We start from the raw sequence: 117912 nt of genomic DNA on the forward strand, positions 1-117912 counted from the left end.
TTTAACACCTCAGTTCCATTTTATTTATTTATTATATTTTTATACCACCCAACTTAAGAGGTTGGTCAAACTGAGTATTACCTTGTGATGTATCCGGTGGGCATGTCTGATAGGAGGGAGGTTATGAAAATTTCAGAGCAGCTGAGAAAAAAGAATTCATGTTCCAAGGTATTCTGTCTTATTTATTTTTTTTGTAAATAAGTCTAGCAAGCACTCCAAACACTAGTACATACCAGTTTGCAAAAACTGGAAATAGAATATCCTTAGAGCTAAGAAGAAGCTTGAAGGAAGTTAATTTTGCTTCTAGCTTTTGTTTACAAAATGATATTCTGATTACAGTAAATTTTTTCAACTGAAGAAACTGAAATTCCACAATATCTCCATCACTACACTGAGATGCTGAATTATATTGCATTATAACTCTATAACCATCACAATATTTATCTAACCTAGTTTTTCCCCAGTATTAGGAATCTAGTTTCCTCCATCCAGCTAGTTCTCTCACTACAGAAATAAGAGATTATCACTAAACTTGTCCCATATTTCTCATATGCAATCAATAAAGCAATTCTTATTCAAATAATATTCTATTCACTCCAACTTCAAACATAAACCAACTTGTCACATCCAAATCTTTATCTGGGGTTTTCTGTCAGTCCTGGAAGGGTTTTCCTAATGGATGAGAGTTAATTATATATATACAGCAGACCTCTGGTCTCCTTGAAATATTGCTGTGGGGCAGGAGGCCCTCATGAATAGATCTGATAAACATGTTAATTGTACATCTAATTCTTAAAATAATCTCGTACAAAAAAAATTACATTCTCAGGTAATGTATATATTTTTGGCTTTGTTTAAGAACTGAGAGTTAAAAAGAAAACACTTTTACCAGAGACAAAGAATAGACTTTGTTCAAGATCCAGAAGCTATAATATGTGCAGTCAAACCAAACAATTGCTAACAGCCCAATTCTAAGCAGAGTTATACCATTCTTACAATCTACCCCAAAAAGCCACGACTTACAACCAGAATTACACCATTTTTAATCAAATGAAGTCAATAGTATAAGAAGGGTGTGATGTGGTTTGGGATTTTACCGCATGACACAGTGTATAGGACCACAGTATAGCTTACCAGAAGTGATGTTTGTATTGGTTAATAGATTGATTAAACCCATGAAGCTACAGAGACCAAAAAAGCATATTTATTAGACCACTACACTACCATGCTACATTATATTGGTAAAAAGGAAAATTGTTATGGATATGTTTTGAATAAATATATAGGGCAGTATCTAAAAGCCTGTGAAACGTACTAATTATTCATAAATCATTAGGCAAATCTGTTTACACATGCAAATATATATATAATCTTTAAAAATTATATCATATTTAAAGACGTACAAGATAGTCCTCAAGTTCCTCCCCCCCCTCAGTATCACAACAAACCTTTAAAACATTACTGACCCTTTCCAAACGCTAAGGCTCATAGTTATCAGACAATTATTTATAGTCTAGGAACTGGTATTCAACCTGCTGGATATTTTTATGGGATATTCAAGCCCACATATCTTGGAGGACAAAGCATTCCTCAAAACTGAACCCCTTCCTTGCTTGTGACTGTGTCCATGTTATTGGAAATGCATATGGAGCAGGGCCTTTGCGTGTACATGGGATTGCATGTGCATTGGATTACATTTGCAAGCAGTAATCCACACACATATGGAAGAGGAGGACACCTAAAGAAGAATTCACCAGTCACCACCCTGCATGTCAGTGAAAAACACATTCAAGATGTCATAAAGGGCCTAGATGGACACACCCTTAGAATATTCACGATTGCACTATTGCGCAATCTAGGGATGGTTGGGTTAGTTTATCATGCTAAAATGACTCCCTCTGGATTTATGTGCTAAGAGTGCTCAAGGGTTTAGTGTCCTGACATCTCTTTAATTAGCAGTCTCCTGGATATTTCACTAAGAAGACACTAAGCCAGTGAACTGCTGTCATACCTCAAGGATTTTAGAAGGTTGGAAAGCCACAGAACAACTCCACAATACTACGCCTATGGGAGATACAGAATGTGCGGCTTGCCGTTTTCTCATTAGAAGCGAAATAAGGGTTTTATTTGTGACTGCTACTGCAGCTGTTCCAAGAGTGATGAGGTTCTAATTTTCTTACTTTCTTTTTTTTACGTTGCCAAAGAAAAGCCATACAAAATGGGTGGGATCAGTAAAAATGATGTTGAGAAATACCTGGAGAACAATCCACAATTTGCCAAGGAGTATTTTGACCGAAAGCTCAGAGCAGAAGCACTGGGGGATATCTTCAAAGTCAGCCCCGGGGCTGTGAAGGAGGGGATCTCCTTCAAGGAGATGACTAAACTGGAGGAATCAAACGTGCTCTTTGAGTTGCTGTTGGAAATCCAGGATGAAACAGGTACCATTGAAAAGATAGTTCACAAGATCCTACAAAGGATGGCACAGCTGCTGAATGCTGACCGTTGTAGCATGTTTCTTTATCGTTCCCGCAATGGTGCACCAGAGGTGGCTACCCGGCTCTTAGATGTCACCCCTACGTCCTCATATGAGAAAAACCTGATACCTCCTGAAAAGGAAATTTATTTTCCTCTGGACTATGGGATAGCAGGGTGGGTTGCCCATACCAAGAAGCTATACAATGTCCCGGATGTAAGAAAGGTGAGTGAGAATTTTTTGGTTTTGGACAGGATGATTGTTTATTGCAAATCAAAGGCATGCAGTTTATAAAACTTAAAGAGTTTTTGACAAAGCAGCGCCTCCTAGGACTAAGCCTATATTTGGGCGTACCTTTGGAACAGAGATGTGTTTGGGGTGGGGGAGAGAATGATGCAGGAAAGTGAGTAACTGTGTTGGTCTGAAGCAGCAGACCAAATTTTAAGTCCAGGGGTGCCTTTAAGACCAACCAAGTTTTATTCAAGGTTTGAGCTTTTATATCTGAGGAAGTGTGCATGCACACAAAAGCTCATACCTTGAATCAAACTTGGTTGATCTTAAAGGTGTCACTGGACTCTAAATTTGTTCTGCAGGAAAGAAAGTAACTCAGGAAACTTTGTCACGAGTAAGGAAAGGAGAAACTGTCCAGACTGTCAGTTTCTCGAGTAAGAAAGTATATGTAGGACACAGAAGAGACCAGAGTAGGTTATAAAGATTATAATTGTCACTAGCCATATGATAAATCTCTAACCCTGCTTTGTCACCATTTTAGGTAGCCAATGTCAAGCTGTACAGGAACAAAATGCAATCTGTAGTTCAGTTCTCATTACTTTCAGTAGCAGGAGCAATTTCCGATCCCCAGCCAGTTTCTCTGTTGGTAAAAATGGGAGAAGGGGTTTTCCTTTGACCATCAAGATGGCTGTGTAGAAGAGCAGGAGACCGATATGGGAAAAAGCTTTGTGGGATGGGGTTGTAGGAAGGTAGGCAATGAGCTGAGACTCAGCAAAAACAATGGGTGGATCTCATCAAGGGTCAGATGGATAGATACACAATAACTTGTCCACATTTGGATTTTAGAAATACTTCACTAGATTTATATGTGTTTGGTCTCAGGACTTGAGTGCTTACTTATCCCTTGCTGGCATGAATCTGACACCCTAACCAAAATGACACTCTTCTAAATTCCTTGACTTCAATAGATTTCGGATTGCTCTGCAAGTTACCACTCAGGTTTTCTAATTACCAAGTCTCAAACAAGGCTGAAAATGTGTGAAATAAGGTTGTTCCAAAAATGTATATGGTACACTGCAGCTGAAGGGCACAGAATTAGGCAACTGATGAGATTTTAAACCGGAAAAACTCAGTGTGCGTCAGCAGAGATAATTCCATTCTAACCAGGTGACGATCTGACTTTATTTAAATTACTAATGTTTGCTGCTATCCAGTATGCAGTTTGCTGTATTTCAATCTAGTCCTATACCACTAAATCAAATACAAATGATTTTTGAAGGCCAAAGAATGTCCTATGATAAATTCTTTGAGCCAGAAGAGCGCCATAGACTTCTAGAGAGGGATAAAGGTATTTTCACAAAAACTTCAAAGTAGGCATTGCTTAAACTGGGTTGAAATGGGAATGTAAAACCAACCATGAGCATAATGCAAATCGGAATGCCTCTTTTTGATTTCTGCTCTGCACTGACAAGATCCATGTATTTATGTAAACATAGACAAGGCCAAAGCCTCCTATGTCAAAACACTTAATACCCCAGACAAGAACTGGATGTTTTGTCATCCACTAAACTGAACACATTCCCATCAGCCATGTACAGCCAACCTCAGGTAGGTTCTTTGACTGTGCCATCCTAAACAGAGCCTTCCTTGGTGGTTTCCCATGAACATACTAACAGTGGCCAACCCAAACTTCCAAACTTTGACAAAATTAGGTTGACTGGGTTATTAGCTGCTTAAAAGTGATAGAAAACTAACACAATGCATAGTTCAGAAAAATATTGAAAGCCTGAATTTATGCTCAGTTTTATATGTAATTATACAAATCTTATTTCCTAAACCTGAAATATCTAAACACATTAATTATTTCAAAGAACTTGGCTGCAATCCTATGCAAAATCCCTTTGAAACCATGGGGGCCGATATTTGGGGGAGTGTGCCAGCTAGAGGTTGCCAAATGTAGCTGTGGACAAATTGAAAGAAGCTCTATCTCTAAACGGAGCTTTCAGATGCACAAGAATAATTATACTAAAATACTTTTGCTTTGTCAAGAACAAGGTTTATCTTGTTGGGTGAAGTATTCTTAGATTTTGTGGGGTATTTCTCCATTTAATTATTTCTATTTTAACTGCTCTAATTTTTTTTGAAAATGGTGCTCCTGCTCTAGTTGGAATGGTTTATACCACTGATTGTTATTTTATTGTATAATTTTTTGTTTTGTAATTTACGCTACCTCAGGAATGTTTAAACTAGAGTGCATGATTTTTAAATAAATAAGATGATTTCTATAGTTTGCTACATGGTACAACTAAAAAGGAATTTTTAAATAGAGAATCTTACCAATTTATGATGGACCTCCAGTGTCTAACCATGCCTACTCAAGTTTTTCTTTGAGGGGGAGGGTCTATGCTGTGTTGGAAAGTACCTCTGGGCCAAACTGTATATGTATTAATGTTGAAACATAAGGTGTTTGTTTCTGCATACTATGCAGTCCATTCTATGATTTGCCATGGGGAGAAAATCCTTGATGAGTTGTTAGAAGAAGAAAAAGAGTTGTTTTTTATACCCCGCTTTTCACTACCCACAGGAGTCTCAAAGCAGCTTACAATTGCTTACTCTTCCTCTCCGCACAACAGACACCCTGTGAGGTGGGTGGCCTGAGAATGCACTGACAGGACTACTCTGTGAGAACAGCTCCAACAAGACTGTGACTAGCCCAAGGTCACCCAGCTGGCTGCAGGTGGAGAAGCAGGGAATCAACCCCAGCTCTCCAGATTAGAGGCGGCCGCTCTTAACAACTGCACCAAGAACTGATGATTCTGTCGAAATTACATCTTTCCTTTCTAACAGTCAGTATATTCAGTATGGGGTGGAATTCATGGGAATTTATGTGGCCAGTTGCCAACTCAATGTGCTATATTAGGGCCCATTACGCACAAGGATCAATGTGGCAAATTGCTTATAGAAAGAAAAAATGGAATTTAAAATAGTGGAATTCGGTGTAACGCATACCTGCCTTTGTAGTGGAATCCAGTTGCATTTCAATCATTTCCCACAGGTTCCCAGTCTTGACAAAAATTGCTAGAAAGGAAGCGATTTTTTCCGTGCTTTGTCCCGCCCCTGGCCATCAATCAAATGAGCAGTCAATGGGCAGTTGTTACCATGCTCCGGAAAAGCCCCTTTCCCTTTAAGCACAGTTTTTTTTAAAAAAAGAAAAACAATATGCCTTGGTTCCTTGATTCCTTGCTTCCTCCTAACGTAGAGACCCATTCAGCTGGCAGCTGGCATGTGAGCTGCCATTTAATCGTTGCCACACTCCTCCGAGTGAAAAAAAATCCCCCCCCCATGCACGGGCGCAATTTTTGGCCGAAAATAAAGGGAACTTGCAAATGGGGCTGTGTTGTGCTTGGTGACTTGAGGGGAGCTTTAAAGCAGCTCTGTGGAGGGACTGCAGCTGGAGAAGCCTCGCTGGCTGAATGAAAGCTCGCCGGCTCGTTGCTCTCCGCTCGCTCCGAGGGAAAAAAATGGCGATCGCTTCGCCGGAAGTTCAGAGGAGAGGGCCAGGGGGGAGGGACTTTGCTGAAACTGCAACAATGGGAACGCAGAGAACTTTTTCAAAATTGTTGCAGATTGTTTGCAAGAGTGTAGCGCTTTCCAGAGGGTGAATCCACTTTTTGGGATTTCCCTGGAAGCGCTACAACGAAGCGCTTTTCGTGGGTCTGTTTTAGGAGTGTGGCAGATTGTGTGCACATCGTGCATAACTGCAAATTAGTAGCGTTTACAATTTGCCACACTCCTGCTACATTTAACTTGTGTGGAATGGGCCTAGGTTTTACTCTTTATGCTGTGTTAAGCAACTATGTTTTAGAAGAAGAAGAAGAAGAAGAGTTGGTTCTTATATGCCGCTTTTCCCTACCCGAAGGAGGCTCAAAGTGGCTTACAGTCGCCTTCCCATTCCTCTCCCCACAACAGACACCCTGCGGGGTGGGTGAGGCTGAGAGAGCCCTGATATGGCTGCTCGGTCAGAACAGTTTTATCAGTGCCGTGGCGAGCCCAAGGTCACCCAGCTGGTTGCATGTGGGGGAGCGCAGAATCGAACCTGGCATGCCAGATTAGAAGTCTGCACTCCTAACCACTACACCAAACTGGCTCTTTTAGTGTTTTAAAGCCTGTTTTCAGAAATCCACACTTCTGTGTTTAACCAATAAACTGAATTTAACTGAAGACCTTGTTGTACCATTTCTTTTTATCAGTGTTTATTATCACAGAGAGTGTTCCATCTCTTGAGAATAGCCACATGAGAATCCTGTCTAAAAGGTGATGGTACATAGTCAACGGGCTGCATCAGTCTTACGGACTAATCCTATTCTGAGTTACAGAAGCCTAACATTGCAGTTCTAAGAGTTGCACCCTTCTAAATCCATGGATTTAAAAGGATGCTACTCTGTTTAAGATTGCATTGTAAGCTCCTTGAAATCAACAGGGTTGTGGGCCTTGAATCTGTGCAGATAAGGTGAGATAGAAATGCTTTAAATACATTAAATAAAAACTTAATATAGGATCCAGCTAGCACTGTACAATTGTACAGTCTTCCTTCAGTCATCTCTGCGGCCATTTTGACCTGGAGCAGTCCCACAGATTTTAGTTCGGTGATCCCAGAATAAACAGTGTGAGTTTTACCATCAATTTATACCAGAGAGAGCATGAGGCAAAGTGAGCAACCATATCCAGTGACAGATTTTAGGTGCTGATCAAATAGCCCATAGGACATATTCTGGTGAGCAGATCCTCCTGTACAAGGCCCACAAAAACCAATAGGAGCTATGAAAAAGCTTTCCTGAATCCCTGTGTAGCTTCCATTCATTTCAGTGTTACTTGCACAATAGTTAGACTTTTAGCTATAGTTGGCACCCTTTGCTATATAATAGGAACAAGAGAAGATGCCAATCCAGCCTGTGTCCCATCATGGAAACAAGATATTTCACTGACTGGCCAATTATGGATTGTTTAGAATCATAGAGTTGGGATGATGTCCTTCCTAGGACACACTGACGTGGGTTAGGAGAGTGTTTGACTGCAATACTCAAAATCATGCAATTGTATAGCAAGACCAGGATTAGGGTTTTACTATTGGATGCTACCATGGTTTCTATTAGTGAAAAAAAGAGGTGTCTTCTTTGCCACTCCAAAATGCTATCCCAGAGACCCACATGGACAAAAACTGATATGAAATGGGACAACGGCAAAGAGGAAAAATTGGCTTGCTTCTTTGTCCCTCCTCCTCCTTGCAATAGTAGGGAGGTTGGTGGGATTTGGCCTATTACATTACAGCTTGTCTCCCTCGTGTGGGACTGATGAACAGCATTGATTTACTGCTTGCTGCTGCCAGCTGGGAAGCTTGGTAGACAATCCTTTTAAATTAACAAGGCACATCACAGGAGAAAAGATCAAGAGGATCAAGAGTGATGTGTGTCTCATCACTGTGGTTCTAATATTAACATTTTAGGATTGCCACTCAAATTAAAATGGATTCTTCTTCACAGATTGCATTGGTACCCATGTCATTTATCCTTTTTAAACAAGCAAGCAATTAAGGGTATATTTCAATGTATCATTAAAATGAACATGATGTAGCAGTGCTTGAGTTTTGGTGATCCAGGTAGGTGGGTGGGTGGGTGGGTGGGATGGCCTGAAGCAGCAGAATAAAGTTTGAGTCTAGGGGCGCCTTTAAGGCCAAAAATGTTTTAATCAAGGTATAAGCTTCTGTGTGCATGCACACTTCTTCAGATGAATCATACCGTGTGTTGTTTATTTCTTATCCTTTTATTATGTTCTTCCTACAAGAAGCTGAGGAAGATTTACACAACCTTAAAAAGGTCACAATTTGTAAGCAATGTGTCATTTTTTAACACGAGGTTCATCATGTTTATTGAGAACAATCCATCAATAAGCCAAACCAATCACTCTCTGATAAATATTTCCTCAAAGGAAAGAAAAAAAGGTCTTGCTAATCATTATCTTGACAGTTTTGACTAAGGCATTGAATACTCCTATCAGAGGATGTTGTCCTTTAGGAAGGAATTTAATGAAATGGTGTGGAATGATGGCCAGTTTTGATGGACCCGCCCTCTTTTGTTTTTTTCTTCTTGGTTTTGGTTCATGGTTGTGTGTGTGCATGCGCTATTTTTACTGGTTGGAGCAATTCCATGACATGACCCAATAAGGCTTTGTCTCCTTATGGGATGTGAGCTATCGGATGGTTTTGTTCTTTTGTGCTTTCTGTTGTGGTTTTGGTCTGTGTGTGAAATAAATAAAATTAATTTTTAAAAATGGTTTTGTGAATCAATACCACATCATTAAAATGCCAATTTCATAAAACAGTGTAAGAATGGATTAGCAGTGCTATCCTAAACTGATTTATACCCTTCAAACCCCATTGGCTGCAATGGATTTAGAAATGTTTAGCTCTGTTTAGGATTACTCCATTTCATAAGAGTATTGTTATGGGTAATTCATTGATAAATTTGTCATAGAGTCTTGCTTGTTTTTTTTAAAAAAAATTAGTTTTGACTGTAACTGGGGGGAGACAGTAAAATGTTAGTAATTAGATCTCCAGTGCAACTTTGCATTTTGCAGAATCACAATTGCTGTATTTCTGCTAGAAACAAATGTGAAAATCCTGTTTCAGACATATCATCCCCTACTCAAAACGTTCATTAATGTCACCAGTATATTTACTTAAGGGAGAGCTCCAACTCTGAGCCTTAATCAGTAACGTATTCAGTGCTGTGAGTTAATTATATTAGGAGTCATTAGTGCTTCTATTTAAAAACTTTAACAGGTTATATTTGAAGAGACAGAATTATCCTTGAATGTACTTTGAAGAACATAGGAAGGTCTTCTGCCAAGGCGATACTTCCCACCTTTCTAATACCAAAGCTGTAAAAATGGCGAACATTGATTACATTTTCCTGTCACTAGCAGAAACAGAACTGAACCAAAGTCTTTGGGGATCTTTGGTAAGAGTGGTTTTCTCAATTCAGCAAATTCTATACATTTAATTAATTTGGTCCAATTCACCTGATTCTTTTCTCAAATGAGGAATGTGCTGATGCTGTCCCTGAGCCAAACTCAGCCCTGGGGGGCCGCCAGTCCTTCAGCTGTCCTCCATGAAGAGGTAAGAAGAAGAGCTGTTTTTCACTACCCACAGGAGTCTCAATGTGGCTCCTTCCCTTCCTCTCCCCACAACAGACACCCTATGAGGTAGGTGGGGCTGAGAGAGCTCTGAATGCTCTGTGAGAACAGTTCTATCAGGACTGTGACTAGTCCAAGATCACCCAGCTGGCTGCATGTGGGGGAAGGGGGAATCAAACCCAGCTCTCCAGATTAAAGGTCACTGCTGTTAACCAAGAGAAATTGTCATGGGACCAGAATTTGCTGGATTTGAAGGGTCTTGGTCACTATTGGAGTTATAAGAGGGAATAAATAAATAGTTCATGGCCAGAACCTGCTTCTACTTTATATAAACACTAACTAAAGGAGGAGGTATCACAAGTGGAAGTTTCTCTGACCTTTCCCAAGTTATTCAAGTACTGGTCTTGGCCTAGCATTCATCATCTCTGAATTTAGAAATCCTAACTGCAAACAGCTCTAAAATTTAGTCAGGATACAATGCTAAAATTAATTTATATGATAACCCAATCTCAATAATAGTAAATATTGGCTTCCTGTAATATCATTCTTCTAAAGTAGAACAAAATTTGAATCCAGTTGAACCTTGGAGACCAGCCAAGTTTTATTCAAGGCAAGCTTTGGTGTGCAAGCACACTTCCTCAGATTCTGTTCATGTGCGCATGCACACAAAAGCTTACACCTTGAATAAAACCAGTACTTTTTAGAATATCAATTCATGTGGTTTCCCCTTTTTAAAAAAATGAATAACTAGCGTCCTGTGTTCCTCAATGTAAGTGAATCCAAGAGAATCCAGCATCCTTTGAGGACAAATCATACATATCTCACCCGAATCAGAGCCAACTGCATTTTCTGAATGTGGCCCACTATCTACCGTTATCTATGGTTCATCAGACCAGGGCCTGAACTAAGGGTCTAAGAATGTGCTGCTACCCACATAGACTTGGTTCTTCAGCCACTGTTAGCTTTATCTATAGTTTCCCATGACTTAAGAATGCAGGCATCTGGGTTTAATCCTGGTTTATCCTCTAGCAATGTCCTCCGAGACTACAGAGTGAAGGCAATAAAACCAGCCTTTGTTACACAAATGAAAATTTGAGTCCAGTAACACCTTAAAGCCCAACAAGATTCTCAGAGCATACGTTTTCAAGACTCAAAGTTCCCTTCATCAGATACCAGATGCATCCTGGAAATCTTGTTGGTCTTTAAGGTGTTTTTGGACTCAAATCTTGCACAGTGTGTTTTCAGGCACAATTCAAAGAGCTGGTGGGTACCCATAAAGCCTTCTGGTTATCTGAGGGATCACTTTCTCCCTTATTTGCCTGCCTATCCCCTGAGACTATCGTTAAAGTATGTGCTCTGTGTGCCTCCCCTGTCAGAGATAACATGAGAGATGGGAATCTTTTCTTTTAGGCAGGGCACCAGTGGTAGGACCTCCCTCCCAGCTGTAACAAAATCTGCAATCCATTCTATAAAGCAAAGACTTTATTCATTCCAGTTTTTAATGTGATTTTGATACACATCCACTATGATTATGATTGATGCTTTCCCTTGATGAAGTTGTTTCTGGTATTTGGGTTTTAACTGCTGTGACCATTAGAAATTGTTATACTTTATCTACTGTTGCTTTTTGAGTTTCAGTTTACTTCTGGCAGCTGGATTGTTAATGCCTTATTGCAATTTATTATTGGTGGTTGAGTGTGTGCTTTTCCAGGGCAATTCTAAACAGGCTTATACTCCTCTAAGTTTTAAGTTAAAATGTTGTAACTCTGTTTAGGATTGAACATCTAAGGCAGCCTTTCCTGCTACACCCCTAGAAGTCACATGTCACCCAGACGCTTCCATCAGATGTGACATTGCCAGGAAACTCCCACAGCACAGGAAGTGACAGCATAGGTGACAAGCCTTAGCCAACAAGGATTTGTATGGCCGGGGCCCTCCCCTTCCCACCCCCTCCAAGCCCATCATTGGCCATTTGGGTAGGGGCAGGTCAACATGACCATATGTGGTCATATCACCTGATAATTTCTGTTTAAAAATTAAAATATATTAAAAATTAATTAACTCCCACCCAATCTGCAAAAACCTTCTGAGGCTATGGAAAAACCCCAGGGTTTTTGCAAAATCCTAGTTGAGAAAACCTGTTCTAAGGTTTTACTGTTTTATTGTGAACTGCTGGATCCATGGTAAATGGAGAGGCAAGATTTATATTTCAAAGAAATAAAACAATTTAATTTCATTCATCTGATCTGAGCTGTAACATTTTCAGTTTATATAAATTTTTAATTCTTGATAATATTGGGGAAAGCAGAAAAGTATCTTTTATTTCCCCCTGAGAGTTCCCAGCCTCCAGGTGCTGCCTGGAATTCTCCCAGATCTACAACTCATCTCCAGGCAACAGGGGCCAGTTCCTCTGCAACAAATGGCCACTCTGGTTGCCAACCAACAGGTGGTGGCTGGAGATTCCCCGCTATTACTACTGCTCTCCAGGAGACAGAGATCAATTCACCTGGAGAAAATGGCTGCTTTAGATATTGGACTCCATGTCTTTATACCCCAAACTTCAGCCTCCTCAGGCTTTACTCCACAGAACTTTGGGTGAACTTTATGACATCCTCCTCAAACACTGTTCTCCCCAGACACCACCTTGTAATCTCCAGAAATTTCCCAAACCAAAGCAGGCAACACTCGCAATGCCCTGAGATGTTTATTAATCCCTGTTCAGCAGAAATGCCATGCATTTGGATTTCCTGGCTACAGAGCAGGGACTGGTAAAAGCTATGCACACCTGTTGAAGCCTGACAAACAGCTTTTAAGATGTGGCACCTCTGTCAGGAAAGGGTGGCAACCTTCAGGGAAAATCAATAGCCAGAGGAGCAGTTGAAAAGGTGGAATATCAGTTAAAATTGGTAATAGCCCCCTTTCAGTATTGGTTTATCCTAGGATTATTTACCTGAAACTTGGGAATTTGCCAATAAACACGAGGAAGCACCTTGCCCCAGCAAATGGTTCAGCAGCTTAGAGCACAGAGAAAAATCCAGACCTTCATTAATTAGCTTAGAAACAGCCGCTGTTCCCCCCCCCCCTCCAAGAAGGATTAGTGGGAAAACACAGGAGCTAGAGTTTAACCCAGGATTTAATAATATAAAGAATCGAAAAAGCAACTATGCCTAATGTCAGAACTGGTGGGCTGCTCAAACAGGGTAAACAATATGATAAATTAGCTATTCTTCATTTGTAATATCTTGGTATTCTGGAATAGGATTTGTTTACTGATGATTTATTTGGAGTCTTGGGAAGGTGCTGCAAGAACAGACAAGATTTATAGCTGGTTAAATAAGAATCTCTTCCGCACAATCCTCCAGCTGTTACGTAAATCGGCAAGCAGTAGCACAAGTTTACATTCTTTATAAGAACAGGCCTTTAATGGTGTGGCTTGTTCTTTAAATATATAAAACGGGTATTTTCATACATTCCCCAAAATCAGGGAAAGAAGCATGACCTTCTCATAATACACATTCAAAATATCATATTCTATTAACAAGACTATTCTATCCTTCTAGAGGATTGCAAACCCACAATGGCATCCGTTGCAAAGATAATTCACTCTATATAAATGTAGCCGGACTCGGGACCAAGTATGAATGACAGACCCTTGATCGTACAATCATTTCATACCACTGTCTTTCTTTTCCCCAACTGGACAATTCTTAAATGTACACAACGTGGCATGTGATAGGGTTCAATTTTAGTAGTTTTTTTAAACATATGTGATCATTCTGAAGATGGGGCAATGTAGCTATAGGATGGTATTTTCTGTTTTGGGCAATCTGGGTAAGAGAGGACTGCCGCTTCCCTAACAAATGGAACATTGTGGCGAGGTCTATCTGAGCCAGAAGGGTAAATCTTAAACTGATCTTCAGAGGCTAGAAGGAGATTATGAGAACAATGTTGAGAAGGGAGTTTCCAAAGAACAAGGTCAAGGTAATTAAGATTAGTTAAGGAGGAGGGACGCCTCCAGTATCAGAGCAACTGTATCTTATGGAAACCAAACAGGATGTGGTAGGACCCCAAGATCTGCAAAGATAATGTGAGGAGAATTTGGGGCTAATTCAGAGCCAGGAATAATGATGCTGTTGTATTGGCCAAGGTCATGTTTGTTTGTTTTTTACTGAAGTTGATGGCATTAAAAAAATTATTTTCAATCCCTTAGACAACCCAGCCTGTATGTTTCTGCACAAGCCACTGATCTGAGTGGCCCTAGTGAGGCATATCCAGAACAGTGACTCACACAGAGAAGTAACAGACTGCATCCCATGATGCTGTTTCATGTCTACATTGGGACTAAAGGCAAAACTAGACCTTCTGCATGACCACTATGGGGACATTGCCACCATTTTAAAATGATTTGAAAATGTGAAGAAGGGCCAATCCCTGCAGTATGGTGAGCTGGGTCCCCCCCCCATGTCTTTTCAAGTGCCAAAACAGCCTGGGGGCATGCTCTGGAACTTGATAAAGCACTGGGGAGGGAGCACTTTGGCCCACCACATTGCAGGCCCAATCAGGATCAGGCCCTCACAGGCTTTAAAAATGACTTCAAAATGGCAGCCGCATACTGGTGCCAGAGACGAAGACAGCATCTCCTATCGTTTGGCACTGAGTGAATGATCCAATCATACCTGATAAAAAGACATGGTAAGATTATTGTCCCCCAGTGGGCGATGACCAAAAGGGAGAGAGGGTTACAGAGAGAAATCTCCTTGTTGGGTGACTAATTTGGGCTGTATTTTTCTGTCATAGCACACTACCACTATTCTCATAGTACACGAGTATTCTCCAGCACACCATTTTGTAAATTCTGGTTTTAAAGGGTTCAGATCACTTCTTCTATACACCCTCAGTAATTTTTACTGATGCTTGATACTGAGCAGCTGTTTTTATCCTCTCCATAGCACAAATGAAGGGCTGAAGCTGATAGAAGAAATAGTTTGCCTAATAAAGGTAAAGGTAAAGATATCCCCTGTGCAAGCACTGGGTCATGTCTGACCCTTGGGGTGACACTCTCTAGCATTTTCATGGCAGACTCAATACGGGGTGGTTTGCCAGTGCCTTCCCTAGTCATTACCGTTTACCCCCCAGCAAGCTGGATACTCATTTTACCGACCTCGGAAGGATGGAAGGCGGAGTCAACCTTGAGCCAGCTGCTGGGATTGAACTCCCAGCCTCATGGGCAGAGCTTTCAGACTGCATGTCTGCTGCCTTACCACTCTGCGCCACAAGAGGCTCATAGCTTGCCTAATATCACCTGGTTAATAGATGATGTAATATTTGAAAAGGGGATTTCCCAGCTCACAGGTCAAAATCTTTTTTCCATTACGCCAAATCATCTCTCCATGCACACTGTACAAGCCATGTGGAAGTTGCCAGGAAATGCTTCAGTGTTATAGTGTTTCCATACACTCTGTATGTGCACACACATGTAAGTATGCATGTAGTACATACAGTCACTCACTCAGAGCCTAACCAAGCTCACAGGATTGTTGTGAGGATGACATGGAGGAACAGTGTGGTGCACTGCTGTGGATCCCCACTGGAGATGAAAATCAGGATATAAGTATCAAATAAATTATGTCATACATTTCCTGAATGTTAAGTTATTGTAATTCCTATGGCATCTGGCATGACTGAGGAGACCTTCTATGCAGTTTGGAAGATCTTCATGATAAACAGTGTTTTAGACCACAACTCTCCATTCTGCACAGAACTACCCCCCTCCCCCCTTTCTGGATTTGTTTCTACTACCAGTTCTAATACAACCAGTTCTCACTTTACAAAACTGGAGTGGTAACACTGTAAGCAGAGCACGTCTGGACATGTTGAAGGTGAGGAGGTAGTGGCTGTGCTAGTACTTTTCTATACAACTAGTCCAAATGTTCCAACAAACTGCTGAAAAGACTTGTACCTAGATAGCTGCTGCCCTACAATAGCTAGATGAGCCATTGACCTGATTCTTATATGAGTTTCATATATTCATTTTGCATAAGTTATCTTTGTATGAAAATACACTGTGCACATCCTGATTGGCCTGTAACGATCCAGGGACAAGAAGCAGCAGGAAGACAGGCTCCGCCCAGGAGGCCTCTGTGCAAATATTATAGACAAAGTGTTAAATATAGAAGCTTGTTCTGTTCAGATATAATGAAACACAGTTACCTCAACCATACATATAGGTAGAGTGTGGACAGAGCGGTAGTTTAATTTCCAGGAGGGTTTAGCTGGAGTTCAGTTGCTTAATGGACTGGGCAATTATAGCTGCGATAAAATTGTGGCAATTATCAGAATCTTGTGAATGGCCATCCAGCAGCATACAAGTACAAGAGTTAACAGACAGAAATTTGAGTTTAGTAGTAGCCCCAAGGTCAATAAGTTCGACTCTGGGTGCAAAGAGGAACAGCGAGGCTAGTATGTGCAGCTGTACGCTCTGAAAATTATATCTGAAACAACATTTCTTAAATATAGGTAGGGTTGTTGACCTTGGGGCTACCATTGAACTCAAATTTCTGTCCATCAAGTTGCTGAGCTCTAACCCTGGAGCAGCAAAAGGTACAAGGACCAATGTTAATTAACAACTTTAAAAATATATATGTATTAATAAAATTCATGTCTTGCCTTTATGATATCCAAATAGCCTTCAAAATTAGCAGTTATACTGCAAGACTATGCCTTGTCTACTCAGAAGTAAGCCCCGCTGATGAAGCATGAAAGAGGAGGTAGAGTTTGGCTCTGGCGGTAAGAAGCAAGACCCAGCCAATATTGATGCTGTGTACCAATTGTTGGGGCAGACCAGGAAAGGGCATATATGGGCCAGCCACACTTTTTAGCTACACCAAGCAGAGAAGGAACCCATCCTTCCTTCTTCTGTTCCAGAGCAGGAACAAACTGATCTCCATCTGGGGGCCAGGTAGGAAGTCTGGCCTGTTTGGGGTTGTAGCCTGCCCTATTTTGAAAGTCAGAGGTCAGAGCAGGGTGGGGGAAATACACAGTACAGCTCAGGTGAGCCCCGGGACACAATTTTGGAAGATGAAGAGATAACTCTCAGACCAGAAGCCTGGGTCTTCATTGACCTGGGACAGGAACCCTTTGAGGCATGCCATATAAGCCTTGCAGCTAGGGGCAGGACATGACACACCTCTCTCAAGGATTAAAGAGGCTTTTGCAAGGAGAAGTATAAGCTGTACCCATGTGATGATTCAAGGCTCAGAGCCAGGATGGCCTCACCATAAAGGTGGCTTCCTTTAAGCTGGGAAATACCTGGTGATTTTGGGGGGCGGGGGGTGGAACCTGGGGAAGGAGAGCTTTGGGGAGGGGAGGGGAGGGACCTCAGCATGGTATAATGCCATACTGTCCACCTTCCAAAGTAGCCATTTTCTCCAGGGGAACTGATCTTGATCATCTTGAGATCAATTGTAATAGCAAGAGCTCTCCAGGCACTTCATGGAGATTGGCAGCCCTTTCTATTGTGATAGGGCCATGATGATGTTGTGTTCTGATTCTGTGCTCTGTCTGTGCCCCATTGATGCTCTGATCTGTTATTGTTTGTAGGGGTTTTATTCTGTTTTAAAAATGGCTCTGCTAGCTTAGTTGACCAGATGTGGCTGGATGTTATTCAACTATGTAACCCCAGGGAGGCTGGCAGTTACATTCCACATGTCTCCTGGGGCCTCTTTGGTTATCTTCTCTGACCTTGAATAGGAGGCACAATGACTCCCTTGCACTATCATGAGCTAGCTATGTTGGGCCTTGTGGGAACAAACCTGGATTTGGTGCCAAGAGGTGCTGAAGGAGGAGGGTTGGGAGCATCTTAAATGTGGATATTTCTGTGTAGCCTCCACTTTTGGCAAAAAGTTTTCATGTGCCTGTTCACTAACACTTTAATACAGAGATTTTCTACAACTGAGAGCTTGACAGGAATGTGACACCTAAAAATTCAGGGTTTCATCCCACCAATTGTTGTATTGCAGTTGAGTCTGCAATGATATTTTGACCTTTGGGCACCAAGGATCCTTAGGAGTGCAGACTTGTAATCTGGTGTGCCAGGTTTGAGTCTGCGCTCCCCCACATACAGCCAGTTGGGTGACCTTGGGCTCGCCACAGCACTAATAAAGCTGGTCTTGACCGAGCAGGAATATCAGGGATCTCTCAGCCTCACCCACCTCATAGGGTGTCTGTTGTGGAGAAAGGAAAGGTAAGGTGACTGTAAGCCGCTTTGAGCCTCCTTCAGGTAGAGAAAAGCAGCATATAAGAACCAATTCTTCTTCTTCTTCTTCTTCTTCTTCTTCTTCTTCTTCTTCTTCTTCTTCTTGAGCAATGCAAATAAGGTTGACCCTTTGATTATCCCAGCATATGGTCCAGTCTCTTTATTCCCCAGCCATGAACACTTAGCATAGCTTATTTTATTTTTAGATGGTGCTTGCAAAAATATAGTTTTGCTATTTGAGTTAAAAGTTTTAAAATGTTTTTATTGTTGGTCTTTAAGGTGATTGACTGATGCTGAAAATCATACTTATGTATTCTGTCTAACAAAATAGAAACAGCTCACTTTAGAGGGTTTTTAATGTTGTGGGAGGAGTGGGAAGCCTGACTACTACGTCTTCAATTTCGTAGCACTCAGTATGTTTTCCAAGGACTATTTTTACTTATGTCCGTATTTCTTAACTCACAGATGAAGAGATAAAGAACCAGAGTTGCCTGGGTATTGGCATTAATTCCTGGCTGTATCTGTATCAAAGTTTCTAGCACCTAACAATATTTATTAATGTACATTTAAGATTTCAAAACAGGAGACAGCATACATTGTAATGCAGCCTTCAGCTACCTGCTTAGCAAAGAAAAACTGTTCATTTCTTTAGTATGAGGCACTAAGTATGAGGCAGACTAGATCTACAGAAAACGGTGCTTTGAATATACAGCACTGCATGTGATTTAAAACTATTTGTTAGAATCTATCTGTTGTGCAAACTTAAATGGACTCCAGGGAATAGTAGAGGACAGGAAGGCCTGGAGGATCATTGTCCATGGGGTCGTGATGGGTCAGACACGACTTCGCACCTAACAACAACATCTGTTGTTGGCACTTTCATTTTGTGATGATCCACTGTGCAATAGTTCTCGGTGGGTCTTTACCCTACAAGTTGAACGAGAAAGGAGTGTGCACTTCTTTATTTGTATGGCCTGCTTAATTTGCACTGTCCATGAGAGATTTATTTTTGGTATTATTTGTTTAATTTCTCCTGCATTTTCTATTATATTTCAGGTAGATTAACCCAATGCTCTCCATTCTGGGTGATTTCAGCATTGGTGCTGAGCACAGTTTGTCAGTAGGGCTTAGAATTATACGTTCAAATTCTCTCTCTCTATCTTAGTGGTTTAACATCCAGCCCATGTTCTGGGAATAGTTGACCTTGTGATGAGGTGTTATGGTGCCACCCTTGACATTAGGGTGGTCAGCAGAAAAATGTCTTATCACTTTAATGAGGATTAATATGTGGAAATGGACAGCTCAAGCTTTTTATGGCATGGAGGTAAATAACATCACCTGTTTAAAAAAAACATCCCATTAAGCCTCTGTTAAAGGGATGGGGCATTTTATTCTCCAGGCACTGGCAACCTTACTTGCCATAGGTAAATCATTACCTGATTAACAGGACAATCCTAAACAGAGCTATGCCCTCCTAAATCCACTGAAGTCAATGAAGCAATGGAATATGCAATATCTGCAGTGTGCATAACTGAGCATAACTGAGCGGAATATAAGGGGTGTCTTGCAGGGGGCATTGCAGGAGATATACATTTAGCATAGATAGGATAGGAACTTCCTGGTGATTTTCAAATTATCTCCCCCAGTGTCCTGCTGGCTCAACAGGAGACTTCCTGCTTCTTTGAGTATACGTTTCCTGCCTCCAGAACAGAAAAAAGAATGACTGCAGATAGCTAGATAGATCTCTGTCTCTGTCTTTCTATACATAGTTGTTTCTTTTCACAATAAAAAACTATTTTATTATTTAAGCTGCCTGGTGCTCCATTCTCTCCACATATTCAAACTCCGCCAACAGCTAGAAAGATGTTACTCTGAGTCTGTTGCTCATTCACTCCAAATGTTCCTTGCTTAGCTGCCAGACAACCTTTAGATATCCTGCTTTACTATGTGTGCCATAAAATAAATCAAAAACCTCCAGTGTGGCTTTTGTGGATTACAGCAAACATTTTAATCTGTGATGTACTTTGTAATCTAGGCATGCCAAGTGACAAAGGCATCAGCATTAGCATCAGGTTTTGACTGGAAAGCAAGTATGAAATGACACTCTGTGCATTAAGAAAAGCTCTCTGATAGACTTCAATGTACAGATGTAATGGTGTCATTGTAAAAAAGACTTATTCACTTCTATTGTGGCTAAAACACAAAATCATAGGTCTGATCTAATGGTTTGTACAGGATTCTGAAGGAAAAAGTTAGAAATACCTAGTTTCTTTCTCCCTAGTTCCAGAATGTTAGTTGCTAATGTTCTGTTATCCAATGGGGTTCCATCCTACCACCAACTTGTGTATCTAATACCAAAGTATGTGGCTCGTACCAATATTGAAAATAGCAAAATCAGGCCACCCAAAGGCATGGCAGATGGTTCTACATATTTAGGGTACTCCTTTATAAACTCACAAGAAAAACAAGAGAACTTCACAAAAGCCTGATGAGGACTGGGCATGCTCCAGGATATGCGAAAAGCTGACAGCAAGTTAAAAGGAGGGAAAGCAGAAGGAGCCAAGGAGATTGGCTTTATTACTTCACTGAGAGTCTATAAATCTTGGAATGGAAAATTTCCAAAAGATTTATCACCAACCCTCCTACTCTTCCTCATAAATCCCCAGCTTGTCCTCTCCAATGTCCATATGAAACAACTGGAAGAATAAATGAGAGATATTGAGTGTAATGTTATTAATATGTTGATGACATACACTTCTTTTTTCCCCTCTCATGTACATAGGATCCAAGGTGCAGATTCTAAACTTACAGATTGGTTCACAGTTAATAAACTGAAAAAGAAAAAGTGATAATTGGCTTCTATGTGATGGAAAGGAAAAGGGTCCAGCTATTATTGATGGGATCATGTTGCCCCTAAAATAACAGATTGCTTGTCCACAAATACTCCTGGATCTAGCTCTGCTTCCAGAAATATAAGTGACAGGTGTGGCCAAGACATCTGAGCTAGCAGCACCCTTCCCTGAGAAAAGGGATCTGACAAGAGGCAACTATCTCACACACTTTGGTAATACCAAGAACAGGCTCTAGTACTTTCAGTGTAGGGTTAGGAAACTACATCTAGTGCAAAAAGCCATGGCCCAACCTCCTCTGATGTGTCACGAGCTACATTCCATGCTTCTTCACCTCTGTGAACAATTCACAATGCAAGAGCATATGCTCTATATGACTTGGGTCTATCACCATACCTAAATCTGTGGGAAAGAATCCACCCATGAAATGAAATTGGTCAAAGCAAGCAGTGAGACTTTCTTGGAAGTTCTATGCATATTTTGGAATTAATTTCAAATTCATCGCATTCAATTCATCAAAGCCAGAGACTGCGTTTTTCTTAGAAGGCAAGAAGGAGAGGAATCATTAACACTTTTTATATTGCTTTCAGAGCTTGTGTCTGTGGCTGATACAGTGCTTTACAAAAAGGCACTTCGAAAATTGCAGCAGCTAGCATGGTATGGTTGCACAAGGGATGGTGCTTTTGGATGACACCACTGCTATTACTTTATTATAACAAGCAGTGTTTGATAGTGATTAGAGTGTTGGATTAAAGCTGAGGTTGGAATCCTCACCCACCCAGGAATCTTCCTGTGTGACCTTCTCACAAGGTGGATGGAATAATATAAACTGGAGGGCAGGGTAGAAAATGCAGTCCAATTTCTCATCACCTATTTGGGCAAGCAGGCATCACCCAGAAACCGGCAAAAGTTTGCATTTATATATTTTATTGCTTTTAAAATGTATATATTGTTTTAAATATTTTATAGATATTTGTAAGTTACAGTGTTTGAAATGTTTTTCTGCCGGGGGGGGGGGGGGGCATGAGCTGGGTGGAAAGGCAGCATAGAAATTTTTCACATAAATAAATATAAATAAATATAAGGATCCATCACGTTAATAGGATCCATGAATAGTATCTGTCATGCTTAGACATTACTTATTGGAAATCTGGTAAACCATTCTTCAAAAAGCATCCTTAATGTGTTACTGAAACCAAAACTCTCATCCACTGGTTTGGAAACGCATGAATTTAATTTGATTTAGTTCCATTAAACTGAATGGGCTTTATATCATAAGCCTAAATCCACTATACAGGAGTAAGTACAGCTGATGATGATGACAGTCTTTTCAGAGTCTTTCAGAATTAGATTTTTTTCTCCTGGTTTTGCATTTTTAGAAAACTGGGCAGATAATGGTCAGTATTCCATTGACCTTTTAATATACTTAACAGGTAAAATAATTTGCTTCAGTTTAGAAAACAGCTCGGATTGAGGTTAGCCTCGAATTTGTAACACTTGCTATATGTTTAAAAGGGTTCATTGTCATACCACTCAGTGGATTTATTTAGTCTGAGATCAAGAAAAAAAAACAGAATGGAAAGCCTCATAGATGGTTATTTCCTCTCTCTGGGTATATAGAAAAGTGAATGGTAATAACATACAGCAGCTATAACTAATTAGGAGGTAAATGTAAAGTGCTTTCAAAGCAATTCTAAGCAGCTCTACTCAGAAGGAAGTGCTATTTTAGTCAATGGGGCTTAGGAAGGTGTTCTCAGGACTGCAGCTTTTGCCTGTTCAAGGAATTAATAACAGTAACAATTATTTTATAATTATTTTCAACATAATACAGATGTGCCTTTCAACTCCTATTGATGGAAGCAGTTATGGTACCTGGTTTGATTAACAGAGGGAGGACAAGAGGAAAATTAGTGTTTCCTCAACCTCACAGGCTTCCACGGTTTCGGCATAGTAGTTAAGAACAGGGGTCACTAATCTGGAAAGTCAGGTTTGTTCTCACAGAACAGTCCTCTCAGAGCTCTCTCAGTCCCACCTACCTCATAGGGTGTCTGTTGCGGGGAGAGGAAGAAAAGGCGATTATAAGCTGCTCTGAGACTCCTTTGGGTAGTAAAAAGCCAGGTATAAAAAACAAGTGTTCTTTTTCATCTTCTAACTAGGGGATATTGGCAAAGGAAAATACAACTTCAAAGAGCTCCCCAGACCCTCTAATTACCTTTTGCAGGTCACAAGAATGCAAAATAAGTATGGGAACTATACAATGAGGTGGTATAGCCGGTAATTAAAGCAGGACGCAATATATAAAAACTCAAGGAAACACAGATTAAAGTAGAAACAAGAGAGGTACTTTCCCCTGGCTTAATGGGGTGGCTGTGCTGCTCTGCTGGTGGAGATCTAGGTCTCCATAGGTTGTAGCTCTGCTTTAGGGCAACAATTCTTCCTACAGGGTAGTACTTCTCGAAAACTCTCTGCTCTTTCTCTTGTCTCATCCACTTCCTATGGCTCTTCCACTCACACAAAACCTATCCATCCGCTGGAGGGGAAACATGTCCATAGACCTATATAAATAACTAGTAATCAAGCCCGCTGCAGCTAAATGCAGCGGGCGCTAGACCACGGAGCCTCCGCAGCCATGCGGAGAGTGGCTGCCGGGGCTCCTTGTGGCTGATGCTGCAAGAGGCGCTTTGCGCCTCTCGCAGCATCAGCCCGTCGGGCAGGGAGCCCCCGGCAGCCGCGCTCTGCGCGGCTGCCGGGGGCTCCCTTGCCGGCGGCCTGACGCGTCGGAGGTGCTTCGCGCCTCCCGACGCATCAGGCCGCCCTCAAGGAAGCAACTGCAAGCCGCACTCCGCGCGGCTCGCAGTTGCTTCCTTCAGCAGCCTAGGAATCGGCCGGGCCAATCGGCAGGCGCTTCACGCCTGCCAATTGGCCCGGTCGATGGTCTGTCAGGAGGAAGGGGCCAATTAGGCCCCTTCCTCATCACGGACAAAGCCCTCCGCCTGAGGGCTTAACGAATTATTTAGTCCGCGGCGCCCACGGCGCTGCAGGCGTATTAAGGATAGTAAAAAGAGAAACATATGTTGGTCCTCAAAATTCTCAAAACTGTCCCTCAGGGTTTGGGATGGTCTGACCCTCTCCCCCTGCATTACATTTGCTTCCCCTTTTTCTACAGTAACCTGAGCGACCTTCTCTCCCAAGGCTGGTGGTGATGATCTGGTCTCCACAGAGACACATTTTCCTTCCTACCTCTTTCTAGGGATTGGCTGCCTGTTACCATGTTAACTGAATAATGGCCACCATTACCTTCTCACTAGCTGGTGCTTTTGGAACAGGTTTGGAGGTCTCTGCTTGTAACTGAGGATAGGCAGCCCTCAAGTGGTCTGTCCCTCCACAGTTCAAGCATTTTTGAACTTGGGGGCAGTTCAGCTCATCTGTTAGCTGAGTCTGGAGCATTCTTAATCTCTGTCTGAGCAGAAGTTCCCTCCCTTTTGGGTTGAGAATCCACCCCCCCCTTTGGAACCATTTCCCTTCCTTGCCCAGCAGAGAGGTCCTCCAGCCCAATCCCCTGCCTTAGCACCAGTGGGGGGGGGGGTTGGAATAAAATCAGTCTAACACCATTAACTGGGGGGAAAAGTCTCAGAATTCCTTGCGTTTTGTTCTTCCGCTGATCTCCTCCCCATTTCACTTATTTTCACAACATACTCAGAATATGTTTTGCACTGCTGCGAGGTTAAGCCCAGACACTCCTTTTGAAAATTATCAGTCCCCACTTTGAACCTTAAAAAAACCTGTGAAGTCTTTAAAATGTATTCTCCCTTTGCCCCTAGGCATGCTATGGTAGACAGCATCTAGCTCCCCAGCAAGGATGCTACAAAGATAGGACATGTAGTCTGCTTCTGCACTTACCCACTGCATAAATACTTTTTCAGAATTTGAAAGATATACTGAGAGGTCTTGTGTGGAATAAAATCTTTGGGGGTAACTTTTATTTTCTTCAGACTGCAGGTGCATCCTCTCAAGGTCGTGTCCCCACTGCTCCTCTTGCATCCTTCACTGCTGCTCTTACTGTATCCTCCCCCCTTCTTTCCTACAGATTTTGCTATCCCTCCAGAGTCCTTCCCTCTCAACCCTCTGGGAGTCCCTCTCTGCCTTCTGCTGCTCCTCTTGCAATTTTAGCTTCTGTATTTCTATCTCCTTCTCGGCATGCAGATGCAACATCTCCAGCTCTAGTTCTCAGAGACTGATCTCATCCTGCTGGCTTGGGTGCTCAGCAGCCTTGCCCCTCTTGGCTCACCACAGCTTAGCAGGACAGCCTTTGTCTTATCAACAGTCTTGCTCTCATAATCTACATGCTGCTCCTGGCATTCTTCCTGCAGCTCTTGCTTTGCCAGCTTAAGTATTCTCAATTGCTCTGTGAACTCTATTTTAGCTAGTCTAATCACACCCTGCTCCAGTTGACCCAAAAAAAAAAAAAAGCCGCACACACCAACCATCTGTCACTGTCTTTGCATTTGTATTGCCAAATTCACAATCCCTGGGCAATCAAGTTATTTGTTTGTCCTTGTCCCACCATTCCCAAAGTTGTCGCAGAACATGCCTGCTTTGGATTGCAGGCCCTATTCCACCCAGCCCACTCTAAGAGGTTCCCAGCTCCTGGGTAAAAATACAATCCTTCTGTCCCTCTCTCTAAACATGCCTTATCAGATGTTAAAATATAAAATAGCTTTAAAAATTGCAGGTCTCTGCCTGATTCCTATTACCTTAAAGCTTGCTCCAGTTCTTGAGGCCAATGGTCACCTGCTCCAGACCTCGGGTAAGAGCTCTCTCCCTCAGATGAATTTCACATGAAAGAGCATTTCTTCCTTCTTCTCCTGAGTTTTATCATCTCTTTTCCCCACCCATTGGCCAGGTCAGCTCATCTCCAGGAATTCCTTCCTGGAGATTATACCTAGAGCAGCCTTTCTCAATTTTTTTACCATTGAGAAACTCCTGAAACATTATCCAGGCTTCTTCAAGAAACCCCAGAAGTGGTGTGATCATGCAGAATATGGCTTGAAAGCATAGCTGTGTACATGCACCCCCCCCTCTTCCCCTTCAGATCCATCACTGGCCATCTTGGGGAGGGGCAGGTTGATATGACTATATGGTCATACCTCCAATAAATGTTTAACAAATTTAAAATATATATATATATTAAAATTAATTAACTCCCATCCATTCAGGAAATCCTTTTAGTGCCATCAAGTTTTCATGAAACTCTTGTTGGGAAAGCTTGACCTAGAGGTTGTCTTGTCCAAAGTCCTCCAGACCTCTATGTCTGCTTGGAAAACTTGGGGGAGGGATTTTTTTTTTTACTATTCCATTGCCTTTAGCTAGGCCTATCAACATTTGTATAAAGGTGATTTGAAATGAGCCTAGATAACCACTGCCCAAACCTTCCTCTCCTGTCCAGAGAAGCAAAACCACCAAAATGCTAATTTCAAATCCCACAGAAAAAAATCATTTATTCACAACCTTCTTTGAGTCAATGGAGGATTTCAGTGGATATCTGGCCTACAAATGGATATCAATTTTATATTATTTTAACAGTCCTCACTTCTATAGAATCCTGGTATTTTTAATGTAATAAGCTTGTAATAAGCTTTTTTAGAAGTACCCTTTTGAAGCCCCTTGGACTCATGAAACTAGTTGTACAGTTCTTTTAATTCTGAACTATATTTATAACATTTCTAGTGTAAAATGAAGACCTGAAAATAAAGTCTCAACCAGGTAAGGTTTAATTTCTATTTTGGGAGACAGAATGCCTCATCTCTATCAGCTGTTGTATGTAAGGTTGGGTCATACTTACATCTTTTGACTAATGGTTCATCAAAAAGGGCTTCCATATGCCCTCAAAGCACTAACCCTTTTCATGGAGTCAGGAAACAAATTTAACCACAGTCACCTAAGTATAAAATAATTTAGTTTTTAGAAATCGAGTTCTATATACATCTGACAGTCTTTTCGCCCCTTAGTTAATCTGGAGTTTACTCAAGAAATTTCCCTCATAGTATTCTGAAAGTAGAATGTTAGCTCACTCAGGGTAAAAATATATAGACCTTGAAATAGACAGTGGTCACACGAGACCTGTGCTAAAGCCTGCTATAATTTCAGGTGCATGTATACGTTTTGTATATATCTGAACGCAAGTATTTTGATACCACTTCTCAGATCTTCATTTCTGCATAATGCCTGCTGAGTTAGACAATCACTGCTACATGCTTATGCAAGATTCACATGTGATTTTTTTTTCTTGCATGCATGAGCATCGAAAAATACAATATTTTAAAAAGTTTCACCCTTCTAAGCCCACTTACTTCAATGGACTCATTAGGGTAGCCTTTCTCAACTATTTTTACCATTAAGAAAGCCCTAAAACATTCTTCAGGCTTCAAGAAACCCCAGAAGTGGCACGATAATGCAGAATACGGCTCGGTATGCAGAGTATAGCTGTGTACACAGCCACCTGGGGTGCCTCCCTTCCCACCCCCTCCAGGCCCATCACTGGCTATTTTGGGAGGGTGGTCAAGTTGACATATATGGTCATGTCACCCGATAAATGGTTAACAAATTTTGAAAATATATTAAAAATAATTACCTCCCACCCATTTGAGAAACCCTTCCAGGGCAGTCAAGAAACCCCAGGGTGTCATGAAACCATGGTTGAGAAAGCCTGCATTAGGTTATAATTCTATTTAGGATGGCATTGTAATACAACTGATAAATGAACTAGCAACTTGTCATTTGGGCCAGAACATTTACTCCTATTCAGTTTTCCATTCTGAAGAAAATGTGTCAGGGTGACTATGAGACCAAACAGCACTGTGTGAATTCAAAGAGGCATTTCAATTTGTAATAATATTGTAAATATATATATTTTTAAAAACTAATGTATTATTCCTGTTTGTTTCAGAATGATCATTTTTGTGACTTTGTGGACAAGCAAACTGGCTTCAAAACTGTCAACATGTTGACCACTGTGATTATGCATGGCAAGGAAGTCCTTGCTGTGATTATGGCAATTAATAAGAAAAATGGCCCTGAATTCACTAAAGCAGATGAAGAGGTAAGATTTCTTTTAAGGAACACAGTAGTTTGACAATGTGTTGGATCCAGTACAAATTGCCAGTGGCAAAAGGAGGAGGGAGATCTTTAAAAATGTCTTCCTCTCACTGCAGGAGCCCATCTCCTTACTCATGTTGTTTTGGGAGTCCTCTGTCCACTTGAGCAGCATTTGTAGAGCTACAGCAGAAGTGGGAAAGTGGGGCAGTCCCCCTCTGCTGATAAAGATCCCTTCTATCAGCAAAAGTTTTCCAGGGGTGCCAAGACAAATTGAAGGAATAAGTAGGCAATAGCTACTGGTTTGGGAGTACCTGAAACTGTAGCATTACTGAAGCTTATTGGATACACGCCCACGGGCAACCATATCTAAGCTGCTCCAATAATTCCAACAAAAAGTGTGATATAAATAGTGGTTGAATATGCAAGATCTATACTGTGCATGATTCAAAAACTATTCAAAAGAATAGTTAGAATAGGAACTTCCTGATTTTTCCCCAAAAATAATCTCCTCCAGTGTCCTGATTAGCTCATTTGGAGACTTACTGCTCTTTGAGCATACTTCTTCCCTGCTTGCCTTCACAACAAACTGAATGAATGCAGGTTTCTCTCTCCTTTCTATCTTTACAAAGTTGTTTCTCTCCATAATACAACTATTTTATTCTTTTAAGCAGCTTGGTGCTTTTCTCCTCTTTGCATATTTAAACTCAGCCAACAAATCTAAATAAATCTGTCAATACCCAACAAACATTATTTACACTTAAATCACATCGACTTCAGCATATGTTTGACTTTCTCACTTGAAATAATGAAATCTGAAGTGCTTGACTTTGGCTGGCTCATGTCCATGATCTTGTCTTATACTTGACTTTTTCATGTTTCTCACTGCAGGTTTTCAAGAAATATATTAATTTTATTACACTTGCTTTTAAACAACACCACACTTCATACTTGTACAATCTTGAATCCAGAAAAAGTCAGGTAAAGTACTATTTATTAACCTGCCTAAATGCAAGGCCAGTAAATATCCCATTGTTTAGCATTCAATTTGTTGCTATAATTAATGCTTTAAAAGCAGTGGTGATGACAGTGGAAAGTGCCATAAAGTCACCACTGACTTAGGGCAATCCACGTAGGGTTTTCAAGGCAAGAGATGGACTGGGGAGGTTAACCATTGCCTGCTTGGGCAGAGCAAACCTGGCCTTCTTTGTAGTCTTCCATCCAAAGACTAATCAGGAATAACCTTGCTTAGCTTCCAAGATCTGATAACATCTGGCTACCCTTGGCCATACAGGTCAAGGTACTTCAACAATTCCATAGTAAAAATAAGATTGCCTGTGCCAATTTTTTCTTACAATTTTTGGGGTTCTTCCTGTAGTGTCATTACTGCTCCATCTCTTTAACGGCAAACATTTTAAGATTGTTTTCATTTCCTCTTTCTTACACAGATGCTCTTGTGTTCTGCTAACAAAGTATTTGAGGAGCTTACGGATATTGAGCGACAGTTTCACAAAGCATTGTATACTATCCGGACATATTTGAACTGTGAAAGATACTCCGTTGGTCTTCTGGACATGACCAAAGAGAAGGTCACCATCATTTTATTTACTATTAAAAAATAAAGTACCTCTAAATGGTAACTAAGACTTAATCCTGCACATAGTTGACTTCATAGGATCTGAGGTCAAATCTACTGCCCATTCCTAGCAGAATTTTGAAGCCATTTTTCAAGCCTACCATTCTATGAGAATTCTCACTAATTCCTTTTTCCTTATGTCTAGGAGTTCTATGATGAATGGCCAGTGAAACTAGGAGAAGCAGAACCTTACAAAGGACCAAAAACACCCGATGGCCGAGTGAGTGTCCTCTTTTTAAATTACCATTTTCAGAACATGTTTTGCTTACAGGCTATTACATTGTTTTCTCCACTTGCATTTAGGAAGTCAACTTTTATAAGATAATTGATTATATTTTACACGGAAAAGAAGAAATCAAAGTCATTCCGTGAGTATTTATTGGTTCATCTGCTCCATCATAACTAATTGTGTATGTTCTGATTGGAGGTTCTCATATTACCTATTCTCTTCTTGAAGGACACCACCTGCTGACCACTGGTGTTTGTGTAGTGGGTTGCCAACTTATGTCGCTGAAAACGGATTTGTAAGTTTCATGTTTCATTTTTCTTGAACTGAGTATATGAGTGTGTGTATATTCGTGTGTGTATGTGTGTTTTAATTTAAAAGTTTCCTCCTCCAATGGGCCCAGGATGGAAGGTCTCCTACTGTACTGGGAGATCTCCCCCCCACCCAATGATCTTCTCATCAAATTGCAAACTCAAGCAAGATACAGGTTAAAACAATAGAAATAATAAAATTCCCACAATAAAGCACAAAATACAGACCATTATCAGACTTAACACTCCTGTTTTCATGGCAATATTCAGCCATAAGGGCTCAGACTTCTGTAATGGGACCAATAGGCATCTTCCGTGCAATGACCGCACTTTGGATGTGACATGGAAGTGACATCATTGTGCTAGTGGTGTCCCTCTAGCATTCATTCAAAACTCTATGGTTTAACCATGGATTTTTTTAAATGACTGCTAAAGAATCAACTGCCATAATGGCATAACTTCTGGGTCATTCCCACTGTCCACTTGGACAGCAGTGAGCAACATGAGATGCAGGCAGAAGGTCCCTCACCCCAGCAGGAACCTGGCTATCTTGGTTCAATATAGTCCCCTCTAAGCCTTTTCAGAATTTTTTCAGAAAAGAACTGCATTACACCTTGGGCAGAGGCAGGATAGCTACAAGTTCTCTTGGCAGCCCATTCCAAAGTACTGGAGCATCCAATCAAAGAGCCCTGGAATTAGGACTATTGCCCTCCAGAGGCAGTCTGGAGACCTCCCAGAATTGCAACTGATCTCCATGCTACAGGGATCAGTTCCCCTAAAGCATGGGTGGCCAAACTGTGGCACTCCAAATTTCCATGGACTACAATTACCATGATCCCCTGCCATGACGATGCTGGCAGTGATACATAATTGTAATCCATAGACATCAGGAGAACCACAATTTGGCTATCCCTGACCTACAGGAAATGGAAGCCTTGGGCTGGGGTGGGTTTTATTGCATCACTTCCCTTCTCAGCTCCTTTCCTTCCCCAAACTCTACCTTGCCCATTCTCCACCTCAAATTTTCTAGAATTTCCTAATCTGGAGTAGGCAACCAAACCTGGAATGGGCCATGACTGTATAAAAGGAAATAATGCAAGCGACTAGCACTTACAATCTGGGCACCAGTCATCAACAATTGGCATGAGACATCTTGATCATTCCTGCTTCTGGACAGTCTAGGAGGGTCAGTGTATGTATGTGTGCAGAGGCTTCTCTTTATTGCATGTCTTTCCTTCCATAGATTTGTAATATGATGGATGCACCTTCAGATGACTACTTCAGTTTTCAGGTAACATCGTTTCCTATATCCTGATAGTATGCTTGCAGCAGAATGTGTGAGCAGTAAGTAGGGTTGCCAAAGTACTTCCAGGTGGTCATTTTAGAGTGAAAGAAATGCTTCTCAGGAGGATGGATAGTCTATTACTTCATCTTGACTGACTGGCACTTTTTTGACCTCATTTGCAACGAATTAATCTTCTTGTTATGGTTAGTGCCATCATTGCTATACTAGGTGGATTTGGCTATCTTACAGTGTCATTGACGGCAATTTGATCAGGCCCTTGCTCTGAATTACCATTGTTTACCACCCTAGTAAGACCATCGAGTAGTCAAATTTGAATTGTGACATCAATCATGAGGAAAAGACTGATTTGAACAAAGAAATAGTTTAAAGAAGCAGTTGATTTGGTATTGCTGTTATTATTTGAATATAAAACACCCTGAGGGGATACAGTCTGAAAACATGCCAGTCCAGTTAACAAGTGCTGGACGACTGCATGCACTTGTAATTAGCTTGTAATATGGTAGAAATAACCACCACATCTTTTAAAAAAAGAAAGAAAATGCACCAGTGGGACAAGCACAGGGGAATGCTTTTGCCCTCTTTTGAAAACAACCCCACCCCAACTTATTACATAGGGGTTTGTGGATGGAGGAGTGTTTGTGAATTACTCTCACCCCATTTCAGTTCAGATGCAGTTGCAAACATTCATATTTAAGAATTTCTTTACTAAAAATAACTCTTAGAGAACAATCCTGCAAAAGTTAAGCAATTTTGGTCCCATGGATTTCATAGTGGGGGAGCATGAACTCATTGAACCCAAAACAACTTAAAAGGGTTTGCACTTAGTTGGATCATTACATTTTCCTCCTCCACCAGCCCCAGGGTGCAAATGTTGAGTCTTGTAACTATAACACAAACACCCATGCTTGTATTTCTCTTTTTAAGTAAGTATGTAACACTGCCTATTCTTTTACTGTTCTGCAGAAAGAACCTTTTGATGAGACAGGCTGGGTTGTCAAAAATGTCCTGTCTTTGCCCATTGTCAACAAAAAAGAAGAAATTGTTGGTGTGGCTACATTTTACAACAGGAAAGATGGCAGACCATTTGATGAATATGATGAACAGCTTACTGAAGTAAGGCTGAAAGTGTACTGATATTGCCAAGTTGCCGTGGAGAAAGAAATAGCTTTCAATAGGTTCATCAGCATATTGCAACAGGTGCCAATTAAGGCTACCCTTGTATGCTGGAGGTCTAGTATGTTAGTATAATCAGAATTAAAATGTTAAAATATTATTTTACAGTTCCTTTAGTATCTCATAAGCGGGTATATTGATGTTTTGATAATATCACAGGTATTTAAATGCCATCAGCTAATGGTTAAAAGGCAAGTGGTTGCTCCATTAAAATTCTTTGACAGTACTAACTGTGAAATATTTTGATATCAAATATTTGCATTGGTGTTATCAGCATTTAAAACTGTTGTATAGCCAGCAAGGCAGTGTATGTCATGATGACTGTCATATAACCCCATCTATCCCAAGCACTTAAGGCCCTGTCATTGCATGTGGAAGGTGTCGGGTTCAATCCTTGACATCTCTAGTAACAAGGGTCAAGTGGAGTATCTCCAATTACAAGGTTCATGTGAAAGATCTTGACTGGAGAACCGAGGGAACAGCTGACACTTCAACTTGATTAGGGGTCGCCAAACTGTGGCTCTTCAGGGGTTCAGGGTAATTGTCGTCCATGGATATCTGGAGAGCCACAGTTTGGCCACCCCTGAACTAGACCTTGATAGACTAGTGGTCCAATTCAGTATAACAACTGTTTTAGGAATGTGATGTGAAGGTCGTTTTTATTAACATAATCTCCCCATCAAGGATGACCAATGGGAACATCTGAAATGAGCCAATATCAAGGACCGGAAAAGTGTTAATTATGGTTTTAAGTGTTTCAATGATTAAAGTAACAAGATGATTGTTAGTATAAACTATATTTTTGTATTTTGAATACAATTTTTGTATTGTAAGAGCGATATATAAATTCAATTTGTTATTAGTAATAGTAATAGTCTGACTTATTTATGAAAAACATTCCCATTAATATTTTTATGAAACCTGAAGAATAACAAGCCATTCCTTCAGTCCTAAACAGAAATCACATGCAGTACTACATTTCCAGCTGTGTGAGCTTAGTAACTATTATTATCAGATAAGAGACCATGAATGGATGGACAGGCTGTCTTGTAGTCTTAAGGAGAACTATACTAGTAGCATTAAGTTGCTCCTATTGAATGTGAATTTTTGTCAGATCCAGGCGGCTTCCTGACAGAGAGTGGGTGACATATTGTATTTATCTATCTATCTATCTATCTATCTATCTATCTATCTATCTATCTATCTATCTATCTATTTATTTATTTATTAAACTTTTATACCGCCGTTCCCTTAGGCTCACGGCGGTTTACAAGATAAAAATTGCAATAAAACCCATAGTTAAAACCATTAAAACCAATCCACAATATCAACGTTATCAACGTTAGGCAACAGGCGAGCACTAACTAACCCCACTAAACCCCCCCCCAACCTCTCTACGTTAGCCGAGGGACATCAGGTTGCTAATACTGAAGGGAAAGGTAAAGGTATCCCCTGTGCAAGCACTGAGTCATGTCTGACCCTTTGGGTGACGCCCTCTAGCGTTTTCATGGCAGACTCAATACGGGGTGGTTTGCCAGTGCCTTCCCCAGTCATTACCGTTTACCCCCCCAGCAAGCTCGGTACTCATTTTACCGACCTCGGAAGGATGGAAGGCTGAGTCAACCTTGAGCCGGCTGCTGGGATTGAACTCCCAGCCTCATGGGCAAAGCTTTCAGACTACTGCCTTACCACTCTGCACCACAAGAGGCTCAATACTATAATACTGTAATATGGGAGTGAGTCAATCAGATCATTCAGATGAACCCATGGAGCCCAGATCTAATGTCAGGACCAACCGCCCTGGCCTCAACCATATGCCTGTAGCTGTTTACATACGATTGACACTGTTGACAACCGTCACATATGTCAAAATTATTTTAAATGTTACTACCTCATTATTATAATCACTGAAAAACAACAGGAAGCCTGGGTAAACGAGTTAAGTTGTAGCAGACTTCAGAAATTTCTAGATGTAAGGCATTCAGTTATGTCCATATTCCAAATGAAACCACCCTTGCTATGTGCTTCCTAGATTACCTGTGGAATGGCTGATGCTGATATCCAGAACATTACAATCTCCAGGGAAGTTGGCTGTCAAGTTGCAGCCAAGTCATGGCAACCCTGTTCCAAGGGCATTCCCAGCATGAGATGAGCAGAGGTGGTTTGCCATCACCTTCCTCGGCCTGACAACCTCCACCTTCCTTATTTATCTGGTAGTCTCCCAACAAAGAACTAACCCCTGGATGACCCAGCTTAGCTTCCAGGTTCTGACGAGCTCAGGCTAAGCAGGGCTATTCAGGCCACAGCCATAAACAGGAACTTGTAATTGCATTAAGAACAACATTTTTCATATGTGTATGAAAGACGTAACCGCTTATCAATTATCATTTAGAGCACATCTTTTCATTGCCCTAAATCAAGGGTAGGCAAACTGTGGCCCTTCAGATGTCCATGGACTACAAGTCCCATGAGCCCTTGCTAGCATTTGCTGGCAGGGGATCATGTAGTGCATGGACATATGGAGGGCTACAGTTTGCCCACCCCTGTTCTAAATGAAAACTTCATTACATATATGTAGAATTGAGGTACATAAGTAATCACAGTTCTTTGCCCTTTTTTCAGATGTTAACCCAGTTCCTTGGATGGTCTGTTTTAAATACAGACACATATGAGAAAATGAATAAGCTTGAAAACAGGAAGGACATTGCTCAGGAGATGCTGATGTACCAGACAAAGGCCACACCTGATGAAATTGAGTCCATATTGGTGAGTATCTTTGTGCTTCTACAGCACTTAGAGATGCCTGACTCTGACTGCTGGATCAAATCGCTGTTGTTTTTTCTTCTGTTCTAGCCATACAGGGAAAAACTGGAAGAAGAATGCATTGATGATTGTGACGAGAAAGAACTTCTCAAAATTCTGGTGCGTAGCAAAATACGAATAAATCATCATTATCCGACAATGTTAAAAGAGTTCACATTTTACAGGAATTAAATGTATGCTTTGGGTATATGAGAGAGGAGAGGCAAACCAGATGCAGTGGGGGGGGGGATGGGATTTTCTTTTCCCCTTAAGTTCCACTTGAGAACCAGTTTGATGTAGCAGTTAGGGGAGGTGGCCTCTAATCTTGAGAGCCAGGTTTGATTCCCCACTCCTCCACATGCAGCCAGCCAATTGATCTTGGGCCTGTTAACATTCTCTCAGAGCTCTCTCAGCCTCACCTACCTCACAAGTTGTCTGTTGTGGGGAGAGGAAGGGAAGGTGATTGTAAGTCGCACTGTAGGTCGAAGCCAGGTCTACTTCCCTGGGGCCAGGGACCGCAAGCAGATTAGCACCTGCAGAGCGAAGAACCCTGAGGGGGGCATGAGGGAACAAGTGGTCCCTCAGATAGGCAGGGCCCAAGCCACAGATGACCTTGAAGTTAATACCAGAACCTTGAATCTGATCTGGGCCACAACTGGCAACCAATGCAGCTGCCTCAGCACAGGCTGGATATGGGCCCTCTAAAATGTACCTGTGAGGGCCCTAGCAACTGTGTTTTGTACCAGCTGTAATTTCCAGGTCAAAGACAAGGGCAGGCCCACTTAGAGCGAGTTACAGAAGTCTAATCTGGAGGTAACCGTTGCATGCATCACTGTAGCCAGACAGGCAACACTTCCTCTGGAGAAAATGGCTGTTTTGGAGGGGGGAGTCCATAGCATTCTACTCCACTGAGGTCCCTCCCTGCCCCAAATCCCACCCACTCCCAGCTCCACCCCCAAAGTCTCCCAGTATTTCCCAACCCAGATCTGGCAAACATGAACCCTTATAGAGCTGTTTAGGTATATAGCGTGGCAAACTGGAACCTCCAGACTGATCTAACTGCGCATCAGTTCCTCCAAATGCTTTCAAACCCGCCAGGAAGCTACAGCTATACAAACTCAAACATTTATATCTCTCCCCTTTTAAAAATATTTTGTAAGTATTAAGAAGCTTAGTGTACAATACTAATATTGCTGGAAGCGTTGCTTTGAAGCATGAGAGCTCTCTGTGCCCCCAGTTGGTGTTCTGCCTAAACGGTTGGCAAGGCAATGCACCCACATGCAAAAATGAAAGCCACTAAATGATTGCGCCTAATCTCTGTTGTGTGTCAGAATGGTTTTGTTTGTTCCTCAACAGAGGGAGGAATTGCCCGAACCAAAGGAAGTGGAACTTTATGAATTTCGTTTCAGCGACTTCCCCGTTGATGAATTTGACTTGATCAAGTGCGGGATACGGCTATTCTTTGAGTTAAATATTGTAGAAAAGTTCAAAGTTCCAGCACAGGTCAGATTTATTGTGCCTTATTTTCATAGAGTAAAAAAACAGGATATACAACAAGAGATCCTTTGCACACCTGTATATATGAGAGCCAGCTTGCTGTAATGGTTAGGAGTGTGGACTTCTAATCTGGCATGCCGGGTTTGATTCCCCGCTCTCCCACATGCAGCCAGCTGGGTGACCTTGGGCTCGCCACAGCACTGATAAAGCTGTTCTGACTGAGCAGGAATATCAGGGCTCTCTCAGCCTCACCCACCTCACAGGATGTCTGTTGTGGGGAGAGGAAAGGGAAGGTGAATGTAAACCGCTTTGAGACTCCTTCAGGTAGAGAAAAGTGGCTTATAAGAACCAACTCTTCTTCTGTCTTGTATTATGCATACTATATATTTAGCAGGACTCTTTGGCTCAGGGCGCACTGGGGACCAAATCCTGAATATTGATGTAGAAATTTAACCTGGGGAGGGAATCTACACAAGGACAGCAGTCTTGCTTCTTTATAAACATATGAGCAACATACTTTATACATATAGCAAAATTTTCTGCACTCCCAGATAGCTAAAAATTAAGATAGTTCAATAGGGGCCTATATGGCAAAGGATCCTCAAACCTATGAAAATAAGACAGCTTTTAATAAAACAAAATGGGTAAGGCAACTAAGGGCCAGATCATAACATAGTGTTTTAATGTGCTTGAGCATTCTTGAGCAACCATAGCAGGCAGGATAGAATTTCATTATTTGTATGTATGTATGTGCCTTCAAGATGCAACCAACTTATGGTGACCCTGGCTTTCAAGACAAGTAAGAAGCAGAGGTGGTTTGCCACTGCCTTTCTCTGCAGAGTCTTCCTTGGTATACCCCCATCCAAGTGCTGACTCTCCTTAGCTTCCAAGATCTGACAAGATCAGGCTCTTCTTTACTATTCCACATGAATATTGCTTCATGAATATTGCTGAAAGGAAATTCTGCTATCTCAGAGGTATATCTTCTAGCCTTAAACCCCAGTGATTGACACTGCTGAGACGTTAATTCCTGAAGGTATTGTTCTCCAGAGATGACTTTTCTATGTGGTGGCAGGAGTCAGTGGTACCATGGTAGAATTTTGTTGCAGTATGTATCCCTGATCTGGATAGCAGAAGCTAACCCAATCTCATCAGATCACAGAAGCTAAGCAGGGTAAGCCCTTGTCGATGTTTGCATGGAAAATCACCAAGGAATACCAGAGTTGTGACGCAAAGGCCAACCATGGTCAACCACCTCTGAATGTCTCTTGCCCTGATAACACTAAGAACGTCACCATAAGTAGGCTGCAACATGGTTCCAGTAATGCTCTGATAGAGTTCCCATTCTTTTTCAGTAGGAAATGCATTTCTTGACTATGTCCTCAATTAGTTAGTGTGTAGGTGGATTTAGTTTGGAGTCCCCCCTCCCCGACTCCAGAAAGCAAGTGCCAACAAATGACAGGGAGCCCACGCACAAGTGGAAAAATAATTTGTCTCAACCAAATTCATTGTCTGAACAAAATTGTCAGACATTCTTTATTAAATGGCCAATTTCCATAGCTATATTGAAACTTGTTTTTTTTTAATAGGGTTTGTGAGATTCAGCAATACAAAGAAATAAGTGTCTTTCATTTGTCACAGGTACTTACAAGGTGGATGTATACCGTCAGAAAAGGATACCGCGATATCACTTACCACAACTGGCGGCATGGATTCAATGTTGGGCAGACCATGTTTACTCTCTTGATGGTATATCATATTGCTATGGACCTACTCCAGAGTTTATTTTTCATTTCAATGCACATTATGCAATGTATGCAGACATAAAAGTGAAAAAACCCACTTTTCTCTTTATAGACAGGTAAAATAAAGAAATATTATAGTGACTTAGAAGCCTTCGCTATGGTAGCTGCGGCTTTTTGCCATGACATTGATCACAGAGGCACCAACAACCTGTATCAGATGAAGTAAGTATTGTCTACTAATAAGTAATTCAAGGGGCACTTTCCTCTTCCTGTACACATTTCAAGTGGTTGCTGCTTATGTTTATAGAACCAAATACATTCCATTGGTTTGGGAGTATTCGTGGAATTGACAGGGCTGCAATCAGAAAGTCTGCTGAGGTGGGGTCAAAGTAGCACTGGACAGGGATGAGTCCAGTTTCGTGGGATGGGAGCCCCCATATCACTTGTAGCACTCTGGCTCCCTTTCTTTCTTTTGCTGACATCATTGGAATTACTCGTAATACAGAGCAAAGAAAACATACACTGTCAATAGAACAGAGGGTAGGAGCATTTTGAAGAGCATTTGGGGCTGCAGCAGGAAAGGGAGAAGTTACACATCTGTGGAAGGAAATCTTTGCACCACTGGAAATTGTAGGTGGGATCCACGTTTTGTGTATAGGGGGGTTTGTATAATGTTTCTGTGTATACATGTACATGCAGGCACATACAAACCTATAAATAAATTAATGACTTTCTTTAATTTCTTGGGGAAAAGTATGTCAGTCTGCAGCAGGTGAGTAGAAAGCTTGACCACCACCTCTGCTGATGAATGTAAACGCTTTTGCTTTGGGTTGAAATTAAACAGAATGAAATCCTGCAGTTCCTCCTTCCTGCTTATAAAGTGATAGGGAAAGAAAAGAGAAGGGAGGTCAGCGAGTACAGAAGGGGCGTGAATTTCGCCAAAGGACTCAACTCGTTTAATAAGGTTTACAGTGTCTAAAATGTAGCTCCTTCAAGAAAGACAGAATAAAACAGAACCATAATTCATAATTATACACTATGGAATATTTTAAACTGTGCACATGTATATTTTCTAACACAGGTCGTCTTCTCCATTGGCAAAACTCCATGGCAGTTCCATTTTAGAAAGGCACCATCTAGAGTACAGTAAAACTTTGCTTCAGGATGAGGTTGGTGTCTAATGCCTGGGTATTCATCACTATGTTGTGCTAAATGTATTTGTAACTACAATTAAATACTTTCAAAGTATCCATTTCAGTTCGTGAAAATGCTGAAGTTTGCCACTGTTTATTAAAACTTTACCAGTGCAATTCAGGTAGCTTGAAAAACTTTCCTTTCTCTGCCATGGGCACAAATTCAATGTATGGTGATGCTACCCCATGGTCTCCAGCCTTCCTACCCTACTTTCCCTAAAGACTGAAGACTTCCCAATCTGAGAAGCCTTGAATGTTGCTCCAGGGTGCAATGATGTTGGAGCAATGGTGGCTGGGCAACTGGAATGTCGCCTCCTAGAAACCAGGATTTTAAACAGGGATGAATCTGAGGTTTAGAATTACGCGTTGTGGGAAGATACCAAATCCTGGTAATCTAGGGTGGACAACCAACAGGTGAGGCCTGGAGATCTCCCAGAATTATAACCCTATCCAGGCTACAGAGATCAGTTCTGGAGAAAAGGCCTGCTTGGGAAGGCAGATGCTACGGCATTATAGGCTGCCCCCCCCCCAAGCACCCACCACCACCACCCTAAACTGACCCATGAATCTGTACTTGGATACTGTGACAAACTGGTCTAAAATTCAAGGTTTCTTAAACCCAGAGGTGTTATTTACTGCAGTGCGTGGCTGCATAGGCAGCCCACCAGTGCACATGTGTATTGGTTGCTCTGGATCTGGAAAATGAAACAGGGGTTGGCCCTTTTCTTCCTATGCCAGATTACTGATGCAAATTGAGCTGCTAGATGCCTGGAAATTTAGTTTATGATTTAACTTTGCAACGATCAGAGCCATGGCAAAATCTACTTTTCTAGTTTGGCTCTTAGATATTCAAAGCTGATATCCTTTCCTCCTTAAGGTTCCTTTTTTCCCCAAGCTAAATATCCCCAGGTTCCCATACTTTTCATTGTTATTCTGTCAGACTCCAGTTCTTCTTGAACTCTCTCCAGTGAAGCCGGGTATAGAGAAAATATCAAGATATTTGTCCCTTTGATTAATTGTTGGTTTCTAAAACAAGTGGAACTAATTTATAATTTAGCCTTTTAATATTGATTTTGGATTATTTTAGGAAATTTTAAGGTGGATGTACTTAAAGTAGATGTGTGATGATATACTATGCTGTACTCCTAGATCAATGTTGCAAACGGAACTGATTTTGTACAAATCTCAATCTTGCAGAGTTTAAACATCTTCCAGAATTTAAATAAGCGTCAATTTGAAGTGGTTTTACATTTATTTGAAGTCGCGATTATAGCAACTGACTTGGCGTTATATTTCAAGTAAGTGCTAAGTTCTTTCCTCCTGAATTAATATTCTCCTATGCATATTAAAATGCAACTATTAGGAGAATCAGCATCTTTAAAATTATTTAAGGTATGTTGTATGCTGATATTTGTCCCTTTGATTAAATGTTGGTTTCTAAATCAAGTGGAACTAATTTATGATTCACCATCCATGGTTTCTTCCATGTGGAGGTTCTGTTCCATGTTGCCACCAAAATGCAGGGGATTATTTGGGAGAGGACCCACCACATAACATTGTTAGTGTAGCCAATGGCTGAGTGATTCCGCGCCCGATGTGGCCGGTCTCTCCCGGCGCAGCCAGCGCTGTGCCTGGGGGAAGGGGAAGCATGGGTGTCAGCGCGCCAGAGGGCGCACGCACGCAGGTGCGTGCCTGCATGTGTGCGCCCGCCAGTGCGCTGATGCCCATGCTTCCCCTCCCCCCCCAAGGCCCAGCTGCACTGGGAGAGACCAGCCGCTTTGGCCACCGAAGCACCGTTGTACACAAAGTATTTTGGGGATTCTCATGAATGGGAAAATGTGGATTTCCACTCCCCCCTACCCACACCTGCCATTCTCCACCATGGGAGAATGGTTGGGAAGAATAGCTGGGGCTCCTCCCCTTCCCAACCCCTCCAGGCTCATCATTGGCCATTTGGCAGGGGGGTGACATGACTATATATGGTCATACCACTCAATAAATGTTTAACAAATTTAAATATAGATATAGATTTTTATTCATTGATTGATTTATTAACTCCAATCCATTTAGGAAACCCTTCCAGGGCTTTCGAGAAAGTCCAGGGTTTCATAAGACCCTGGTAGAGAAAGCCTGTTCTAATTGGAACATTACAGCGCTAAACCAATATAGCACTTCAGTGCTATAGCAGCACCCTTGAAATGCCTTGATGCCATTGATTCAACTTAGAACGTTAAAAAGAAATGCTTCAAGGAAAATTGTGTGGCAAAAAATGGGGCAGGGAGTAAATGACGCTGTTTGAAATGGTTGTAGTGATGGCAGCTAGTGTGTTGGTACAGTGCTGTCAAGTTGCAGTCAACTTACAGTGACCCTGTAGGGTTTTCCAGACAAGAGATGTTCTAACCAAGAAGTTTCCCAGTGCCTGTCTCTGCATAGCAATTCTGGGCTTCCTTGGTAGTCTGGAAACTAGCATAGATGGTAGTGAAAAATGCTTAGATACATGGAGGTTAGATCCATCAATAGCTACTAATTAAGGTGACTAAAAGAGCCATATAGATGGCCATAAAAGCATCTGGTTGGTACTGTATAAAGCAGAATGCAGGACTAGATGAGCCATTGGTCTAATCCTCCTATGTTCTGTTTTTCATTGGGAAAATGCTATTTAAATCAGACCATGGTACAGATTGGGGCAAAAGAATGAAAAGACATCTGAACACTAGCAATGTGGTCCACTAGCAAATCTTACTAAATTTCCCTGACAGTGTTAACTGACCATTTTATTTTTAGCATGCCAATAAAAGTACTGTACTGTGTTAACCAATCACGTTACTTATTACTGCAACTCAAATCACAGCATGACTAATCCATGAGGATTTGATGTGATTGAGACAGGGAATCTAATTTCTAATCTATGTATCTCATAGAAAGCAACAATGTTGGACGTACCTAGGTCTACCTTTCTTATAATATCATAGTATTTTTATTTTTGCAGGAAAAGGACTATGTTTCAAAAGATAGTCGATGCCATTGAAAAGATGGAAAAAGAAGAGGATGCAATTAGATACATAACCATGGATCCAATAAAAAAAGAAGTAATCATGTAGGTCAATGTTATTTTATCCCTCCAATGACAACATACTCTGTAGTTTTCCTTCTCTCTCTAATCTGTGGTCTTTATTTAAAGGGCTATGATGATGACTGGCTGTGACTTGTCTGCTATCACAAAACCCTGGGAGGTGCAAAGTCAGGTGGGTCTCTGCAGAAGACAAGGATGGAAGTTTGGATTTTTCAGAAATCCTGGAGCCATCTTGGTGTAGTTGTTAAGAACAGTAGCATCTAATCTAAAGAACCAGGTTTGATTGTCCACTCCTCCTCCACATGCAGTCAGAGTTCTGTCAGAACTCTCTCAGCTCCACTCTCTTGGGCCTATTATGCACGGCCGCTGAAACGAAAGCATGGAGAACGCGGAGGAGGAAGAAGCGAAGCAAACCACTTACGCACAGGATGGAACGCAATGGTGGCAAAACCCAGAGTATCCGATTATGCACACGGCAACGCCGGAGCCACTTCTGGTTGCACCCTGATCCCGGGAAGCTCCACTTTCTTCCGCATCTCACTAACGCGGCTTTTTCAGCGGCATACGTTGACTCTGCGCCCGATTGCTGCCTGCAGCATGCATAATTGGTGATTTTAGCTGCCGCCATTCCACCCCGAATGCAGACCTTCCACTCCATGCATAATGGGCCTTACAGAGTTTCTATTGTAGGGGTAGGAAGGAAAGGGTGTTTGTAAGCCACTTTGAGACTCCTTCAGGTAGTGAAAAATGGGCTACCAAAAAAAAAGCTTTCCTTATAAACACTAATGCTTCCATTTCAGTGAAGAATGCTTTTAAGTAGCATTCAAAAATGTTACAAGATAAATGTATAAGCTTTGAACAAACTGAGAGTGCACACAGTACATTGTGGACTGCAAATTCTTCTATATCCTTTAACAAGCAGATAGGGTTGTACTGTGGAGATCAACCCATGGTATATTTTAAAAAGAAATAATTCCAAAATAGCTCTGTGTCTATTCAAGACGAGGAAGAAGAAGAGTTGGTTCTAGTCGCCCTGACGGACGACCTCCTTCGCCAGTTGGATTGAGGCGGGTCGGCACTGCTGATATTATTAGACCTCTCAGCAGCGTTCGACACAGTCGATCACGAGCTTCTAGCTCGCCGCCTCATCGATGCTGGAATACAAGGGACAGCCCTTCAATGGCTGATCTCCTTCCTCCAGGATCGTGGACAGAGGGTTGCAATAGGAGAGAAAACATCAGGCCGCCGGCAACTTACTTGTGGAGTCCCACAAGGAGCAGTCCTCTCTCCTATCCTATTCAACATCTTCATGCGCCCTCTCGCACAGCTGGTACAGATGTTTGGGCTGGGTTGCCATCAATATGCAGATGACACCCAGCTCTTCCTCCTGATGGATGGCCGCCCTGACTCTCCCCCAGAAGCATTAGCCAGCTGCCTGGAAGCAGTGACGAGATGGCTCAAGCAGAGTCGTCTGAAGCTCAATCCTTCAAAGACGGAGGTCCTGTGGCTAGGTAGGAAGGGCCCATGCGAGGAAGCGCACCTGCCTACCCTGGATGGTGTGCAGCTCTCTACGGCTCACTCTGCCAGGAACCTAGGCGTGATTCTGGACGCCTCCCTCACAATGGAGGCACAGATCACAAAGGTAGCGTGGCTGGCATTCCACCATCTCCGCCAAGCCAAACTACTAGCACCCTACCTGGCCCCGGAACACCTAGCCACAGTGATCCATGTGACGGTCACCTCTAGACTGGACTTTTGTAACTCGCTCTACGCAGGCCTGCCTTTAGCCCTGACCCGGAAACTACAACTGGTTCAAAATGCAGCAGCCAGGATCCTCGGTCAGAACTGCTCTGTCAGTGCTGTAGCAACCCCAAGGTCATCCAGCTGGCTGCATGTGAAGGAGCGGGGAATCAAACCTGGCTCACCAGATTAGAAGTCAATGCTCCTAACCTCTACACCAAGCAGCCAAAAGAAATGTGTGTTCAGTAACAGTTTTCTAATAAAACCCAATTGCTAAAAGTCCTATGGTTAATCTGTAGAAAACTTTCAAAGGGTTCTTCTCAGTTTTTCACAATTTCACAAAATCAAGGGAAAAAGCCAGGAGAAGGAAAGAAAATGCCAAAGATCATCTGACAGGGACATCTTCTAACTAGAAGAGTTAGTAGAGGTTCCTCCCAAAGAAGATTGTCCTCATAGGCACAGCAGTTTTACCAATCACATCACTCTGCCTGTTGGCTTGGAAAAGGTTTTTTCAGACTATATAAACAATGGATGGATTATTGTTATATTCTCTGCTTTTATCTGGTGCCAACCCTGCCTGCCAGGGGCAGATATTTTGCCTGTAATTCCTGGCCCCAAAAGCTGAAGGCTGGAGCCAGAGGGACAGGTGTTTGCCAGCCTCTATGTGGGTCCCAGAGCTCCCTCGGAATTACTTCTGATCTCCAGACTATAGAGATCAGTTCCCCTGGAGAAAATAACTGTTTTGGAGGACAGAATTATACCCTCCTGAGCTCCCTACCCTCGAATCTCCAGGAATTTCCCTTCCTGAAGATGGCAACCCTACTCCCATACACATAATGCTGTGTGTTCTTCCCAGGTTGCCATCATGGTTGCAAACGAATTTTGGGAGCAAGGTGATCTTGAACGAAACGTCCTACAGCAACAACCAATTGTAAGTATTTGATTATATTAATATTTGTAGCTTGGGAGTGGTACTAGATCCTAGTCTATGGCTGGAGGCTCAAGTCTCTTCTGTGGAATCTTTTATCACCTTTAACTGGTTCACGAGCTGCAACCACTCTTCAGAAAGTGTGATGTAGCCATGGGGAGCAATGCTCTGATCATATCCAAGTTAGAGCACTGTAATATGCTTAGGGCTAATAAAGCTTTACCGGGGGCAGGGAATCCTCTGACCCCCACTCATGTTTCCTAAAGAAGCTGCTACAGCCAGCAAGAGAAAAATAATCTTAAAATATGATGTTGGGTAATGACATGATTTAATTTCTGGCAAAAACCTGGAAGTTACTCCTCTAGGAATCACTGGGAACTCTCTGGTTTCACCATAGAAATTCTGGTAATTATTAGAAAGGTGTGATACCACTTCCAGATTTTCCTCAGAAATGACTTCACACCAGCCCTAATGTTACTCTCCCGCATCTCCATTCCTCAGTGTTCCACTGCTTGCCAGGTCAAGTCTGGTAACCCTAAATGTGCTGCCCTACATGGGGCTGCCTTTAAAAACAGTCTGAAAACTTAATTTCATTCAAAATATGGCTGCCAAGTTATTGTCACAGCTGCTGAAATATCTGCATTGTTACCTGTCTGTTTCCAGGCATAATTTAAAGTGCTTGTTCTTATATTTAAGGCCCTAAATGGCTTTGGGCCATGGTACCTGAAAGACCAGCTCCCATACTACCCAGGCTGCCATTTAAGATTTGCCTTTCAAGCCCTGCTGTCTGTTCCCTCACTTTCAGAAGTGAGACAGGTCGTGACTAGAGACAGGGCATTTGCTCTAGGGGGTTTACCTTATCAACTCTTTAGCACTCTGCTTCTATTTTATGGATAATTTAATGCTGTTTATTCCCCATGGCTTGTTTGTAATTTCTTGTTTTATATTGTTACATTGGTTTAATTGTATGCCACCCTGAGTAGGACTGTGAAATTGTGTCATAGAAATATCCTAAATAAATATTGTCAACTTAGTCCACAATTTCCTTTGAATACGGAAATAATTATATAAGTACCTCTTATCCAGTGGGGGGGGGGGTTGTTTTGCTGTTGCACATATAAGTGTTCAGTTTAGTTCTATATAGTTCCAAATTATTCTGGGTTGAGATGACTGACTCTTTTAAGATCTGTGCTAATGGCAGTGTAGTGGACCATGTGAACATTTTTTTGTAAAAGTTGGTTTCCTTAAATAAGTGTGTTCCAATATTCAATCTTTTCTAGCCTATGATGGATAGGAACAAATCCGAAGAATTGCCCAAGCTTCAAGTTGGTTTCATTGATTTTGTGTGTACCTTTGTGTACAAGGTAAGACGAAGCATTTAATTTCAGACAGACTTTAGCTTTACAACCTTTAAAAAAAGGATTAGAATGGTCTGTTATGTATGTTATATTCAGCCTTATAGGATTGTGCATACCCTAAAAATATGGATTCTCCTTTAAATGTTTCTACTTTGCCAATACCATTCATCCCCTACTCACCCTCCCTCTCTCCCTCCCTCTCTCCCTTTCTGAGTGGGAGGAAAATGCAAAATTTGGGAATCTGGTTGAATCTTACAAGCACTGCTTGCTAGATTTGTGGATTACTCCTGTTTTCTGTGATAAGGCTCTCAACACCAGATACGGTTACAAAACTTCTGTCAATCATGGACTCGAAAGTTACATTGGCTATAGCCACTGTTTTTGCTTATCTAATCAAATTCATAGGACCTCAAGCATGGTAACGGGTTGGTTATTGAAATTATTGAAATTCTTTATTTTTGTTGTATCTGGTGTAACCTTGCTCAAGACCTATAAACTAAATCAGCAGTATCATTAAAGGTTAAATTCCACAAACTGATTGATTAAGGCCGTTGCTGACATTCCCAGCTTTTCCCTCCCCCAAGCTACCTTTTTTGAACCCTGGGTACGAATACCTCCCTCCTGCCTCTTCCATGAGTGGAGTTCCTTTTATGGAAAAAGAAGGGAGCCATTTTGTCCCTCATACCTCCCCACTGCAGTTTCCCAGCCAGCATGACTATTATTCCACATGGATCCTACTACCCCCAATAATAAACTTTCCCAGAGTTGGAATTGGCTGATGGGACATCAGAGAACAGGGAGATCAGTGATCCTTGAATGGTCCTTGCACACTTCTTGCACTTGCACCAACCCTATATTTTAGCTCAGAACTGGTTTAGCTTGAACAATTTTATAAAATCAGTGCAGGTTCTCTGAGCATTATCAGCAGTTTCTGTATTGCCTCAAAATGCATCATGAATAGTCAATTTACTGCTGGGCACTGTTTACTCAGGAATTTTCTAGGTTCCACAAGGAAATTACACCTATGCTCAACGGTCTTCTAAATAACCGAGTGCAGTGGAAAAAACGAGCAGAGATTTATGAAGAAAAGATGAAAGCTCTTGAGGAAGAAAGGAAGAAGCAGGAGGAAGAAGCTGCCAAGAGAGGTAATGTGTATTTTAAATCAGCATTTCTATATGAGAGGACTCTTTGGTACATATGTGCAAAACATGTCTCTCAAACAGGAATCTTTTGCTGAACTGGGTTCTCAAGTGTAAAATGTCACTGAACTGGGTTAAATGGTATATAGTAGAATATATTAGTGAAAAGGGGGGAAAATAACCTCCCCAAAGGGGCCCAGCTTAGCTTATCAAATATGAAAAAGGGATGGACACCAATAGAGAAGGAAGATAGAGTTTGTATTAGTCATGAACGCCACTTCTTCTTACCTAAAACTGCAGCTATCACCAAAAGGGCTGAATAAATAGTGTTGTTTAACCTGTTTAAAAACTAGCTCCCTCTTTCTGGGCTAATTCTGAAATGTAACTTGAACCCTGGGCAGGATGTTTAGATTTTCACAAATTCAGCATTAGAAAATCATAGTTTCCTCTTTCACAAAGCCTGTTTATTAAGGAGTTAAGCACCAAGGACCTTGTTCCCAAATAAAAAATAGTATTTCCACCATAGATTTATATTTGTGCTGTGGTACATTGAGCACAGCAGCTGACTAAATGGCTGCCGTTGGTACAGACTTACTGTCCTCCTGGGAATTTATATGCCCCAGTGTCATCATGGGCAAGTCACATCATTCAAACCCACATGTAAGGGGGAACCACGCTAAGCAGTCATGTGGTGATTAAAATCCCTTTGTCTGAATCAAAGCAATTAAATCACTAAATCACAGTGCTAATTGGTGACTGGATGCTTCCTTAAAGCATTCAATCCTCATAGGACCAGCCCTCAATTTTATATGGAGAAACCGGGGTTTATTTCTTTGTCCCACATTCTATGTGAAAGAATTGTATTTGCCAGACAATTAACAGTCAATGGATTAATTAAAACTTTTATTTAAAAATAATCTGCTAATTATAGTTCTAATTATATTATTTCTATTCTACCTATATTGATTTTAGGGAGGGGGGAGGATTGCATTTCCAAGCTTCTTATCCATACATCTTTGCCCAAAAGTGTGTGTGTGGGGGGTAGATTTCACTGAATTCCAAATCCATAGGGTATGGTCATTTTATACAGATGTTATTACATAGCCCAGGATATGACTTTACTGAACCTTCAGATTTGAGCCCTCTAAAGGTGAGATATGATACTTTTCTGAGCATACTCTTGTACACTCTATTTTCACATTGGGATTTTCTTCTAGGCATTGAATCTGTGTGGCATGTAAGGACTAAGATAGCCCTTTCATAACTCATCAACACAGAAACCATACAGCTCTTCATGTGACTTGTACAAGAAATGTGGAAAACACACATGACACGTGTTAACACAAATGACAAACTACCAACTGCCTTAACACTGATACTGTTGTTGCAAAAATCCCTTTTGCAAATTATACTGGGCTATATTCTTATACCAAGCTAATTTACCATATATCTTGAGAGAGAATAATGTTCCCCCCCATAAAAACAACCACCACCCAACCTGTTTAGGTGTGGTGAAATGCACTGCTTCTGCAACCACAAACACCCAGAAGCAGAAAACATCTAGCATAAATAATAGCTAATGCTCCTTGTAGCTAGGGTATTTTTTGCTATGGTGACGTAAATTTGTGGGGAGTTAAATTATCTCCAGAATATCAGGACGGGGCTGTAGTAGTAGTTGAAAGTTTGTTGTATTAGCCGTTGGCCGTCACAATCATATAAAAACAAGGGCATACAAAAATCGTATGACCAAACAAATATGGCGGGACTGGATCTCCCCAAACAATTTTAAAAGCTTCCTTAGACTGTTTGTTTACGCACTAGGCTGAGCTGCAGGCCAAAGTTTTAGTCATGGCAGGTTGCCCCACCTCTTCCTGCACCCACATGGGGGAACGTTTGGCCCGGTGTGCCTCATCCGCCCCCAATTTGTGCTCCTGCATGAGAGCTGGGGCAGTGAAGTTCCCAGTGCGTAAATGGTCCTAGAGAGCTGCTTTATGGTGGTGGGAAATCCGTAGCTTCAGTAAGTACGTTCACTTCATTTGATGAATAATATTTGAATATTTATTGATGCACAAATGTTGAAAATGAGAAGAGTTTTATAATGGTCACATAATTTCCACCACCAAGATACCTCAAGGGTGCAGTTGATTTTAATCGGAAAAGATGCCAAAAAGAGCAACTAAAATAATTATGAAGGAAGGTTAAAGAGATGAGGGGTTTTTAGGTTGGAGAAACAATGGCTGAGGGGTGACATGATAGTGGTTTCATGCCACAAAGTAAACCCATTAGAGTCTATACAATTCATTAAACGAAACAGGCTCACCTTAATAACACCTTTTTTGGTCTTTTATTTGCAGCACCACAACGTGGTGGTGGTGGAGGAGGAGGTGGTGAAGGAGACGAGGGCAAATCAAAAACATGTACAATTTTATAATTAATGTCAGTGGCTGCAAACATTTCAAGGACTATATTTCTGCTACTGTGGAAGAAATCTAGGAAGATCTTCAATGAACCCCAGATGATTTCTATAAAACATAAAGTAACATAGACTATTCAGTCCTTACACATTTGCCGTTACAAAATGAAAAGTGGTGAAATCCAATGAAAACTGAACAATCATGAGAGAGTAACATCAGAGATTTTACAAAATCAATGGTTCTTGGGTTCTTGGTTTCTGTCATTCATGATTTACAGAGAATGTTTTTTATTTAATGTATTAAAATGTAAATTGTCAGGAATCTATATTTACAATAGCTCTCTAGAGATGATGCTGTGTGCATTGAAATCAACTTGCACAGATGAGGAGAGAGCATGAGTGGGTGGCCCCCATACCCTGGCTGGATCGTAAGCGTGGAAGCCACACATTCAGTTTTGGTATGCCAGCTGTACATAACAGGAGCAGATGGTCCCCTTAGTCCTCTCAAGATGCACAGTCACCATTTTGTTTTAATGGGGTTACATATGCATGTTCCATAGTTACATGCAAGTGCGTTTCCGTCAAAACAACTGGGGTTCCTTTTGCACATATTGAAGCTGTGCAAAACGGGCATTGCCCTATTTGCACAAAGTGGTGACTACAAATATTGAAAGGACTGCACCTGGCATACAGTTTTGTCTGAAAGGGACTGTGGCCTAAATGCAAAGGTTCTATGTGACCAGAAACATGATGAAAAATTTCCTGATAATCAGGATGGATTCTGTGAACATGTACTTCTTTACGTGTACAGGTTCCATGTTCACAAGTGGATAATCATGCTCAGGTAGGGCCAACATGTTTGTATCTGCTCCCCCTTCCACATGAGTTGATTTCAATTTATATAATGTCATGCATAAAAAGCTTTTCTCTTCAGTCGTATTATATGTTCTATGTTGCACACTTGCAGCTCTGTACTTACTAGTGACCAGAAATAGGTTTTATACTGTTTACTTTAATCTTCTGGCATGAAATACATATTCTGTGCTCTCAGGAATAAAATGGTAGCATGTGTCAGTTTAGAAGTTGTAATTCCAGCATCAGATTGGTGCCTATACACAGGCTCATTGCACACGCATGTACGCATCCTGGCCCAATGAATTTTTCTTGGTGCAAGATTCCAGCATGAACAAAAAGATTTCCTACTCACAAAGGCTATCTTATTTATTGCTCCATGAAGTTGACATAACTGGCCATTACTTTGTACAAATGGATCCATCATATCCACGGAATGTATGGAAGGTTTGTTTGATATCAGTTAGTCAACTCACGTTACCTTTATAACATAAGAAACCCCTGTACCTCAGTAGTACACTGTAACATTAGAAACCACAGACCATATCAGTGGAATTCATGGTGCATTTTATCTCCTCCCCAGTATTGCGCTAATTGGAGGAAAGAATTGAAGACCCATGGCTTCTGACATTATCCTCCTCTGCCATGAATGTATCATGAGAAGAGGAGAAAGAGGTGGTCTTATATAAACTGCCAAGGCCATATAAAAGTAGAGTATCTGTTTTGAAAAAGACATCTCCACATACACAAATGCACAGTTCAGACCTTAAATCAGCAGCTGTACTCCATCATAGATTGTTTCATGTATTGTTCATATGTTCTATGTAAACCGCCCTGAGCCTCCGGGGAGGGCGGTATATAAATATAATAAATAAAAGAAATCAATCAATGGATAATCAAAAACAACCAACCCTACTGACAGGCTAATACATTGGCTGCAAGCTAGAAGGCCCAATGATAACATTTCAAGGCCTTCCTTTTCATTAGATCTCAGCTTCCCCCCCCCCAAGTGAGCCAGCTAGAGAAGTTCTCAGAGAACCTTCTGGAGAGCCCCCCCCCCCCGGTGTTTATACAGATAATACATGGTTTAAGGATCTGAAGTATGTGGCTTTATATGGAATTAGGTCATTTTGATTGCAGCAGGCAGTATTTCTACAAAGCTATGCTTAAGACTGTAGCTTATACTTAAGGGAAGACATTTTTCATTCACAATCCTTTTCCCAAAAAAAAAGCATGAAGGTCAAGAGGAAAGATGTTCCATGGCCACTGCTCCAATTTTAGAAATGGAACAGCTTCTATGAAGTTTAAGCAGCCATTCATCAGCTGGAGTGGACGTTTTCTCCATGGATTCATATTGATTAAACTCCCATCAAATCTATACCGATGAATCTTTCCCCTTATTCTGGGAGCTTCAGCAGACACTGCTAATATTTGCACTTAAGATTTTACCCATTGTTTAAGAAAATCGGTATGCTGCGTCTCGCAAGTAGCTCCAAAAGCAACCTTCTGCATTCAAGGCAGAATTGCAATAACTTCTCAGAAGTGTGATGACAATCATGACGAATCCCCAAAGGTTTCCCAAACTCTTGAGAGACTCTTCTTGCAAGATGTTATTAGGTATATGTGGCTTGCTGTATGAAGGGAGAAGTAATGTCGGCTGCTTCTCATAGATACGTGGGCAGAATTGTCATGAAATGGGTGGTGGCAACCACACCCCCAGGCAGCAGCCAGCCAGCCACCAATCGACACAAACTTTTAGGCTGTACAACACTTGCTCTTACACACTTCTAAAAGTACCACAGGAGTGTTTCTAAGAGCAATGAAATAAGACATGCATAATGCGTAAGAGTAACCCGAACTTCTCTGAAGTTTCCAATTGGTTCTAGATACCACACTACTGGGCCAAATATTTCATACAGATTTTTAAATGCCATAAAAAGATTACTATATTTCTGTACTAAACGTAGAAGGGCAGACGAAGATTGATGTTAATCATATACTTTGTATTAAAAGTCGGTGTATTCAAGAAATACTGTACAAGTTTCGCTTTTTATAACTACATTGGAAAGGTATGCAAAAAAAGTGGTATGTATCTGCAACAGACAGCTAAGGGTTTTGAAACAGCAAATATAGCAGCGGATCTTTCTGAAGTCCTAAATGTCAAGTTATACTGATGTAAGCTGATAGATACTTATTAGATTTGGCTCCCAATCAAGCCTGCATGACAAGGAATTAACCTTTAAATCCAGCCTCTTACCTAAAGAAACCTTCACACAAGGAAGGCTCTACCTTTCTTTGCTATTCATGGATACCCTTGGTGTACACTGTTATATTGTCCTATGCATGACAAGTAAAAAAAGTGATAATTTTAAAGTAATGTTAAATGTAAACAGGGAATCATGAATGGTCAAGCTGAGCTGTGGACTATGTAAAAAGGCATTCAATAATATTTTTAAGTCAGATTCTTTATTGCATGGCATACCTAATTTCTTACTTCAAAAATGAAAGACTATTTTATTTGCCACTGTTTTCCCAGATGGATTAAATGTAAATTTCATTCAATAATATGCTAATGACAAAATTTTGCTGTGGTTTTCCTTTGCTTAGAGGCTAAACACTGTAATTATTCTTGTGCAGACTGTTTCTCAAGATACATAAATCCTTTGTACTACAGCATGCTGTAATCTAAAACTGGGGGAACCACTGGTGTTGGAAAGTCCTCAAACTGCAGCCAATTAAAGCAACTCCATAAGATGCAAGAGATGTAGTTTGCTGCTGCCTACCTCTGTGTAGTAACCCTGGCCTTCCTTGGGTCTCCCACCCAAGTACTAACCACAGGCTGACCCCGCTTAGGTTCCAAGATATAACAAGACTGGGATATCCTGGGGCATCCAGGTCACGGAAGGGAGAAAAAGCAGAAAGGCTGAAATGTTATGTGGTCTTGTGTCTCCAGGATTACCTTCTGAAACAAGATTACCATTCATTCACCGCTAAGGGGATCAGAAACCATGGATACTGTACAAGCCACATGTACTTTTCCCCCAATGAGTCATCTCTCTTTCTTAAAACAAGGTGTGATGAACTTGCCCATTACACAATCAGAACCAAAAGTACCTGTGAAAATGGCCTGAGAGGTTTCAACCAAAAGCAAAGTCTTTTTTTAAAAATGTATTATATACAATGGCTTAAAGATAGCGCTACTTAAAAAATCACTATGCCGTAAATCAGCTGGAAGTTCTTTTAGCAACTCCAGCAGAAGACCTTTCCTGAGTCTGAAGATAAAGGGCAGGTAATAAATACAATAATAATAATAATGTTAAGAGGTCCTGCAGAAGTGGGGAACTTCCCAGATACACAGAATGACATTCGTTCATCATCACCATTCCCACCCCATCCCAGACCTGGGAAGATTGAACACGTCTGTTGCCTGGCAGGAAACGCGAAATGTTGGATCATCAATTTTAAAAAGAGGAAGGGAGAGGGAGATCCTGCTTTCTCTTCAGCCTTCCATGCTGCAACTCTCAACGTTCAGGGCTACATACCGAAACATCTGTAAAGCAGCCAAGAAATCAGATCCAGCCAGGTGTTTTTGTTTAATCCCGCTTCCCTTCTTTCCTTCCTTCATCCCCTATTGCTATTGTAAATGCAAGCAGGTCCCATGAGTCCCAGATAAGCCTTTGGGGAGGGTCAGTGGGAACCTCAACTTCCTTTTTTCTCACGGGATAATCCCCATCGCTACCACTGCACTTGGGCCGCAGTGCTAGAGGTTCGGGATTATCAGGTGACCCTGAAGCCAGATAGGGCCTAATTGGAGGGTCTCTCGTCCATCCCTACCAGTCTTGCTCCATGAGGAAGAGCTTTCGAAATCAAGCGCCTTTAAAGAACAATTCTCTATACAGATGCATATAAAATCTGAACACAGGGGGTTAATATTGTATATCTTGAAACATAATGTCACAAAAACAATTCTGTATTTCAAATCATTGACTTCTAAACATAACACCCTTGAAATTCCAAACATAATTTAGAATAATTCCAACAGATTCCAATGGACATTTTAAGCAGTTTACTTTCAATCCCATGAATAAATACATCTGATTTGTAGGGCTGGCCTACAGAGTACATTTGTAGACCTCTAAAATATGCATCAAATAACTTCCAAGAAAAGGAATTTAGGAACAAAGAGTCATTTGGTCCTGGAAATACAGCTACACCTGTGCTCAAAAACTGAGACCACTCAGATAGGCCATGGGAATCTATTCAAGGAGCTCTAGTTGATTTTCTTTTTATTTATCCTATTTATATGCCACCCTTCCCCGGGGTCTCAGGGCAGTTTACAACATTTAAAGTATCAGGGTTATCAGCCCAGCCCTGCTTCTTACATCAAGTGCCAGATGGTGGCTTCTGAGCAGCAGAGAGGTAGTGCCCCAAGAGAGCGAAAACTCACAACTTATGCAAGCCCCCTGACTTTCCTCCTGCCTTCCTCTCAGAGCAGTTTATGTAACTGGGCTAAACTTAATTATCATTTCTCAGTGCACACCATCTTGGTTTTTAAATAATACTCAGCCACTCCTACACACCTGTCACTTTTCATCTTAGAATGCAGAGCCTGCAAAAAGTATCAACATAATGTCATCTTAGCTTTGGAATGTAGTTTTTTAAAAAAACTACTTAGACCACACTAATGCCAAATTTATACTCCTATGCCAGAAGTCTAATTTGCTGAATAATTTCTATGAACTATAACATTAAAAGCACTCCTAAAAGAAACTAGGTGCAGTTCACTGGATGTTCATCTGTGGATTCTGAGGAAGAATGAAGAATGAAGGAACTAATCTGAGATCTCCACATTGAATTTCAGAGAAACAAGTCTTGAAAGTACTCATCAAATTCTTCCTCCCTATAAAATAAAAGCAAATAAATTTGTTTCAACATAGAAATTTTACTTACTACTAGTAGGGCAATTCAAAGTGCTAGTTTATGATGTCTTAAGTGATTGTTCAAGCAAAAAAAAGATTGGTATATCCTTATCCATGGTTCCTCAATAGATTTGTGAAACAGCCTGGGGGGTGGAACGTGTCCGGCTGTCCAGGCTGGCTGCACCCCAATTTGCCCTGCCCCTGCAGCTCCCGCCCTCCATCTCTGGACTCCAGCCTCTTTGCTCTCAGACGCGCCTCAGTGCCTGGAGCCAGCAGCAGGTAAGGGGAGAGGGCCCTGAGCAAAGGGTCGTGGTTGAGGGCCTGCTAACGAGGGCCTCCCAGCCTGCTAGGCTGGGCCTGCTGATGAGGGCCTCCCAGCCTGTTGACTGCCTGCTAAGGAGCTCTGTCCCTGCCCTGCTAACGAGCTGCCCACCCCCAGCCCACCCCACTTGATCCGGCTGTGAGCTGTGGCCCAAAGTCACCTTAAGCTACCTGGCCGGGGAGATATTCCCATGTTCTGTAATAGCATATGATTTTGGAATCATGAAATCATAGTTGAATTGCAGACTGCAGATGTACTCTAGCAATTCTGCAAACAGATACAGTAAAAGGAATGCCAATATTGGTAGGACATTCCAAAAGGAACAACAAGGAACTGATTGACCAATACTGAGAAGCCCATTGGCTGACTGATAACGTGGGCAGAGCATCCAAAGGAAGACAGAGCATTTACTAACAGTTGCCCATCATTTTGCCATAACTGCCAATGAGGGGCTGCAGTTTTGAAGTACTAAGTGAAGATTAGATAGAGGATTGGTAAGAGGAGTTCTCCGGTTCTCTTTTGCTGCTGTTATTATTGTTCTTTGGAGAACCCACAATGAACTAGGAGGGAGCTCTGAGATGGTCAGGCTTAAAGAATGTAGGGGTTCATTCTTCAAACAAACCCTATTTTAATGACGAAAACCCTCAGTCCCAGCACTGACCTTGTCTTTTCTTCTCTCTCTTGTGCAGGACCTTTCCAGTAATCAGCATCTGAGGGACCATCTCGGTCACCACTGCTTGAACCTGTTAAACAGTGTGACTTGAAAATTATTTGAAATAACTTTAGTCCATTCGCTTCTACATTTTATATTAACAAAGCTTCCTTCATATATCCAGTAATGAAGAAAACCCTGCACATAAAGGCCTGGGGGAAAAATGCACCACTTAATCCACAAAACAGTTAAAAGTGTTATTCTTGAATTCTGCCCAAGGGAAGTCAAATGTCTATTCAAATATGGAACAAATTTAGAGTCCAGGGGGCACCTATAAGACCCACAAAGTTGTATTCAAGGTATGAGCCTTTGTATGCATGCACACTTCATCAGATAACATTGCATTTATTTATTTATTTATTCAAATTCACTCTGTGGATTAGGACAACACAAAAAAACTAATTGCATCACTTTCAGATAAGGCAAAGTGTGCAACATCTATATCCTGTTATCAAAATCAGGATGTGTAACAGCAAACTGGTCCACTGCTCTGGAGATATTCTTTAAAAATATTCTTCTAGAAAAGAGAGTTAGGTACTAAGGCCATTGGTGAGACTGCCTGCTTTTTAGGGAGCTTGTGAAAGCAACATACAATTTCTCCTTTCAAATCCCTGATATTTCTTTCTCAAAGCAGAGACTACTTATCAGTTTTAAAATCTGATATTGCCAAGCTTCCTTCTCACAGCATTTTTACCTTCTCAGTCTTTGATTTTGCAAACGGACAGAAAGAACATTTAAGCCGAAAGAACTGAAAACAAAACTATTAATGATTTTTTCGTTGAATGTCACTTGAATTACTTACCTTGATCAGAATCATCTGATACTTCTAATGATGCTTGATCTGAAAAAAGCCACCTTACCATTAATTATATAAATATTTACTCTTAATATTTAATGACAGAAATCTCACTTTGCCATAAATTCCTGTGGCCTCTTTCCAATTCTTTAAATCATAATTAATGAATAGCTTGTGATTCATCTGCACTGCCCACAATTATCTGACATTCCCTGGTAAACCTACAGTGGTGCTAAGATGCAGGTTTTGTGAATGCTATTTGCTTCTCCCCTTTAAGCCACTGGGGTTTTTTTCTTTGTTTTTGTAAAAGAATACGAAACTGTGGTTGCAGGGATTGGTATCATAGTACATGGTATCTCAGAGAATATATCCCTATTGCTCGGATAACTGGGTCCTCCTCCCCCACCCAGATGCAGCCATAAGTTATGTATTAACTAGGGCAGAATGCAGATTCTTGTGCATCTCTAAAAGCACATCCCTCTGAAAGCGTCCCAGCCATTTCCTGCTCCAACTGTTTCTATTGACTGAATTGGATCAGCAGATACCTTCCCATGAAGTACAACAAAACTGGGGGCTGTGCAACAAAAGAAAAGAAGCACAGGTCTCTTTGCCTCAGTCATGGACAATATTTTGTTTGCTCTCTGATTCTGGCTAGCTGCTCTGCGGACCAATTCCCACAGTATATAATTCAAAACTTTGGCCAGGGGTCCTCACCCTGTCTAATAATCCTGAGTTCCTGAATTGTGCTGGCCACAATGCTTCCCCCCCACCGCGAAATACACCCTTTTACAACAAAGGCTGCAAGTGTACATTCATCTTCAAAAAGTATAACTATCTGAAGAACTTATTTTAACCTGCAGCTAATAAGTCAGTAGTTGTCTCCTGAACGCATACACTTTGGCTTTTCCCATCAGAATTCATTTCTACTTCATTCCTACCAAACACAACTTAACTGGGAAAGTCCTTGTGATATCCCAAAATACCATGTTTAAATTCAATTAAATCTGAGGGAGGTTACCTTTATGTTTCTTCTTTTTCTTGTTTTGTGGGGAAGATAATCTTGACTTCTTACTTTTTAGGTTTTCAGAGCTTTGTTCAGAACTTGCTCTCTTTTTCTTTGGTTGGACTTCTTTTCTCCTTTGTAACAGAAATAAATCTCAGAGCTATACTAATGTGCCCATCCCATTACAAATACATACACAAATAGAAATAGGATTATAAAAAAAAGTTATCTTCAACTCCTCAATAGCTGGCCCTGTAAGCTTGAATTGTAAATTCAAGCAACTGAAATGTGTTGGAAAGCTGATGAATAATAAATATTAAAGAAGATACATTTCCTATACGCATTTTTTTTAAATAAAAGTTTTAACTCCAACCTAGGACCTGCAAAAAGGCCAAATTTTAGCTGTAAAACCTGTAAAGGGGGGGGGTCTGTTCTATACACACAGAAGACAAAGTAAATCATATATTTACCTGTGGTGAAAATTTAATTTGTAAGAGCATTCTGGACAGAGCCCTACAAATAAAGTGAATATCTCTTAGAGTAGTAAAGATATCTCCATATATTCATCTTCCAGTTCTTCACATTTAAAATTTCACACGCTAAGCTAAACTGTTAGTTTAAAAGTTTAAAAGGCTATCTGAGAACTTTAATAAAAACTTGTGATACATATATGTAACTAGGCATTTTCTAAGTTTCTATTCTTAGTGGTTCTGACTTCTAAAAATTCAGTGGGGTCTTGGTATAGATGCTGCTGTACTTCTAACTTTAAACAAACGGCTCTCAAATGAAGCTGAAGACTAGGGTTGACACCAGCAGGGACCAGTGAGTAGGGATGCCACTGGGGAACAATGCCACAGAGTCCATCACCACACCTCCAAGCATCCATTTTCTCCCGGGGAACTGATCTCTGTAACCTGGAGATGAGCTGTAATACTGAGGGATCCCCAGGTCCCACCTGGAGGCTGGCATCCCTACAGGACTAATCATTGCATACAAAGGATGGAAAACTTCGGGACAAAAAAAGCCTGGATTTACTCAGAAAAATTCTGGAACCACCTGTGAATATATTAGTCAGACATGGTAATTGTTCATCTACAGTAATCCAAAAATGAGAAATGAATGACTAGATGAATATTGAGATATTCCCATGTTCTTTAAAACCATTATTTCTGCAGGAAGGCCATGCTGGGAAAAGGAGAAATATTCTTAATGTTCCCTAGGAAATTTTAACTTATACAGTCAACCATCTGGACCTGCTGTCTGAGGTCACGTGGAAGCCACATGACAGGACATCAGCCATGGATCTATCCCTAAATCTGTGGATCCACTAGCCAGCAGATGGGGCAGGACTGCGTGATGCATGCTCACATTCTACAGCAATTAGTGCTTGGCTGTATTATGACTAACTTTAAATCAAACCAGGTTGCACCTTCTGTTTTAAAGGAGTTCACCTTCAATCAGCGCTTTAAATGGCCAACTGTAACAACATAGTGGTCTTTTCCTTATTGGGGGTACATTAACCTTAAAAGCACAACCATTAGCCTCAATACCAAACGAAGGACTCACTCAATTTAACAAGTGCGTTTTTCTTCTCCCCGTGCTCAACGTAACCAAAATTCACCTCCCAGCTCTTCAAGCCTTCCTTTTCATCACAGTGTTTACTGCCGCAGAAAAACTGCCCTGCAAAGAGGTCAGAAACAAAAACTAAAAGTTACTTCATGAGGGTCCATTTTACGCCTACATGTTTAAGACTGCCCAATATTAGCAAAGAAGAATAACCGTTTAGGGGAGTTCAAGTAAAGTCTAATCCCTTTGGCATTTTGTGCAAGTAACAGGAGGGGAAAGGTATTATGTTCCATTAATGATTCAACAAGTATAGATCTTCTGTGAGTTTTTTCTTAGTAAAGAGTGAAGGTTCTGGGGTACTATAGGTATGCAATTATCTTATGCAATTATCTTACCTGAAACCCAGGTAAGAGAAAGTAGTTCTCTAAGACAGTGGTCCCCAACCTTTATTAGGCTGGGGACCGGCAGGGCATCGGGCCGCGCCCGCGGGGACTGCGCCCGCGCGGGCCACGTCCACGCTTTGGGCCGCGCCCGTGGATCGGGCCACATCCGCGGGCCGCGCCCGCGGATTGGGCAGCGCGGGCGCGGCCTGCACGGGCGCGGCCCGGCCCTGATTCCCTCTCCCCGCCCTCCCACAGTATGAAGCTTCCCGGGCCGCAAGATTGCGGCCTGGGAAGTTTTTTACTGCGGGGGGGGGGGGGCGGGGAGAGGGAGCCGCGGCCCGGCGCCATGGCCTTTGCGGCCCGGCGCCGGGCCGCGGCCCGCAGATTGGGGACCACTGCTCTAAGAGGTTAGAAGCCTACAGTGCTCAGAGAACTTCCCTACTGGATACATAGGGAACAGCAGGGGCTTGGATCCAGCCTTCTTCCAACAGGTCTGTAGTTGGAAGAAGGCACTCGTAAGTTGGAGGAAGGTGTCACACCTCAATGGAGTAGTAGGATAGGGGTAGAATCCACCCAAACTACAAGTACAGCGATATAGGCTAGATATCAGGGGAAAAAATTTCACAGTCAGAGTAGTTCAGCAGTGGAATAGGCTGCCTAAGGAGGTGGTGAGCTCCCCCTCACTGGCAGTCTTCAAGCAAAGGTTGGATACACACTTTTCTTGGATGCTTTAGGATGCTTAGGGCTGATCCTGCGTTGAGTAGGGGGTTGGACTAGATGGCCAGTATGGCCCCTCCCAACTCTATGATTCTATGATTCTATCAATGTCACCTTTTACTAAGGTTACTTCCCTGTCTGGAGCCTAGGCATCTTGCTGTGCTGACTGAGGTTTTATAAGCTTGAGGTTTGACTGCTATAATGCTATTGATGTGGAGCTGCCCTTGAAAATGACCTGGAAACCTCACCTAGTGCAGGGCGTGGTCACTCACCTTTTGACAGAGATTGAAGCAAAGGCAGGAATCTATCCAACCTATCTGTAGAAACTGCATTATTTCCCCATGTATTTCACAATGCTGGTTCTTACTTCTGAAGCCCTTCATGGCAGGGGATCCAAGCTCAGCCTTAGCCTATGTTCTGTAGGATGTTCCCTGCTCCATGTGCTCATCCCCCCAGGAAGAAAAGTAAATTGTGTCATAAAGAAAGGACTTCATGGTCCCTGCTCGAGGTTGTGGCATGATCTTCCTGAAGAAATTTAGAGCTGTTTTGGTTGTCTGGACTTTTGAAGTGGTGACTGAAGAGGGAGTGGAGTAGCCCTTTGTTGATGCTTGTGTTGATTTTTGTTTTGTTTTTAATTCATTTTAATTGCATTGTTTTTCTTGCAAATTGAGTACACATATGGCTGAAGCGCACAAACAATAGTTTAACGGAAACATTCTGGGACTTATTACCAAGAACAAAATTTGGCATTTGTATGAACCCAAATTAGAGCATGCCCAATGGAAATTTGACGTTTTCCCTTTTGGAAACAGAACTCTCCCATACATCACACTCTAAATTATTTTTCGAATGCCCTGGAGTTTCCAGACACCGGGCTGCCTGCTCTCTTGAGTGAAGGAAGGGCTCTTGCTCAAAACAACCGTGTGAAATGCCCTCCTGGCCAGTCACTGCTAGGCAGGCAGTTCTCTGCATTGCTGTGTATTATGGCCACTACATAATTTTATGTTTCAAAGTGCTTATTTTCAGAAGAACTGCTTCAATAGCAAACTAAACAGCTTTGTTTAAGTCGGACCTGCTAAATAAAACCACACAGTTTCATTGGGTAGTGTTCACATGGCCGTGTAAGGATCTGTATTAATAAGCTCACCTCAGGGACTGTTTTGAAAGATTAACCTCAGAATGGTCTGCCTAAGCTGCTATCCAATGGATTGACGGTGTCCTCAAGCACTTCAGTTCTGAAGTGTCAAACCAAGTGAAACACTGACACTTGGGCCATAGGAATCAAAGCTGCGGCTGCTCATATATTCCATCAAACTCATTCAGACTCATTAATGAAAAAGCAAGGAACAAAACCATTGTTTTGCAGGCCTGTAAAAATTAAATGACAAGCCTTTTCTGTCAACCGAGGGGACTCACAGCCTCCCGTGACTTTTGGTAAGCAGGTTTGTTTAGAACTATTAATCTTCCTCTCAGTTACCAGGTTTTCTAGCAGTAGCAAGGCTGTAGGACACCTGGGTTTGCTGTTGTGAGGTAAGTTTTGAGGTGCACAAGTAGAATACAGAATTCACTGAGAGGAATTGTATATAAACAACAAAGATTTATTTATTAATGTTTCAGATAACTGACCACCAGCACATATCTCCAGATAGTCAGATGAGAAACCCGGAGGAGACACATAATCTTAAACTAGTCATGACTTCAGAATGTGGTTTCAATTTCCTCAGTGCTTTCAAGCAGAAACCGGTTTTTGCTGACTAGGAACTGGATTGGATCCTCTCACATGTACAGAATTCCAGCCATACCAGCCTGCCCTTTCCCAAGAGTCAGACTCAATGGCACATGGTCTGCTCATGACCAGAGACAAGCCTGTCAATCGGGTATTCTGTTCTCTTCCAGGGATAGAGCTTTCCCACTCTGCCACACCAACAAGCAGAGCAAGCTTTCAAAGTGTCTGCTCTTTCCATGCTCTCTCCCTGTGGCAGATCTCCTCCTACTGTGCTTCCCTCTTACATGACACAATCATGCTTGCTTGGGCTATCAAGGTTTTCTTCATTATATCCATGCTCAAATGACTCTAACATCTGCTGGTCCCCCCCTCTTCGGACGCCCATCCATGATTGACCAACCTGCCCTGCCCAGAGATTGTCATTGTTGTTCTGTTAATAATACAGTTCGGGCTGTCATGTCATGTTATGATTATGTTATGACACCTCATGTTACGATTGCTATTGATTGCATTGTTATAATATTCCATGTAAGCATTCCACAACGTTTAATGTAAGCTGCCCAGAGCTGTAGGGAAGGGCAGTATAGAAATCTAAATAAATAAATAAGTATAACATCACATTAAGGAGTGATGAAATTAATATTGATCTTTAATAAGAAAAGATACCCTGTTAAAACTAAATATCACTGTTTTCGGTAGTCCACATTTCATCTATATTGGTAAAAACTTGTTTTGCACAGATATACTTGTATAGATTTTCATGGCTGACACTTTCCCCTCTATAACATCATAAAATACATGCAAAATAGGTTTAATGCTTGCCTGATTTGAGAACAATAACAAAATGTATTAAAATAATTTCTAGAATAAAAATGAAATCCTAAGAAGTCAGTCAGTCAATTTAATTACGGTCATTGACCAGCAATCCTAAATCCATTAGCTTAGAAGGGTACAACTCTGTTTAGGATCACATTATAAATTCAGGAAAACAATTTAGACAACTTCAAGACAACCTTTTCCCAATGTTAAACATTTGTGCCCCTTAGTGGTGATCTATATTATTAATCTATGCCAACAACTGCAGCCTTTGTGTAGCAAGACTGAAGCTTTCAAAATTAACATTTGGAAAATAACTTAAAAAACACAAAAATGGATTACACAACGTACTACAAACAACTCAGCAAGAGTAAACAAAACAAATAAACAAGAATTTGAAAAAAAAACTTGCCTTTTCCTGCTATAACTTCTTTTTCATGTCTCCATCTAAACCCGAACTATTAGAGAGATGAAAATGCACTATTAAGAACTTTGCAGACTCAGAGAAAACAAAACCAACCTCCCCCCCCCCAAGTTCTAAATGCAGACTGTCCCTCTTCTGCCTTCATTCGCAACATTTTAGTTTTCATGCAACACAGTGGCTACATTTAAACAAGTTTGTGACATAAAAAAAGTCGAAGTTTCCATATGTTCTCTTTTTGATCAGTGAAAGCATTATAAAATAAGCAAGAGCCATTCTAACCCAGAATTCCTTAAGAATGCTACTAGACAAAAACCACTAGTGGACAAAGACCAGAAGGCCCTGCTAGCAAGCTTCCCAGAAATAGCTTCCTGGCCTCTGCTGGAAACATGATGCCCAACATGCAATTGTCATAGAGGACAAAGAAGAGTTGGTTTTTGGTACCCCGCTTTTTACTACCCAATGGTTTACAATCATCTATCCTTCCTCTCCCCACAACAGACATCCTGTGAGGTAGGTGACATAGAAAGAGCTCTAAGAGAACAGTGACTGGCCCAAGGTCACCCCTGCTGGCTCCATGTGGAGGAGTGGAAAATCAAACCCCATTCACCAGATTAGAGGCCGCCACTCTTAACCGCTGCACCATGCTGTCTCTCAAGGTCACAATGCCAAGGTCACTTTTAGAAGTGAGCAAGAAAAGAAACATGCCTATGTTCACAGTAATTTCCCTTATTATCTAAACATGATCCTGCATGAAAAGTCTAGTTTCCATAAACTTCTGTTGAAAGCTGGCAGTAAACAATAATGGACAGATTAAACTACCCTATATAGCCTTACTTCCTCCGCTCATCTTCTGGAACAACCATTACTGGCTGCAGCTCAATACAAGACATATCTTTATCTATATATCGTTTAATAAATAACCTACTGCTGAAGTGCCCCTAAATGGACATCAAAGGTGGATGTTTGAACCTTTCTTCTTTTTCTTTTTTGGCTTCAGCTCCAAGCTGGCCACCTTTGGCCACCAAGCAGGGTTTTCAAGGCAAGAGATATCAGAAAGGGTTCGTCATTGCCCACCTCTGCTTAGCACCCTGGGCTTCCACATTGCCCACCTCTGCTTAGCAACCCTGGGCTTCCACATCCACAAAACAGATGAAACCTAAAAGTTAAACCATACCTTGTTCTCTTTGTATTTAGTCAGATCTGCTATACAGTATTCTTTGAATAACTTATCGTAGTATTTCTTGCTAAGCCTCTTCTCCCTGAAAATGGAAGAATTGACTAGGCACACAAAATAACATGTGTGGGTGAAAGCAGCAGCAGCTTTTCCTCGCTCAAACAGCAGCAAAGCAGAAAGACTTGGCAAGTCAATTCTACATAATAATTACTAGCTACAGAAGAAAATTGCAGAAAAGACACAATTCAGTGGGAGTAACTACCTTACACAGTAGTAAAAAAAAATTAAATGCACAGATTAGAAATAGCTTTGGAAAAGCTTTGGTTTGTGGGCGTTTTTAATACTAGCCTGCTTTTAATTAGGAATTCATAACATTCATTATGGCTCATCAAGCATTTACTCGGCCACAGAGGTGCAGCAGCAATCTTCCTAAGTGCTTCATCCAAGATGACACGGCGTAAATTATACATGTGAATTAAAATGTCAAGGAAACATAAATAAATTAAGCTCAGTCACAGCCCAAGTTACCAGGTCATATCCACTTCATCTTCCTCTCTCCATAGGAATCGGTGGTTTTCCCTGACAATATCAAGGTCAGTCTTGTCATTTGCTCTGTGAAAAAAAAAGGATGTTGACACCTAGGGATCAAATATATTTTTACAGTAGGAAATAATCAGATCTTCCTTGCTTGCCTTTTACCCCGGAATTTTAACTGCAGAACAAGAACAGTTTTCTAATGACAAGGAGCAAAACAGTGTCCGGAATATGGAAAGCTACATTAAAATTTCCAAGGACCAGTCCCTCCCCCATTGTGCCTTAAAGCTAGATTGAAACATTAGCTATTCAAGTATGCTTTTTTTACCCGTGTACCATAAAATAAAACTTCCCGGTTCACTTATGTTCTTTTCATTTGTGTTCTTGGTTCTGAATGTATAAACAGTGATTTGCAGCTGCCATAGACAGTATGCCTAGTCAAAGGAATCGATTTATTTTATTTTATTTACACCAAGAACTCTGGAACCTCCCTGACAATGATTATTTACTATTATTATTTATTAAACTTTTATAGCTGCCGTCCCAATATGGCTCAGGGTGGTGTACAAAATGGGTTAAAATTAACACTGAATTTAAAAAAAACAATACAGTACATCAATATTAAGAGTACAAGACAAAATGAAAGCATAAATAATGAATTGGCAAGCATTAGCAATACGAGCATCCAGACATTCACTGCCCACAGGTCTTCAGACCAGGCCACCCTCTGAAGATCCCAAACTTTCTGAGCCTAAGACAGAAATGCTGAGCAGGACTTCTCAGAATCCGACTCATGACTACTAAATGGGGCTTACTCTCAGGAAAGTGTTCACAGAACTGTATCATAAGAGGATGGTTAACAGAGCCAGGATCTTGGGGTCTTCTATTCTTATAAGAATGGGCAACCTCAATGCAAGGAAAAAATGTCTTTGGGAGTCCCAGAAATGTCCTTTGTTCTGTGAGTAAGCCAATGGACCATGAAACATGAACAAACAGAACGTAGCTGTCTAGAATTATTTGATGTTCCCAATTGAATAGCTTTTAAAAAACAGCACTCACCCTGAACGTTTGAAGTCTTCTTTCTTACCGCCATAGAATAAAATGTAGTCATTCACCAGTTTCCTATGCCTTGCATACTGAGAGAATTAAGGGATTCACTTTCAGAGTTTCTTATCAATGGCTGCTTAACAGGATTTCATGGTACCAGTTAAGGATTTGAGGGGCCCGTAGTACCAGAGCCAGTTTAAGTATTCATGGGGCCCTAGCAGAGTACAATTGCAGCGGAGCAGCCACACTGGGGGTGGAGGGGCTCCCCACAGTGGAGAGTGGCGTCACTCTGCGTATACTTAAAAAGGGGGAAGGGCAGAGGAGAGAGGATACAGCCCTGATCCATGATGAAGGCACTGTGCTGGACCCCTGGAAGTGCGGGGCCCATAGCACATGCTGTGTGCTACATGGATAAACTGGCCCTGGCTACCCTGCCCACATACAACAATCTTTGCTTGATTTAACAGTTGTAAGGACACAAATTCTGAAATTGAGTTTACTTGCGATGATGGTTAAGTCATACCAATACTTAAGAGAATTATAACGTGAGACATATGTTGTTTAGTGGCTAGAGCAAAAGTTCCCACGTGCCATGCCACCCACTAACACCCTTCCTAGTGGCTGCCAAGTGTTTCTAGAAAGCAGACGGGGCCATGTGAGGCTTTTCCCCTAGGGGAGTTCATGTGCACAGAGAACAGAGGCACCACCTCACCTGCCTTTCTTTACAAGCATACTGGGAACAGTAACAAGAGGGCAAAGTCACTCACCAGCAGATAGGAATTCTTTTTAGCACTTCAGTGGGGTATAACACCAGATAATCCACCTTCCAGATAAATGGATTGCTGTCACCTGGAGACCAGTTGTAAAAGTGGAAGGTCTCCAGTTACCACCTGGACCTGGCACCCCTACACACAGACTATGAATTAATTCCCACTGAAATTTATCTTTCAGAAAGATTTTCTCTCCTTAAAGTAACAGGCACTACAAAGCAGCATGTGGCTATCAATACAATACATATTTAAAGGATACAGCATCCATTGCTATTAAATGAAACCTTCGATTTCTTGCTTCTTCCCTAATAGAAGAAAAGATTATTCCAGTTGTATAAACCAAATGCTTCTTTCCCTTTTTGTGTGTGCGGGAGGGAGGAATTGGTCACTATAGCAAAGTACCTGTCCCATTCATCTGCCGCGATCTGTCTGTGTGCCACCTTGCTCTGTTTTTCTTTCTGGAAGGGCTTTGAAAGTAATGCATCTTCATTTCTTGGCACATAGAATACAAGATGAAAAAGAACATAGTTTTTTTTTTAAAGATCAGCAGTGCTATACGTACACTTTACATGCAAACATTTACATATGAAGCCTTTAAAATAAAAGCCAGCCACTTTCAACCGCTTTCAAGAGAGGGTCACTTGGACAGAAGGAGGAGGGTAGTGGGCCCATGCATTCCCCTACCCTAGCCCTGGACTGCCAGCAGATCCCATTGTTTCCTCTACAGTTACTCAAGTTTGGGTTGCTTCTGCTACTGACTCATTTCCAAACAGACCTTGAAGCACGAACAATGTCCCTGTACATGAACATTGTTCATTCTCCAGGTAGGACCTGGGGATCCCCTAGAATTCTACACACTACATAAAAGAGTGTTGGAATATATGCAGAATGCCTTTATTTTGCCAGTGAATAACCACAACGAGCACTGAAGGCATCACATGAGGAGGAAGGCCATTCAGGTGAGAAACTAAGCACTGTGTATATTTCTGCACAGAAACCATTCTGTAAGTATACACCATGCTGTTAGGTAGTCTGCCTCTATAGCTGGGCAGGCCCAGTATGCCAGATATGGTATGGGAGGACTTGTTTATTTATCGAATGGGATAGCCTGGAGGTCCTAGGGTTGCCTGGCAGCCAAGCAAGAGACATTCGGAGGCTCTGGTTCAGCCTCACTTGGAGTACTGTGTTCAGTTTTGTGCACCCCAGTTGAAGACAGATGTAGACAAACTGGAGTGGGTCCAGAGGAGGGCAACAAAGATGGTGAGGGGTTTGGAGACCAAGACATGAAGAAAGTTTGGGGGAGCTTGGTCTGTTTAGACTAGACAGGAGACGACTGAGAGGGGATCTGATAACCATCTTCATGTATTTAAAAGGGTGCCATACGGAGGATGGAGCAGAGCTGTTCTCTCTTGCCCCAGAGGGACAGACCAAAACGAATGGGATGAAATTAATTCAAAAGAAATTCCGTCTCAACATCCGGAAGAAGTTCCTGGCAGTTAGAGTGGTTTCTCAGTGGAACAGGCTTCCTCGGGAGTTGATGGGTTCTCCATCTTTGGAAATTTTTAAACAGAGACTAGATAGCCATCTGACAGAGAGGCCAATTCTGTGAAGGCTCAAGGGGGTGGCAGGTTACAGTGGATGAGCGATAGGGTTGTAAGTGTCCGGCATAGGGCAGAGGGTTGGTTGGACTAGATGACCCATGAGGTCCCTTCCAACTCTATGATTCTATGGAGGTGGTTTGCTATTGCCTGGCTCCATGTCATGGCCCTTCTGTTCCTTGGAGGTCTCCCATCCGAACATTAGCCAAGGTCGACCATGCTTAGCTTCCAAGATTGGACTTGCCTGGGCTATCCACGTCTTACGACAGGACTGACTGTGAGCATAACACTTAATGCAGCCAGATAGGTGTGTTTGGGATCAAGAAGTCATGGTGGTGAACTACTACATATCTTCTCTGAGCCACTTCCTAGTTTTCCCAGTGTTAGGAAGGCTACCAATTTTATGCATGCTTGTTCAGAATGAATACCCTTTACGGTCAGCAAAGCTTCCTCCTACATAATCAAGCAGGGAATTGCACCTCTAGTTAATACAAAGGAAACATGAAGCAAGTAATAGCACCTCATGTCCTCTAAGCCAGTACACAGCTTGCCACCAGCCTGGCCGGAATTACACTGATCTCTTTTTCAGTTTCTTAATTAATCATGTTGAGAACTGGCACAGAGAAAGAACAGTGAAACCCCCATACAAAAGATCAGCCGATCCTCCATGATGTTCTTAGAAGCATTGACCTGCAAGACGTGAGATGGCCTACAGCCGCCAGAAGGATGTGGCAACTCCCTTCCGCTAACCGTTCCTTGAAAGCAGAAAGGTGGTGGAGGAATCAAACATGAGTATCTATTTGTCATGAGCAGTTTGTATAGGTGGAACTTAACAGCTGACAATGATGTAAAGATCTGACAATCAAGATTTTCAGACGAATTATACTACAATTGGTACAATACATTACCTATTTCTTTCCTTGCTGGTTTCTTCATCGCTGAAATCAGAGTCATAGTCCCCATGTCCAAGGATCTGGGGGAAATTAAAGTAAAAAAAAAACATATTGAATTTAATAAAGGCACACAAGGCGATGACGTAAAAGACACTGCTGCCAACCCAACTTAAAAAACCTAGAAACATTTGTGGCTAGCAAAGCCAAACTATGAAAATCCTAGCAAGAGAAGAGGACAGTGGGCAGAGGGCTCAGTACAGTTGCCAGCTCTGAGTTGTGAAATACCTGAAGACGTTGGAAGCGGAGCTGGGACTGCCCGGGATTTGGAAGAGGGAGAGACTTGGAACAGGGAGTGAAGCATAATGCTATGGAGTCGACCCCCCAAAGCAGCCATTTTCTCCAGGGGAAGTGATCTCTTTGGTCTGGTGATGAGCTAGAATTCTAGGGGATCCCCAGGTCCTACCTGGAGAATGGCATCCCTAGGGGTCAGTAGATTTTTGTTACCCTTGCCCCAGGACAACAGAGAGCCCAAAATATGACTCCTCACTCACAAACTATCTTGTGCGCTTTTGCTGAGTATATCACTGGAAAGGACTGGGGAAGCAATCACAATATACCTTCCCTTTCAGAATCTGCATTTCCTCTGTCCCACCCTGGCCTAAACATGCAGCAAAGCAAGTTGTGAATGAAGGAGTCAAATTCAAAGATGGCTGAATGAACTCTACCACTTCCAACTGCAGGTAGCAGACCGCTCTTGTGAATGTTCACTTATGCACAATCCTCCTCCAAGTTTGGAAACAAACTCTCCTGATGTACTAGGTTTTAATGCTGTTTTCTTTCTTGGAGGTCAGCCTTAAAAAATGGCACTCCCCATATGAAGGGATGCAGTTCATTTATGTCTCACTGGTGGAACAGACCATAAAGACAAGGGGATATGGAAGTACTATAGACCCAGCGTGATGTAGTGGTTAAGAGCAGCAACCTCTAATTTAGAGAACAAGATTTGATTTCCTACTCCTCCCCATGCAGCCAGCTGGTGATTACAAGTTTCTCATAAATACAAACATATTTTTGCCTTCAACCAACAGAGCTATCTTTGGATCACCTCTCTACTGCTGTGAAGGTGGTCATTCTCAAACAGTTCTGCAAATGGGCTACACCCTACAGTGCTTGACAGCTTCTTATCTATATATGTACAAGGTCATACAATTTTGTCACTACTTTTGTTTCCTTGCTCTTTTATTAAGGCTGTTCTGTTCTAGGTCTCTGAATTCCCTTTATTTAGCTGGGAGATCTTGTTTTTGCAACTATTCCTCTACATCTGTGGCTATATCTGGGACACATTGCCTTGCCTTTGTCTTGCAAACCACAAACATCCTTGGTGGTCTCCCATCCAAGTACAAACCACTGCTGTCCCTGCTTAACTTCTGAGATCAAGCTGGTCCAGGCTACCAAAGACCAGACACTTATACCACAACATTTTGCAAGCAAGGAATGAGACATGACAATGCTGGAGGTGGGAAGTGCCATCAAATTACAGCCAATCAAGGCAAGAAACTGACAGAGATGGTTTGCCATCACTTGCCTCTGCATGATCTCCCATCCAAATACTCACCTGGGCCAGCCCTGCTTAGCTTCTGAGATCTCATGAGTTCAGGCTAGCCTGGGCTATCCAAGGCAATACCCAAGTATTAAAGTTCAGTTCATATAGTCAGATTTCCACCACAAACCAGTAAGTTGAGTTCCTTCTTAGGAACACAGCCAAAATTATAAACATAGAAAGAACATAAAATCCTTCAGAATTAAAATGTGGAAAATATTAAGCTATGAGGGTTCTTTTAAAGGTTGTGCAATACTTCTTCCTCGCACATACTCCTGTATCCAGCTTCAGTTTATTTAAGGGAAAGTGAGTAAAAATTTCCCCAACATGTTCTTTATTATATAAATCTCACACAGACTTCAGAAAATGCCATGCAGTGAGTAAAGAACACTCTCCCCAACTATCAATGCTGGTTTACAGGTGAAAGGGAGAAGGTACATTTGATTGGTCCTGCAATCCTAAACAGAAGTCAATGAGCTTAGAATGGCATAGCTATTTTTAGGATAGCACTAAGATTACAGAACCAGAGTTCCATATGTTTGAGGATGGCAGTCCAACAAGGATCTTATTTATATAACGTTAGTGTAACTAGGATATACACCCTTTCCAATAAAGCAGCCTCTCAGCAATTTCTATTACCTCTGTTGCAAGACACGTCCAAAAGAGACAATAACAGAAGATCACTAATGGTCACCTATAGTTCTCAAAACAGTTCAGCACATCAGCTATTTTCAGCCTCTATTGAATAACCAGTTCTCTTTCACAAGTAATAATGAGGAAACCTTTTCTTGTCTACAGACAGCTCCCCAACCTCAAACAACCCCTAACCCACAATAATACAACATCTAACTTGAACATGAATGCTGGTACCTGAGCTTGCAATAAACCCAGATGCAAAATTTGCTGCCATACACCCAAACAACACAGTCACTGGACCTAACAACATCAACTACACCATCTCAGGCTCATTTGCTTGTTTGTCTTCTAACATTTTATATGCCATTAAATGCATACCAAATCCTTCTCAATACAGAGCAAACAGGTCAAACCCTATGCCAAAGGGTAAATGCTCACAACACTGAGAAATCTGTAGAAGAATATTTCAGCATCCCTGGACATTCAACGGGGGACCTAAAAGTAGCTGTTCTATTGTAAAGGAATTTCAGAAACAGACCGGAACAGGAAATTGCTGAATTATAAATTATTACAACACTCAAGACAATGGAATCCCCTGGGCTTAACAAGTATATTGGCTTCTTACCTCCTACAGGTGCTAAATCAGTCAGTTTTCACTTATATCCAGAAACATAACTTGCGGGAGTTTTGGGGTGGAGACTGGATTCACATGTTTTGTTTATTCCTTTATCATCTATATACCAGTCTGCTGCTATTTACATGTCTTACCAAATTTGTTATTCCAGTTTAGCTGTATTTATTGCTCAGTTACTCGTACCTTTTTTTAATTAGCACCTCCTGGCAACTGTGTTAGCTGAAAAAGACATGTATCCTGAATTCAAGATGGGGGATTAGCAATTCTAGGAGACAAGCAATGCAAGAGGGGCAACGAGTTGGATACTACACCAGTGTATATGAAGAGAGTATCTGGTCAGAAATTTTAGAGACAGTTCTGAAAATTAATAAAAAGGATTTTTTATTGAAACAAAATTTTAAAAAGGCTCCCTAAAAACGTACATACAGTGTATCTGAGCAAGTGTGTGTGTGCACAAAGGCTCATACCTTGAATTAAAATATCTTGGTCTTAAAGGTGCCACTGGACTCTAAATTTGTTCTGTTTTTTCCTCTACTTGTTCAGTGATTCGGCTACAGCCCCTCCTGATTTGTGTGGCTGGCACACACGCACATACATACACCTCAGCCCGAGGGATGCCAGTGCCCAGGTGGGATCTTGGAGATCGTCTGGAATCATAGCTCCTCTGCAGACTAAAGAGATCAGCTCCCCTGGGATAAACGGCAGCTTTGGAGGGCGGACCCCCCAGCACTGCAGGCCACTGCGGTCCCTCCCGCCCCCAATCGCGCCCACTCCCGGCTCCAGCCCCCAAACCTCCAGGTATTTCCGACCCCACAGTTGGCAACGCTATGTGTGAAACAGCTGATAAGTCTTCCGGCCGGGTTAAGGCGGGGAAATGCGAAGTGCCTGACCCTCCCGGGCGTGACTTTCCGCTCCCTCCCCACCCCTCCCCTCGGGTCCGCTCCCTGGGCGCCCGCCTGAGCCCTGCGCTTCCTCCCAGCGGACGCCGGGTTGCTCACGGGATTGGAGAGCTTCATCTGGGCAGGGTCCATCCTTCCGTGCCTCACTGCGGCGAGGCGAGCCCCAGCCTCTCCAACGCCGAAGACCCGGAGCGGTGAGGCCTCTGCTCAGCGGCGTCCCTCCGCAAGAAGCGCCCTGCCGGAAACCGCGCCTGGCGCCCGAGGGAGCCGGGCAGCGAAAGGGCCGCGGCGGCGTCTGGGAGGAAACTCCCCCATATGTCAGGCGCTTGGCCCGCCCGGCGCTCCCCTCCTGGGAGCCGCAGGACTGTCGAGAAGGGATACAAGCGCCTGCCTATGTTCTTTCTTCAGGGAATCTCCTTCCCGTGGATGCAGGCCGGCTCCTGAGCGAAGCAGCCCTTCCCTCGGCTCTTAAACACAGAACACAATAGCCGTGTCGATCCAATAGACGAGCCCCAAACACCCGCAGTCCAAATGGGTTTCATTAGGACCAACCAGTGTCACCTCCTAAAGGGCAGTTCTTGAGGTCGCCAGAACTTTTCCTGGGACATTCCGTGCAGGGAAAAAATAAAAAAAAATAAAAAAGAGGGGGGATGGCTTTAGGGAAATGGAAACAGGAAAAATAGTCGTGAGAATCAGTGAAACGTTGCATAATAGAGTGAGCCAGCTTTTGATTTTCACAAAATGCTTCTGCAGGTTGAACGCTGAAGATGAAGGGTATGTGATGAAGGAAAAGCATGTTAAATGGCATTGTAAGGGCCCCGTTTGCAAATGGATTAATTAGCTTTATTTTTGCTTGATGCCAAAGCATCCTAAAATACAAAAATTGCTGCTCTGCGTTAGAAAATATAAAGGCCAGCAGGAGAGAGATTTTGTGATTACTCACAAAATGAAATAGTTCTCAGTATGATGAACTGTAGCTGAATTCATCTTAAACTATTTTATTAATTCCTGATTAGGAAATGAAGAAGGATGTGAAGAGTCCACTTGGTTCAATGAAATGGAGTTAATTAGTGAAGCTCCATTTTTCACATAAGAGCCTTGAACTATTCTATGCTGGGACATTATTGCTTAAAACTGAGGGCCTATCAGCATGGAGGGGTAAAACGCAAGCGGCTTCCTGCTGGTAAATGCGGGATAGTAAATCTTGCATTTGCAGACCTCCTCATGGGGAGACCCGTGTTTTCCCTCTGTCCTGTTGAGGCTTTTTGCCTCCTGTCAAAGCTGCAAGGGAAAACCAGGTGAACTTCTCCTTGTACTCCTTGGCTTGTCAATCATAGGAAGCCCCAATCACAGCACAGCAGCTGTCTTATGGAGTGAAACATTCTCCCCCCCCCCCCCCGGAATTTTTTTTTTTGAAAGGCACATCCATGTTGCTATGCAATAATGCCATAACACAGATGCAATTTTAATAAAATCCACACTGCCCCATTGCTATGGAGAAACACCAGAACAATACAGCATTCCCCGCCCCTCTTTTTTTGGGATTTGTATTTTTTTTTTTGCACTTTATTTCTTTTGGGCTGGATTTCTGAGATGCTGCACATTGTTCCTGGAGCCCCAAGAGACATTATGTGCTGATTGTAGGCTGTTCAGACCCCTGTAGGATTGGCAGAAGGCAACCATATCACCCATCCTGTCCCCCTTTTCCAGCTCATTTCCCACCTCCAGAAGATGCAAACGGGACTGTTTTTGCCTGTCCTAGTTGTGAAAAGGCTGGACAGGTAGCTGAAACCTAAAAAGACATTTTAAGCTAATGGTAGGCTTAAAAACAAGCTGCTCAGACCCCTTGTAGGATCGGGAGATCACCCACCCTCTGCCCTCTTTCCAAACTCATTTTCCACCTCCATAAAATGCAAATTTATCTCTCTATTTATTTATTTATATACCACCCTCCCTGGAGGCTCAAGGTGGTTTACGTCAAATGTAGAAAACTATACAAGAAACAATCCATAACATATAGATAACCATAAATTAATATTGTTAACTGATAATTGTAACAATAGTAACGGTGCAACGGGGCCCGGAGCAGAATGCGTTGATGGATTTCTGGGAGGGAGGGAGCAGGGCCCCTGCAGATGTTGTTGGTTATGCCTAGTCTCAACCAAATGCCTGGCGGAAGAGCTTCCTTTTGCAGGCCCTGCAGAACTGTTTTAGCTCCATCAAATTGTAGATAACTACTTCAGTCTGCACTAGAGAGGGGTGTGATCTGGCTCACAGACTAAAGTTCATCACAAATTTTGGCTGGTTGTGGCTAGTTGTGATGTTCGCAAACTGAAGAGCCTCCACAAACTTACAGAAATTTTAAGGCAGTTCATGGCGGTTTGTGGTGGTTCATGAAGAGCAGAGAAAGAACAAGGTTAAATGAGTCCAAGCCATTTAAACCCCTGCTTTCTGAACTTCACAAAAAAAGAGCAAGGGGAAAACAGAAAGCCGGGGGTTAAATAGCTCTGAGCCATTTAAATCCCTGCTTAGCAAACCAACATACTAATTCATGGTTCAGCTACGAACCATGAATCAAACCACAAAAATGTGGTTCATGCTGAATCCTAGCCTGTACCAGGACACATCTGTTTTGCATGCATGGTGACTGCTTCAAGCTGAGCATTTTTAAGGTAAGATGTGCCTCAGCTTTGAATGACCATTTATGCACTAGGAACTTCACTGTCCCAGCTCTCATGCAGGAGTACAAATTGGGGCTGGATGAGGTGCACTGGGCCAAATGCTCACCCGTGTGGGTGCAGGAAGAGGTGGGGCAACTTGCCACAACTAAAACTCCAGCCTGCAACCCAGCATGAAACCTCCAGTGCATAAATGGTCAATGTCTGTAATGCATTCTTGGAAGAATGGCTACATAAAAGCCTCCTCTGCCCTTCTGCGGAACTATCAACTTTGCACACAGTGGTGGTTATTCTCCCAACAGAAGCTCTGGGCTTATGCATACAAACACCCAATTATCTGGATGGGCCTTTGGCCAAACAATATTCTTTCATGCTTCCATGGGAGCCAAGGGGTCTGGGCTTTTGGCTTGAGTCCCACCAAACGACTTGACATTTCCTGCCACCAATGTATGGATGAGGATAGATCAGGATGCAGAGAAATAAAGGGATCATGTTACTTTTCCCATTCTGTGGAATGGGCCTCAGATTTCCAGCAAGAGGCTGTCTTGTACATTCATTCTGCAATGGAAGGAAGTACAGGAAAAACCAATTTAGGGAAGAATGAGGGGCAAGGAAACACTGAGACAACACAGGGATGTTAACAAAGTTGTCTGGACAAGAAAAAAGGTAACATCAGAGAATTAAAATCAAACATCTGTACATGCGATAGAAGGAGTTATCGAAGCAGGTTTACTGAGAACTAAGTTCCTCAATATTCAATTGAGGTTATTCCCAGGAAAGTTCCTTTAGGGTTGCAGTATATTAATGCCACAGAAGTCTGTTTAAAAATGAACAAGAATATAATACAGTTTTTAATAATTGCAACTATATGAATACTAATAATGTAAGCAATAGGCAATTAAATTCAAAATTGTCCGAACGGCAGAAGCTGAGTTGGATGTGATCCAAGTATAGACCACAGGGACCAAGTCATTCTTTTCAAGCAAGTAATTACTACTTTTGAAAATATTCACAGACAAATGTTGCTTTCCCCCTGCCTCATGTGGTGGTTATGATCAAAAGCAAATTATTTGGGGACAAGTTGCATATTTTGTTATCTCATATGAGTATACCCAAATACTTCATTCAGCCTTAGAGCCCCTGCTTTGAGTCTGCCATTATCCTGCCTTCAAGAGTGAGGTCTTTTTATGTCATGACCTCCTCTATGAAATTCCTTCTTGTCCTTGCGCCAATTGTGTTTAAGTGCCAGGGTAAAATGTTCGTATTTGACCAGGCATTTTTCTGAACGGAATTGATTTCTGGTCTTCCTCACTACCTGAGATATTTTTAAACTCCGGTTTATCTGGTACTTCTTATTGAGTTTGGATGGTTGCCATCTGTCTCATGTTGGAGGGAATGCAGCATGATGTAGACCAGATTAGTCAGATCTTGGAAGTTAAGCAGGGTCAATACTTGGGAGACCACCAAGGAAGGTTCTTCAGGAAAAGGCAATGGCAGACTTCCTCTGCTCCTCACTCGCCTCGCCATAATCAGCTAGGACTTGATGGCACTTTACACACTAGTACACTATGTACTGCACATTAACATTATCATGCTAATTTGTGTTATTCTGTTGGTTACCTATTCTATTTGTGTTATTCTATTTGAATTCTTTTGTACCCAAGGAGAACGATACACAACCCCCTTCCGTAAATACATATACTTTCCAGGTTCATTATAATATTCCTCTTGATATTAACTTGCCTGGGTGTTTCAAAGATTAGATTAGATCAGAACATTGAGAACTAATTTAGAATTTATTGTCAGCAGTCAGAATCTTTGCAGCAATTACATGGCACAAACAAGAACCTCTAATGATTGCTGACCGATAGTTTGTTTTCTTTTAAAGCATGGACAATTGCCAGTTCAACAAATTTGATTGACTGCATAAGCTTTCAAGGAGGTTGAAAGTACACAGCGCTTTATACGCCTTGTTTATTGATTTTAATTTTTAAAAATAGGTACAATATAGACATATGTAAATATTGTTCCTTTGATCTGACCTAGGATTATGCATTATGCATTCTTCTTCTCTGAGATACTTTTGTAATTTTTTTGCACTGTTTTCCATATAGTCACAAGAACCAAGTGTAGATGCAACGATTTGTTGCCAATTTTGTCTTAGACCAGCCTTTCTCAATGTTTTTTCCATTGAGAAACCCCTGAAACATTCTTCAGGCTTTGAGAAACCCCCAAAGCGGTGTGATCTTGCAGAATATGGTTGGGAAGCATAGCTGTGCACATGCCCACCTGGGGCCCCTCTCCTTCCCACCACCTCCAGACTCATCATTGGCCATTTTGGGAGGGGCAGGAGGGCTGACAAGATCATATATGGTCATTTCACCCAATAAATATTTAACAAATTTTTCCAATATATAAAAAAAATAATTAACTCCCACCCATTAAGGAAACCCTTCCAGGGCTGTCAAGAAGCCCTAGGATTTCACAAAGCCCTGGTTGAGAAAGCCTGTTTTAGGTTTTTGGGGTCACTATTTTCTGGTGCTTTTTACTCTACCCAGGAGTCCAGGATGTACAGATGTTATCACAATCAGTTAAGTCAAAAACAAGATACAAGATTAAAGTCTACAAACCAGCACCGAGTCAGGAAGCCAAAGATTCTGATTCACAATCAGAGGAGGAACAAAGAATGTCTGGAGAACAGGGTTTAAGGTCTGGGGTTCAAGCTGAAAAGCAACCACAGGTAAGCAAGGCAATACTCTATTCACTGAATCAGCTTGCAGAATGGTGGCATGCAAAGTTGCTTTCACAATGAGCTCCATTCAATATGTCCCTTTTATCAGCCTAATTAGAAGAAGAAGGAGGAGGAGGGGGAGGGGGGAGGAGGAGGAGGAGGAGATCTTATATGCCGCTTTTCCCTACCCAAAGGAGGCTCAAAGCAGCTTACAGTTGCCTTCCCATTCCTCTCCCCACAACAGACACCCTGTGGGGTGGGTGAGGCTGAGAGAGCGCTGATATCACTGCCAGGTCAGAACAGTTTTATCAGTGCCGTGGCGACCCCAAGGTCACCCAGCTGGCTGCATGTGGGGGAGCGCAGAATCGAACCCGGCATGCCAGATTAGAAGTCCGCACTCCTAACCACTACACCAAACTGGCTCTCACCCCAAATCACAAGTGTTGCTTCTCCAGGACTTTTCATTCCTGCTCCTGAAACAACTCTGCTTCAGCAACTAGTGCTGATTGCCATTGTGCAATTATAGGAGAGCTTCTCATTCCTGAACTGCCAAACATTCGTGACATCTCCTGTTCAAGAGACACTGGTGAAGATGGACTCTCTGATCTTTGTTCTCCTGCCAGAATGAGCAGCCCTTGTTTCCTGACTCTTCTTTCACTGGTTCTGCTTACAAATACAACTGCTTAGACAGGGGTTCTGCTAGTATAGGACTGAATTCTTCCATTTCCTCATCCTTGGAAGTAGCTGCATGGCTCACGACAATTACAGAGAAAGGAGGAATTTGGACTGGGGCTTTGGTGCAGGGGAGGTAGGATTGGTCTTATTCTTTCCTACTCCTGATTGCAGAAAGAAATCACACCCTCTCTGTATTAGTCTCAGGAGGAAAAAAGCCAAGCCTTTATCCTCCCCCTCCCCCTCACTGGGCCTAATAACAGTATGTGTGTGTGTGTTCTTAGTTACTATTTCCAAAAACGGTACAGGTGGAAGTAGGTAAGCAAAAGCTCTATCCCTCATACCATGTGCCCAGTACAAATCCCTAAAGGATGATTTTAAACACTGCTACACAAGGTAACTTAGGTTCATCCAAAAGCCTCTAGTGCTTTACTTTCCAAAATCCAAAAGTATTCTCACATGTTGTCCTTATATTGAGATGTTGGTAATGGATGTGAATGTAATTTACATGTAACCAGTCATTCAGTTAAGAGGCAGAGGAATAATCAACCTACTAAATAATACTACCAAAAGAACTTTAATCCTTTAAAAATTATTAAACACAAAAAGTGACATTTGGCTGACTCCTTTGTGTTTATATCTTCCACTTGTCTCATGAACTTTTTATTAGGCAGATATTTGGAATCAGTTGCCAAAAGCAATGTTATTCAGTAATATATACATAACACTAAGGCCAAGTTGCACATCCATCTAGCCAATATTATATGATAAACACTATCCTGCACTGTAAATTGTTCTGAGAACATCCATAGTAGAAAAGCAATGAATAAATGAAATGATGGAAGTATTGGCCTGGGATCTTGGAAACCCAGAATCCCTGTTCTGCTGTGGAAATCTGCTGGGTAAGGGTGCCAACTGTGGATTGGGAAATACCTGGAGATTTGCAGGATAGATCCTTGGGTAGGAGGGGTTTGGGGAGGAACAGGACCTCAGTGGGGTATAATGCCACCCTCCAAAATAGTCATTTTTCTCCAGGGAATCTGATCTCTGTTGCCTGATAATCATAAGAACTCAAGAGAAGCCATGTTGGGTCAGGGTAATGGCTATCTATTCCAGCATTCTGTGTCACACAGTGGTCAAAGGAATGCCATGCAGAATGGTCTGGTGTTCTTCCATCAGCATGCAGGAGCAAGGCTGCCAAGACCTGCTTTAGAGCCAATTTTAATTTAAAACATATCTAACAAATAAGAGCTAACAAACATATCTAACAAATAAGCAACAAACCTGCCATTTAAAATAAAGGGAATGTAATTATCCATCATCGCTTAAACAGAAATCCATCTGATATCTGTTTTCTGTTTGTATTACCATGCTATCACTGCATTATTTTCCACTAATGCCATGTTTTCTGCTTTGTGTCTGTATTCTGAATCATGTGTAATATTCTAGGTTTTTTTGAGATTTCTGGAATCCTAGTGCTAGTACATTGCTTATTAGATGTCTCATCCTGTTGATCACATTGATTTACACTGTGCAATTTGACTTGAGTTCCTTTGAAAAAGGCAAACTGTAAATATATTAAATTAATATACCAGAATAAATAAATGACAAGGAACATGGTAGAGTATTACTTAGGGCATTAAATAGCCTTATGTTTTCTTTGTCATCTGGAATAATAATTTATGGTGTCAAGATGTAAAAGAATATTTGAATATAAAGACATACATAACTGTAAATGAAAATGTAAATGACAGAAGAAGCTGACCTCTCTGCCTTAAGTCAAACACAAAGCAAGTTCATCCCATTAATGCTGCTAATGGGAAAGAGGAGGGATCTCAATAGACATTTGGAATTACATAATAATTATCATTATTATTATTTTATTTTTGTATTCTGCCTTGGTTGGCTTAAGGACCATTTATGCACTGGAGGTTTCATGCCGGGCTACAGGCTGGAGTTTTAGTCGTGGCAGGTTGCCCCACCTCTTCCTGCACCCACATGGAGAAGCATTTGGCCTGGTACACCTCATCCATTCCTGATTTGTGCACCTGCACGGAAGCTGGGGCAGTGATGTTCCCAGTGCATAAACGGTCAAGGTGGCTCACATCAAGTTTAAAAATGATCAGTACAAATAAATTACATACATTATATAACTAAAGCATTAATCAAATGATAACTTTAAATTTAGGTCTTAAAATCATTTTAAAAGTCACTGCCTCTTAACAAATTAAAATTATACTGAGGGGGACTAGTCAGTCCTTAGAGGGTTTAGTTGGTTGGATGGGTGCTCAGGCAGGGAAGCCAGCATCTTTTTGACATTATTTCCTGGCCTCAACCAAAGGCCTGCTATAACATTGTTTAGTACCAACAAGCAAATATGTTTTTGTTCCAGTTTTGTGATCACTTGCCTCCTGGGACTTTAACATGTACAATGCTTATAAAAGTATATAGCAATTTTTTGTATTTACAGCAAATTCTACTTGTCCAAAATACCAGTAACAGGGTGACTCCTGTTGTATTCCAGATAGACAAATCTCCTGTTGGGTTTAACAGACAGTGGCCTTGGGGGGAAGGAGGAAATTGAGATCCTGCAGAAGTCACAGAAACGACTTGTCGGAGTGCGGTCCAGGGGAGAGGCAGAAACTTTTCTTCCAGACAAAGAACTGAAATGGGAGAATCAAAGGAAGAGGTTTCCATCTCTGAGAAGACGCCTGGCTTCATTCCATCTTCTGTTTTATTTCATTTCTGACGGCTGTTTCGAGCAATCCTGCAGCAGGAGAAAAGTAGTAATCAAGGTATGCCTCATCAGGATTTTTACCTCAAAGAGTCTGAATCGCAAATGCTGAAATGTATGCAGAGGGGAGGCAGCCTTAATCTTAATAGGTTCTGCAGAATGTACATGACTGCATTCTTCTCGTTGCCAGGCTACAGTAGCCACCTAGCCATAACGGTATGACAAGCAGAACCTGGGGATATTCAAAGGTAGCGAGTACAGCATAGAAAACTGAATGCGACTGTTGGGGAGATCGGGTGACAGAAACCAAAATGCTCTGGCTGGCTGGCTGGTCTCTGCTACTGTATCAGGCGAGACCCTGATCAAGACAATCTTATCAGTGGGAGTCAGGACTGTCAGCAGGCACTTCCATGAGCACATTTTGAGCACATTTTGCCAGAGTGCTGAAAAGACTGTCTGAGCCACCCCTTGAAGCTGCTGGAACATCACTCATTTCCAAGGGCCTGGTTCTCCTACCTCTCTGAAAACACAAACTAAACAGGGCCTACGTCACAGCAGCAATTACTTTTCCTCCCCCTGGCTCATGCAGGAATCTTTTGTGAACCATCTTGTTCATATGTAGAAATCAGAATGGGAAAATATCCGTTTATTAACTCTCCAGCATAGTATTCCTGAATAAACAGAAAGTAAACTTTATCAGTTGCTGGAAGATCTAGCTCAGACCCACTACTTTGATGTAGTCCATTTACAACATTTCAGAAATAGAGCAGGCTCTTCTGTTTTACAAGAGGGGAACAGTGGGGGGAGGGAGTGACTTCCTTTCTCCCTGTATTCAATTGTTCAAACTATCTCTACTTTCTCTCACCCATAGCCTCTTGCTTTCTGCTGCTTTCTCCCCACTCACCAAACAACCTTTCTTTTATCGTTCCCTTCAGCCTGCTGATTTATTGTTTCTTCATTTATAACCCCACTTTTCTCCCCAAAAGGTAACCACCTTACATCATTGTCTCTTGCATTTTATCTTCACAACCACCCTGTGAGTTAGAGTAGACTAAGAGAGCCAAGATCACCCGGCAAACTTCCATGGCAGAGTAGGGGTGAATCTCAGTCTCTCAAATGTTAGTCCAGTGGTTCTCAACCTTATCTTTGCTGCGACCCCAACTTCGGCACCGAAGCCCAGCGGGGACCCAGCCGAAGGAGCTGCCAGCTAGCGTTGCAGGGGCACTTCCACTGCCCCAAACTAGCTGTGGCCAGGGGCGACCTTCCCATAGGAAGTGATTGGAGGGAGATGAGGGCCCTGCCTAGGGGAGAGGGCTGCTGCCGCCGCCACAACTGCATCCACGTTGCTCGCTGTCCTGCTCCGGGCTTGGGCGCACGTCTTGCTCCCTTGGATCACCGCTTCTCTGCTTTCTCTCTTCTTTTAACCAGGGGGGGGGGGGGGTTCCATGGCAGCCCTGCTGCAGAGCACGTGGGGCTTGCTGGACGGAGTCAGGTGGGATGGGGTGACTTGACTCACGGGGGGGGGAGGGTCGCTTTCTTGCCAGCTCTGAAGGAGCCGAGCAAAGCGTTTCGGCGCATTTCTCAGCAGGTACTGGGGCGACCCTCCAGGCAGGCTGGGCAGCTGCAGAAGGAGCCAGTGGGGGACCGGAAATGCATGTGCGCATGAATGTACACAACAATCGAGGTGGCGTAGAGGCAGCCATTGCCACGGCTCTGCCTCCTTCGCCCACCTCCACCAGTCACCACCACTACCACCCACCTCCACACCCACTGCTGCCATCACAAGCTGCCACTGGCCACCGTGGCAGCAGGCAACCTGGCAACCCTGGGGAAGGGGCCAGGCGATCCCAAATGGGGTCCCGACCCCAAGGTTGAGAACCACTGTGTTAGTCTGACAATCTGACCACTATACCATACTGACTCTCAGCTTTCTCTCATTCTTTACCTGGGAAAAGTGTGTCCAAATTCAAATGCAATAGCAAGTCACCTAGGTGATTTGTGTAGTGACTGCTGCTGGGCCTGCCCAAGTCTAACAAATTGTTCTGAAGCTGTTGCTAGGCCCAGTCAGGTTGCATGACATAAAGTAGTAGCCACCACTGAGACTGGATGAGTTGTGCAAATCACTTAGTAGTAGGGCAGGAGACAGAGAAGTAGGGAGGCCAAAATAGCCCTGGAAAGCTCCTGCCTTTGAGTGTCAGAAACCAAGATGTGAAAGCAAGCAATATTGTTGTTATTGCCTAGCAAACCCCACCATGGTCACTGAGAGGACATTCCTATCCTATAAGGGCATGTGCTGTTTCTATGGAAGGGGTTAGCTCACAATATATTTTTCTTTTTGTAGAGTTCAGATTTTTCTGCCAGCCTGGGGCTTTTCTCAGGCTTGTAGAAAGATCTGTCTGTCTGCTCATGTATCAACTCTCCAGATTTAAGTACCTCAGATGGGGCCACATTGAGAATTAGATAAACAAATGGGAAACCCCAAGGCTCATGGGAGAGGAATCCTGGCATCTCCTCTCCAGGCCCTTGCTGGGCAGGCCACTTGCCAATAGTGCCACCACAACTCCCTCTCCTAGCCTCTCATTGGTCTGGCTCATCCACCCATGTATCAGTTCTTGCCAGTAGAGGTGGGTAACAATAGCGACTCCCTCACCTGCCTGCATTGTTGCTGCTCTGTAGCATATCTAGTGAGGGGGCCAATGGCAGCTGTCATTCCTCTGCTACCCATTTGTTCCATACACCTATCTGCCCTTTTCCCACTGTTTGGCAAAGAGGGGTCACAATATATTCTGATCTCTATCACCACCCAGCCCCCACAGTACTTTCACTTCATTGGCCTGTTGCTCCTCACTGTCCATCAGCATCCAGGGTTGAACTGCATTGGGACACATGGTTGTTCCTCCTCTCCCCATTCCTCTGAACTTTTCAGGTTTTTCTGCAAACCTGGGGAGTCCTCCAAGTTTGTCAAAAACCCTTCTCTCTACAAGGCCATGATTTATGGATTTAAATATCTGCAGATGGTTATATTGATGGTTCATGCAACTGTGCAGGCAACAGGAAAGAAGCTTTGTGCTTGATTAAGGAAATGTTAATAGATTGGCTTGCTTTTTATGCAAAAATTGAATTGTAAATTACAGGTAGGTTTAAACAACGTAGCATATGCTCATTCATAACACTGAGATTCCATTTAGCTGTATGGTGTCCTTTGTGTTATAATCATTATGGCTAATTTTATGGAGATAATTTCTGTGGAAGATCAGCTACAAAACAGACTGACATCTAGATTCTTGTCAACTTACTATGGAAGCTGTTCTACAGTATCACAAGGATGGGACTTTTCTAATTTTTGTGCTAAAGGATCCTATTAGTTGTGAGATTTTTCTGTTATCTAGGATATGTAAGGACCATTTGTATTTTTATGAACTTTAAAATACAGTGGCCATAAATCACTATGATTGCTTGTTATTAGATAGCGAGTTAAGTGCTGCAAAGTCCTGTTGACGTTGGTACCATTTTTCTTGCATCAGCTCCTTGGGGCCACCATTTTCCTCATTGTGACACTGGAGGGCTTTTTAAAAGACTATCAATAGCAAATTGCACTAATGATCTACTAGTTGTTCTGAAATTGCAACTTTCATTGTTTTTAATCTCTAGTCTTTTTGCTCGCAGAAATATCAAACGAAAAGTACACCTTTCTTCTGTCTGTCTTCACATGGATTTCATTTCTGGCAACATTAGATATTACTTTATTTATCTGAAGCAAAACCAAATGCAATGGCTCCTCCCTCCTCCGACTGCTGAGAGGCAACTGGTACTGTGAGAATATTCACTCTGAAATTCTTAAGTAGGGCCCCAATCAAATTCTTAAGTGGGGCCATTCATGCAGGTTGTCTTGAGGAGGGAGCACAACAATAGAAAATCAGGGAGGTGATAGCACTTTTCATTTGGCTAATGGCAATACTGCTCAAGATCTAGCAACCACCTGCCATGCACAGGACCTGGGACAGCTTTGCAGCAGAAACAAGGAAATGAGGCCAAAGAGGGGAGCAGTTCAGGTACCCTGACAGTGGCCCCTCCAAATATCCCCAGAAGAGTCATGGAGGTTGCAGTGATTGAACTGACAACTGGAAAGCCAGATTTCCATAACTAAAGCTTGAGTGAGCCATTAAAAATCCACACAACCCACATAATCTTATAAACAGATTGGTGACAAAATAGAACAGATATCTAGTTTGGCAGAAAGGGGGATATAAACTGAGCTTTTACAGCCCCTTAATAAAAATAAACAGTTGTAATGATTATGCATCCTGAACCAGGATGTTGGAACTGGTCTTTCAGCTCTGCGTTCTGGAGTGGAAAGAATTAAATAAGAAATTAATCTTGGCAACTATTGTGTATCCTAGCTTGACACAAGACAGACGTATAAAGAAGCTGAAGACATACTGGGGGTTGGGGAAACAAAGTTAGATGGAGAAATCGAGCGGTATCTTAAAAGCTATCGTGGTACTCAGTTTCTGCTCAGGAGAGAGGCTTAAGGAATAGACAGCTGTCTGAAGCAGAATACTTTTAGTGATTAATTGAATGGATTATTAGTGTCAAAAAGAATTGTGTATGTTTAGCCTTGGCTCTCCTTTTCACTAAAAAAATGGTTTCATCATTGTTTCAGGTCTTTCCTACCAGACACCAGTGGACTTAAACCAGGAGTCATGAAGATTCGGTTCTAGTTCTCAGTTCCCTGTAGAGGTGGTATGGCTGCTCAGTGGAGGGATCTATGGACAGTGTAAACTGGAATACTTAATACTGTAATCCAGAGTCCTCCTCTTATGGAGAATCATATGACACTAAAATGCCAGTGATCTGTCACTGCTTGATATTCAGTTTCCAGACTTTTGTCCACCCTCTAGGAGGTACGACTGTAGGAGGCCACCAGGTTATAACACTTTTCTTCAACCTACTGGACTTCTGTCTTATGTCCTGGACAGATCATCTGAGACTTAGCTCTGATTTCCACTCATCCCAGTCCTTATTTATTCCAGAGTATTCATTTGGGGAAGGCCATGAGCCAACTCATGGACTAAAGTTCATGATGAAGCTTCTCTGGTTTGTGGTTCACAAACTGAAGTTCATGGTAGATGGTAGCAAGAACTTCCCACAATCTTTTAAGCACATTTTGGCATTTGTAGTGGTTTGTGAATAGATACATTTCCAGACAGATTGTCTCTGCTCAAACAAAATATTTACCAAAGCAACAGAGGAATGGTGGAATTCTCCAACCTTGGATCCCCTTAAGTCCAATCCTCATGAAATTTGGAGGGCATGCAGAGGAGCATCAGGGGGGAGGTCCTCTGTGAGTCTGATATCTCTAGCTTATATAGGGTCCATTCTATACAGACCTGAACCTGCACCTGTCAAAATGACCACTTGTTATTTTCACAGAAGCACTTTCCTTGAGACACCTTATTTGGAGGGGGTCATAATTTGGACCCCATAAATCCAATCAACACCAAATCTGGAGTTAAGTAGAGGAGATTCAGCCAAAGATCCCCTGTGAGTTTGGTGTCTCTATCACACTGGGGAATTTCCTATTATGTCTCAAACTTCACAAATTGAACCAGTTCATTTAGCTCCTAAAAGTTCATGATGGTTCATGGCTTGTGAACTGGCCATGCCATGAATCATGAACCATAACACATTTTCCTGGTTCATGCCCATTCCTACATTCAGTTATTTAAAATGTGGGTCACCAAGTTTCAGCCAACTTACGGCAACCCCATTAGGATTTCAAGACAGGAGACTAACAGAGGTGGTTTACCAGTGCCTGCCTAAGTGTCGTGATGCTGCTCTTCCTTGGCAGTCTCCCATCCAGATACTGATCAGGTCCAACCCTGCTTAGCAGAGATCTGATGAGATCAGACTAGCCTTTAGGACAAAAATATATTTAAAGAAACTGCAGCAAGCCAACAACTCATTCGCATATACTAGGCTGGAATTTAAATGGATTGATTATGTACATTCATACAGTCATACACACACATTGGTGCAGTTAGATAATTTGGGACTCTTCATTTAATGAGGTTGTGCTACAGATGGTACTGTACACTTCAAATGCAAACTATAGAATGCTTTGGAAGCCCTCTGCTGAGTCAGGACTCTGAGCTTCCATCCCAACATCCAGCCCTGTCTCCACCTCACTGGCTGTCACCTGTCGACTCCTGGCTATCTGCCCTAAGATATTTGCAGGGCTTTATGGATGGATGCCTGACAGTAACTATGAAGTAGGCAAAAAACCCTTGACTTGTATCTGCCTCAATGACCCAACCTCTGTTATCACCACTGTACTTGATCACACCATTGCTGGATCAGGGATTCTTTGTGGCTACAGCTCAATGGGCAGTGCTATCGCTGATTCTCAGTTCTGATGATGATGATGATGATGATGATGATGATGATGATGATATCCATTCAGTCATGTCCGACCCTCGGCAATTCTCAGTTCTGAAGGATAATGTAAAACTGATTTGGAGGAAGTCTGTTTAACATAGCGTTCCTAACTTTTGGGAGTGGACATTCCTCCCCTTTTCTGCATAGGTCTGTCCTTAGTGTTGTGTATCTGGGTCTGCTGAGGGCCAAGCTTGAGGTCTGAGGCAGAATCCAAGCAGACATTTAATTGACCAATGTGCAGCAAGGATCCAGTCTGTCTGATCATATCAGTTTAAATCAATCAATGCTAATCTAGCCAATCCGTTTAAACCAGTCAATGCTAATCTAGCCAATTGTGTGCATGGGTGGAGAGATCTATTGTCTGCTTTGTGTATTAAGTTGGGGTTTTGTGTGGGGGTTTTCAGTGTGGTCTTGGTATTATCTGTATCATGTTCTGGCACCAATAAAGAGCAGCAACGATTCCACTGTCTGTGAATCATTGACCCACAAGATCCACCACAGATTTAACACTTCATCTGAGTCTGGCAAGTCCGGGTTTATCAAGGCAAGGGAATGAGATCTAGCAGCACGATACCCATTTATTATGTTTGGTAAGGTTAGATATTCTATCTGCTAATAGCACTGTGTGATTCATTCTCTAAATCTTGACTCAAAATCCCAGCCATATGTTAAGAATAGCTATATCCATGTATTTTATTATAGCGGAAACAGTCCTGTGGTGATCAGCTCGTTAGCTATTGGGTTCCACAAATCAATCTTTTCCCTTGGCATCTGGATTAATGGATGTATGCTAAAAAAAGCAAAATTGATCCATATGTTTTAATGCCATCATCATGTGTCTGAAGCTCAAACCAATGAGCAATTATGTCCCGGAAGAAATATGGAAAATCCCTTGCATGTACAGCTGCTGTCCCTCCAGGCAAAATGATGTGTGACAGGCAGCTCTGGGATTCTTCCTCCCATTTTTTTCCCTTTAATGACAAGCAGCTGCAGAACCTTGAAGTGGGGATTGAAGAATCAGAAGGACCATTTATCCTTTTCCTTTCCTGCCACTCAAAATTGTTTCCCACAAGCTGCATGTTTATCCCCGTGCAAAGGGTTCAGCGACCACACACTCCATTTTGATTTTACCCCCATAGGTAATAATAGATACCCCACACAGATAACAACAACAATAATATAGGGCTAAAGTATTGCAATTACCTGTCAAATGGTTGGAGAAAAAAATCTACCAGTGATAGCTATAAATTCAAATGGGTAGCCGTGTTGGTCTGAAGCAGCACATTAAAATCAGAGTCCAACCTTTAAGACCAACAAAGATTTATTCAGGGCATGAGCTTTCGAGTGCAAGTCTGACGAAGTGTGCTTGCACTCGAAAGCTCACACCCTGAATAAATCTTTGTTGGTTTTAAAGGTGCTACTGGACTCTGATTTTACAGTGATAGCTGTGTATAAGGTTGAACTTTGTTTATAATTTTTCTCTAGGCCAGCAGATTAGCTACATCTCAGAGCCAAAGTAGGACTCTTAAAACACAGTTTGCCTCCCCTCATTTGGTTGTTATAGGGAAGTATTTTGTTCCCTCATCCCCACAGTATTATGGTCCATTCATGTATCTCCAAGGTTTTTTCAGTCTTTCCTCTAATTTTCCAGATCTCGCATTGCTGTGATGTTGCGGGAAAGACCATGGGGAAGTCTGGATCTTCCCAGGTCTGTCCACACTGGTGCCATTTTCCTACCTCATTCCCTCACAGATGACCCCTCCTTCCACCCATCTAAGGGCTTTTAAAAATATTGGGAAATGACATACTGATACAGGTTGTACTGATCTCTCTGGTTCACTGAATCCCCAGCTTTCATTGAAAACGCAGAGTACGTTTCTAGCCTCTTTCATGGCAAAGAGATGCTTTCTCCTCTCAGATAACCACTACAAATTTTAGTGATTTGCTTTTCAAAACGAAAGCTGAGTATACGGAGAATCTGATAGATGGTTATAATGCTATGACTAGTATGCCAATTGCACATTTTTATAATAAAAGTGTGTGGGGGGAGGGGGGATCACTGGTCAGGAATGGCCACTGCAGGAAAAATGCAAGGGAACTGGCCATGTACAAGCCTCATTGCTGCTGAGCTGTTATCAGCAGCCATGGCAATTGAGAAACTAAAGAAATGTGTGGGAAACACACTAGACAAGTTGCTAGGAGATCTGTGATCCCAGCGGCGAGGTAAGATGGGGATGTGACAAGCTGAGGAGGTGCCTAGAGAAGCCAAACAGATGGGCTAGTAATGGATATAGCTCTGGAGAGTAATTCTGGAGGAAGAGTCAAGTACCTTTAATGTCATGTCCCTGATCCTTTGGGGGTCCTGGAACAGCAGCTCTGAACCAAAAGGAAAACCTGCCAGGGAACCCATCATGGATTTTCTGGTAGCTTTTTAGTTCTCGGTTTCTTAATCTGCAAAAAGATGCTTCTGTCAGAGGAATGAGATTTTTTAAAAGAACCCTTTGAGGGAGGGTACTATGCTAGAACCAGATGTTCTCAGATGTTTTATTTTAATTCACTGGCATTTCTTACTGCCCATGAGATGCTGAGATCCATGGTCATATCTCTAGATGTATAATTTAGCTGCAAGAAGCACTTGGGGAGGTTATGGGGCAGGGCTGGAGAAGAAGTGGCTAACTCCCGGCCCCACTTCCTCAATAATGGTGCCCCACCCCCCAGCAGAAAGAGACCCCAGCAGAAAGAAAGGTCTGATGCTAGTATTGTGCCTGTTTCCAAATACCCACTCTCTCACACACGCTAGGGCTTAATTGGGGGAGGGGGTGATTACAGAAGTAACGCAGGCAAAAATTTACTGCCCTCTTCTTCAACACTGCAACTCCCATTCATTTCAGTGGGTCTGGTCATTGCCTTTTGCAGAGAAACTGCATATTTGGAAAACTTGGTGAAAGATCCCCAGAATCATAACTTGGCCCTTAGATCTATATTTTCAGTTTTCAGTGTAGGAAGGAGACATGCAATGATTCATATGTATCTCACCGACACACTGAGTGTTATTTGGCTGGTGCTTCAAAGATCTCCTGATTATAACAGTCATGATAAGGCTGGGCCTCATCCTGCTAAGGCCCATTGAGCTTCCATGGCCTTTTTGTCATTTGTGGGTTCAATGACTGGGCCTCATTTCGAATAAAAGTGATGCTTGGATTCCATCATATTTGAATACACAGCATTATCTGTCCCCAACATGATTCTGTAGCTAGGCAGATGCACTCTGAAAATATTTGGCGGTCCTTTAATCTAGGCTGGCTATTTAAGTTGCAGTGTGATATCCTGGCTTCCTTGCACCTTTCATGCACCAAGTCCTGCACCTTTCCCCCTCCTTCAAAGAAGGCCAAACACCCAGGCTAATGAATCAGGTTTCCATAATGAATTCTATGTTGATGTAGTTGATTCCAAAGCCTGACTGTTGTACGTTAACGGCATAAAGACACAAGGGTGATAAAAGCCCTCCGCTGCATTTCCCTGCATTAGAGGAAAATATAGTATTTTCTTTACAAAGGACCGTTGTGGGCGTTCTCAGTAATATACTCCATGTGTGCCTGTTTGTTTTGCTGTGACACAAGTCTGGCCAATGCAAGCAAAGGCCATACATGAGCTGAACCTCCTCCGCCCCTCCCTCCCCCCTCCCCTCCCTCCCCCTCCCCTTTTATATTTTTGCAGCGATACTCTGGATGATTTCCCTAGATTTCCTTCCCCAGTGAAGAGTGTCTGTCTCCTGCTGTCACTTGTCATTCCCTGATGCTTTGATGGGGGTGGGGGAATCCAGTAAAAGATGACCGGTCTCTCCCCCGACACAGGCACACTCCACTTCACACCCACGCACCCACCCACGCACCCACCCACCCACCAGCTAACGCATAAGGTTGTACTATTTTTGGTAACAAGAAGAGGGCCTCCCTAAGAAAAAAAGAGAAAGCCGTGTGTTTTCTCAGTTGCATCACTTTGCGATCTCAGAGGCTGTGTTGTGGGTTTTTTTTCCTTTTTAGCATTGATGCAAATCCTTCCCCCCCCCCTACAGCCGGTTGGACTCTTTCCCCCCCTTCTCTCCCCCCCCCCCAATCTTCCAGCACCTCGCAGGTCCCTTCTCTGGGCAGTCTGATGTCTGATGAGTGAACAGAAATCTACAGATCAGCTGCAGGTTCTAGCTACAAAAACACGTTCAGAGGGAAAGAGACAGGGAGGAGGGGAAAAGATCTGGAAACAAGAAGGAAAAGCTGGAGTATTATTGCTTGGCTTGGTAGAAGGACATCCAACGGCTGAATACAGAAAAGAGGGGGACAAGACCTGTTCATGTTTTGGGATATTATTCTTTCAGCTGGCTGGAACCAGAGTGGATCAAAAGAATGGGAAATGCCTGCCACCCCTTGAGAAGAATTTCTTCTTTCCTTTACCTTTTATCGGTCCTGTTGCTGACGGATGGGAGCAAACCAGGAAAGACTTGTCCTAATTTGTGTACCTGTTCCAAAGATAATGCTTTATGTGAAAATGCCAGATCTATTCCTCGCAGCGTCCCTCCTGATGTTACCTCACTGTAAGGGCTGTAAGCGTTTCTTTAATTTAAAATAAGCAAGCATGTGTGTGTGGTGTTCAGCAAAGGCTCAATGATGCCTGCGGCAGTGAATACTTCTAGCATTTGAAACCAGCAGGGAGAAAAATATTATATGTCGTATCTCCAAATGCAGTGATTAACTCTTATGTGATCTCTCCCCCCCTCCCTCCCTCCCCCCCCCTGATGGTAAACTTGTAAGATCCAATATATATGTATGTGTGTTGCAATTTGTAATGGCTATGCCAAAGAAAAGGTACTTTGAAATGCTGAACAGTATGGTCACTGACTATTCCTTGAAATCACGTCCATATAAAAGCTATTTTCTTTTCTTTTCAGATCGTTTGTGAGATCTGCTTTTACCAAAATCCCAGAAAGGAGTTTTGTCTTCTCACCATCTCTGCAACTTCTGTGAGAAAGATTTATATCATGATTATTTGTTATGAAAAACATGTGCATCTAAAAAGCCCTTTAAGAACAGGATTTTAATGCTTGTTTTTATAGAAAATACATTAGTGCCAATCTATTATATAACAAAATGCATCTAGTCTTCCCAGAAAAAGGAACTAAAGGGGTGTCATTCCTAACTGGTTTATTTTTAACAGTCTGTGGCTCTTTGGCATCTATTAATTAGCTCCTTCACTATAATTATTATTGATGGTGTATTTGTTATAGCAATAGCACTGGCTAAGATATATGACAAAGTCTGGTCTTAGTTGTGAGAGCTCTCTGTCATGTTCCGATAAATGTGTTGAATCACATGAATGATAAAGGCTTGAGAATAAACATGGGCAGCACAAAGCCTTTCCTACACTTTCAGAACTAGTAATGATGGCTGTTGACTGAATAGATTTGGTTCCTTTCAGAATGAGGTTCTGGATTTCAATGGGAAATCTCTGTAGGCTAAACTCATGCTGTTGACTTGGAAAGAAGTTTTATATTTCTGCTTAGGTTGAACCTAGACTTCCTTCTCTACTAAGACAAGTGACCTGTTTAAAAATTGGAGGTGGTTGATAGTTTTATGTGATAAGGCATAACCCAGAAATATTCTTAAATGAGCATGTTTTGATTCAGATGGCCATTGAGAGCCTATGAAAGTATTGTAAAAATGCATGGCTCATGCATGCGCGCACACACACACACACTTTCCAGAACCTTGTCAAGAAATGTCTTAACAATACTTAAAAATCAAGAAGACGGACTATAGGGACACCATTATCATGAAGTGGTCTGATGCATGATTAGGTTGGCATCTTAAGCATTCGTTTCTATCGAAATGTTAAGCCCATTTGTTTCAAATATTAATGCCCTCATAGTCGGTGCCATGACCAACACTTCCCTCATGGGAACTGAGGAGAAAGCGTGAACACAAAGTAAGGTTTTGAATCCAGGACAAATGAGTAAATATAGTTTCCATGGAAACCTTTATGTTGTCCCTGTACATGTTATCCCACACAAGCTTTCTCAAAATAAGAGCATATTACAAAAGGGACGAAATCCACACACATCATCTGTGCTGAGAGGGGGAAATGAGGCAGCTGCTTCCCCCCTATTTTGGTTGGGATGGATGCCCAAAATGGGAGAAAGAGATCATAAGTCTGCCATTTAGCCATGGTTAGCCACTTGCTCTGCCACCTGGCTACACATCATGAAAGGGAGCCAGGGGCCATGTTTCCTTTATTGACAATATACTCAGAGGTAAGTTCCACTGAGTTCAATGGGACTAACTCTATAGTGAGACCATATTCATGTGTCCAACTTCAGAAGCACAGATTCTTGTCCCAAAGATTATTAAAATAACAAATACTAAAGCCATGCCAAGTGATAGTACTTGGTTTCCTCATTGGTCAGTATTTCTGGAGTTAATGTCAAACCCTTCCGTGGTAGTGATTAATATTCTGTTCCCTGCAGAATCTGAGCTGCTTTGATCTTTTGCGAAGCTAGAAAGCGAGGCTGGAGGGAATAGGTGCCAGTCCTTTTCAAATATATTAAAATCTTGGCGCTTCTTGCTAATCTCTGTATTATCGGCTCGTTATGTTTCCCTAAGAGACAAGTGGATGACTGCCAGAAAACATTCATTAGATTGAAGAATCAAATGTAACTTAAAGCCCGTATCTCAAGAATCACACAGAGACAGAGGGAGGGAATGTTACACAATGCTAAGGAGTGTCATAAACTTGCCATGAAATGGTCTGCATTTCTTTTTTAGCATGCAGTTTGTATTTCCTGACAGAAAACAAGCAACACTTACAATCTTAAGGCTGGAAAAATACCAAAGAATGTTCAGGAATAAGCTCCTAGTGGAAGGCAGGACCATCTATCTATACACCATCCATGCCACAGGAGTCTGTTCAACATATCAGCTCCCATTGTCCTAAAATGTTACTTAAACCAGTCCTGGTCATCATGCACAGTGCATCCTCTACACATGTAGAAGCATACATGTATTCTGGGTAATTATTTGGAGCCATTCCAATCTGTTGTATACACTGATCTCTTTCTCGCACAACACCCTTGGGAAGATGAGACAGAGAGAGAATGTCTTAAACAACAAACTCTTAATTCCCTTACCAAGATACAGAGGTAGAATATGAAACATAAGGGGAAACAAAAGCTCAAAACTATATTGCAGTAAAGTAACAGAATCCCATCTATGCTGCATAATGATGTTGTGTAAGGGAATCTAAGGGGGAAGTAAGGCAGATAATCTAAGAGGGAAGTAAGGCAGATAAGATAATCATACATTGCTGGTTTTCATGAGAAAAGACTGGTGCAATGTGGCCTGGGGAAGGAAAAGGAAATGCTGATTAGGGGTGCTTCCCCAGCCCTGCTTGCAGTGCATTCTGGTGATGGGAGAAAAATAGGGGGTAAAAATGGGGGACTGGTCAGCATTGCTGGTGATACAATAATGCCTCTTCCAGCACTAACAGAAGTGACATAATCACATCACTAGTGTTCTTGAATTTGGTTCAAATTCTGTGGTAAAACCATAGAATTTTGGCTGAACGCTAGAGTGTCACCAGTGACACAATGATGTCACTTCCAGTTGTCCTGGAAATTACATCACCATGGCACCTGTCATATCACTATGTCACCAGCCCAACCGGTGAGTCTCCCACTGATTGTTCTGGCAACCCTACCTTAGATAGGATTCCTGGGGTGGAAAGAGGTCGAAAATCAAATCCAGCTACAGAATTGAGTATCCTGTAACAGATAAAGGTTCAGGATTTCAGCAAAAAATGGAAGGTCTGGGAGTAGAACCAATTACCAGGAAGAACATTTGGGTACCGAACCACCTACAGAGCAGCTGATGTTCTCTGTTCATAGGCTTTGAAGTGACTAGACTTCCTTGGGGACATTTATTATTGGTGAATTTAGACAGAGGAAGATTAGAGTGGGAGTGGGAGTCCGAATACGGCATGCGAAATGAGAGGACAGGGCACAACAGGTGACTGGGTTATTGGATTGGTGACATTTTCTGGGCTTGGGGCTGAATTAGTGGGAAAGCTTTTGTTGTAGAGAGGGCTTTGGGGTCACATGTTATTGTCCCACAAACCTCAAACCTCAAACCTCAATCAATTAATGATGGCTATGTTGTAAAGGGGCCCTGGAGGCCTTGAAGGCCTTAGATAAAAGGCCTTTAATTAGTGTACTCCTTGCATACTATAAGTTGTGTTACTGAGTATCCAAAGAAATTCCCATTTCAGGGGCCTTTGGTTTGATAGCAAACTGGATATTTTATTGAGCCTCTACCATGGGGCTGACTGAGGGTACTGCTAATGTCTTTTCAGTGGAGTTGCCAACCTCCAGGTGGGTACAAAAGGAAATATTTGGCCACGTGGTAGTGAAGCTTTGAGAAAATCCAGTGAAAGGCCCAGAGATGTCCCAGAATTACAATATATCTCCATCCCAGAGAGATGAGTTTCCCCGGAGAAAATGGCTGTTTTGTAAGGCAGACTCTACGGCATTATGCTCTGCAAGGGCCCAGCACTCCTTGAACCCTCCTCCCCCAGGCTCTACCCCAAATCTTCATGAATTTTCCATCTCAGAGTTTGCAATCCTACTATGGCAGATAAACAAATAATCTGTGCAGGCTCAATAAACAGTTTAATGAGAGAACCTCCTAACTGGAGAGTGCCAATTTCCAACACAATTTTCAACAAACAAGTCCTGGTGAATTACCCTTGTGTGAAGCAGCTTCATATGTTACATTAAGTGCCCTCAAGTTGCTTTCAACTTATGATGATCCTATGAATTAATGACCTCTAAACCAGCTTTGCTTAGGTCCTGTGGCTTCCTTTATTGAATCAATACATCATGTTGAGTCTTCCTCTTTTCCTGCTGCCTTCAACTTGGCTTGGCTTATCTGGTGACTCTTGTCCTCATACTGTGACAAAAGTGAGATAACTTCAGTTTGGTCATTTTAGCCTTTAGGAATTGTTGAACTTGATTTTATCCAAATATGAATTGACACAAACTGGGAAAATACAGTTCAGTTCATGGTAAGTCTGGTTCGTGAAGCACAAATTATCAGAAACTATTTGGTGCTAAGTGAACTGATTTGATTGTGAGAGTTGTGACGGGGTAGAATCCCCCCTCAGCAAGTTAGAGACAAAAACCTCACAGAGGATCTCTGGCTGACTATCTGCCTACCAAGTTTGGTGAGGATTGGCTTTATGGGGTCTGAGTTGTGACTCCCCAAAGAAGGTACCCTCATTCTCCATTGTTTCCAGTAGGGGGGAAAGAAACAACAAAGATGAACAAGGGCAATAGAAGCTCAGCAGAACAGAATCAAGATCCCTGAGAATCTTTGCAGATACTGGAGGGAGCATTTTTGCAAGCCCAGCAGAACCAGTGCTATGTGCCCAGTAGAACCAGTGCCATTGTGACACTGTAAACCCAACAGGACTAACGTCAAGCCAGGAAGATGTTCAGGAAAAAATATCAGTCACAAGTTCAAAAGCATATGGGATGGACTCACTGCAAGTTACACACACCAAACACACAGTGAACTTCACCCTGCTACCCACTCTTCTACAATCTCTCCAAGTTGGGGGCAGAATACATTTCTTGGGTCCCAGTTATGGCCCCCCCCCCCAAAAAAAGATCTCCCCAGTGGAAAAGACAGCTGCAGTTACAAGAGTCTATGAAACAGCTCAGGAACAAGCCAATGACCCCAAACTCACAGGGAAATTTCACCTGGGCAGATCCCCCCAACCAGACAGTGGAAGCAAAGTTAACATCCTCCTCTGCTTGCACCCCCCTCTGGCAGATTTGGAATGACAGAAAGGCAGACATATGACAGGACTTCCAACAAGGCTCCCTAAAGTAAGCCCACGAAAGCTTGGTGGGCACCCCAGCCCCACCAGACAAGCAAGAGAAGTGTGCTCACAACTCTCACAGCTCCGTCCCCCACCCAGACTGAAACACCATGGAGTATTCTTTTACTCCTCTCAGGAAATACCTGTCCAGCTAGCTGAGCAAGACAGATTTGAAATGACAAAGGCAGACATAAAAAGACTTCCAATAGACTTCCCCAAAGTAAAAGACTTCCCCAAAGTAAACCCACAACAGCTTGACAGGCACTTGAACCCCACCAGACAAGCAAGGGAAGCGTGCTCGGCCCCCTGGGCTGAAACACCACAGTGTATTCTTCTATTCTGCACAGGAAATAGCTGTCCAGTCAGCTGAGCTAGACAGATTTGAAATGAAAGAAAGGTAAACATAAGAAGACTTCTGATAGGGATCCCCAAAGTAAACACACAATAGCTTGACAGGCACTTGAACCCCACAAGACAAGCAGGGGAAGCATGCTCACAACTCTCACAGGGACCCCCCCCCCAAAAAAAAAGAAAAAAGAAAAAGGGCTGAAACATCACAGCTAATTCTTCTGCTCTGCAAAGGACAGGAAACACCTGCTGATCCAGCTGGGCCTGGCTGATTTGGAATGACAGAAAGACAAACATGACAAGAATTCTGACAGGGGTTCCCTACAGTTACCCCACAACAGGTTGGAAGGCACCTCAGCCTCACTACACAAGCAAGGGAAGCATGTCCAGAACTTTCACAACCCCTCCTCCAAGGGCTGAAACACTGTGGTGTATTCTTCTACTGCCACCCACAATTCTCCAAAAGTAGATTTAGGATGACAGAAAGATGGACCTGATAAGACTTCTGACAGGTGCTCCCCAAAATAATCCCACAACAGCTTGATGGGCACCTAACCCCACCAGACCAGTGGAAAACAGAGTTTTCCCATTTAAGTGATTAGTTATGCAAACTGTCTTGCATAATAAAGAAAGGCTGTTTATAGTTTTTTGCCCAACCAAATGGTTTATGCATTGAAGTGTTGACGGATGTTCATACATTGAAATAATGCACAAGGACTAATTCGAGTATGTTCCTAAGTAATGAATGCGCCTCTAGGGTTGCTTCCATATTGGAGGTTTGGACTGGCTCCTCTACAATCTCTCCAAATTGTGGGTGGATTACATTTCTGGGGCCCCAGTTATGGACCACCCCCCAAAAAATCTCCCACATTTATATCCTTCCACCCCTCTTGAGTGTGAACACGCTATGAAAGTGAAAGAGTGAGAATAAAAGTTAGTGAATAGGGTGCTCATCATGGGGGGAAGAAGTCCTCTATCACCTGCATACCACAGGGTACCAAAACCATCCTGCCAGCCATTGAAGCCTGGGCCTAGCAGGGTATTACCTGGGGTATTGTATAATGGGGCTTTGCAGGGCCACCTACTTGATTTACATCCCTCTATGATCCAATGTGAAAATGGAATATGCACAGATCATCCTACATAATATGCCCTTTCTTGTAGGTTTTTAAAAGATATATATTCATTCATTCCATCATAAGAGTATGGGGAACTTACCATGCTTAAAGCTGTATGTTTTTTAAAGGGAGCAAGGGAAGCAAACTTGCTTCCAGATAATTATTTTAAAATATATCTGAAACATTGTCCAATCTCCATCCATAGAGCAGGAAGAATTCCATTGCAGATGACAGTGGCTGTTGGCGAGCCATTAGATAAAAGTTGGAGGCCATGCTGATTTATTCCTTTTTTTCTGGAGCCATGCAGTAAACGACAGAAACCAATGGGGACTTGGGAAGCCGCTGAAACCACCCTGCCTTACCCTTTTGTGATAGAGTTCTTGCTGAACTATTGGGATGAGGAAGAGAATTTTCCAGATGAGATTTTAGTTGAAAGGAGAGAATCAGTTCCCAGCTGGGTTGTTTGGTTGGCAGATGGGGTGAAGCTGCTTGTCTATTCATTCTAACAGAAAAGGCACAATAGCAGATTATTAGAAGCAAGATACCAATCTGTGCAAACTGGATGCTCTCCAAGTAATGGAAATCAGACCATGACAATGCTTGATCCAACAGATTAATCTAAAAATGAGATTAAAATTCCTGTTACTTAATTATGTGCCTATACAATATACTCCAGCTTTTAATCTAGAAATATCTATGTACACATTGAGGCAGACAGAAAGAAAGCTAATAAGATTTAGAATTTGGATTAGATTGCACTCCTAAAAGGGGGGGGATAAACAAAAGCAGTTTTTAAACTGGGTTTCTAGCAGATGGAACAGTACACGAAAATGCTTATTGTGCTCTGTTAATTCTAAACTTTATCAAGTTGCATTTTTGCCAAATTTATCTTTGTTATTATAGCTTGCATAGCATCACTTTTCAGGTGGTTCTAATTTGATTTATCTCACCTGAAGCAAATCTTAATTAACAACTTAACTAAAACATATTTGCTTATCTCACTAACAGTTATTAGGCCTCTTCCCCATATATATATGGGGGGATCCTGAATTGGGTAGAAAAGTTACATGGAAATGTTTTAAATAAATAAATAAGACTGAAGTTGAAATTAAACAATAAGCTGATATTACTACAACAAATAATTGGCTGATATTACATCATCTATCTCCTTGATTACTTTGAACTTTGCTTATAGTATTGAGAAATGTTTTAAATATTATTGCACTGGTTCTATGACTCCTTGTTGGCTCAGATGTAGATACAAAATATATGATCGTCTTTATTTATTCTAAGCAAGGCAACTCCTGTCTATGATATGTGCACAGATCTGCTCCTGTTGTTGAAGTGAGTCAGAAAATATGTTCATGCTGGAGCTCCATGTGTGCTTTAGAACAGGGGTAGTTAACATGTGGTCCTCCAGATGTCCATGGACTACAATTCCCAGCGTTTTCTGGCAGGGGCTCATGGGAATTGCAGTCCATGGACATCTGGAAGACCACAGGTTGACTACCCCTGCTTTAGAACATGCATGAAGTTGAATATGGCCAATTTGTATAAATTATTGTCTTATTTTATGAGCCAAAATCACAATTCGAACATAAGGGTAGGATTGTACTGTATGCATATGTAACACCAATATGTTCAATCTTGTAAGAAATTAATTACTGAAGCTTAGTAGGCCACATTGGGCTTTCCTTGGAAATCACCAGGGAACTCATAATTGCTATACATTTATAAGGCCATACACAGTCTGGGCCCTGTATATCTGAAGGACTGCCTCTTCAAATATACCACTTAGGTCATCAAGTGCCAGCATGCTGTCAATCCCTGGCCCAAAAGAAATGTGCTTGGTCAGGACCAAGGCCAGGGCTTTTTTAGCCCTGGCCCCAGCCTGGTGGAATATATTACCAGCAGAGGTCTGGGCCCCGATGGAACTATCAAAGTTCTGCAGGGCCTGGGAAATGGCACTCTTCCACCAGGCATGTGGTTGAGGCCAGAGCAAGCAATAAAATCAATGTCTCCCCCCTCCCCCCGGAACATACCCCCCCCCCAAAAAAAAACCATACCAGCTCAACTAACCAATTATATTGGTTGGATAAAAGGTTGAATGAGGAGAAATCTGAGCACTAAAAGAACAGTTTAAAATATTCAAATGTTTTACTGTGTTTGATTTAATTGCATTGATTTATGTCTATTTTAACATGTTGTTTATTGCCCTGAGCCTTGCAGCGAGGGGCGGTTTATAAACCATATATAATAACAATAATAAAAAGTTACTTCTGAACATTCTCCTCTAAGTTTTATGTCAACTTACTAACTGAAGAGCTGGACTTTGTCTGTCTTTGTCTCACAGTTTTTCCTTGGTTAATTCTTATATATATAAAATTTGCTCTCTTAAATGTAACCAGAGTCGATGTGTGTTTCTGATCTGTACTATCAGAATGTCATTATGTTTTGTATTTCTTTATGCAGGTTATTCACAGCAAACACTTTTGATGTCATTAGTGGTGATGCTTTCATGGGCCTTCCTCATCTAGAATATTTGTGAGTGGGAAAATTTATGATCCTGGGGTATATTGAGTGTCTGAGATGAAGATTTTGCTTTGATCAAACTGCATTTATGACCCATTACAGGTTCATAGAGAACAACAATATCAAGTCACTTTCAAACACCTCATTCCGAGGATTGAAATCTTTAATTCATCTGTAAGTAAATGTCATCATTTTGCTGCCTGGCATATTTACATAAGTAACCAGATGTGTGGTCTTAAGCAGAGTCAGTCAATGGACTTAGAAGGGTATACCTTTGTTTAGAATTGCATGAACGAGTTTTGAAGCTGTCAACCAATTAAAAGCTTTTTAGCAGATTACCTGCCTTGCCATTTATCACCTGGTTATGTAATTAAACAGTCAGTGGTTTAATGCAGCACCTCATAATTTAAACACTGGTTTGTGAGTAATATCGAGATCATTAGCCTGACTCCTTCAACAAGATAAGCAACTGTCTTCTTGCAACCAAGTCAATTTTGGGCAAATTGCTCCCGAAACCTAAGGGTGTTTCAAAAGGAATTTGTGATCGGATGCTGAGCTTGCCATTCAAAGTGACAAAAATTCCAATGCCCTTGCACATACCTTGAGTAGCCCTTGGACATACCTCTGCCTGTGGACATACCTTGAGTAGCTCTTTGGAACGCAGCCAGAGTAATATATGTGTTAATTTTTGTGCATAATGTGTTTTCAGTCAACAAACTGAAGAAATTATAACATTGCATTATATTGGTTGTGATTTAGAAAAGCAGGCACAATATAAAATAGTAGGGATATGCAGTCAGATATAAACTGATTAAAACATCTAATTATTTTTTAAGAAAACCATTTTCATTGCTGCTGTTATCCAAATGAGATTGATATCTAGTAATATTACAGTGTAGTCTTAGAGTTACACCCTCTGACTTCAGTGGAGTTAAAAGGGTATAACTCTGTTGAGGATTGTCCTGTTAACAGTCAGAGCTTTCTTCTTAGAGATCTTGGAGGTCAAAAGGAAAAGAGAAGAAAGTACAGGGAAATAATGGAATTATATGGAAGCTTCTGCTTCTTCCCATTTTCTGGTTGGCAGGAAAGGATACTGGATCGAATGCCAGGGCTGCTGCAAAGCCAGGTAGGGAACCAAAATGGGCTAGTGGTCAGAGCATCTCCCCCCCCCCAAAAAAAACCCCTCCCTGGACCTCACATGCTCTTTCTGATGCGTTTGAGGCTCTGGACATGAGTAAATCCTAGGAAATAGCAGTGTTAGCACCTAGGCTAGGGACTCAACCACAGACCCCCAAGTATCACAAAGGATCCCCAAGGCCCTGAGTAAGGACCGGGGAGGGGGTCAGAAGCAACATCAGCACCAATTGCACAGTGAGTGGGAAGACGGGGGGGGGGGACAGGATTTGAGTAACATGAGCAGAATAGCAAAAACAAATATAATTAATCACAAACATAACAAAAACATTCCTTAAAACAAAAACAGGGGGAAATCATGCACATCTGTGCCCATGTTTTTTCTGCAGGTTTCATTTCAGTCACTTAATACATTTTTAAACTCCACAAGTTTCATTGCTGAGAGGGAGATTGTAGGACCTAGAAAATGTACGTGCAGATATCTCTTGAATGTATTTCGGATCATTGTGAATGGCTCCTATTCTTTCCCCCAAAGAATTTAAAAGAGAGGACTGGCCTTTCTTCATAACCTTTCCAAATCAAAATATGACTGCCTTTGTACATGGTCAGAAAGCATGTTTATCTATGTCACATTAATTATTCTAAATATTTTTCTCCCAATAAGTCTGCTTTCTGCACTTTTGAATATGCCAAAACGTGCCCCAAAGGAAGACCTTCAGTAGTTTTTATTGGACAAGGTGCTATTCCTTCTGGATTTAACCATGGAAATTTTAGACAGAAAGAAATTAGAGAAGAAGAATGCTAGCCAAGTTAACCTCTGTTTTATCCAAGAACTATAATGTCCTTTTCATCCATTTCTGATGCTCACTATATTGATAGAATAGTCTTTCTACTGAAGATGAAGTAGATAATGCTATACATTAAATACATCTATGATAATGATACCGATTTAAAAAGTCTGTGAAGTGATGGCTGCTGATGATCTTGGATTCATAAAAGGACCCACATTATTTTCTTGCTTGTGTAACTTTATATAAAAGTAAATATTTTACATTCTTGTAATCCTAGTTTGACCCTTCATTATAGCAGAAAGGCATTTGAAAAAGACAATTATTTTTTTTAAAGTCTAGCAGCTTTGACACTTTTTTATACCATAGGAAGAATGTATCAATGTAATTTGGGGGGGGGGGGTTCTTGTATAAATATATACGTATGCATTTATGAATAGCATGAAATTTTCCCTTTTTGCAATTATTCATACACAAAAGAAATATGGTGTATATTGTGACCAGTCAAGACTGATCATCTTTGAATACTGCCAAGATAATGGATATTCTCACATTTTCTGCAATTGTACTAGAAGCCAGAAAAACAAGAGGAAATGTGAATGCAGTTCCATAACAGTGGCCCATGAATACCGAGACTGTGGTAAAGGAGGTATTCTGAAAAATAATCCTAAAAAAAAAGACTCTGTAGGGCATGATTTCATTGTTCACCATAAAAACATTTCATCAATAGGTTGGACATGAAAGAAAGGATGAGCTAAAATTGATTACACAACTTCTTCTTTTACAGGAGTCTTGCAAACAACAATCTTCAAACACTCCCCAAAGACATATTCAAAGGCTTGGATTCCTTAACAAACGTGTAAGAAAGCACTGTAATTTTAACCATATGATTTCAAAAAGCAGAGGTCATGGCTTAGCATGACTGTTATCTCACACACACCCAATAGAGATCTGCATAGTCATAATGTGACAGCTGTAATCTTTGAGCATCTATTCTAAATGGTTTGTGTATTTATTTATTTAATTTATATACCACACCCCCGTTGTTGTTGTTACCATAATTGCCTGTTGCTTTGTCAGCTTGACTTCAAGCATTTGCTGGATATTTTCTTAGTACACCACAAAAATAATTTCTTAGGGCAGGAGTAGTCAAACTGCGGCCCTCCAGATGTCCATGGACTACAGTTCCCAGGAGCCCCTGCCAGCGTTTGCCAGCGTAGTCCATGGACATCTGGAAGGCCGCAGTTTGACTACCCCTGTCTTAGGGGATGCACCAAAATAGCAAGCATTTCCAACGATCCTCCTCTTTTCAACTGTTTTTCTCTCCAGCTTCCCCAGCAAGTGTCTTCTAATAGCCAGGCAGAAGCCAAGGAAATAGCTGCATGGGATGTGCAATGGGTTGCATGGAAGTGAGCCTTTATAGCTGAAGAGAGCAGTAGCAGTTCAAGAGAGAGATGCATGTCGGAGAGACCTAAGGATGTAGCTGCTCTGCAATTGCTGGGTTTGCCACAAGGTTTCCCAGTGCTTGTAAGGCAGGCTTGCTTCAGCCAGCCAGCCAGCCTGTGGGCTGAAATCAGCAACTATGTCCCTTTTGGGAAGCCTGGCTATAGTCCACAATTCAGAAAGGCCTCTTTAGAAATGTGCCCAGGTGTTTCCATGTGTACACAGAGACAGGCAGAGCTGGTGAATGGATTCACTGGCTGATAGGAGTCTGAAGATGACATCAGGACACATTAATCCCTGTCGTACATTTTGACAAGAATCATTTGATGTGCACATAGTCCAAGGCACACTGATTATTAAAAGTTCCAAAACGAGACAGACTGTGCAATATGACATTGCCCTCACAATAGTGACCTGATGTTTCAGCAGAAGGCAAAACAAGCCATAGATCTGAACACAAGGCAGTCCTCACACACCACCTACAGCTGGGGAGAAGTAATGTTCAGTTGCAGCCGGGAGCATATCTATGCTTTCCGAATACAACGTGCATTTACTACGATCTACAAGAAGACTTGAGGGGAATACAGTGTGCAGAGTAAAGTACATTTATGAATCTGCAAGGTTAAGTACATTTATGAATCTCTCCCACTGAAATCAACAGGACTTCACTGTCCTTCACTGTGGCCAGGCTGTTCCCCTAGTGGCAAAAGGGATCATGAGGGAAAGGCTGAGCATGCCATTTGAAAATTCATTTTCCATGGACTTTTTAAAAAAGTGGACAATTAATATTCTAAAAGCACTTGCATTGCTCCAGCAAATAACCTCATTTTTTTTCTAGAGACCTTAGAGGAAATGCATTCATCTGTGACTGCAAGTTGAAATGGTTAGTGGAATGGGTGAGCCGAACAAACACAACAGTAGAAGATGTTTATTGTGAAAGTCCTCCTGAATATAAAAAGCGTAAAATCAACAACCTCTCTCCAAATGAATTTGACTGCATTATTACAAGTAAGCACCTCTTTCTAATGGCATTAATTATTGTGGCTTATGTTCACATCTAAACCCCACATTTGCAACTCTCTGGAGAAAGAATGCTTAGTCAAGTCAAAGCGTGGCAATATTTTTTCATAGGTGACCCTATATTTTTTCTTTAGATGCTATTGGGAGAATTGTGTAAAAATATGTATAATAGAAAAAGTGTACCAAATACTGACCACACACCACTAGCATTCATTCCAGCAGGGCTTCTCTTGCAGCAGTCCTCCACGAACCAAAGGAAAATAGACCCCCACCCTTTTTACACTGAGTAGTAGCTAATTAGAATAGCAAAGCTGAGTGGCAGAAATTGCAGAAAAGTGAGAATATCCATTTGTGGTCTGGAGAACAGTTGTAATTCTAGGAGAAACCCAGTCCCCACCTACAGGTTGGCAACCCTACCCAGCATCATTTTTTTTAAAGTTCAATTTAATTATGATAGCCTTGGCCCTCTTCCTGCACATAACTCAAGGTAATAAAGTAATGTAAGGTAATATAAAATGATTAACTGGGTGCAAGAACAATAGGAATGCTTTACATAAGGTGACGCTGACATGAGACTACATTCAAAACGTATACTGAATCTCTGTATTTTGAAGGATTGAAAGGTGATATTCCTTTCTTGAATGACTTTAAGGTGATATCCAACTCAGATCTAACTGTTCTACTGCAGACCAATTCAGTTAACTTTTGAAACTATTCCCCCCAGTATGAGAATCTCTAATTGCTTTCAATAACCAGACTTCATTTAGGAAAAGAAATTATTGAAGCATAATTAGCTCATGACAGGGTCCTTGCTAAGACTGGGGATCCTAGGCAAACACCCCCTTGTCAACCCAGAGCACCCAGGCCCTCCCAGAGCCAAACAGTTTATGCAGGAAAGACACTTGTTGATGAATTAGGCATTCTGTCCTCAAGGACCAAGATAGTTCCCAAGGCAACAAGGCAGGGAGCACAGCTTTTTGCACATAGAGTTTAGCACAGGATAGAACTGGCTGTAGCCTCAAAGACAAAACACACAATTGGGGTCATGGGATCCTATCTAACAAGCAAGTTATCACTAACCAGACGCCCGGCTACATATAATAAAACAGAGTACAAGGCAGACCAAGGGAAATGGCAAACATGATTTTGATACCCAGCTCAAAGAAGCAAATTGGTTGACTGCCAAGCCACTAGTCAGGGTGGGTATCCCCTGCCCCAAGTTCCCACTGCCCACAGCTGCTTGTTGAAGTTGGGTGAGGCCTAACTTAAAAATTAAGATTTTAAAAAATTAAACATTTAAGTAACCCACTGGTTGTGTGAACACAATGACATCACTTCAGGGTATAACCGAGAACTGACAGTGGTAGCTCAATGAATCATCAGAAACTCTGTGGTAAAACTTCAGCTTTCAGTGATTCCTAGAGCTACCCATTGCCACTTCCAGATTATACACAGAAGAGATGTCATCACACTGCCACTGGTTGTCATTTACTACCTGGCAGCCTCAGTTGTGGATTTGAGTTTTTATATTATATGCATTCGTTTCCTTGAATTCCACATGGCTTTCAGTCCGCATGATGAAGAACTTCCTTAGCCAAAAGTGAGCGTTTTATTTGTACCTGGATATTGCAGGAGGCAGCACTTGTGTGTTTTTTTTCAGAACTAACTATAGAAGCTCTCATGGCTTTAACTTCATCTTTTACCACCAGTCAATTTTTATGGCGCTATAATCTTTACATGAACTAATATAATTCTGTTCCAAAAATTGTGGTGAGAAGGGATGTAGCAGGGAACTAATTATGCCGCCAGGCTGCACCAAGCTGCTACATGCTTCTAAGTGAAAGGTTGAACTCCTTTTAACTACTGAATAATTTACCAGAAAAATGCATTTGAGAAAGCCATTCTTGTCTTGTGTGTATGTGATAATAGCTTTGTATGAAAAGGACTGAATGCTATCTTTTGATGTGTACTTTTCCAGAATTTGTTGTTTTTCGAAAGTTGCCCTATCAGTCTCTGTCAGTAGAGGCCTTCTCGTACATGGATGATGAATATGTGGTTATTGCCCAGCCTTTTACTGGAAAATGCGTCTTTCTTCAATGGGACCACGTGGAGGGGACGTTTAGGAATTTTGACAACATTACAGGTATGAATGAATCATCCTTATGACGATCCTGTTGCTGTCCAAAATCCAAATGCTAATGTCCTGTCTTGTCTCTCTTTATACAGGGACTTCAGTGGTTGTGTGCAAGCCAGTGATTTTTGAGAATCTCCTGTACATCATCGTCGCCCAGCTGTTTGGCGGTTCCCACATCTACAAGAGAGACATCCACACGAATAAATTCATAAAAATTCAGGACATTGAGATCCTCAAAATCAGAAAGCCAAATGACATTGAAGCGTTTGCCGTTGCGAAAGATCAGTACTTTGTCATTGCAGACAGTTCCAAAGCTGGGATCACTACTGTTTACAAATGGAATGGAAATGGGTTTTATTCTGATCAGTCTCTGCACGAGTGGTACAGGGATACGGACGTGGAGTACCTGGAAATTGCTGGCAAGCCTCACTTGATCCTGTCAAGTAGTTCTCAGCACCCTGTCATCTATCAATGGAACAAAGGAACAGGCAAATTTGTTGAGCCAACAAATATACCAGATATGGAGGATGTCTATGCGGTAAAGCACTTCACGGTAAAAGAGGACATCTATGTATGCCTAACCAGATTCATTGGTGATTCCAAAGTGATGAAGTGGGAAGGTTCGAAATTTCTGGATTTACAAAGGATGCCATCACGAGGGTCAATGGTATTCCAGCCTCTTCAGATAAAGAATTACCAATACGCTATCCTTGGAAGTGATTATTCGTTTACTCAGGTTTACTACTGGGAGGCAGGAAAGGCCAAATTTGTGAAGTTTCAAGAATTAAACATACAGGCGCCCAGATCTTTCACACATGTGTTTATCGATAAACAAGATTTTCTCTTTGCTTCGAGCTTTAAAGGGAATACGGTGATTTATAAGCATATTATAGTTGACCTAAGTGCGTGACGTACATGCACCATGTGGAATCTGTCTCACGACTTCCTCCTGCGGTATCACGGACCTAAGGAATTAACTGCATGATGGTGATTCTCTTTACTTCCAGTCTGCGAATGCCTTTAACACTCAAGATTGCTAAAATAACTTCATCTTTAAATGTCAAGTCTAGTGCTGTTGGCAACTTGCATTTTTGAAGAAAGACAAATTCAATTGTTAACTGTCCTTTGCAACCACTGTGTAAATCGGTAGTGAAACTGCATTTCTTTTAGGTGGGGAAACAAACAATAAGATGTAATTTTCCATCATTCACCTATTTGAAAAATAACTGCCAAATAAAATGTTTACATTTTCTTTCCTGTTCCATATAGTGTTATTTTTCAGTGAATATTTTAATTTGCCTAGACTGTTCTTTCAATTCAGTACTTTCCTCCATGGTCAAAAAGTTTTAAAAGGCTGCTGGAGACAGTGGGACCAAACACAATATGACACTAAAGAGAAACACCATTCATTTTAATTCCCTCATGAGCGCAGTGAATTTTTCCCAATCAAAAGGCCTGTACTCCTACTGCATATGTCACAGGGGTAGTCAAACTGCGGCCCTCCAGATGTGGCCCTCCAGATGCAAATGCTGGCAGGGGCTCATGGGAATTGTAGTCCATGGACATCTGGAGGGCCGCAGTTTGACCACCAAAAATGGGTTTTCATTGTTTTATCCCATTGTAGAGGATAAGAATTATAAGTCCTAGTGTAGAAAAAGAACTGGGCCAAGATCTGGTGTTTCCTCAACCCCCTTCCAGGGATTACAGCATCTGAGGAAGCATTTTTGATCAGAGAGACAGTGGAGGGAGTGTTAAACCCTCTTTCCCAGTGCCCCTGACCTGATCTGTATAGCTTGCCATGGTACTCTTGAGAGGGAAATAACATGGAGTGAGTTCCAGTTTGGCCTTAATGTCTAACATGCTTACAGTTGCCAGGCCCAGCTGGCAACCAGCAGGAGACCAGAGGGACAGGGACATAGGGTGGCTGTCAGCAACAATGTGATGTCATTTCTATGAAACACTGAAGGTGATCTCACCTGAGGAGCTGCCCCTTGCCCCATGAGGGAAACTCACACATTCTGGCAAGCTGCACATAGGCTCCTGCAACTGGGAAAGCAGTAGCTCTCAGGACAGGTAACTGCTACTGGGTGGAAAGTTGAAGTCCCCTTTCTTGGGGTAGTATGGTCCCAGTCCAGACCAAGCCTTCATAGGCATGGAAAGAGAATAGAACGACTAATAATCATTCAAAATATACCCGTTTGTTGTTCACTGTCTATTCTATTTACTTTGCTGGCAAGCATAGCTTTTTGTCAAAAAGCTAACAAAGGGAATACGTACACTTCTAAAGGAAGGCAAATAAGACATGTAGAGGGATATGAAATGGTTTGGATCATGTAACATCGAATCTGACCATATGCAAGCCACTGCAAAAAATGACCGAGATCTAGCCAAAGAAAAATAAATAAATGTCTGTCGCCTCCAGTAATGCTTAAGAATGTATCACTCTCCCTTTCCAGCAACTGTCCTATCCAGGGAATTATACTTCAAAGTCAACCATCCAAATTCCTGGCACGGTATTCAGTCAAATCTTTCTCACGTGAGTATTTCCTGTGAAATAAGACTGCTGGCAATTTGGGCCTCCTGGAATCGGCTCTTGCTGCTGCATTATGAAGAAACACCAGAAAACACGGCAGGCACAGGGCACACAGCATAACACAGAAACTCTTGCTCTAGAACTGTTCTGGTTTCAGAGGTGACTGGAGATATGCAGCAAGGGGCAAATGGGCATATGCTCTTTCAGCCACCACACCCACAGAAACAGCCGGAATAATTATGAAGCTGCACATAGGCAGTGTTGTTTTCCTCATTCTTTACACTTCTGTCCCAAGCAGCACTACTCACAATTCAATTAGGCTTATTCCCCGGGAAAGCCTTGGGAGGGTTGCACTGCCAGTTACAAAATACCTAATCCAAAAGAATAAGCTTTACCTCGCCAAAATTAATTTTTCTAGGCATGCATTGCTTGGGTGTTTTTCAGATATCACTTGAGTGGAACACCCCATTTCAGAAAGGGTTTAAGAATAAGAGCTTTATTCTGGAGCATTTTACCACAGAGATAATTAGCAAACACTAGAACCCTAGTCTGTTATTTGTCCTTTCAAAATAGGGAGAAGGATGTGAGCTGGTGTAACATCTCCACCTATGAGGAATGCGGGGTTTCCATTCTCATTTAGTACCCACTCCAGTACAAAAGTATCTTGGCATATGAAATTGTAGCTCAGCTTTCAGAATCGTTAGTCTTGAACCTTCACCCTAAACAGATGGCTTTCATTCGTAAAACTCAGGCTTCCATAAAGGCAATCAATCCAAATAATAATATATATATATATTTCTAAGCTCCACTCTAAGTTTCTGTTGCTGGTAATTTTGCTGAGGAGTTCCTTACATGTATCATAAATTACTAGCTTCAAGAGTCCCACCCCCTAGGGTTACCAGGTCCTCCTGGCCACTGGTGGGGAATGGGGGGGGTAGGGCGGCCAGATCCAGGTTCAGAAGCTACTGGAGATTTGGGGATGGAGCCTGGAGAAATAGGGACCACAGCAGGGTACAAAGCCATAGAGCTTATCCATTTTCTTCAGTGAAACTCATCTCTGTAGTCTGGAAATGAGCTGCAATTCTAGTGGGCCCAAAGTCCCATCTGGAGGCTGGCTTCCCTAACCACCTAGGTAAATACCTAGAGATTTTGGAGGTGGAGCCTGAGGAGGGCAGGGTTTGGGGAGGGGAGGGACCTCAATTGGGTATAACACCAGAATCCACTTTTCAAATCAGGCATTTTTTCTGGGTAATTTTTGTCTCCTGGAGATCAGTTATAATCCCAGGAGATCTCCAACTACCATGGGGGGGGGGGGGGGGTTTTGACAATGTTCCTACCACCCCCTCAGTCAGCCTAGCATCCAGTAGGAGAAAGAAGGCCCAGAATGTAACTGAGGGAACTGCTGGTTTTGTTGTAAGTATTTGATGTTTGTCAAGCAGCTTAAGCTGCTAGTTGAATTGTGGTTAAAGATATTATTTAAAACTCTTTCCTCAATGAAATCAGCCTACAGCAGGAGAGATAAAGCCTAGAACTTGATTGGGGGCACTGCTAATTTCTTTGCAGGTCCAAATAAGGTTGCCAAGTCTGAATTGGGAAATACCTGGAGACTTTGGGAGAGGAGCCAGAAGTGGGCAGGATTTGGGGTATAGAAGTACCACAATGGAGTGTAATGCTATGGACTCCACCATCCAAAACAGCCATTTTCTCCTGGGGAACTGATCTCTGTTACCTGGAGGTGAGCTGTAAAACGAGGGGATCCCCATGTCCCAACCATAAAAGCATCAACACCAGTAGCTGGCACCCTGAAAGAGTACACAGGGAAGATGCAATCTGCACTTATTTAAGGTAACATTTCAGACTTGGTGTTTTCTTTGAACTACTGAGTACCATTTGATCAGACTTCCCTTGTTCTAGGGTTGCCAGCTCCCACTTGGGAAATTCCTGGAGATTTGAGGGTAGAGCCTAGGGAAGTCAGGATTTGGAGAGGGGGAAAGACCTCAGTGGGGTATAATGCCAGAGTCTACCCTCCCAAAGAGCTGTTTTCTTCACTGATGATCTTTGGAGATCAGTTGTAATCCTAGAAGTTCTCCGGGCCCCACCAGGAGGCTGGCAACCCTACTTTGTTCAGGGTACCCTTTCTAAAGCACATCTAAGATCCTGTCCCTGCAATCATTGCTGTGTGCCTAGCAATTATGATTCAGCTATACCTGTATTGTTAAGTTTTGGAGTTTACGATAAATGTTACCTTGAAAATTATAATACTAGGAATGTTTCCTCATTGAAGCAATTTCATAATTGCTTGCCAAGCCACAAAGGTGCTGTCTTTAATTGACTTGAATCCCCACCACTACTCTCTAACTGGATAAGTCAATTTAGGTGAGGGATTTATATAGCCAGGGTTCTGCTGGGTTATACTGCATCACAGCACGTGGAGATCAGGACCCATCAGGATAACCACTTAATAGGCATTTTTGCATGCAAAAAAAGTATATTGTGGTTGCAGGATGTGTGAGTTCCCCTCCCCGCCTGTTATTTCCTGGGCTGCATACTCTGACGGCAACCTTATTAGCTAGTCTAGAGTCAATATATCTAAAAAGGGTTTCTCTAAATAGAAATCCAATAAAGCAAGAGTTGTATTGTTCCAGGGAATTTTCAGATGTCTCTGGAGAAAGTACAAAAGCCAAAAAACCTTCAGTATTAATAAAAGATCTGGCTGCACAGCCTGAGTTCAGAAGACACCAGTCAGAGATTGCTTTTCACTGAGCTACATAAGGAAGGAGATATTTTTAGCACAGAATTTGTGAAAGGTGAGCCATCCTTAAAGTGCAAGAGAGTAAAGGTTGAAAAGGCAGCTTTTGAGGAAGTCTTTGAGGAAGGCAATAATTTAACTGTTCCTTATGAGCACATTATTTCTTGAGCACTGAATGTTCACACAAATTAGTTATATTCACACAAATTACTGTTTAAAATATTTATGCTCGCACAATGTTCATCACAAAGCACAAAGATGCAATACCATCTTTTTGTGTGTTAGTGCCATCCATACGCTTTCTTTCTTGCTTCCCTGATGCTATTTTTATGCTATGATGTTTTTAGATGCTCCCTGCTGATTTTGCTTTGACTGAAAAATCATGTGGAAGGTCCAGAATGTATTTGATAGGATAAGCAATACTAAATATTACTAATGGCTAGCACCAGAGATCAATTTTCTTGTTTATATAACAATTTATCTTGGTTGTGCTTCTGTCATTTTAACATCTTAGCCCAGAGGCCTGTTTGTGGCATTTTGACATATAACAATAGCTTGTTGACTTCTTCCTGTATTAATTTTTAAACAGGGTCCACTGATCTGATATAGTAACTTTGTGGAAGCTTTTTGGTAAATTTCTACCAACACTAAGCTGAAATTCAAAGCTAGAGAAATGCAATGGTTAAGAGCAGGGGTCCCCAACCTCCGGTCTGCGGCCCGGTAGTGGGCCGCAAAGGCCATCGTACTGGGCCGCCAGCGGCCGCGGCAGCCGGCGCGGCAGCCGGCGCGGCAGCCGGCGCGGCAGCCGGCGCGGCAGCGACGCTAACGCACATGCGCGGAACTGCCGTGCATACGCGGCAACTCTGCGCATGCGTGTTAGCGCCACCTGGTGGCCAAAACGCACATGTGCGTTTATGAGGAACTGCGGCAGCCGGGCCGCTGGCTCTCCCCCACCCCCGGAGGCAGTCCCCGACCAGATGAAGGTTGGGGACCACTGGTTAAGAGCATGACTCTGAGCCTACGTTGAAAGACATAGCTCAGCCTTGAATTCATTGTATAGGTTTAGCAACCAATACCATTAATTGGGGGGTGGAGGGAAACACCGCTGTAGTTCTTCAAATGCTATGTAAGCACTAAATGAATATTCACTGTGGCTTCACAGGATCCTAGTTTGCTAGGCTGTAACTACCCCCAGTTTACAAGTGGAGAACTGAAGGAAGCGTAACTTGCTCAAGTCTACAGAGAAGGTGAGGGTTAGGGTGAGAAGGTGAGCCAGAAAGGGCCACCCACTGATCTGTGCTTGAGCTAAGACAATACACATCTACTTCCTCAGAAATGACGCCACTAGAAGGCATACCAAGTTCATCCTCCACCCCTGCAGATGCCTCGGACTGGGAGGGAAGGGGATGAATCTTCACCCTCATCCACCTTTTCCTCCTCCTGTGCTAGGGATGCCAGTCTCCAGGTGGGACCTGGGGATCCCCTGGCTTTACAGCTCATCTCCAGGTGACAGAGATCAGTTCCCCTGGAGGAAATGGCTGCTTTGGAGGGTGGACTACACTGAGGTCCCTCCTGCCCACTCCTGGCTCCACTCCCAAGTCTCCACGTTTTTCCCAACCCAGAGCTGGCAACCCTATCCTGTTCAGCTTCTTCCTTAACCCCCCCCCCCACACCTTCTGTCTGTTTCTTGGAGAAAGTTATAACCTTGACTGTGTTCTTCTTGCCTATAGGCTGGAGGAATTTAAATAGCTCCTCACAGTGTCTGCATGCCCCTCCCCACCTGTCTGGTTTTTGGAGAACCAAACAATCTTGGGTGTTCCCCTAAAAAAGGCTTGAAAACAGTCTGTACCCCTTCATGGTTAACTTTGCTTTGCTCTGTGCCCAATCAGGCCACTGCAGAGGCATGGAGTTTGCTGCCAGTCTGTCAGGGGTTGAAGCTACAATATTGTCAGCTTGCCACCTACTGCTGCTGCTGTCCTGAGGAAGCCCCAAGGCTGTCCTCAATTGCAGTGACCGCTAGTCTTGCTACTGGAGTTGTAGGCAAGCCACATGTCCCTTTCATTTTCCTGCCAAGGGGCTGCAAGCCAACCCTTCTGCTGCCCTTGCAGTGGTTCACAAGATCAGCATCACAGCCCCATCTGACTCTGGACACTGACAGTCCATGACAGAACTCAAGCCCAACTTTTATTTAGTCACACAGTACAACTGTATAATGGCACGATTCCTTAAAAATATTTTTTAAAGAATATTCTAGAATGAATCTCCTTTTTAATATTAGCTGTGCT

General features: G+C 42.1%; 3 protein-coding genes across 4 annotated transcripts; 2 read left to right on the forward strand and 1 right to left on the reverse strand.

Annotated features, from left to right (window-relative positions):
* The first annotated feature begins 1866 nt into the window (after positions 1–1866).
* Positions 1867–51144, forward strand: PDE6C (phosphodiesterase 6C). Its single transcript, XM_077350280.1, has 22 exons — positions 1867–2698; positions 27945–28097; positions 28982–29071; positions 29539–29679; positions 29872–29946; positions 30030–30094; positions 30184–30250; positions 31507–31554; positions 32533–32682; positions 35365–35508; positions 35596–35664; positions 36901–37047; positions 38683–38790; positions 38899–39008; positions 39868–39955; positions 41177–41277; positions 42969–43076; positions 43161–43224; positions 45649–45723; positions 47001–47084; positions 48070–48223; positions 50572–51144. The coding sequence occupies exons 1-22, from the start codon at positions 2219–2221 to the stop codon at positions 50646–50648; spliced, it is 2598 nt and encodes an 865-aa protein (XP_077206395.1). The 5' UTR covers positions 1867–2218; the 3' UTR covers positions 50649–51144.
* A 2320-nt stretch (positions 51145–53464) lies between these two features.
* LOC143843731 (protein FRA10AC1) lies at positions 53465–75120 on the reverse strand. The gene is made up of 14 exons (XM_077350281.1): positions 74751–75120; positions 70898–70962; positions 68794–68883; positions 68651–68696; positions 67634–67710; positions 66569–66652; positions 66041–66125; positions 64855–64900; positions 60801–60914; positions 59705–59747; positions 59250–59368; positions 58238–58276; positions 57385–57466; positions 53465–56382 (listed from the first exon to the last, which is right to left on the reverse strand). Exons 1-14 carry the CDS (start codon positions 74781–74783, stop codon positions 56340–56342), a joined length of 966 nt encoding a protein of 321 aa, XP_077206396.1. The 5' UTR covers positions 74784–75120; the 3' UTR covers positions 53465–56339.
* An 18532-nt stretch (positions 75121–93652) lies between these two features.
* On the forward strand, positions 93653–111597 carry LGI1 (leucine rich glioma inactivated 1). Of its 2 annotated transcripts, none has more exons than XM_077350282.1 (8): positions 93653–94492; positions 94847–94918; positions 103767–103838; positions 103929–104000; positions 106536–106607; positions 108030–108199; positions 110190–110354; positions 110438–111597. In XM_077350282.1, the coding sequence occupies exons 1-8, from the start codon at positions 94305–94307 to the stop codon at positions 111253–111255; spliced, it is 1629 nt and encodes a 542-aa protein (XP_077206397.1). In that variant the 5' UTR covers positions 93653–94304; the 3' UTR covers positions 111256–111597. The 2 variants fall into 2 exon arrangements, with proteins under 2 accessions (XP_077206397.1, XP_077206398.1); XM_077350283.1 differs by having other exon boundaries at positions 94360–94501.
* The last annotated feature ends 6315 nt before the right edge of the window (positions 111598–117912 follow it).

Source organism: Paroedura picta, chromosome 8 (genome assembly GCF_049243985.1).
Source record: "Paroedura picta isolate Pp20150507F chromosome 8, Ppicta_v3.0, whole genome shotgun sequence".
NCBI classification, from domain to species: Eukaryota; Metazoa; Chordata; class Lepidosauria; order Squamata; family Gekkonidae; genus Paroedura; species Paroedura picta.

Excerpts from the sequence above, each read along its gene's own strand:
- PDE6C (XM_077350280.1), top strand. The coding sequence starts at position 2,219 with ATGGGTGGGATCAGTAAAAATGATGTTGAGAAATACCTGGAGAACAAT. Across the intron at positions 2,699-27,944 it reads ATGTCCCGGATGTAAGAAAG|AATGATCATTTTTGTGACTT; the intron begins GTGAGTGAGAAT and ends TGTTTGTTTCAG. Across the intron at positions 38,791-38,898 it reads CCATGTTTACTCTCTTGATG|ACAGGTAAAATAAAGAAATA; the intron begins GTATATCATATT and ends TTCTCTTTATAG.
- LOC143843731 (XM_077350281.1), bottom strand. The coding sequence starts at position 74,783 with ATGGACCCTGCCCAGATGAAGCTCTCCAATCCC. Across the intron at positions 68,697-68,793 it reads GCGGCAGATGAATGGGACAG|GGAAGAAGCAAGAAATCGAA; the intron begins GTACTTTGCTAT and ends TTCTTCTATTAG. Across the intron at positions 60,915-64,854 it reads AGAAGTTATAGCAGGAAAAG|GGCAGTTTTTCTGCGGCAGT; the intron begins GCAAGTTTTTTT and ends ACCTCTTTGCAG.
- LGI1 (XM_077350282.1), top strand. The coding sequence starts at position 94,305 with ATGGGAAATGCCTGCCACCCCTTGAGAAGAATTTCTTCTTTCCTTTAC. Across the intron at positions 106,608-108,029 it reads TTGGATTCCTTAACAAACGT|AGACCTTAGAGGAAATGCAT; the intron begins GTAAGAAAGCAC and ends TTTTTTTTCTAG. Across the intron at positions 108,200-110,189 it reads ATTTGACTGCATTATTACAA|AATTTGTTGTTTTTCGAAAG; the intron begins GTAAGCACCTCT and ends GTACTTTTCCAG.